Source organism: Lissotriton vulgaris, chromosome 6, assembly GCF_964263255.1.
Source record: "Lissotriton vulgaris chromosome 6, aLisVul1.2, whole genome shotgun sequence".
Classification (NCBI taxonomy): Eukaryota; Metazoa; Chordata; class Amphibia; order Caudata; family Salamandridae; genus Lissotriton; species Lissotriton vulgaris.
Window position 1 is genome coordinate 1229855891 of NC_141694.1, and position 144179 is coordinate 1230000069.

A 144179-nucleotide genomic window follows, 5' to 3' on the forward strand; every position below is an offset into this window, starting at 1 on the left:
CAAGTGTGAGTGAGTCCCAGACCGAGCTGTAAACTGTATATTTCTTCAGGGGGTTTTACCTAGCTAATTTTGTTTTCTTATATCCACTGGGTAATTTAGACCAAAATGTATTCAGCTACTCCTTGTAATGAGTTGTTTCTAGGATTTTCTCTGGGCCAGGGGATATCATGTGCCTCACGAGACAGTCCGCCCTTTCAAGAACAAATCTCTGTCCGCAGCCAAAATAAATTATTTGTGGATGATCTACAGCGCCTCCAATGGCGGCATCCACGAGCATAAGTCCTCAAAGTGTGGAAATCTTACATCCGAGATACTACGTGACCGAGAACGGATTGGATTTATTTCTTCTCTAGTGTTAGAAAGGCAGGAACGTTTCCCCGTCTCCAGGGCATGCTCCTCTGGTTCTTTCAAAGAAAGATCAAAAATGAAAGCAAGAGAATATGTCTGCGTTGGAGTTGCATTTAAAAGGTGCATTGCTTTACGGGCGAAAACTGTTGTGTTTTTTTTGCATGCCCGTACTTCCAAGGCGTAAGAAAAAAAGCATCTTTTATGGTCCATGTCAAAAGTGGTACAGAAATCTGCTCCTCTCAGCACATTCCATCTGTCCTGCCTAAATCTTCGTCAACTCCTGCCAGGGCTTACTATAGGTTTAGAATGCACACTTAGGGCCTCTTCTTTGTTATGGTGTTGCACTCTAACGATATCAAAATTAATACTATGAATTACTAGACTGTGTAAACTCTGTTTTCTTTACAGGAGCGATTATGAGGAAATGCCACTCCAGAATGGCCAAGCAATCAGGGCCAAGTACAAAGAAGAGTCTGATAGTGACTGAACTTCAGAGGCGATATGGGATCTACCAGAGGACAAGCGATTGTGAGGCTTTCCTTTCGGGACCACTTCCACGCTTTGTGCAGATGTCTGCTAGCGCTGGGAATACTTTTGATAAAAGAAGGATTTTTACTTGTATTTGTTTACTGGACTATCAAAAAACTGAAGGAAACCCTTCTTAGGAGGACTGTTAGAAAGATATAATGCTAAGAAAATATATTTAATTTTGACTCCACATCTGTCGGGAGCATACAGTACAGCATCGGACAGGATTCCAGTGAAAGCCTCCGGATGATTACTGTAGTCTTTGGACTGGTTCAAAATGTTTGTGTCTTTTCCGAGAATTACATGCAGCTTATTCTTGTAGGTTGGTTTCGGCAGTGACACTTTTTGTAAAATTTGCATGTTCTTTTGTTCAAATGCGCTCACAAAAAATGTATTGCTACTCGTTTCACATGGAAAATTAAGGTGGAAAGGACTTTTAATAATGAAAATTTTAGATTGATATTTGTGTTAAAAATATTCTTCCTCAGACATTCTGTTTCGGTTATTGAACACAGATTTGGGAATTACTTGATTAAATTGCACAGTTTTTTAGCAAATTATAATCGCAAACTGTAAATAGGATAGTGCAAGTGCACATTATAAAATAACCGAGCTTCTCTGTTATAAGGAAAGAAGGAAAGAAAGGTTCAAATGATTTAAGGTTGAAACCGGGGAGGTACTGCTGCAGGCATCAAATGGGGTGAGCCCTTTAATGTACTTGGGGTGTGCATTTTAGCATTGGAAATCTCAATTTTCCAGCTGAAATTAAGAAAGGAGAAGAATACATAGGAAATTGAAAATATAGCCAAGCATAGATGCAAAGCACTATGTTTCTCTTTAGTTTGAAGGGAATGAGGGTCACACTGATGAAATATGATTATATAAAAACAAGGATAAATAAATTAAACAAGTCTTTGTGACGCAAGTTGTAAATAGAAATCATCTTTTCTATGCGCCCATCTTCATCATATGATTGCATTTTATAATTAATTTATTAACGGGATACATCTCCCTGGCCTTAGTTGGAGGACTTGGAGTACAATAGTGCAGGTTGCAGCTAGGAGTGTACAGCAGCTGTGTAGTTTACTAAAGTAAGGTGTCGTGGAACAGACTAATGTGAATTGGAAGCAAAGAAGTGGGTGTAAAGACATTACTGTGGTGAAGAACTGGAAACCTGGATTGATTGAAGGATGCGTACAAATGAACCGTTCATGCCACTCCAACTTCCTTGTGTTGTTTACAAGCTATTATCTATATACACACATTTTCTCAGAAAGTGGACATCTGTACAGTTCTCTGTTGCTGATAATTTGTTGTTGTTGCATTTGCCTTTGTTAATTAAGTAGTGCATTTACTATATATATATATATATATATATATATATATATATATATATATATATATATATATTTTGCTGATTCCAAAGTGTGCCATGTGCTCAAAAATCTTTGTTCAGATGTATTATGCTGCTGTCTGTCGAAATGTTAGTTAGCTGTTGTGATTAGGAATGGTAAACTTGCATTACACAACATTCTTTGAATAGCCGTTCAGCTGCGCTGTACGATTGTTCGACAGAATGCAGCTGCAGTCCCTTAACAGTGGATTTATTATCCTTCCCGACTAGAACATTTCTGCTTGACGGGACAAGGTGGTACAAGAAGTTTAGAAATGTGCAGGGAGTACTGTTTTTATTAAAACGACATTGTGAATCGCAGAATAATATGGAAGCGAAGCATAGAAAATTTCGACTATTAGTATTTTTTTGTTATGCCAAAGAATTGCAAATAAATCATGTACTCCATACTTCGTCTTCCACTGTAGTCCTTGCAAGGGTTATTTAAATGTCTGATCCTCAAACGGTATTCGTTGTTTATTTTATGGTTAAGCCTCTTTTAATACTGTTCTTTAACAGATTGTGGCACTTTATATTTCCTTTCTTTCTTGTCATGTAAAATTCTGTTAAGTGAGGTAAGACATCATCAGTGAAACGTTGATGGCAGAACTAGTTTCAGCTGCAAGAAATGTGTAAAATCCTAAGAGCTTTCATAAATATATGGCACATTGTCTATATTGGTGCAGCAGTCACTCATGGGAACATAATGCTCTTTGGAAAAAACCATTGTGTGTATCAGCGTGAGTGTTGATCAAGGTAAATGTGCCCCAAGAAACATTATTATAACACTAATATACGTGCATGCCAACATATAACACTACGCTGCTAAAGCAATTGTGACGTTTTTACCATAGTGGAGCTTAAATAACCAGAGAAATCACTTTCCATATGAAAAGAACTTGGCCATACTCAAAAGGATTATTTGAATGAGATTTGTATCTCACTGCCTGAATTTAACCTCTTTCATTTCTGCTTCTCATTATTAAATCTTTTTTCCTAACTTCCATACCTGCAAACCTAGCATGGTCTAAATTGTACATTCAGATCTGCTAAGAGTAATGCTATTTATTCCTATTGTTGAGAGAGAGCAAAGATGAATCTTGATCCACTCAAGGCTCAGCCTCTTGCACGTCATGGCCCATCACCACACTCAACAAAGGTAGTAGATAATTATTATACTGAGCTTTTAAATTTAGCTTCAGGTGCTAGGCACTCGTCATATTTGAATGATTTTATGTAAATCTGTTTTAAAACAAGTTATACAGACCTGTAAGTGATCAAGACTGAAGCAAATGTGAGAGTTAATTAAAGTAAAACTCAAACCTGTTTGCAGCTTTGTCGGGCCAGCTTAAGAAACTCTAGGTAGTTCCAGATCTTTAGGTCTAGCGCTGCTCCTTTCTGCCGATCACAATGACACCTGCAAAGCTCTAACGTGCCCCTTCAGTTGTCTGTTTTTGCTGAAGATTTTCTCCCAGCAGCAGATAAGCTTATTTTATGTCAATGCAGGGTTAAAAATGTGACGTAGTTTGCAGCTTAGTCTCTAACCATACAATGTATGCTGCAGCTGCTGCACTTGCTCCGCAGTGCATCGAACAATTGTAGCCTTTCAAAGATGGTCAGTGTCCTCGTGGGTGTGTCTTTGGTTCCATAGACCCCGAGTTGATTGTAAGCCTGCTTTGTCCAATGAAATAATTTTTCGTGACTGGAGGAGGGGGAACCAGTGGGCAGACCCTTAAACTCATACTGTGCCAGAAAGAGTGCCATGAGCACTCCCAACTCATTCCTGAACATTTTGGATTTTCATGAAAGTCAGAACACATATTTGACAGCTGAATTATTTTCCTCAAGTTAAACAATAGTTTTTCCAGTCTTACCACCATATTATTTGCATCTGTACATATCGCAGTTGCATAGAAAACAAAATGGGCGCCCCCCTAAAGTTTTCTAAGATTGCTGTACTCGAGTGATGAATGCGTTTACATAACTAGCACTAAAAGATATTTTTGTAGCCTAGCTAGCTATTTATCAGCGCCAAAGCAGTTATTGGGGATAGCAGTGTATGCATACAATTTTCAGCAACGAAAAAACAAAAAAGCAATACTGCTGGGACTTTTTAAAGAATTTTTAAGTTTATAGCATGCATCTAAAACTTGATAATTTGCTTTTGTTAATACAGTATTTTGCAATGTGGTTTCTTTTTGCCTCTACCACTGCACTGTTTCTTTTTCATCAGTACTATATTTCCATTGCTGTAGGCACATTTTTTAAAGTCTTAAACTCTGTATTATGGAAATAACGGCTTATAGGAATTGTTTTTTGTATCTAAATGCACCTTTGACACAGTAGGCTATCACATTTCACACTATGCTGCTTACCCATTAATTACAACTTAGTTTCAAACTTTTGTGCAAGTTATAATGATGGTTTTATCAACGAGGCCATGAAAATATTAATGTTGACCCTTAAACACACGTGGTAAAGCTTTGTGTCAAAACAAGTGAAAAGGTTTGCCTTTGATAGAGAGGAACATCTCTATTAAATAACAATTTGCTCTTGGTGTCCAAGAAAGTGGCATACTTTTTTCCCATTTGAAGGGTAGAAGTTTTGTGGCCAGGCCTCTAGTAGTGAAAAGCAAAATGTTTTGTTTTATTGGCCATAGTTAAAATAGGCTCCACTTCTTCATGTTCTCATAAATGCCTTTTTTAATTGGTCTCGTAATTCATTGCAGTGATATAGATTGGACTCTGCAATAGAGTCTGTCTTGGAAAGATAGAGGCCTAATTGTCATTTGCAAATTTTGTTCTTCTGTTCTTTGAAATTGTTGTTTCAACACCAGAACATTGGGGACAGTAATCTTTGATGAACGTGCAGATCTAGCTAGAATGATCCTATGATACTGAAAATGTACATGTACCATAGAGGTACAATGTGACAGACATGTAGATAGGGAAGAGGTTATAAGACCAGGGATCTTAAACATCTGTGCTTATGTTTGTGTGTGTGTATATGAGAGTGAGAAGAGAAACTTACTAATGTTTAAATGCTATCAAAACATATGAAATTAAATAATGGTTAATGACTGTTTACATCTTGATAATGTTCTATATATGAGAATTTGGGTGAAAATTCACAATTATGGTAAATATGTTAATAAAATACATTTTAAACATATTCTAATGGCGAGTGCCCTTTATTTAACAGCATAGATACAGCTGAAAAGTGAAAGTATCCAGCCTAAAATGTGCATCTCTCAATGAACTGACTGGTCATCTCTTAATGAACTGACTGGTCGTATTCTCAAAATATATATTTTTCTTGCATTTGTATGACTTCAGTATGAAATTTTAAACCTGCTGCTAAAGTACAAGTTATTTAGATTTGTTAACATTCTTTCTGAAGGATACTCTTTCCAACTGCAGATTCCTCATAATTTGAACATCCCCCATATACCAGACTGGATATATATTTTTTCCTAGTACCTGCTAAAAGGTGCTCCTACCGGAGTCCACAGCGGGCAAATATAAGCACTGCCCATGTGCAGTGATATCTGGTTACTTTGAACTCTTCCATGCCCTATATGGCAATTGCCAATGAGAGATTTGAGATCACAGGGTGCAAAATCTAATTTGGAACCTTTTTAGGTTTCGCCTGGGGCACGGAGCTCCTAGCTCCGCCCCCAGGAGAAATCTTTAGTTTTCAGTATGGGGGACTTGAATCCGCCCTCTGTTCCATTGGCTAGCTCCATAAATGGAGGCTAGCCATTGGAACAGAGATCTGTCCGTCATGGCCGGACCAGATTCGTGGGCGTTCCTGCATTTTTTTCCCTCTCCACCCTTTTTGCATCGTCATTGGGCGGTGGGCGGAGTTTCGTTTTTTCTTTTGGGTGTTTGTTTTCCTCATTTCATGCCGACCACGGCCGCCGGAAGAAGTCCAGGTGAGTGCGTTCCTTCCCCCCCCCCTCCCGCTGTCCCTGTCTTTCCCGCCCCTTCCCCCCTGCTGTCCATGTCTTTCCCCGCCCCCCCTCCCGCTTCCGTTTCTTTCCCACCCCCCCTCCCGCTGTCCGTGCCTTTCCACCGGGCTCCCTGAATTCCTGTCCCCCGCCCGGCACCCCCCCCCCCCCCCCTTCCAGGACTGATGGATATCCTGTACCTGCTGAGATCAGCTGAGAACTTGGCCCGGACTGTCCGGGGGCGGAGCCGCGAGTACCCGAGGCCGGGGATTGAGGCCTAACCCCTTGGGACGGAGCTATCCTGACGTGGGAGGACCCACTGCCATCGGGGCCTCCCTCTGTGACTGTCACACCAGAGCTGCACCGGGGACCCCTAGCCACCGGGGCCCCGGGTTGGACGAACCTGCTGGTAATTTCCTGGCCCGGAGTGGAGGGGACGGCCTGTCTCCCCGGGAGCGGGGCCGCTCCCACTAGAGGTTGGGGTCTGGGCCTGTGGTCACGAGTTGCGGGCGAACAAGAACCGGGAGGCCCACTGACATCGGGCCCCCCTGGGTGTGGCGCGAGTAGGTGGCGGATCGGGCCCTGGGTGAGCTGTGCCCGGCGGAGGAGGGTGCACTCTGCACGACTTGAAGACGGGGCCTCCGGGAGCTGTGGCCCGGGACTGAGGTTGTACCTGCGACGGGCGGCGGATGAGTGACAGGGGACCCGCTGGCATCAGGGCCTTCTGCCACCGCGTGTGAGCTTGAGCGGATCGGAGCCTGCGCTGCCTGGGGCCCTGCAGAGGTGAGGAAAGCCAGCGGGGGGCGTGGCTGGGGTTCGCGGCCGCTCCGCGTGAGAAGGAGGCCTGACACGGGAGCCCGCTGCAATCGGGGCCCCCAGAGACTGGTGCATGGTACCACGGGGCCCTCTGTTGGTCGGGGCCCCGGCGGGGAGGACAGCACCTGAGACCGCCTAGAGCCTGGGAAGGGAGCTGAAGCGGCCCTCAGAGCCGGTCCGCCCCTGACGTAGAGAGGCTGAGTCGGTGACCGGGCCTTGTGGGCCGGCCCATACGAGGCGATTATCCTGGGAGACGCTGAGTGCCGTGGGAGCCGCCGCGGTTTCGGACGGTGAGGGGCCCAGATATTGGAACTTCACACATCTTTGATAGTCTTGGGCATATCCATTTCTTTAATAAATCCTAGCCCTCCCTTTTCAGTAGTACAATGTGTTTGCGTCATTATGTGTACTGGCGCTGATGGGTCAGAGGGGGCGGCCGCAGGCTAAAGCTGCTGGACACCCTGCTGCTCTAAGCGCAATGTGATTTCAACTTTCACTTTTAGAAATCTAACCTCTCAACTCTCAACACAGGTTGGTAAATGGCAGTACAGAACTCTAGATTCATGGCAGCCTCAGTACTTCTGCCATTGGACGGGTGTGCCTGCACCTGTAGTGTCAGCCGTTGGCAATGTAAATAACAATGCCATTTATTTATAAGTAAAAAAAAAATGTCATGAGCAATGCCAATAGCTCGAACTTTTCCAAAGGCGAAACCATTGCATTGTAAATGCTTGTTAAACTCTGTAATGAACAGGCAGAAGGGAGGGTGGCGCGAAATCTGCAGTTAAAGTATCCTCCACAAAGAGCGTTACCAAAGGTCAGAAACTTGTTCTTCTGGTGGATACTTCTATCTGCCAATTCCTCAGAATAGATACCAATGCAATACCTCCCAAAAAGGTCGAGGGGACTAAGGAGCGGACTAACACCAACAAGTCCTGCAGCACAGAACTTGCAAATCTACATACCTGACTGCAATACAGGATTGCTCTGTTAACATATACACGGGTGCCCGTGTAGCTGCCTGGCCTGTGAAGTACTGAAACAACCTCGCCAGTGCTGTTGTGGCAGTACTTGCTCTAGTGGAATGGGTTCATAAGTCTTCGTGGGAACGGCAATGACCAGGACATGGCATGTATTTATGCACAGGACGACACAGCTGGGCAGAGTTAATTTCAGCCCTGCCTTCTCAGTACCACACGCCCCCCACCCCAAAAAAAAGCAAATCATCAACTTTACCTAGTAAGCTCGATGTATAAACTTAGGAGCTCATTGGGTCTGGATAATGAAGCCTCTATTCCTGCTTGGTGACATGGGTCAGAGAGAAAGGCAGACTAGCCACATGGAGCTGTACAGTTCTCAGCAGAAATGAGCCATTGATTCTCAGCACCAATCATACAGCACATGTAATTCACTGACTGCACAGCAGTAATTGCAAGAAGGACCATAGTTTTGATGTTTAGCAGATGCAGGGAAATTTATGTAAGGAACATAGGGGCATATGTACAATAGAAGTGACGAACCGTGGCGTTAGCCTTCTTGGCTTAACGCAACGCTCCGCCACTTCCGAAACACAGAGCTGCACCATATTTACAACAATATGATGCAGCCCTGCATTTCCCCCTGCACTGGTGCTAAATTTAGCTGCCTAGCGCCAATGCAGGCACCCTTGCACCATAGTGCAAAGGTGTGTGCGTTGCAGGCGAAGATTGTTTTTCTGCAGGAAGGTGTCCCTTCCTGCACATAAACTTTAAATGGTGCTTTTTAACTTCTAGGTGTGCTGCTTAAATTGATGTTTATATCCTCTGGTTTAATCACATTCACCTCTCCAGGTGATTCAAACAAGTACGGCGTTTGAGGCAGCACTCGCAGGTTGCGGTTTCGGAATCTCATTACCGGTAAGGAAAGTTTTGCCGTTCAGGGGTATTACGGGTTTTCATTACAACTCTAGAACTCTGTAGTGATATGCGTTGCCTTGTTTGTTCACAGGGCGGTTCGGTTTGAGACATCATATAGATGAACCATTTTGGCTAATTGCGACTTTGGGTCGGGGTTAGTGAAATCCTGCACCAGGTTTTTTTAAATGTCTCTTTGGGAGTATGCGCATTGTGAACACTGACATATATTTGTTCACTTTACAAGTACATATGCATGCGTGCAGAAGAATTGACAGAGACTGTTGTGACTTCATATTAATATACAGAAGTGAGCGGTTCATTATCTTTTCACACTAGAGATTACAAGAAATCCACATATTTGTTTGTTAGAATGACGCATTTCGCCATTCATTTTTCTACATAGGTTTATCTTTCCAATAACTTTTTGCCACGTTTTTGCTTTTATGAAGGTATTTCCTATATACTTGTGTTCGTTCATTTTCACACAAATTGGAGGACAGTTGTTAATTTCCTGTCACTATGGGAGTATATCTTTTTCTTTTCTCTTTTTCACTAACCACATATGTGTTGTGCACTGATATTAGAGTACCTAGCGAACGGATTGGGCAACAGTTTAAATAGAGTATAGGTAACTGTACCTATCTCATTGGATGTCTGTATTTGTTTAATTGTATCTAAGCATATTGTAATACCATTTCTTTTTTCCATAGGCTGCCCCTAAGGAAGGGGCAATATAGTCCCTAAATGCATCGGGCAATTGAAAAATATTTATGACGAAATGCTGTTATGTGAATCATGAATTTTTTTAATTTTCTGTTATGATCTGACATTATGTGAATTTTCATGAATGATTTATGTTGACTATATGGTTTCAGGTCTATTACATTAGAAAACAAATAATACACTTTATATGACCTATTTCTAGACTTAGAGTTGATTATTTTTGGTAGTTTGGTCTTTTGAGTAAATACTTTCAGGGTTTGTTTTCAACCCAGTGAACAGTGCACGGTGTACACAAGCCTTCGGCTTGTATTATCTCTGCTTAATGCAGCACACATAGAAGTTGCAAAACATCATTTTTTTATGGCTGTGTGCAGGAAGGGACATACTCCTGCACAAAAGCACTCAATGTCCTTTTGTAGTTTCTATGTGTGCTGCACAACACAGCACACATGGAAACGGCAAAAACAAGGAGAAATTAAACATTTCTCCTTGTTTCGCCAGGTTAAGACCAGGTCTTCCCTTGTCTTAATTTTGGCACTGCCCCATATTTACGCCACCCTTGTAAATATGGGGCAGTGTCAAAAATCAATGGGTGTTGTGGTGGAACGCCCATCCCAACACCCATTGCCCTCCCCTTTCATTCTAAGTGTAGCCACCTATGTGTAGGACCACCTCGGATGAAGCAGCCATTTACCAGCCGAGCTTGTCCACCATGGTTTTGGGCAATCTGGCCAAATGATTGGCCACTAAGGAGATCCCTGATGGTACAGTCATGTCCAAACGTGCAGTGCCCCCTAGCACAAGGTACATGGCCTCACACTGTCCAGCTTATTGCAGTATCACATGGCAATCATTTTGTTCATAAGGACCTGAATTGGCGTCCCATTGATGGAGGGGAGGAAGACCTTCAAAGCCAACTTGATGGCACACAGCTTCAGAAGATTGATGTGGAGCTTTTGCTCCACAGGGAATCCTGATTCCCACTTCTTTCAAATGACCCAGAGACTATGCGTTTGTCACTAATGTGCTCTCTGGTGGGGAAAAGAAAAACGTTCTGCTGATTAACAGGTTGGTGTCCACCTGCCAGGGTCCTGGGCTATCTCTTTCGAGATGCAAATGTTTTCCCACAGGCAGCCTCAATGTTGTGCCTGTTAAAAGAAGAGTTCCACTGCATGGCCTTCCTGTGCCAAGGGGCAGGTAGGACCAGAAATATTCCTGAGCCCAAAAGTTAAAGAAGCCTCCGAGCCCTCCATACAAGAACCAAAGATTGGGCCTGGACTTGTTGCCCTGAGTGCCACCATGTCCATGATGGGCCATATGAATGAATTGTCTGTATAGGTATCAGATAAGACTTCTGATTGCTGATGGAATCCCCTAAGGATGAGTGTTGGAGGTCGTCTACGACTGAATGCAGCAAACCTGTCTTTAGCAGTCAGTATTGAGGTTCAAGAATACATGTATCCTGGCTGAATTTGTGAGATCAATGGGGCGAATAGATCTGTGGCGTAGGCATCATACGCTTGCACGTACCTACTCATACTTTTGCGGGGCTCACAAGACCGGATTACTTATTTGGTCCAGCGGGGGAAATATGGACAGTAGAGGAGTTAGAATACCTGGCTAGGGGCATCTCTGATCACTCCCCGTTAAGATTACGTGTAGGGGGGAATTCACGTGGAGCACCAGAATGTGGCAGTGATGGAGGTCATTAAACAAGACACCGAGCTGTTCTTCCAAGAAAATGACGTCTCGGTGTCCTCCGCGGTCACCCTCTGGGAGGCCTAAAAGGCAATTGTCCGAGGTAGGCTGCAGGATACAATAGCGAGGAAACGCAGAGCAGAAGTTCTTCTGATAGAAACCTTGGAAAGCCAACTTCTCGACCTTGAACATAATATCACCCCTGAAAACGAGGCGATCCTACTTAGACAGTTAGAGGTTGCCCGTAGGCAACTTTGTGCGCTGACTGATAGGGTGGTCCAGTCGCAAATACAGGCAACACAACATAGGCTTTATGAGTCCGGCAACAGAGCAGGGAAACTACTAGCATGGCTGAGCTGGAAGGAGAGAAAGGCAAACTGGGTAGGCCAGATAGTGGACGCAGGTACACAACATACTACTGCAGTGGACATAGCAGGAGCGTTTGAGCGCTATTATACCAACCTATACCAGGCAAAGATAACAGCTGATGAGGGTGATATAAGCAGTTATCATAACGCTATTGAAATGTCCACTCTGAGCCAAGAAAACATAGATTCCCTGGAAAGAGAGCTTACTCTTCAAGGAGGTACATTCAGCCATAGCCAAGCAAAAATCTGGGAAAACCCCGGGTCCCAACGGGCTACTGGGCGAGTTTTTCAAACGGAATTGTAGTCTGCTGGCCCCTCACATCCTGCGAATGTTTACGGAGGCCAAAAAGGAGGGAACACTATACCCAGACCTCTGTCAGGCCACGGTGGTGGTCATACCAAAACCTGGCAAAGCCCCAGAAGACTGCGGGTCCTACTGTCCAATCTCGTTTTTAAACATTGAGACTAAGATCTTGGCTTCTATACTTGCCACGCAGATGTTAATGGTTATCACGTCATTGATTCACAAGGACCAGTCGGGCTTTATGCCCAAGCGTTCCATGCGCCTTAATTTGCATAGACTTGCAAACTGGATGGACATGGCTAAAAGGGGAGACAGGCTTTGGACACTTGTGTCGCTCAACACTGAAAAATCATTTGACACAGTCCACTGGCCTTTCATGAGACACGTGCTCCAAAAAACTGGATTTGGGAATAACTTTTGGTCATGGATAGATTTATTATATACAAACCCAAACGCCAGAATTAAGGTCAATGGATTCAAATCACCAATCTTTCCCACCCAACGAGGGACAATACAGGGTTACCCACTGTACCCTCTGCTTTTTGCACTGGCCCTTGACCCCATTGGTGGCCCTACAGGCATACAATCTATACCGTGGAGTCTTCGGATTGCAGCTGAGGGCTTTGAATACCTAGGTCTGTTTCTCCATTAATCATGCGGATTGCCTCACCCAGAATATCCAATGTGTCCTGCAAGATTTCCGGAAGGACGTGGCCAGATGGCGGCATCTTCCATTGACTTTGCTTGGAAGGGCCGCCATGTACAAAATGATTACACTCCCAAAGCTCCTATATATTCTTCAAAATACATACCACAAGATAACGGAGACAATTTTCCGGGCTATGAACTACAAAGTCCACACATTACTGTGGGATGGAGACCACCCTTGAGTTGCAATCCAGACATTGCAATGCAGTCAATATAATGGGGGGAATAACGTTACCAGATATACCGGCATAATATAGGGCTGCTCGCCTCACCATACTTAAGAATGGGGACACGCACCTGTAGACTTCCACACATATGCACTAGAGAGACTCCCTACACTACATATACGGAGGGGGAGGGGTACAGGGCCTGCTGCCAGCAACAAGGAGAGCAATTGAAGGATCGAAAGAAGCAAAATGTCAAATGAAATGGGAAAAAAGGTTGACGAGGACTACCCGCCTTGTGGGAGGACAGGCGTTTACAGGAGATAGGGGATTCAGAGGATGGGACACCATCGGGATACCTAGCCTGGGGGACATTGTTAGACAAGGAGATTTGATGACTTTTCTACAACTACAAGAGGATTATAACTTGTCAGATAGGCAATACTACAAATATATCCAGCTCCGACATGCCTGGGCAGCGCAGAAACCCAACATCGCCAACCTCCCAGAGTATGCTCCATTAGAAGGCAGGTTGCTCCAGGAGGAGATATTTGAGAAGGCAGTTTTGTGGACATATAAGACTTTAATAAATAACATGCCCGATAACCTACTAGCACTGAGACATAAGTGGGAGGCTGCAACATGCGAATTAGAGGATATAGACTGGGAGATGGCCCTAATGCAACTTAGAGAAGTGGCAATAAAACTCAGGCTACGATTGATTCAGTTTAAAATATTACATAGATTGTACTACGACAGGGCGAGACTAAATCCAATGTGCCGAGCTGAAACACTGGAGTGCCTACGATGCAAAACAGAGAGGGACTCCTATATCCATACTCTCTGGGATTGCCAAATAATACTGGAGTACTAAAAGAGTTGACTGATATACTTGGGACGCAATTCCTGTTAGACCCTAAATATGTCCTGCTGGGAATACCTACAGATGTCGACTTGCCTAGATATAATCTTTTGTTAAGTAACCTAGAACTCATAGTAGCAAAACGTGACCTAGCTAGGCACCGGGGATGGGCAGACCCCCCCAACTATGAGAGATTGACGGGCTGGCATGGACATGGGGCCAGAAAGGACAGTGTATCAGGCCTTTGGGTGTCCTCACAAATTTCTGAAGATTTGGCAACCATGGCTGAGATACTACGGGCTAGAGCTAGACGATGGGGACACGGACATTATGCAAATGATTCCACTAGAGTGTGTGGATGTAAAACCCGGAGCCTTAGATCATGAATCTTTTTTGGGATGGGTGTAACAGCTACCGTGAGGGTGAGAACCGTAGGAGAGACCTAGAAATAGGGAAACATGTTATCTTCTCTGTGATCCCACCAATTGTAATTATTATTGATTTATGCAAAGAAGATATGAGAGTTATGTCTGCTGATTATTGTTTTGTCACCTTTTATTTTTTTGTTATTTTAAATATAAATAAAAACAGCTAAAAGAAAAAAGAATACATGTATCCTCAACCTGTGATAATAGGCCGCCACCACCATGACTTTCATAAAACACCTGAGGAGCAGAGGTGAGGTCAAAGGGTAGAATGGCAAATTAGAAGTGTTCAGAACCCACTACAAAACGAAGGTAGCATCTGTGGGATGGCAGGCGAGGCACATGAAAAGTACGTATCCTGAGGGTCCACGGACACAACCTAATTCCTTGGATCCACAAAAGAAAACCTAGGCCAGAGTCAGCATTTTGAATTTATCCTTCCATTGGAAGGCTTTCAGGGAGCGAAGATCTAAAATCGGCATGAGTCCTCAATCCTTCTCAGGCACCAAGAAATAGCAGCTGTAGCACCCTCGCCTTCTCTACCAAGGGACCATTTCAATGGCTCTTTTGGCCAAAAGCTATTGAACTTCCTTCAGAAGGTTGGCCCCATGATCCGCTGAGGTGAGTGGGGAAAAAGAAAAGAATAGTGGAATGCCAGAAAGAGAAGACCAAGGCATAACCTCTCTGAACAATCTGTAGTACTCACTGATCTGATGATCTAGATCTCGAGCCTTGTAGGATATATTGAATCCTGCCCCCTACTGACTCAGCATATCCTTGGGGGAGGAAACGCCTAGATTCCCCATAGGATTGTTGACCTTGATGGTCTCCAAGACCTATAATACTATCGCGTCCTTTGGGGCTAAGAAATATCTGGATTGGCTGGGGTGTGAATGCTACCTTTGACAATAAGCCAAGCCTCGCAAGTAACCTCTGGGGCAGATTTACAAGCCCCTTGTGACACTTTTGTGACACAGCGCCGGCTTAAAAAATGCAGCCAATTAACAACGCAAAGCATCTGCGGAGATGCGTCACGTTGTACAGCCCTGTGTCACATTATACCTGCATCAGGTATAATGCACGCAGGGTGGGTGTTCTCACGCAGGGAAGGCTCATAAAAGCTGGATCCCTTGGTCCTCTTCAGTTTGCTTTGTCAATACTCTTTGCCTCTTTCTAGGACTTTTAGTCAACAATCAACTAGTTGTTAATTGCGTTACTTGGTGTTAAGAAATACCTTGTTGCTATAGCTAGGCAATTACGCTCTGCCTACTTCTGACATCTCATTGAGGCCACTCACAGCACTATTAGAGTTCTTAACTAAATAAGTCTCTTTTTGTAGCAACGCTGCCTCCGTATCTCCTCGCCTTGGATTGGGTTTGATTACACATAGGGGCATATTCCCAAGGACTTATCGCTGAGTTATCAGCACTTTATCGCAGCCAAAGTGGCAATAAATGTATCGCCCCATTCACAAGCTGGTGCTAACACCCACCGCCACCACCCCCAGGCCTGCCCCCCCCTAACACCAGAGGATGTCGTTTCCCACTACATATGCAAACTACAGGCTCAAAAGGACAACCATCCTCCGCATTCTGAACATCATAGCCCACAGGCGGACGGTACGAACACAGCGGACAACCAACATCCCTCCGCAGATAAAGCTGCTAGCTGTGCTGCATCTGTGGGCCTCTGGTACCTTCCAACCAACAACTGCCAGAGTCAGAGGAGTCTCACAGCCAGTCCTATCAAAGTTCACCGCAACTGTCTTGGATGCCATCATCAGCTTGGTACCCCAGTACCTTCACTTCCCCCCACACTGTGCAGAAACAGCTGGAGACCAAGCAAGGCTTCTACGCCAAAGCTGGCTTCCCGCATGTGTTGGGGGCAATCAACTGCACAAATGTCCTACTTGTGCACCCTGCTGACACTGCACACAATTACCACAACAGAAAGCACATGCATTCCATCAATGTGCAGGCAATAGTGGACCACCGGGGACTCTTCACCAACTACCCAGGCAGTGTGCATGATTCCTACATCTTCTGACAGTCCATCATTAACCAGCGCTTCCAGGATGGCACCTACGGAAATGCTCTGCTCGGTAACTACCAAATGAAGACACCACACACCCCAACTCCACAACCATGCAACTTACAACTCTGGTAATGCACACATTACAAACTCGCATACAACATGCCCACCCACAACAGCACAACTTACTGTGGTAACCTGGGCTAGCCATGTACATGAGCCATCAATGGCATGGTACCTCAGCCGCACAATAGCATAATGTGGGGAGAGGTGGGAACCAGGCATGTGCGAAGTAGGCAAGTGACCCATGAATGAGAATGTACACAATGCCAAGTGTGGCGTGGATGTGCTGGCCAGACTGCAGTATGGATACTGCAGGCATATCCATGTCGACAAACACTGCTGGTGTTTGGAGTGTAGTGGACGCAACCATGTCACCCCAGCTAGTGGGGAAGATTACGGAAATGTAGCTTGTTACGTCACCCCCTGTAAAGTGTGAGTGGAGTGGTCTGGCCCGGCGTCCGCCAGGACAGAGTAGGGGTGTAAATAAAAAGCACATAGCTCTGGGAGTGGTTCTCTTTCAGAATGCCCAACATGTCTGCCAGGGCTGCACCCGACGCCAACGCCGTGAGCGGTGTTGCCTGCGATCCGGTGCGCCTGCTGCACCCTGGGCCGTTGGTCCCTGAACCTGTCTTGCCCGCCCGGGCTCACCCAGGCCTTACTGCTCCCCTGCCAACACAGGTGTGTGTCAGAGGGCCCACCACGTGCCGGCGCAAGCTCCAAGCCCGAGATCCGAGACCTTGGCAGCCTCCTCAGATCATCACGGTCTCCGCAACATAGGCACGCAGGACTCCTTTCTCGTTTACGTACGCCGGCCTACACTACTGTCAAGTAGGTCACACATTTGGAACGGAGTCTTGATAACTTGATGGCTGAGTTCATATGTTCATGGGACGTTTGATATCACTGTACTCCCTTCGTTGTGGTGCCACCAACCCTGTGCATAGCATTCCAACCTCATGCGTCTGTGGTCCCTTGCTGACTACTGCCTTTGGCCCACACTGCGGTCCAGTAGGTCACACATTTGGAACTGAGTCTGGATTTCTCAATGGCAGAGTTCATATCCTTGCACGCAAGGAGAGGTGTAGGAGGAAGGTGCGTTTCAGTCTGGAGGAAAAAAGGATCATCGTTACGGAGGTGATCGAACACTACCAACAATTGCTCTGGTGTCACTAACACTGTGCATCGCGAGCCAATGACATGTGGCTGTGGGCCCCTGCTGACCACTACCTATGGCCTACACTGCGGTCGAGTGGGTCACACATTTGGAACTGAGTCTTGATGTATTTATGGCATAGTTTATATCATTGTACAGGCCTCATACCCTTTCAGCCCCGGTGCCACTAAGTCTGTGCCCCGACATGCATGGACACTCTCTGGTTGAACTTTGGTGACGTCTGAGTCTATGGCCTGGGGCTTGTTTCTATCATCATGTAGGTGATACTGACTTGGTGGTAAAAACAAGGCTGTAGCATTCCACTCCTCCATTTGCCTGTTTCTGTTGGCTTCTGCCCTCTGCATTATGCCCAGGAGGGGACCTTTCACTGTCCCCTGAAACCCTCCGTCATATTCACCTTAGACATCGACGAGGACCCGCCTCAGCTCGCGTGGCCCTACCTCAGTGCACCACAAGTAACCATCCCGTGGCGGTGTGCCTGTGCCGGCCGCAGTGCATCCAAAGCCATTAACTCTGTGCAGCTCAAGTCATGGACCCTTGCAGTTAGAAATTTGAACTTCTGATTGTCTGATCACTGTTGTAGTTGTTGCCAGCACCAACCAACCCCTGAGGGGTGGCTTACACTCACCCCACACCCATCCAGCACAGGTGTCACTGGACATGTGACCCTGGCAATAAAAGGGACAGACGCACATGTCCGTAGCCAGTCCCACAAACTATCTAGGTGTGTCTGTGTGGTCATTATGTATGCATGAGGCCCCCAGGCCCTACCACATTACATTGTGCTCTGTACAGTTGACGCAACCATGTCTCCTCAGGCAGTGGGGGTAGACTTGGGCCATGTAGCTGTGTCGTACCCCCCCTGTGAGCATAAGCTGAGTGGGCTTCCGTACGACAGTCCAGCGTAGGTGTGTGGTGAATCAACCTGGGGCTCTGGGCGTGGTTAAGTTCAGGTCTTGCCAAGGAAATAACTAATGCGTGTCTCTGTTGTAGTGTCAGCGCCACCCATCCCACAATGGACAATGTTGCTATGTAGCATGCCCCCGGAGTGCGGGCTCGGCCGAAGGGGTAAATGAGGGAGCGCAAGCCCGCTCGGGGTCAGGGATCATACATGCCAACTGTTGTGTGTGTCGCTATTACCGCAACATAAGCCAAAGGTCAACCACATGGAGAGTTCAGCCCGCCATGAACTCTACATCTGAGTCCGCCCTATCCGTACCATAGGCCTACACACACATGGTGTCCCAACTTCAGGGCACACTGTGTCATGCTTCATATCAAAGTCCTATGATCTCCAGGTCAACTCCCCACCATAGGGTGGAGGTATCTGTTATGACTGTGGCCACTGGAGAAGGGGGGTAATGGTTTCCACGGGCACAGATTGTCAGACACACTTCACCATTAAAGATCCACTGCAGTGTCTCTGGAGATCTTGACTGAAGCCTGGAGATCCCGGTTGTGCTGAAACCAAATGCCTATGGAGGAACCACTGAAGGGCCCTCTTGTGCCCCCATGCACGGGTGACCAACAGAATAGAGGCTAGCAGTCTTAATAGGCACAATACCTATAGCACTGGAACCACTGCTCCATTGTTAAACATCAGAATCATAGCCTTAATGTCAAGGATTCTCTGAAGTGGAAGTTAGGCTCAACTCACCGTAGTGCCCAGTACTGCCCCCATAAGCTGGGTGCACTGAGAGGGCTCCAGGTGAGACTTGGGCTTCTTGAACCTTCTAAGATGAGTTGCAACCACTGCCATCACCTTTGTGAAGACTGCGGGGCGGCACCAAATGGGAAGATTGCAAATAATGTTGAGACTCCACCATGAATTGGAGGTACTTCCTGTGTGACTGCAGTTTAGAGATGTGAAAGTAAGCAGCCTACCATTCGATTGAAAATATTTTCTTTCTCCGGGGCAAGAAGCACTTGAGCGAAGTCTGAACATTTCCTGCTTGAGAAATCAGTTCGAAATCCTGAGGTCCAGGATAGGAGGCAAGCAACCTTCCTTCTTGGAAGTAAGGATTGGACTTCCAGCTGGAGGAGCTGAAGATGGTCTGTGAAAAGCAAATTTAGAAAGTTGTAGAAGTTCCTGGAAGGATATGGAATACACCTTCTCCAAAATATTGAACACCCAAGGGGTCCAATGTTATTAATCTGCACTGATGTAGAAACAGCCGCCCGTCCTCTCCCACCGGTAAAGCATGGTCTAAGATGGCAAAACTAGGGCTGCTTTCCTGCAAGATGAGGAGGTAGATGGGGGAATGGGAAATGCTAGCTGTCAACCCCTTCCACACCCCCTGCAACTTCTGCAGAGAAGGCTGGATGACTACTGCAATCGCCCACAAATAGAAAAGCTTCTGGAAAAACCACTGAATCTTTGAAATTGTCTCTAGTCCTGGGGCTGAGATTGAAGACCCAAAGAACAAGCTGTTGCCTAGCACTCTTTAAACCTTCTAAGGCCAAATCACCTTTAGCACTTAAATGAGAGCCATCAAAGGGCAAATCCATCATAGCATTCTGCACATCTTGAGAAAACCCAGAACCTCTCAACCATGCATGCCTTCTGGTAGAAACCAAAGTACCCATTGCTCTAGCCACAAAATCGGCTGTATCTAGCTCAACTGTATAACCTGGTGGGCAGTAGCTTGGCCATCATTCAAAAATTTCAGCACAGACTTTACAGAATCCAACAGTACATGATTGTGGAGACCCCACAGGAAGGCTGCAGTTGTATAGTTTAGTGCCATGCTACCTGATGAGAAACACTGTCCACCTCCTTGTATTCTCTATCTGCATGTGAAGAAGGGAAAATCCAGTCAACTTTGATAAAAATGAGAACTGAACAATTAAATGCTCAGGTGAAGGGTGAGAAAACAGAGGATCTCCTGTTTCTGGTATTACCTGCTGGCTATTGGCTTTAAAACAGCCCAAGACAGTCATTGGCTTTTGCCAAATGTCTAGATTTGACTTTGTTAAGGCTAATTTGCTCAGTTAAAGCCTCACTGAAAAACAAACAACACTCAGATGTTAATGAAGACGAACGGGGTACCTCAGTCAGTATATTGGATTTTCAGCTCTGCAGTGGCAAGAGGCAAATCCAACATTATCCTGATTTCATTATAACAGAATTGTATGAAGTGACTTCTGGAGGCAAAATGCCCTTTTGAGACATCTGCCATTCCGGAGATGTATCCAAAACACTTGCCTTCCTCAACCCTTTCAAGTCTGGGTCCAAATAAGGGCTGCTCTACTATTTCACCCTCTACTTGGGGATCTTTAGCTCTACAGAAATAATGTCCCTCTTCTATGAGCCATTAGGCCGCTCATCTCTACCTATGTTGTGGCATCGGAGATGCTAGAAGAGGTACCGGAGTTGAAGCTTGCGATGTCAGTACAGAGGTAGCTGGCGACAACTCTATAGGAGGAAGGATCAAACGAGATGGATTTATTTTTCTAGGAACATTAGCCAGGAAACCTGGCCCATTGGCATTAAGGACATAAAAGACGCCTGCTGGGAAGATGTCTGGAAACCTCCTAGAGAATAAGCCAGAGGACCTATGGGGCCCGCAGGCACACCAGATGAAGTAATTGCTCTATTAAAAATGCTATTCAAGAAGTGACTAGAATCTACACCCGGAGCTGGGAAGGCTGGGTCCACCTGGTCAGACTGAGGAACCGGATCAGAGATAGACACAGAGTCCTGAGGATGAGGTAAAGTCGGACATGGCGCTAAAGTCAGCGCTACAAATGGTGCCACAGATTGAGCAGGAGTGTTGTACTGACAACCGTCCTCCAAAGACTGATGTGGAGCCACCATCTTCTGCGACTTATCTTTCGAAGAGCGATGCCCAGAACGATGGTATTGCTTCTTCGGTTTCTTCCTAGTCTACTTCGGTGAATGCGGAGACAGAGACTTCAACATAAGAAGAGATTTGTGATGAACCCCTTTTTGAAGTCTTGCTCTGGTCATGAACAGCTTTGCTTCTCATTCCTTCACGTATCGACATAATGATACGACTAAGCACCAAAAGCAGATGTCATGAGGGCCACTAATAAGCATTTGACCCTCATAATCCTTGCAGGGCTTCAATTCCAATTTTCGGGGTGGTGGCATTATCCTCAAAAAACCTGTAGTATATAGGAAAAATATTCAAAAAACTTGCCAATTCCTAATGGAGAATTCATTAAAAGTTACACGTGGAAGGTGCAGAAAAAAGGGAACTGACATCAGCAAATCCCTAGGGGCTTCTTATAGATCCATTTACATTACGTGGTACCACGTGTATGTGTATATATATATATATATATATATATATATATATATATATATATATAAAAAAATTACCTACTGGCAGTCGCCAGTAGGTAGTTATAGTTAGGACCTAGTTTCCATAGGAAAAGCGTTTTTTGCTTTCCCACTAACTTTGGCGCCGGATATCGAAAACTCGTGGGGCGCTCTGGTCAGCTCCTATCCTGAAAGTTTCGGGTGATTCGGTAAGCGGGGGCCGAGAAAAAAAGGGGGGTCCCAAAACGTGTTTATACCATGTTATTTTCCATTGGAAACTTTAGACCCGGCTACAGCCCGAACTGCTGAACGAATTACACCAAATTTGGCAAAAAGGTAGCCCTTGTTTCAGAAAGTCCTCTTTTTGTTAAATGGTGTAAATTCATTCAGTAGTTCCGGAGGAAAAAAAAAAAGTTGGAAAATTAATACACCCGTAGGAAACTTTAAGACACGACTACAGCTCGAACTGCTGACCAGAATAACACCAAATTTGGCAAAAAGGTAGTGCTTGGTTCAGAAAGCGCCCTTTTTAGTTCCCGCCTGAGCCAGCGCATGCGCTGCTTGGCGAGACATTTAGTATACAGGTTTTCAAAATGCTACCAGAAGCTGGCCTAACACTTGCGTTCACGCGAGCGTGCACACGCGCAGCCGCCATCTGCCTCCCTTCGAGCGATATATGACCATGCCCCAGGGGATGGGGTCCCCGGGGCCGGAATTGGCCATGGGAGGGGGGCCCACGCAGCCCCCTTCCCGTTCATTCATAGTACCAGAAGGCCTTCAAGCCACACCCACATGGGAAGGGCCTGGAAATGATTTATGTGCAGGGATTGCCGTTGCAAGTTAAGCAGATGCATAGCCATTGATGAAGGGAAGCAGAGTTCCCGAAACGCGTCTGGCGGCTGTACTGATGGATGCCATGTTCACGCTGCACTCTGCTGGCAAGTTGGCTGAATAAAGATACGAAATACTCACCTGCCTGGGGCTTCTTTTCTTGAGGGCGAACCTTGTGTGTGATATTTGAGCGGCTGAGCCCAGCCGCGAAGAGAAGCCCGCCGCATGGAAGCGGACCAATGCTGACGTCATGAAGGAGGTCAGCGCGAGGAGGCAGCTTCGATTGTGGTTCAACTAAAAAGCAGGGCAGTGTGTGGACTGGACTTGTCATCACCCCACATGGGTTTTATATGCTTTTATTTCTGCCACTTAACCCCTTCCGTGCGGCCGTGATTTTCCCCGTGTGCGGCCGCCGGACGAACACGGGCGGGCCGTGACGAACCCCAGCCGTCATCAGCACACGAGCACCGTAGTGCATGACGGCTGGGGTTCGTCACCAGCATGGAAGGGGTTAAGACTGACTCACATGAGAATACTGCCACCGCACTACAGGTACCAGAAGGCCTTTAAGCCACGCCCACATTGGAAGGGCCTGGAAATGATTTATGTGCGGGGATTGCCGTTGCAAGTTAAGCAGATGCATAGCCATTGATGAAGGGAAGCAGACTTCCCGAAACGCGTCTGGCGGCTGTACTGATGGATGCCATGTTCATGCTGCACTCTGCTGGAAAGTTGGCTGAATAAAGATACGAAATACTCACCTGCCTGAGGCTTCTTTTCTTGAGGGCGAACCTTGTGTGTGATATATATATATATCTTTTTTTTTTAATGGGGGTCAGGCCCTGGGGGATGGGGTCCCCAGGGCCCAAAACAAGTAAAAATAAGGGGGCCACACAGCCCCTCTTCCCCAAAAAAATAATGTAAAAAAACACTGATCGTGCCAGAGGCCCTGCCCCCTCCCAGCAACACTTTGCAAATTTGCCCTGTGGCGCATTTTAAGTTGGGGAATTAATTCTCCTTAAATACTGGGGGTCCATGGGGGCCAACTATTTGCAGAGAGGTGGCCCAGGCCACGCCCCCTTTTACACCTCTCTGCAATGCAGCTCTGTGGCTCTTACTGGAGGTACCTGGTGGGATAGTTGGACCCCAGGGAGCCCAAGGATTCAAGGGGAGTTATTCCCCCAACTGAAAACGCACCATGGGGCGTGTTTGCACAGTGGTAAAGGGAGGGGGCGGGCCTGAGGTCACATGTGTGCAAACACGCCCTGTGGCGTGTTTTAAGTTGGGGAATTAAATCCCCTTCAATCCTGAAGCCCCCTGGGGGCCAACTAGCCCACCAGGTACCGCCACAGACCTGTGTTGCAGAGAGGGGGTCCAGACCACACCCCTTTCTACACCTCTCTGCAACGTAGCTCTGTGGCGCTTACTGGAGCTACCTGGTGGGCTTGTTGGACCCCAGGGACCTTCAGGATTCAAGGGGACTTAATCCCTCAACTTACAACGCCCCAGGGGGCGCGTTTGCAGAGTGGTGGAGAAAGGGGGCATGGCCTTTGTCTACCTCTCACCAATTCCACTGCAGGGGGTTTACTGGAGTGGAAAGGTAGGCTAGTTGGCTCCGTGCCAGGGAGCACCTTTGTAGAACGGTGGGCAAAGTAGGCATGGCCTGGTAAGAGTACTTACCAGTGCTGCGGTGTGGGACTGACTGGGGGTAATAGTTTGGTAAGTTGGCCCCAAGGATGTCCTTGGGGACCAACTATCCCTCTTGTTACCTTCAGTAAGTCCCACACAGTGGGATTGCTAAGACCTCTTCGGAGGCCTGGCTCCCTTTCTCTACCAATCTGCAAATGTGCCTCGTGGCAGACTACGGGATGGGGGATGAAGTTCAATTTAGTCCTGAGGGAGTTTGGGGGCCAAGAAGCCCTCCTGTAAGTCCTACGCAGTGGAATTCCTGAGCGTTAGTTGGACCGCAGCACCCTTTCTCCACCGCTCTGCAAACGCGACTAATATTTAAATTAGCATATTTCTGCACCTCTGACTTAAAAATAGTTTTAATTTCCCTCCCCTAATATGTACTAGGGCCTTACAGAGGAGGTCATGCTAATCACAGGGGTACCACAACGCATAGTGTTCCCTGGTGTATGTAGGTGTTTTCACTGTATTCTAAGTGTCTTTTAGCATAGCACTGGCTCTAGGCCTGGTTAGTCAGTCAGTTACCACAAGTACCCGTCTGAAAAAGATGTGGGCACAGGATGATTTTGCAACAAGCCCACTTTCTGCTCCTCTGTTTCTTTCTGCACATGTCTTGCTTCTTCCTGCACTTTTCTTCATCTTTGTGGACTTCTGTTGCTTCTTTCTGTGCGTTTTTGCTTCTGTCTTCACATGTCCTACCCTCTGTAGGCATAGTTAGAAACGAGTATTTAAAAAAACCTTAGAAATTCACTGAAAAAAACATAGGTTTCACGGGCGTTATAGTTAGTTGGACATTTCACTTTTACTAAACCAATGAAATTCCCCCGTTATAGTTAGTTCAGCTAACTATAACTTGCAAACCCCACAATGCACTGCTGGTGTCACATATTACATCACTCATGACATGGTCAGTGACATTCCTGATGACATCTCAAATGACATCACTGATGACATCATCCATGTGATAATTTCATGCATCTTCTCACACCCTAATATAACTTTTGATACACCCACTCTAAATTAGACTGCCATTCTCAAAACCATAGACACTCCAACACCAATATCATACCCACTCACTGATTCTTACGTCTACACACACATCCACTCACTCACCCGTACAATCACTCATACTTACGGTCACTCAGTACAGGACTATCATATGCACTCATACACCTATATAGACACTCATAAACCTATATAGACACTCACACAATGCAACTCATCCAGAGGTAATAACACGCCTAGTCAGTCATGCAAATAATTAATCACACTCCCATTAACTCACCTATACAGTTACACACACCAGCTCACTTACTCATACAAATATTAGTACATTCTTACGCTCATACAATCACTGATACAAGCACACTCATCCATACAGCCACTCAAAATCACTCACTTATAGCTCTTTATATACTCTAACACACATAAATATACTGCCTTTCACAATGTAGTTACTCACACATGTACCACTGAGATATACAGTCACTCACTAACATACCCATACACACTCTCACCCACCCATACAGTCCATCACAGATGCACTCTTGAAACCATGCAGCCAGTGAATCACCCACTCACATCTATGCACAGAGTCGCAAACACCCCACCCACACAAACACTCAGCACCCATACAGATACTCAGAAAACCAATCAATAACTCATATAGACACTCATGTAGCTATTCACAAACTCATGTAGCTATTCACAAACCCATGCAGTTGCTTACACACCAACAGACGGATACAGACATTCACACAGTGTAGTCACTAACCCATGCCTTCAGTAAGATACGTTTAATCACTCACTTAAAGACTCAGCCACATACCTACTACATCATCCATTTAGACACTTCTACACCCGCTCATTCTTCAATATGCCTTTCCTTTTATATATTAAACATTTTAACTTTACAGAAACAGTCACTGGATGATGTCATGAGTCATGTAATATGTGACATCAGCAGTGCATTGTGGGGGCATAATGCCCCACGAACACTGTGCAAAAACGGCAGGCGTCGTACCTGGAGGTTAAAAAGAAACTTAGGAAAACACAGCTGAAATATGCCCTCCTTTTCCCCGCCCGCCTGAAAGTAATACATGGGCGGAAAACTCATTTCTTTGAAAGCCCCTCTGATGCTGATGAATGGCTGGAAGTGATGGGTATTGATGGCAGCCAGGACAGCTCCCAAATAGCTGCTACCGGCAATTCAAAGGAAGATTTGGACCTCGACGATCGTAGGCCCCCTGGGGGCCGGGAAGGAGGGGGACCGACGAGACCCGTCCCGGACACAACAGCAGAAGGATCAGCTTGAGGCACTGTTGATGGCTGGTAACTTTAGAGAAGATGCAGCGAGAATTAATACGGATTCGGAGGACGGCACACTATAATCAGACTCTGAGAACAGCATGGTCCTGTTCCCCACGGTCACACCACGTGCTGCGGATGAGCTAATGGACTGTCTGGCTAAGACGTCCTAGAACTGTCCCCTCGAATGCACTTCACCGTATCCTTTGCCTTATACTGTACAGTGCAGACCCTGTAATAGTTCTGAGTGGTTATATGATTGTGAGGTGGAGGGTGGGCACGGAATCTGGCGACAACTGGGTAGCTCTATTAAGAACCCACCTTCGGTTAAGAGGTTGTATATAGGGGACACTCCTGCGGGGTGCTGAGAGGGACCCATTAAGTGCCCCACAGCAACCGTTTTGAATTATGCTTTGATATTCTTTGTACGATGGACTCTGTGGCTGGACTACCGTCGAGCTGGCAGCGCCTGCTGCCAACAACATCATGATAGTGTGTGTGCTTGGCCGCCCCCCCAATGGCGAATGCATGAGACTTCGGATGTTTAAGTTACAATGGTTTATGTTGGGCTCAGTTGGGTTGCACAGCTGTGCCGAGTTGGTTCTGTTTTTGTTAGATATTTTGGGGTATGCATTCGCCTGTCAGGGTCAGTAGTCTTGTACAAGAATCCCTAAAGATAAGCGCCCAGATCTGACTACGAATGATCATGGCTGAGAAGGATGGGTCGTACAAGCTTATTACTTGGAATGTGCGGGGTCTAGGAGCAGTGGAGGGGCACTGTTTACTCCACGTCATACTCTGCTTTTTCTAGGGGTGCAACTATTCGGGACACCTTTTGTAGAACTGAACAGGAGGACGGACGATCAGGGCAGGTATATCCTGGTGAAGGGCACCCTAGATGGCACACTGATAATCCTGGGCAGTGTATATGCCCCGAATTATGAACAAGATAAATTCCTACACAAGGTGGGGATGGCACTATCAGACTGGGCCGATATCCCCTGGGTACTCGGGAGAGGGAGGGGGGCGGGGGGGGGGGGGGGGAATGGAATGCTGTGTTGGATCTGGACCTACCTAGACAGGTCACCCCCCCCCCCCTCCTCCAGACATCCGGGGCCACGAAGCTGATTGATACATTTGTTACATGGACAGATGGCTGGGGACTGACTGATTGCTGGCAAACACTACACCCTTTCTATAAAGATTACTCCTTTTATTCCCCAGTGCATGATTGACACACCCGCATAGACCGTTTCCTGTGTTCCCGAACTCTGGTTACGTCGGTTGGCTCCTCGGAGTACCTGGCGAAAACCTTTTTCGGACCATAGGCCCCTAACGTTCACTCTCCACTGGGGCAGAGTGCCAACCTGGAGCCTTAATCCACATCTCCTGGAGGACGGACCGTTTCGGGCGACCCTATCGGACGCCCTGGCACACTACTTGGAGGACAACTGGGATTCCGCTTCCTCTAATTTGGTGGTGTGGGATGCAATGAAAGAGGTTGTACGGGGGGCAGCGATAGGTCAATTAGTAGGTGCCAGACAAGAAATCCACAAGAAATTGTGCGAGGTGGAGGAACGACTAAAGAGGCTTGAGCGAGAGGCGAGCGTGGATCCGGAGAAAAAAAAGGGAATTACAAGAAGTATACATCAATCACGCGGAAACCTTAGAGTCCTTGCGGAACGTAGATTTTAAGGCCTACCTGCGGAGACAACACAAAGAAGCAGATCGTTCTGGTGCTCTCATGGCACGTTTGGCGCGGGATAGACCGGACCCACCAACAATTACACAAATACGTAACCAGAGGGGCGCCCTAGTACATACTCAATCCGACATTAACCTGGCATTTCATGACCACCTGAAGGCACTTTATGCTCCTACAGGCCTAAGAGATTCTATGCAGATAGCTGAGTTTATGCGCAATCTCCCCTTCCCATCCTTAGCAGCGGACACACAAAAGGCGATTGAGGGGCCTATCACACAACATGAGATACGCGCCGCGATTAAACACTTAAATAGAAATAAGACGACGGGCATGGATGGGCTCCCGTTGAGTTTTACTCGGCCTATGCTGGGACACTGGTGCCAGTCCTGGAAAAGATCTACAGGACAGCGTTTGAGGAAGGACACTTGCCGAAGTCCACCATGCAGGCCCTAGTGATCTCCATACCTAAGCCAGACAGGGATGTTCTAGAACTGGCAAACTATAGACCTCTATCCATGCGGTCTACAGAATATAAAATATTGAGTAAAGCTATTGCCCTGCGGATCCAACCGCACCTGCCCGCTCTTATACACCGGGACCAGTGTGGATTCCTCCCTGGGCGTAATACTTCCCTGAATACGAGACGCCTGCACGCATTGATGGCTGCATCACCGACGGAACTGAACCGAGTGGGGTGCATTGCATTGGACATAAAGCAGGCATTTGACTCCCTTTCCTGGCCCTTCATGTTCGAAGCTTTGAAACGCTTTGGTTTCCCTGCTTCTTTATTGCAATGGATTTGGTTGCTGTACACTGATCCCACCGCCCGGGCATGAACAGGGCGATATGTTTCGGCGGAATACCTAGTGCAAAGGGGAACCCGGCAGGGCTGTCCCCTATCCCCAATGCTGTTCGTTCTGGCACTCGAGCCCCTGGCCATTGCCCTCCGCATGCACACCGAACAATTGGGTATTCCAGTGGCAGGGATATCCCACCTAATTTCCTTATATGCGGATGACGTGTTTCTTTACCTCCGGGATCTGGAGACGGACCATACACAACTGTACAACACATTCCGCAGGTTCGAAATAGTGTCGGGACTGGCCATAAACCCGGATAAATCGGTCGGCTTTTATTTCTGTGACGCACCTCACCCTCCTTCCATACCCTTCGGGGCTTATCAGATCCCGGTGGCACAGTCCACCTTTAGATAACTGGGGATCCGAATATATAGGGCAGCGAAGGATCAGATAGACGGTAATATCTCCAAGGCCATCACTGGTATCCGCAGCAGCATTGGGTTCTGGACCTCATTACCTCTGTCCGTCATGGGTCGCATTGCGATAGCCAAGATGGTCATGCTCCCTCACCGATTGTATTTTTTCGTCCACCTGCCGGTATGTCTCCCACAACAGGTATTTAACACGATAAACACTCTGATCACTCTCATATGGGGGAGGGGCAGAAGACTGATAAGTCTCCGCAAACTCCAGCTCGGCACCAGACTGGGAGGCCTAAGAGTCCGGACTTCCGAGGTTACTATTACGCCAGCCAGCTCCAGTGGTTGTCCTTCTGGCTGGCAGGTAGAAACCTCCACGAGATTGGACTCACGACGGACCGATTAGATCGGGGAGAATTACATAGTTTACTGCTGCCAAAAAGTAAGATTCCACAGACATGTCACCCATTGCTTCGTACGGCCCTCAATTGCTGGAAGAAGGCACTAGCGTACACAGCGTCAGTAACGTCCTATGCGGGGAATATCCCCTTACTGGGCATCCCAACACCACAGGGGAGACTCACAAGGCAGACACTGCACCACTGGACAGAGAATGGGGTTGAGGAGATGGGGAGCTTTTTCGGAGATGACATACTTCTGGATCATGACCTTTGTACAAGTTACGGGGACCTCTGACGGACAATACTTGTTGCAAGCCACGGTATCCCACTATATCCGGACGACTTGGGCGCCACAACGTACCCAACCACCTAGACACAAGCTAGTACACTTGATGCATTACATGGGGACTGAAGGTCACTTGGTACGTTGGTTATATACTGGGATCAGAACACACGCAGCGATATCCCTTACCTCCTTACGGGACACTTGGGCACAGGATACCGGGGAAGAACTATCAGATAATATATGGCAGACTATGCTCGAACACCCTAAAAGAGTCTCACGGAATGTGAAATTTAAATGTAATCAGTCCATGGTTCTTCATAGGGCGTATCTAACCCCGGAGAGGATCCACCGGATGTTTCCATACTCTCCCCACTGTTGCCCTCGGTGTAGAGTGGAAGAGGCGGGCCTCCTTCATATGCTTTGGGCATGCCCACAACTGAGAAGCTACTGGGGGGAGGTATGTCAGACACTAAGAGAGGTTACGCACAGGAGGATACAGGAGAACGCCTTGTACTGCCTAGTGGGAGCCCGCCACCGCCCTAAACCACTGAAAGCCAAACTGAGATTTGTGGATCAAGTGCTTCTCTTGGCTATCAGAGCGATCACCATGAGATGGAAATCCCTCAGAGCGCCCAGTGCAGAGACATGGCGGGTGGACGTTGTAAAATGGGGCCAGATAGAGAGCGCCACCCTTAAGAGGGAGGAGGACACTGGGAGGCGGAAAAATCCCATAGCTATAGATTGGGAGGTCATGCTATTGGAATTGGATAGACGGGACCCGGCACCATCCCAGGGAGACGGACCATAGGATACACACTGAATAGAGAGGTCTGGGGACAAACATACCAATGTCAGATTTGGAGTTTAGGTTTCAGTATGAACACAGTGATAAAGTAGTCAGCACTGTCGACCGGAGAATCATACCTATGAGAGACTCTTGCGCCCAGGAGAAAGGGGGGTTGGGGGCGGGATAGTTGGGGTGGGAGGGGATGGGTCTTCTTCAGACATATGTATGGATATAGACACTCTATATCAACCTCCCCGTAGATAGGTGTGCAGCGTCACACGCCAAGGGGCCATGTTGAAGGTATGGACATTACATAGATTCGCAACTATTGAGGGGGATTACCACTGTATTACCTACTTTTGGGGTGAAAATAGAAAACCGTGAATGTTAACAATATGACGGTTATAGATCTTCGTTCGCGTGTCGACAGTGGTCGGGCAGCCTTTCTAGTGCTGCTCGACATGTCGGCCGCGTTCGATACGGTTTGTCATCTGACCCTTATCAGGAGACTGGAGGAGTGTGGAGTCACAGAAGGAGCAAGAGACTGGCTGAAATCCCATCTTGGCAGCCGGCAGCAGTTGGTCTCGCTCCCTCCATTTCGTTCCGAGCCACGGAAAGTAAGGCAGGGGGTCCCACAGGGCTCGGCCATCAGACCTATACTCTTTAATTTGTACCTCCGCCCCCTGGTCCAGCTTATAAAATCTTTTGGTGTCTCGGCTTTTAATTACTCTGACGACACCCAGCTGGTCTTTTCTCTGGAAGGAAACAATGCGGTCCCATTGGAGACATTTCATTGCTGTATGGCAGCTACAGCGGACTGGCTCCGGGCCAATTCCTTACAATTTAACAGCACAAAGACGGAGGTGCTCTACTGCTCCATGGACCGGATTCCGCGGGTTCTTCCAGAGAACTTTTGGCCTGCCACTTTTCCAGAGCCAGTGCTGGCCGCAGAATCAGCTCGTAACTTGGGGGTGATCTTCGGCCCAAATTTACAGCTTGACATGCACGTTAATAAAACTATCTCTACGTGCATGATGCTGCTTCGCATGCTGCGTAAAGTTCTGCCCCTTCTCCCCGCCCAGGCCAGGCCGGAAGTAGTTCGCGGGACCATACTAAGTCGTTTAGACTATTGTAATGCGCTACTTCTGGAGGCCCCAAAAAATCTGCTGGGGAAGCTACAACGGGTACAGAACATGGCCGCCAAGTTGGCTCTTTCCCGCCCTAACCTTAGCTCTTCTACTACAGCTCTAAGAGATCTACATTGGTTACCGGTGCATCTGCGCGTTTTGTATAAAGCGGTGTGCCTAGTGTTTAAGGCGGTACATCAACAGGGTCCAGTGCCCTTGCAGAATATGTTTGCTTGGTACTCTACAGCGCGGCCTCTCCGCTCTTCTTCGGCACAACTGCTCGTGGTCCCGAGGTTTCAGAGAGTTAGGATGGGCGGCCGCTCATTTAGTGTTGCAGCGGCCAAACTCTGGAACTCCCTACCACTCCCCTTGAGAAGCCATAGGGACTACTTTCTGTTCAGGAAAGCGTTGAAAACTCATCTCTTTCCTAGAAATGCCTGAGCAGTGAAAGTGTGACTGCCCGAAGTTCAAAGCGCCATGATGCCCTTGGGGCGACAGGACTGCGCTCTATAAGTACACCTACATTTACATATGTTCTGCCTTGTTTGTACATTCATTAATAAAGAATTATATTTAAAAAAACTATGTTTTTTTGGGTGAATTTCTAAGGTTTTTTAAATGCTAATTTCTAACTAGAACGTGCCTGAAACCTATGGTTTTTTGCAGTGAATATATATATATATATATATATATATATATATATATATATATATATATATATATACATATACATACATACATACACACAGTGGCCCCCTGTCAACGTGAGACAGCTATCGAAAATATTCTGATTCAAGCTAGCGCATGGATATTCAAAAGGTGAGGAAACCGCACATAGATGTATCCATCAGAATGTGCTATTTATCCATATATAATTGCCACCTTTCATATTATTTGTTAACCAACTCACTCCCACAGAACTACGAACAATCAATGCAGATTTAAAAAAACATTTTCTAAATCTGCCTTTTAGTAACGGATGAAATAGTTAGTGTTGCGTAGATATAGAATGGCACAGCTAAATGTAAAAAATACACTGGACATACAAATAGACAGATTTTGTCACAACACGAGTATAACATTTCCTAATTGGAAATAGCTTCCAAAGAACCTCTAGGGGGTAAAAATCTGAAACTGAACCCAACTGAAACAACCAACTAACCCTATTTGAGCAGAAAAAGGCAGTTAAGAATGATAAAATAAATATGCCAACAACCAATAATTAATGACCAGAAGTGCTAAAAAATTCTCAAAAAACAAGGCTAATTGCCAGTGATTAACAAGAAAATGTGGCTAAAACTGAAAATGGCATTGTGGAAAGTGGGTGCTATACATTTTCTGTATCACAACGTTTTTCGTAAATAGTAGAGCTCTAGATGTTTTGTCCGACAAAAGTTAAAAAAAACAAAAATTATTGGAAAATCTTCCCTAATTGTGGTAAAAAAATAGTAATGCCAAGAGAGCAGCTACTTGCAAACATCAATATGGTTCAGAGTATGATCAACAATCTCATATTTACAAATAATATCATAATTCAGGGAAGAAAATGAAAGTGTCACACTCCATGCACTGCCTATAATAATTTATTAAACTCCTAACAGAAGTAAAAAGTGAGGAAATTAGTTTGAGTGCAGTTTGTCATTCCAGAGATTAAAGCTTAAAACAGAGTGTTCACATTGCAGCAAATCTGAGTTTTTTAGCACCTTAGAATGAGTCAGGCTGAAAAGGTTTTAAGACACAGTATCATGGCAACAATGGTATTTGGAAAGCTGTGATACAAAGTAAGGTCAAATGTAAAGGTCACATGACCTAAAGAATCACATTTCTATATTTGTGGATGTTGACATAACAGAAACATAATACTTTTTGCAGTAGTTAAAACGCTTGCTGAGGTTTATGTGCAGGATATGCAATTAGTAAAATTGAGAACACTGTTATGCATTGGGTTGTTAGATTCCAAGTCCAAAGGCACTGACTATGCAGTACATAGTCTTATTCTCCCATCTCACAGTGCAACTTCCTGCAGAAAGAAAAAGAGGATATATATATATAAATATTTTGTTTTTTTACAAATTAGGTCAATCTGGTCTGAAACGTATGATTTACAAAAATAATTTTAGATTAAAAACATTTTTGCAAATGCAATTCAATCTTAGTCTAGAATACGAGTATTATTGCATAGTTGAGATGTTTGAAAACGATTTACCATCAGTGCCATTGTCCCAAAAGCACGAGCTTGCTGTATGCAGTCCGGCTCCATTCTTTTGCATAATTACGCAGGTCACTGGAAAAAAAAGCAAATTATAATTTGGTATACACAATCTACAATGGGACCAAATTTAAAACACAGCATAAATCCTCCAGATTTTTCTATACAAAATATTGGTCCCACAAACCGATCTATCCACTGAAACTGTATTATAAGGAAATATTTTTTCACATTTAAAATGAAAGGTCTGATCTAAGAAACAAACAAAAAAAACGTATTAGTGTTTAATCTTACAATTTCTGTACTAAATCATGGATGGTAAAATATTCAACATTACAAGAACCGAAGCCATGCACTCTGATGGGAAGTCAAACAAAATACTCCGGTTCAGTGTGCTACTCTTTGACACAGCCTGCCCGTCTTCAAACAAAAACTGTAAAAACCAATGATTGCATGGAAACGGAGTGCTCAACCATTGAAGCGTGCATGCTAAATCTAAACAATTTAATACATTCAAACTTAACAAAAAATATTAAACGAAGACTCATGTGAAATCGAAGTAAATCATTTATGAGTTCAAACAAGTTTCTGATCAAGATCCATTCAAAACAAATGATGGTAGCTGTACCTTGAGTCAATCCAAATACATTTCGGGTGCCATTTTATTGCCTTCACGGTACGCCGGACACGTATGAGTGGGCGGGTACATGGGCGTCCGCAGGAGGGGGTGGGGGCAAGGAGGGACGCTTGCCGCCCGCCGCCCCCCCCCCCCCCCGGAGAGCCCCTCCTTCCCCGCTCTGCAGATGCCCATGACCATCGCCACGCAGCGTCTTCAATCCCTCGTTCCCCCCTCTTTTAAACCTCACATTAACTCATCTCCCTCCTACCTCTACTTTAAACAGAGGCGCAACTAGGGTCAAATTACAGGGGGGGTGGGAAGGCTAATTTATCCAGCCATATGCAGAGTGGAGATAGAGGGGCTCTAAGAAGGGGTGAAAACACAATAAAAGCCTCATTAACAAGTAAATGATATTTTAAAGACCTGTGAGAAGTACTCTGGTGCGGCTGCGTGTGTGCCTAGGAAGCTGTCTCAGCTTAACATTTTGCCGCCGCCCCCGAAAAATGTCTGCGGACGTCCATGGGCGGGTACTGAACTTGTTGCACCGCATGTTTAACTCGAGCGGACTCTGGAGTGTTTCAAAGTTTGGTTCTCTTTCCGACGTAACCTTTTTTAGTATTTGGCTTTCACACGTCTCACTATTTTCACTGAGCATGTGGCTTTTTTTTTCCAGTACATGACTGGCCGAACGTTCAGACCGGTCTTACTCACGCCCTGTGAGTTTTTGTTACCGCAGTAGTAGTTTGATAGCAACACAACTTAGTTTGTAAGTACACATTTTTGGCACCAGTGTATGGAAAGAGTAGACTTTCCAGCATTTAGAGTGAGGTATAAATGCTTCTTTCAGTAAATGAATGAGCACAAACCAGTGGTTTCTGAGTTAGCTTCTTCTTTGTGGACACGTTACCTAGCAGCAGCTGCAGTAAGCAATAGTCCATTTTTTGTCCTACGGCGTCTTCCCCATAATCTCCCTTTCATAGGTGATTGAATTCATTTATTCCTCATTGGCACAGTTTTTTTTACTTTTGCAATGAAGAGCTCAGTACCCGTTCTTAACATGGGACTTCGCATGTTTTTCTGCTTGTCCAGTCACTGTTGCACTATACCATGCATGTTCTGTTATAAACTGGCCACATTACTTCATGAGTGGTTTTCCCTGATGTTGGTTCTTTCCAAGCTTTAAAAAGGTATGGAGTGTAACCTCATTGATTTGTGTATTGCAACTGCTGTTCCGTTGAGTGCATTACTTGCATATTTTACAAAATATATCTTTGGAATATGTATACCATACACATTGTTTTGCAGTGACCCCTGACAAAGGGTGCATGACACCTGAAGTGCCTTGGGATTGACTCGATACAGCTGCTATTATTTGTTTCAAATGGATCTTGTTCGGAAACCGGTTTGAACTCTTAAAGGATTTGTTTTGATTTCACATGAGTCTTCATTGAACGTTATGTGTTACGTTTGCATGGTGGTATTAATTTGTTGAGATTTTGCCTATGGGCTTCAATGGTTTGACCACTCTGTTTCCAGGCAACCATCAGTTACCTGTTTTTTTGCAAATATTCAACATTTGACAGCAATAAGAACAAGACAAATTTACAAAATGAAACTAGTTATAGTTGATTCCTACAGCTTCTCCATTTGTGGTTTCAGTAAAATGTACAATATTTTCACCTATATGGGGGATACGCAAACACGTTTTTGTCTGGGCTAATTGTGTGCTGGTATGCCAACAAAGATGCTCCCTCGTCATATTGTATTTGGTTCCTCATTGGGTTGTTGAGCTGACGAGCTCTGGATGCACCTGGGCTCTGGGAGTGGTACAGAAACCTGAAAAGACTGAGCAGCATTGACAGCATCATCACATTTCATGTGTTACTCTCTACTGAAGAACAATAATCCTGAAACTCGTCTAGAGATGCACAGAAATGGCTGCATCAACAATGGTGAATACTAAAGACTTAAAGTTAGTGCTATTATGCACTGCATTTACCACAATGCATCTGGCTAACTGTGTGCTGGTATGTCAGGCAGTGTGCTCCCTCCTCCTTTTGTAACAAAAAACTTCATCCATGTCTTGAATAGGTTGGTAAAGGTGGTCATTTCTCAAAGTGCAGAGTCACCCCATAGAGATTTAACATATCAGCCCCTTCCAATTATTTTCTATCAGTTCAAAAAAATACAACCGAGTAAGGATATCTGACCAGCAAAATATCACCTGAATAGATTAGTCAGAGCAGCGTGGCCAACTAAAGTGTCCGCTCTTGAATCCTCATCTAAAAGTAATTGCTGCCTTTACATATTTCCACTACTGGACAGTCTTTAACAAGGCCTTGTAGCTTCAATAATAAATGTACTTTGCAACGCAGCTTCTTCAGAGATCTTTTACACAAGTGAAGCAGCTCTAGAATGCACCAATGTATCGGTCATTCTAAGGCAAAGAGCATTATTGTTTCATTGGACTGATTAATTTCCACTGAGACTGATGGTTCCACTGATCTCACGGTTTCCGTGTAAAGAAATATTTTTGACCAGATCAAAAGGGCATTACCCATTGATCATGGTATCCAAATTCTGGAGCTGAAGTTAGAGATTTTCACCTTTTGACCAGTGGCAAACAGATCCAATGGATCTCCCAATCCTGTAAGACATCAAAAACCCACTATCTGCTCAGTAGATCTGATTGACAGTTTTAAAGGTGTGGGAGATGCACAGCCTGAGTAGATAAAATACTTGCCAGGATCCTCTTCGGAATCGCTTAGACGTCTAGTGATAGATTCTAAACTGACAACATGCACACAAAGCACTACCTCAACAAATAGAAGTTCCTGAGTTTTATTTGCTGTTAAAAATTTGCTGTTCACAGCCAGATGGACTACTTTCATTTCCAGAACACTGATGTGATAAAGTTATTTCTCAGACCACATCCCCCACACCATTAAGTTACTGAAGATAGGCTCCCCAGCCTATTAAAGATATAACTGTGATAATTGTTTGTGATGGAATTGTGTTCTGAAAAAGAATGCTTTTTAAATGGATCGCCCTTTATCACCACTATATTGTTTTTCCAATGGAGATAATCTCATTGTGCCCTCTCTGTTGTCTTCCCATCGAGACCACTGATGTTCTGAACACTGTTGATGGAGACTATGTAGCTGCAGATTCCTTATCTTTGCATTTCCCAGGCGTCAGGCTGGATCCGGAAACTTTGGCTCGAGCAGTATCCCTTGCCTGCGCCGTCGGGTGGCTCCTTCGACTCCATGTGACGTCGTCAGCATGGTTAGTGACGGGTATGATGTCACGGTCACCTATATAAGCGCCACCCACGCGCGCGCACGGGCGGACGGCAGTACTTTGTATTTTTTCCATGCCAGAAGCGCAGAGCCACGAATGTTTCGGCCATTTTTACCACCCAATGAGGATTGTCTGGCCTTCCTCCGAACTAGCAATCCTGTTCTTACTGGTCCCCTTTTCAGTTAAATATCCTGGTATTCAAAGGGATATATGTAATTTAAAAAAGCTCTTTTTGCTTAGTATGGCCTTACTGGTCACTTTGTGTATATACTCTTTAGTATTCAAGTTTCATCAGTAAAGTCATTCAAACTAGAGTGCAAGCAGGAGCATACAATAGTTGTCACACTTTCGACAAGAGCTGGATGCCACTTTGTCGTGCCTCTCGCCACCCGAGTAGCTCCTGAAATAGGGACCTATTAGAACGGTATCGCTAGTCCTGAGGAAGGACAGATGGCCCTCATTTGGTGGTAAAAGTGGAGTTTTACTCCTTATTGAGCAGATGTAGGAGGTCGCAGGAGGCAGTGTCACATTAGGCCAATAAGGTTCGATTAATGGCAATTCTTCTCTAGCAGTTTTTAAACAGTTTTCTACATTGTATCTCAACCAAGACATATTAGACCGCCGTATATGCAACTCAGTTTCACATTATGTAAAGCGGTAGGCATATTAGATGAACCAGAGTGAAAATTCTAAAGGTGGTGGTCATGGGCTCGTACTGTGGCAAACTCTTTTCACAGTGGGGACTAATTCATAAGTATGTATCCCTTCCCTTCAGATATCCTGGCACAACCTTAAAGGTTTTGAATTTACCAACTTGGTAAATACTGAATCTCTTGATAATCATGTAACCAGAGAAGCTTCCTTGAAGTTCAGAACTTCATGATATACCTCACTTTTGGTCTATCAAACCATGTTGCAACATTAATGCGAATAGTCTTTCTACAATGGCTCCCAGTGAGACAGGATTGATTTCAGGTTTCCCTACCTGAATGAAAAGTCCCTCCATGAACCTGCTCCATCTCTTGTTTCTGATACGCTAGGTTCATGAAAAAGAAATATTGCTCCCTTCCTGAACGAGCAATGTCAGGAAGGAAGACTTTATGCATATACACCTCTGTTCTGGAACAAGGTTTTTAAGGATGTTCAGAGGCATACTTCTTTTGTCATTCAGGTAACCTGCAAAACCTTGCTTTATTAACCCTGTTGTTAATCTGCCTACTGTGTACAGATATGTTAGCCTCTAGGAATGTTGGTGCCCAAGAGAGATAAACTTTTTTCTTCTTCTCTGTGGTATACAAATATATCCCACATTACTTGGAATACAGATGGGAAAGATACCACCTAAAGCAGGTGTGAACTACATTTGAAATAAACTTGGGTATAACCCAGGTTCTATAGGATTTAGGGAACTAAATTAGCCAGGGATAAAATGCTTTCTCTCCGATGCAACTTCAGAAAGGGCTGCAACCTTGATCAAGGTCCATAACTAACTAGTTAACAAGTCCCCAAATAAAGTAATGTTATCAACTCCCATTACGCATGACGATCATCACAAGAGCAGTGAATTATCAAAGCTTACCAATGTATTTGAAAGGTTTTCCCAGCTTTGTAAGTTGACTCAGAGTTTGTTCAACTACATTTGTAGTCCACTGGTTAACTTTGTTATGTTGGTAGGCATTGCCGCCAATGGCACTTTCTATGGACTAAAGCAAAAAAGAAACAAACATAACTAATTGGATATAAACCACTAGTGATATGACAGATTATGTTTTTATAGTCTAGTGAAGATAATCACCCAGTAATCGTGCCATTTTCAACATTCACACTGTCATTTAAAGATTAGTCCATTCATTTTATCCTCTTTAGTGATCATAATATGATATTATAAAACAAAATTTAGAAAGGAGTCTGGCAGGTTCATTAAGCAATCAAATTACAGAACTGTCTTACAAATTAACAGGGAGAAAAAAAAGCTAAAATGATGAGGCTGCTACTTTTCCAAGACCGAATTACTTTTAAAACTCTGAGCAACTGGTTTATTGATGAATTACAGTAGATGGTTATACATAAGAGTAAACACCAAGATCTATTATGAAGGTGTTCATAGAACAAATAATATAACTGGAATTAATTGTAAGGTCCCAGTAGGTCCAAAGCATAAATTATGTAATTGAGAGGACGCAGGCTAGTGTTTATTCGGGGCCTCAGTCCTGTGGAAATGAAGGAGAAAAGACACTTCAGTTTCGGCGCCTGAATTTTTTGGACCTAGTTTGAGGTTAGTCAATAATGACGTACGGCTCAGTCGATCGGACGTATGCATTTCCTCTGCAACTGCACTTAGTTTTACTTTATTTACTTACATTTTTACAGCACAGAGTTATTATTGCAATGGATGTTACAATCATAAAAGTTTGAAATATTTTCAATAAACACCTCACATTGAGGATAAAACTTTCAAAATGTCATCAGTGTGTGACCAATTCTAAAACTTGTGCTGCAATTGGTTAATTATAATTAGCTGTGCTTATAAGCATATAAATATACAGTCCAAGCTACTGGGAAAAGACTAAAATATGGATCTTTCAGGCCATCACAAATTCCTATGTTCTTGACCATGAATTAACTTTAGGATGTGGGCCTGTAAGGGCCCCAACCCCCTTTGCTTTGGTTAAAAGTGACCCAACTAAACATCTAGCAAGTTTAGATACAGTGGCAGACTATCTCCATGGACAAATGGGGTAGTTCTAGTCAAATTAACACTATTTTCCCTAAAATTTCTCTTTAATAGTCACTGGTGCCAGAGAGCGTGTATGTTAGTTGTCTAGTTTTTATTGGTTCTGCAAAATCAGCTTCATGGTTTTCTCTGGCGTGTCAATGAAGGAGCTATTTGGTGAGAGGAAACGGAGTATAACCAGAGACAACTATTATTCAATATTATATTATAAACCTTGAAGGTAAAGGCAGCACCTCAACAAAGAAGAACAGTGTCTCCTGTATTGTTACTTTCAATCTTAAGTGGTATAAAATTGATAAATAAGTGGCTTTATCAATCTTCTTATATTCACGTAGCAATGGGAACGAACCGGTTATTCACAAAGTTGTGTCTCAAAGTCATCAAGTTCACCAAAATCCTTAATGAGGGCCATGGACATGTTTAAGCGAAATCATGAGGGCCCAAGGAATTGAGACATCAATTTCATGTGTAATTATTCAACAGCACACACAATGTTGGACTCCTCTTTCTACATGAATGAATGAATGAATGGATATTAAATTTATAAAGCGCAAACTTAGCCCAAGGGCATTAAGGCGCTGCAGAGTACCAATGCACAGCCGGAAAAACATGCTCATATCAAAAGTTGAGTTAAAAGCCAGGTTTTAAAGGCCCTGCGAAATAGAGACAAGTCAAGATGGCTTATCAGGAAGAGAGTTCCACAGCCTAGCAGCAGCGGTGGAGAAGGCCCTGAATCCCCACCTTACCTTTTCATACCTAGGGACTACCAGAACATTTTTGCTGGCAGACCTGAGTTGTTAGGTAGGGACATAGCGCTGAAAAATTGCTTTAATAGCATCAGGGCCTAAACCATAATAAGCATTATGGGCGAGGCAAAGAGTCTTGAAAAGAATTCTGCGATCCAAAGGCAGTCAGGATCAAAATAGTTTTTAGATTGCAAGGGTTAATCAACTTCTGCTAAAAGGCTATGTGCTGGTATTCTATATAGTGAGTATGCCAAGATGATGCGTAGTGTGCCTCAGCCACCAGAAAATCATGATGTAAAACTTCTCTTCTATGAATAATTAGCAAAAATAGCAATCTTGATCTCTGCAGATGGTCAAAACAAAGTCCATGACATCCACAACAAGCATTTGCAATGCAATAGGTCTCGCATTTGCGAGAGTTTAAGCTATTGGCATTGTAAATGACAATGCCTTTTATTTATCGGTTTTCAAAACCAACACATAGATAAAAGGTTTGTCATTTACAATGCCAATAGCTCAAACTTTTGCAAATGTGAGACCTATTGCATTGCAAATGCTCGTTTTTAATCCAAGTGCAGGTCCAGAGACTTTTGGCTCTCACCCCCGTAGCTGGCTCAATTGTAGTGCCAGCAATGATACTGTGCCCAGCTCGCACTCAGCTGTGGTTCCTTCATCACACAAGCCTGCGTTGTACGAGAGGTATGCTGTGAGGCACAAAATGTTTCCACTCAAGGCTGCTCCGATATCTGTGGGCACCCCAGTTGGGAGGCCGCATTTACTCCTTCACATGAACATTTCTCTCGGCTGCACCTTTGTTTGTTCTTGCAGAGTGCGCCACGTGGATTGTGCGCGTTTACTCTTTGCATAGCGCTTAATACAGCAGTGTTCTTCTAATCACTGTAAATAATAAGTTATTTTTACTCAGTCCAGGATCGCTCCATTCAAGTCTGTAGGGGGGGGGGGGGGGGGGGGCGGTAGGGGGAGAGTCACACTGGCCTGCAGGTCACAGAGGTCAGCAGAGGGTGGTGCACCTTGAAGATAACATTTGAAGCGCCTGCATCTTTGTGAATTCAGCAAAATGTTTGTACTGGATCCCTCTGGAAAATTTCAGCATTATTTCGGGGTCTGGGGGTGTCTCCCTAGCAGGTTTATGTCCCAACATTCAAGTGGTTTGTAGATACAGTAGACAGAGCCTTCCCCCATGAAGCTGAAAGATGTGACCCACACTGGCAAGTTCTCGCACAATTACGGAAGCCAGCGAGTATTTTTGCATGTTGTTTACTCTAGAATGGCCCAAATGCACACTTGCGATTCAAACTGTTGACACTGAATGAATGCTCTTATCAAGCGCAGTGGGAGCACGTTGCCATGAGCGTGCACATCTGGTGTCCCAGCGCAAGCTGAGAACCCCAGAGAAGACACGCCGCCCTTGCCCGTAACATGAGCGGGGCAAGGACCGCGTGCGCCGGAAGTGTCCGGGGCTCCCATAAGCTGAGGAAGCCCCACGTATTTCGGCCGACGTGTAGGGGAAGCGAGGAAGGAGTCCACCCCGCACTGACCAGCAGTAGAGGAAGTCCGGCGGGAGCCCACCCTGACTTCGTGATTGTCACATGGTGCGGCCAAAGCAGGATTTCAGGCGGGGCTCCTGTGAGCAAGAAGGAGCCCCGCGTGTTGCTGCAGTGACCGCGTTTGGACAGGAGATGTGCACGCCTATGATGCGAGCAGGAGTTGTGAGAACGCCGCGACCCGTACGCGTGCAGATCGCCTGTCTGTTAAAGCTTGTGGCACAGGCTTGCGGCGTTATTACAACTCCTGCTCGCACCATACGCGTGCACATCTCCAGTCCAGTACGCAATGCACAGGTCGAGTACCCCTTCAGATCAAAGTCAGTAACAATAGATCTCACGGATATCGAGCAGCGCTTTGTGCTGCATCACTAGGCAAGACCTAAAAAGCAGATAACCTTGAATTGCTCAGACAGACAACTGCCGGGGAGAGTAGGATTATGATTTCTCTATAGACTGCGAAGAAATCATACAGGTTGGTCTTGGTGTGCACCACTGGTAAGCAGGTACTAGTCTGCAAAGTAAGCACCATTGTGCAGCTTACCACCGACAAAAAAAAGCACTAGCAAATCTTCATTTTAGTTGTTTAATAATCTCACCATGTATGCTACACACAACAGGGTAAAACAGTGGGTGTCCAGCCATGCAAGAAACCATCACATACCCTTTTTGTAGTTTGAGAAACCCATGCTCACTTCTGAACATTTTCTACTCATCATTAGCCTAAAAACAAACACTTCAGTCTAGGTGCGGTGACTTATTTGGTAGGGACAATGGTCCATAATGGAGGACCTCAATAGCTCAGAATTATCTGTACTCTAAAAGGTGGGCTTGCCTGGTGGAATTAAAGTTAACCCAAAGACTGAAGGAACATTGTATTTTTTATTTTGCGGTCTCTTGTAATAGAGTGTACAAGACCTAGGAACGTTTGATAATCATATGGGACAGGATTACAGATGTGAGACAAAATGAGTCCACAACATAATCTGCTCTGCAGTTTGCCTATGGAGAACAAGGTGCACAGTTTCAAATGCATCTCTGTTAAAGAGATGCATTCAAATGGTGAAGGCACAGGAAGGTTGGATTAAATTCACAGGTTACCTTAACCATGTTGATGCAAAAATGTTCTCTTGCTTGGAGTGTGAGGTAATATAAATTTTTATGCTCAATTGTGTCCCCTACCACGTACCCCATCGGCTCCATGTACATACTTCAAGTACATGTAAGTTCCCTCGACTTCTAGCTATGAAGACGCAAATACATTTGCGTCCAACGTTAACATGTCCTCTTTCAGATCCGCCATGAATGGATCAATAATTCAGTTCCTAAGTATGCCGTGCCACCGTCTTTACATGGTGCACTTTCATGTTTTCATGGCTCTGGCGAAGGCCTGCCATCGAGCCTTTTTCTTGATTTCTGCCTCTGAAAACGGCAGCCCCCACCTGCATCTCTGAACTCTGCCTTCCTTCCTGCCAAGCAGCGCGGGGCCTGGCTCAGTCCGGCCTGCCTGCCAAGATGGTATTTTGCCTTTATGTTATCAGTTCTGCTCCGTGAATCCACATTCCTAGCTAACAAGTAGGATAAACATATCCTGCCTGCAATAGATACAGTCCAGTCTTTCCGTCTCCATGCAAGTGTATTACTGTACCAATTTCCATAGAAAACTCCAGTTACTTAAAGAAATATATGCATCTCCTAGCCTTAGTGACAAGTAACCTCTGTCCCGATAGCCTTTAGTTTCCAGCAACATGTACTCCAAACACAAGATACCAGATATGAATTAGGAACAAGTTGATCTGACCCACCAGACTTCTGTCTCTAATCCTAGCGCTAAATGTCAAGTCCCCTGCACCCTCCAGTCCCACGTCAGTCCCACGTCAGTCACACGTCATGCTGCTGCGCACGCATCTCTGCCATATATTTCTGTTGACACTGCAGGATTCTTCTAGGGATCCACCCACTTGCGTCACTTCTATGAATGAAATGCTGAAATGTTTTTTCTTCTATGTGACGTTTCTGGCACCCACCTCCGTGTACACTCTTGTGCACGCCTTCTGATTACATATTGTTACGCACATGTTTCTTATCTTGTTTCTTTCAGCTGTTACGCCTTCTGAACCATCACCACTGTAATGATACTATATATACTGTGTACTGTTAATAAATCATTGTACATGTCCATGATTCTTTTCCAGAACCCTCATGGTGCTGGTCATGCTACCTGGTCCGGACCAATTCCATTTTATGGAATAAAACCCCTTAAAACTCAGATGCCACGGACTCTGTGTCTCTTATTTTGATTAAGCTATTTTATTGAACTTTACTGCATAGAAATTAAGTACCAGGTAATTTTATTTACCACAAGTGATCAAAAACTAGTGGCTTGATTTGGAGTTTGACGAAGGGTTATTCTATCACAAAAGTAAAGAATATCACATTCACCTTATTACAAGGGCCAAAGAACATAAAGCTCTTGCAATATAAGGCAGAAGGAATATCGGTCACAATTGTCACAGAGTAACCCTCTACCAAACTACGTAAAGCTCAGAGGTACTTGTGTTTCGCAAAACAGACCAAAAATTCATAGCATTCTAATGGCCCAGAACTAAGAAGGTCCTTCACCCATGCCCACAAAGGGAAAAATAAATGTGGGAGTTCCACTATGCATCAACAGATCTCTTCCAAGCCAAAACAATATACAGTCAAAGGCTTAAACTGGAGTATGACCTTGTTCCAAATGATCCTGCCACTGCTGGAAAGCAGCTGTGATGTGGTATTGAAAAGATTCTAGGAAATAGCAAGGATGTGTACAGGCTACACAACTAAATGTGGTACACACTGGACTAAGCGACAGCACCCAAGGCTACCTTGCAGCACCTACCTTCCTTCCCCTGTGAGAAGCATATGTAACCGTGAATTTCCTTAGAGAAAAAAAACGAAATGCCTGCAAGGCTAAAGTGAACTAGAGGAAAAAGAGGGTATTGTTCCTGTAAGAGCTGAGCAGTTTTCCCTCCCCCAGCATGCACTGACCTGGCAGTTTGCCTCACAGATCCAGTTCTTTTTGGATGGCTGAGTACGATCAGAATTCTTAAAGGAAAGTGCTGGAATTCAGTGAGGAGGTGGGTTATTTAGGACTTCAGTAAGGATTCTTACAATGCAGAACTGGAATTACAAGCAACATGTCCTTCTGCATCGTAAGATTCTCACCGATAGTCATAAAGGTAAAATAAAGTTGCAAGCAAGTCTATCATAGCAAATACCAGTGGTCTTGCATAAATCTCCCATATAAAACACAGGCTGAACATTTTAACCAAAAGTTGCACGAAAAACTACTGAATCATTTTTTGTGTTTTCGTTTAAACACAGTTTGGTAAATGCGTGAACTGATCTCCCTGTAACCGCCTTACACATTTCTGAAAAAGGAAAATTCTCAGTCAATAAGCAGTAGCAGCTTTTCCCCTTTAAAAATGTGGCTTTTTTGTACTAGTTAAAGGCCTATTTGCTTGTGGGTAACAGCACACTATGAAGGATAGTATCCATCTACTTTGTATCAATGAAACGGATTTAGAAATTCTGAATCACCCATTTGCTGATGGAGATAAACGTACTTACTTTAACTGTTAGAATGAATTGAAATTTGCCTAGCTATCGTAACGGTAAGTTTCAATTCTACTAAGGACACGGAGGCGAGGATTATATTATTGATTAGTGAACTGAGGTGGGCTGCAAGACTAAGAGCAGATACAAACGATAATGGATCTGCTTCTTAAGACTCTTCCACACTTGATGTTCCAGTAAATATTTTGTGAGCAGATTAAAACCTGAAAATTGAATTGCTGTCACGGAATAATGCAACATTTATGATTAAAGAGTTCTGTGGATGAACTGAGATGCTGAGAGGATATTATATTGAATTTTCAATTATTCATGGTAATTTGATGTCTTATTATGCAAGTGTTATTGGAATGTTTTTACAGGTCATAACAAGAAATGTCATGGTCTTGAAATAGTCTACGTAATTGTTCTGGTTATGTATTAAATATGTTAATTGAGTTGAAATATTTACAGCTTTAGATTTTTTAACTTGTATGATATCAGAGCTGTGGATGAACTGAGAGGAGATTATATTGAATTTTCAACTATTCTGGTATTTTGATGTCTTATTTATTTATTTATTTAGGGAATCTTGTATAGCGCACAGATACCCCAACGGGGTGCCCCGGCGCTTCTGTGAGAGCCGATGTTGTGTCTAATTCAGATGGTATTAACAGAAGAGGAAGGTTTTTAGAGCTCTCCGGAAGGGGAGTTCCTCCTGGATGGTCCGGATGGACATAGGTAGCTTGTTCAGTGGGAAGAGGCACAGACTTGGAATGTTTTTCCCCCAGAACGAACTTTTTTGAATCTGGGGGTGGAAAGAAGATGTTTAGAGCTCGAGCGAAGAAGTCTGGTATTGCTGTATGGACGGAGGCAGGAGGATAAGTATGCAGAGCCCTTTCCCTTGACAGCCCAATGAGCTAGGGTAAGTGCCTTGAATTCCGCCCTTTTGTGAACCGGGAGCCAGTGCAGCCTATGCCGGTGGGGAGTGATACGTTCACGATGGGGGAGGCCACAGACCAGAAGAACAGCAGCATTCTGGACTGTCTGGAGACGACGTTGGAGGCCCAAGGACAGACCAAGGTACAGTCCATTGGCGTAATCCAGATGGGAGGTGATCAGAGCCTGCACAATAGTTTTCCTTGTCTGGAGTTTTTTAGTTTAATGGACCAGGTCCCAATAAACTGAATTTTGATCAACTGAAAACCATCAGGAAATAGTTTGCGTACTGACAGACCTTCCTGTATGAAGGGAACATCACCACATTACAAATAGATGATTAGATTGTATACATCCAGTGAGTGTAGAGCCTTTGCTGTGTGGAAGGATTACTAAGAAATACAACGAAAATTAGAGTGATCTGGAAGGCAGAAAAAATATTAGACAGAAAATGTGGGAACATTCTCAAAACTAACCTATTATGGATAAAAACCTGTGTATGTTTTAATTGCAGACAAAGCTGACAATCCACTTACTATTCTAGCATAAGTAATTGCAACTAAGAAAGCTACCTTATAGAAAAGGTGCTGAAATTAAGTCTAACAGATCGGTTTGAAAGGTGAAGCCATTCATTTGGATAACAAGGTTAAGCTCTGATTGGGGAGAAGGCGGTCTCAGAGGATAGGTTTTCTTCAGCCCTTCAGGAAATTTTTTGACCACCGAAACTGTGAAGAAGGATCTCTGGTCTGATCGTTTTTTTAAAAGGTGGGAGGACAGCCAAATGTACACTTATTGATACATATTGCAATTTTGATATTGCCAGGTGGAGAAGATAAGGTATGATATTATCTTCAAGGCACCGAACAGCATAATAATTAATCTGTAAACACCAGATTACAAACTGATTCCATTTAAGACTGTAGGAAGTTCTTGTGGAAATTAATTTAAATATTTTGGAGTATGCTCAAGCAATCCCAAGCCAAACCTTAGAGCCCATATTGCTGGATCTCAAGAGCCATGCAGTCAAAGTCAGCTATTGTAAAATCGGGTGATGCTGCTTCCTTTGCATTCTTGATAGCAGATTCGATCTGCATGGCAATCCCTTGTACGGTCTTATTGAAAGACGATAATGAAGTTCTGAAAACCACTACTGCCTCACCCATTCTGGGATAAGTATCACTTTCATATTACAAAGCTTCACTTTCGTTGGTACTGACAGAATTATCGGCAACAGAGGATAGGCTTACATAAATTTGTTGGACCAATTGATCAAAGGAGCATTTCTCAGTGCTCCTGGTTCTTAGGATCTCGATACAAAGCGTTAGTATTTTGCCCCGTTTGTAACAGGTCTATCAAAGGATATCCCCATTCGAGAAAAAGAGTCATAATTTCAAATGTAAAAGCTAATTAGGAAATACCCTTAATATTTTGTATCTCTTGGAGATGAACAGCCTGAATAGATAGATTTCTCACCAGAAGCCATGCCAAATTGTTTGGGCCTACAGGAAAAAAAGCTCTCAACCTGGTGCCATCTAGCTTGTTCAGGTAATACATTGTGGTAGCATTGTCCTTCTGACCCAGTAACTTGTCTGACGTGAATGATGGCTCGAAAGCCTTTAAAGCAAGATGCACTGCTTACGATCCAGTACATTTATATGCTAAAGCTGTTGCTTTTTCAGGCACAGACCCACAACAGTTATATTTTGGAAGTGAGCACCTCAGAATGTCAAGAATGCATCTGTCACTATAATCTGAGAAGACAGGCTCTGGTGAAAAGGAATTCTTTTGTAAAGTTCCTTTGCTTCGCACCACCATCTGATCGATTGCTTGGCATGAGGGGTCAATTGCAATCTTTTGTCCCAACTGTCCTGAAAAGTGTTCCATGCATTGTTTTTGGAGATCTCAAAGACCTGTGAATTGGGTAGCAGATAAACACACCAAGCAATTGACAACAATATGAATGACATTGGTGTGTCGAACAAGATGGTGTCTGAAGAGGATATCGCTTTTCTTCTAGACGATACATCGTCTCCCGAAGGATACACATTTGCTGTTTGTGTGTTTAGAGTAGCACATTAAAAGTCTAGTAATTGGACAGAAGTTAATTTTCCATTTTTGACTCAAAGAACTAGTTGATGGAAAGGAAGTACAGTGGTGTTGAAATCCGTTTGTGTGTGTTATGGCAACCGTGCCTTTTTAGCCAGTCATCCAGGTATGGATCTTTGAAAAACATTTGCTTTCATAGATGAGCTGCTACGACTGCAGTGCATTTTGAAAATGGTCTGTAGAGCCGACTTCAGCTCTAAGAAGAGCACCTTAAATGGAGAACTGACTTTCTGGTAAACCTCAGAAGTTCTGAAATGTTGGTATTGTGGGGATATTAAAAGTACAGGCCTTGCAAATCCACCAAAAACATCCAATCTCCTTTCAAGAGTTGGGGAGAAATTTGGTGTTAGGCCAACATCCTGAACTTGTGTTTTTGATGTATTTATTAACTAGTCTCACATTCAAGATGGGCCGAAATTCTTTCTAGGGACCTTTTTTAGGAAGCGAAAAATATCTTGAATAAATACTTTTTTTCCTTGATATGTAATAGGACAAGGTCCCATTACATGTTTTGTAGGAGAGAGGATACCTCCTTTCTTAAATGGTGTAACTGGTGATTTGGTGCACTTTTTGGTGGAACTGTTGAAGGCGGGCATTTGAACTACCTTGTTTACCCTCCTTCGATGATATGTAAGCCTCACGCGTCTGAAGAAATTATTTTCCACTATCCTGGTGTTTTAATACTCTCCCTCCTATAGAGTGTTGAACAGAAGCTAGGAAGTGGGTCTTACACTATCTGGATTGATTTCTGGATTTTCAGGAGGAAGATAGCTGTTGTTGCTATTAACCTCCTACTCTAGCAGATTGTCCTGGCCCGCTGTTGATTTTGTGGCCTGTGCTGGTGATAGGCCCATGAAGAGGACTGAACCCTCAGCTTATGCTGTAGCAGTAGTCACGATTACTGGAATGTGATTAAACATTTTTTTCTGTTCTTTCAGATTTGCCGTGTTCAGAGTCTCTGCTCCTTCACGCATCCTTTCCATCTCGTCATCTGTGTGGGTGTCAAATAATACCGAACCTAAGAATGGAAGGTGCATTATCTTCAGCTACACTTCTAGCTACAAGGTTGTCAAACTTAGCCAGGATGCCATCCTGAGTAAAATCTAATGGCATAATTCTGTAGAAAACAAATCCCAGGCATCCTCTGCAGCACCGATGACTTGATTACTCATCAATTGCCCTTCTTAAAGAAGCTCCAGGAACACCTGCCTGCTTTCTCTAGGAAAATCTTCAACAAAAGTGAAAGGCAGTCTCACAACACTCTACTGTATTTGCCCAATAAGGCAGTGTCCCCAGCCGGCTTGAGAGCTACCGCTGCAGTTCCACAAATTTACATCTTGTGGCATCAATTCTTTTGTGCTCACAATCCTCTTGTTTCAGGCTCCAGTGGATGCTTCTTGCTTACTAGATCTAGGACTGGGGGTGAATGTTATACCATTGTGCAACATTCTGTTCATCATCTTGTGTGTTTTGCTGTTCACCCTATGTGGGAAGGGTATGCCCAGACTTGGGTCCCGTGCTCACTACGCCACCGGAGTCAAGCTTTCCTGGCTGATGACAGCTGATAGCCAGAAACCAGTCCTAGGATGCTTGTTTCCGGTCCAGGGAAGACATGGCTTGGCAGTTCGGTCTGGACTGTTCCCATGAGGCACAGGGTCAAGGCTGATTTGCATATGGCCATGTCTGAACTGGGGTGGCTTGGTGAGCAAAATAACGATGGATTAAACCCAGATCTATGACTGGGGGTGAATGTTTTGCCATTGTGCAACATTCCGTCCATCATCTTGTGTGTTTTGCCCTTGCTTACTACCGACATAATTATTAAGTCAGGTTTTTATTCTTGGCAAAGAGGAGGCAGATATTGCTTGGTCGCCTTATAATTCTTTAGCAGCCTAAGTGCAACCATCTTTATGGTTCCAGGTGAAAGAAACTTTCACAAATTCAGCAAATCCTGGAACCAGCAACAGAATTGGCCTGGGAGCTGTCCTATATTGAAGAGTCTGCATTATCACAGAGAAAGATGTCTGGGGAACCTCTAACTGAATATTACGTTTACTGCACTTCTTATGAGCACATCTTGAAAAGTTGTGATGTCATCCACCGGAAATGTGCAAGGAGGAGACATAGAATGGAAAGTCTTAGTATATGTGGACAATGAATATGACGTAGATGAAACTGAAGGAGAGCGTGAGCAAGTAGCAGATCTTCTATTTTTACAACTATCACATCAGATTTTGAAGTAGTCTTCTGAACAATTCGTGGCTTGGATGGTAGCCCTAAAGGCGGCAAAGGATCCTATACAGGATCATAAGTAGGAATTGTAATTTGTGGCATCTTCGCAGGTATTTACTCTCTCAGACCTTTCGCTTAGGACTTCTCTCTTCCTCAGCGTTAAGGTTTTACAACAGTTCTCGCAACCAAATTGCATCTCTGTCTTTCAGTGTCCTTTTTTAAATCAGCGTACAGAACAAACAAGAGCTGAAAGAATATATAGGAGAGACATATACAACAGAGTCTGGATCTGTAGCAGCTTTCTTCCTCCCACAGGAAGCACTTAACAAAGTGAAGGTATTGTGACAGAAAAATCAGCTTTCAGTTTAACAAAACCGGCTGGGATTTCTGAAAGGGCTTAGAAAAAAAATCTGTAGTTTTGAGGAGGAGAAAACAAAAAGGAGATATTCTCTCCAAAGCGTTCAAGGATGGAGTCAGTGTGAGACAGAAAAAAATAGGACTAGGAAGGCGAGGCAAGTTTCCAGTGCAGTGCATGCTGGGAGAGACAACTGCTGAGCTCTTAAAGGAACATGTCCTCTTTTTCCTCTAGTTCACTTTAGTTAGTAGGCATTCTTTCTCAACTACAATTTAGGGTTACATATTTCTAGCAGTGGAAGCTATTGTTTGCAGCTAGGTGCTGCAATGTAGCCTTATACGAGGTCACTTAATTGGTTATTTCAGTAAGAAAAGCTCACCAAAAGCTTCCCAGCGTATTCATAAGAATGTGACATATAAATAACAGACTTTGAAATGCCCACCTCCAGTGAAGTTATTTCTAGTTTTCAATGAAACAAGCTTTGGCAAAGCCAATAGGTTGTGCCTATTTTTTGTGCTTTTTACTTTCAGCCTTATTGCACACAGCCATGATGCTGTACAGCATGGTGGGAGAAACCATCAACAAAGCCAATGCAGTATGCGGCGGAGAGCTATTTGGCTGTGTTAATTTTTTTTGCCATGTTGTAGAGCTGTGTGGTTGCTGTACAGCATGATTGAAATTTAGCTAGCATTGACTGCATTTTAGCGTTTTTAGGTCTCGCCTGAGCCAGCGCATGCACTGCCCTGGCGAGACATTTAGTAAGAGCGGCTTTTGGAAGTTCTACCAAAGCAGGCACCAGCTTGCGATTACGCGCACCAGGGCGCGCCTCAGTCCGCCTCTGCTTGCACTTTTGGCACCGCACGCGATGCTGCATCTGCTTAAAAACTTCTATTTCTTTACTTTTGCTATAATCGCGGCACCTACGCTTTACTTTTTAACATTAAAAGTGACGCGCAGGTGCTGCGATAATAGCAAAAGAAAAGAAATAGAAAAAAACATCTATTTCTTTACTTTTGCTATAATCGCGGCACCTGCACTTTACTTGTAATGTTAAAAGTAAAGCGCGGGTGCCGCAATTATAGCAAAAGTAAAGAAATAGAAAAAAACAGCTGTTTTACTTTTGCTTCACTATTTCTTTACTTTCGCTTGCTTTGCTCCTCTTCCACTTCACCCATGGTTGTACTTTATGGAAGCTGCTTCACCAGCAAACAACATTGGCAAAGCCAAACCGATAGGTCCAAAATTGCAGCCTATTGGCTTTGCCACTGCTAGTGTATTTTAAGAAATTGCAGCTAGGTTAGTGACATTGACACAAATGCCTTTGGGACCTTATAAGTGTTTAACCATGCAAGGATATTGTGCTGCATAACTAAATACTTACAGGGTCCCAAAAGCGAGACCTATTGGCTATGTCAATGCTGGTTTGTTTTACATGTACTTTCAGCTGTGCTGCTGGGCAACATGGCTAAACGAAACAAGAAAAAAACCATTGACAAAGCCAATAGATCTCGTCTCCTCCTAAAGCTGTGTGACAAGTGTGTGAAATTCTCCTGTGAAATTTATCCTATCATATTTCACTCCAGGAAGCTGCCGCTTTAAATACACAACGGGAAGGCCCTACTGTTCAGCAGCAAAGGAAAGCAGCCATTGGCTGCTCATCAACGGAACAGTTAAAAACTGACAACCATTTTTCAATTCTTTGTTTTTTTGATAATCATAGTTAAACACAGTTAGTAAATTCACACAGTTATGCAATAGGTACCCACTCGTACATTTTAAGATCCCACTTCCAGCTTGTGGCACGTCCACCACTTGCCCCAGATCTTGTCTTGTTTACGGGGGCATCCAGAACACACCTCTAAGCCAAACCGTCAGAGAGGGGCTCTGGCAACTTCCAATTGAGGCAATGTCCCTTTTTGCCACGAAGGTAGTCATCCTGATAAATGTCCCTTCCATCCTCAGCGCCCCAACCTTCTTCAACAGGCCCAGGAGAGCAACCCTGAGGATAAGGCCCTAGAAACATTAAGAGCTCGTGTTAGAATTGGGGGTCTCTAGTTGGCAAAGGTAGGTACCTTTGCCCAGGTAGGGACCCTTACTTCCAGTCAGGGTAAGGGGGCACACACCATTGATAACCCCTCCTCACCCCCTTGGTAGCTTGGCACGAGCAGACAGGCTTATCCCCAGGGCAATGTGTAAAGTATTTGTGCCAACACCCACAATAATACTATGAAACACCACAAATGGACACCACACAGATGATTATCAAAAATAGATCCTTTATCTAAAAATCAGGCAAGTCCAAATATCAAGTGCAAGGCCACATACACACTGATCTCTTTTAGTTACAAAAAACGATGTCTTGTAGTGTTCTCTTCATTTCGAGTTAAATTGCCATCCAAAAAGCACAATCCCAGCAAGGGGGGGGCCTCAGTTAAAAAATGATTAAGGCAGTCTCTGTGTCCCGGTACTGCAGCGAGTATGGCAATGCTGCGTGTGATTCCTAAACGGGACTCCAAACTTTACTTAAGCCCCCGCTGCCCCCAATGATCGGATACAGCTGGCCCTCTCAATCGGGCAATCAGCGCCCCACACAGCCCACCAGCAGTGCACTCAGTAATTACGGCGGTAGACGCGGGCTCCCAAAAGGGATCAGAGCCAGTTACCTGAGAGGCGTGTGTGGGGCAGTCCGGGCAGCTCAATGGGGCTACCCTGCGGGGCAGGCTCCTTCTCAGCACTTCCCGGCCTCCGGTGCAGAACTCTTTATTCCGGCCGAAGCGGGCATGCCCTCAAGGCGAGATTTGTCTCCTCCATCTCCCGGGCGAAGGCTTAGCTCTCTTCTCTTCCGGGCCAGACGCGGGGAAGCCCTCAGGTTGGGACCAATGGCAGCAAGGCGCTGCAGGTCTCTTGTACGGGCTGGACCAATGGGGGCGCAGCATGCGGATGATGCTGCGGGACTCCCGGGCCGCTGCAACCAATCCCAGCGTGGCCCTTCGAGGACGCGAAGGGAATCCCGGGTAGCTGGGGCCAATCCCAGCACGGCACAGCGGTGCAGCTTAACGGCGACTCCTCTCTCCACGGCGAACCCGGCCTCGGGCTGTTTAGCTCGAGATGCGGCGGTGAAGAGAGAAAAAAATGTGTATTGTACGGCACGCTTGGCAAACGGGGCATGTGGTGAAAAGATACCGGCCCTCAGTGCGTACTTCTCATGGGAAAGGCTTTTCCTTGTGGGCCGACTACACACCGAAGGACAGGCCACCCACGGGCACCAACTATGCACACCAACACTCAGCTCAGCTCGCAAATAAAAGTTGCTTTCTGGGAATCTTGGTATCCCTGTGTTCTCAACAGGAGGCCAGCGTTTCTCAGGCCCTTGGAGACTCTAGCTAAACACAGCACACAGCAAAGTCTTGGTTTCAAGCAGGGGGGGGGGGGGGGGAATCACAGCACACAGCAAAGTCCCCTTCTCTCCTTTAGTTTAATAAGCCAAACAGCTGGGCTTGGTATAATGGTACACAGCCTTCCCGATTCTGTCCTATGGGCAAGATGACCTTTCAATTGTGAAAAACGAAATTGGCTGTATTTCACTATGAGAACATGTTACACACATCAGTACATGTTCTGCCTTTCACATACACTGCACCCTGCCCAGGGGGGGTACCTTGGGCCTACTATAGGGGTGTCCTTTGTGCACAGAAAGGGAAGGGTAGGGCCTGGCAAGTGTAGGCACTTGCCAGGACAACATGGCAGTTCACAGACTACATACAGGCACTGCAGTGGCAGACCTGAAATACCATTTTAGGGTTACTCATGTGGGTGGCACAATCAGTGCTGCAGGTCCACTAGTAGCATTTGAATTACCAGCCCTGGCACACTCAGTGCACTCTACTAGGGACCTTACAGGTAAAGCAAATATGCCAATCACGGAGGACCAATCATGGAGGACCAATCATGTTTAATAATTTACACAGGGAGCACTAGCCCCTGGCCACCGATTAGTAGTGACCAAAGGGCCCAAAGCATCTACACCAGCAAAAGTGAAATCCAGCATAGCATCAAAAACAAGGGAGGCAGAGGCAAAAAGTCGGGGGTAACCACACCAAGGATGTCAGGTCTAACAGCTTGTGTCCTACACCTTCCCAGAAAGAACTCCGTGCCGGATAAGTCTAAACCATATGGCAGAAGTCAGCTGCAATCAGGAAGTATTGAGCACAGCAGGCCGGAGAGGTTCCACCAGGTCGATGTTACCTCTTAGGGGTCAAGTAGATATAGATAATTTGGATCATGCAGCGTCCTGAGCGGATAAGTCAGTTCTCTAGGGGTTAGGCAGATCTCGCGTCAGTCATCATCCTCAAGTGCCCCCACCCTTACCTCCCACCTCTGGCAGGGTGGAAAAACTGTCTGGAGCATTGACTATCAGAGCGGTAAATCCTAGAAACAGCTCCCTTGCCCAGCCTCCCCATTAGGATCTTGGCTTCGAGGGAATTAAAGACTGGGATTTGGATACCTGCGGAAATATTGTCAGATAGGATGTGGCGTAGTTGAAAATAATGGAGGACAGTGTGTATGGGAGAGTCAGTAGCGTTCCTGCAGGTCTTGGAATGACAACACATCGTCCTACAGGTGAGTAATCCCTATTTTATTCTAGGGTGTAAAGTCTTGTAAGCCAGCCACGTACCTTCCCACAACTGGGTCAAACCAGATCTCATTTAATGAAACGAAGAGCTGCCCTCCAACAAAGCAAAGCCACTCTGGTGCAGCCAGGTAGAGATTGAAGAATTGGGGTCCCAAAAGCAGACCCAGGAAACCATATAGGCCCAATAAGTGCAGTTCTACGGGAGGCGGATTGTCCAATCTCCCATTAACCCAATCATTTATTGTTGCGATTTGTGCGGCTAGGTTATAGCCATGGAGGTCTAGCATTCCCATTCCTACATCATAAGGAGATTACCTGACATTAATAAAAGGCCACTCGGTGGTGACCTCTGCCCAGAAAAAAAGTCCGTGATTTTTGATGTCCACGTTTGGAACCACCTTCGCGGAATAGTCTGTGGGATGTTTGCTGTGACATTCAAGAAACGTGGGAGCAATGCTACTCGTCCCAGTGGATTCAAGGGCAGCCAAACCCCTTCTTTAAGTCTTTAGTCAGTCCGGTCATAAGGGGCTGAAAAGTTAAGATTCCACACCAATTCTAGGAGGTGGGGGATGAATATCCAGGTACTTGAAGGAGAAGACAGCGTACCGGGATTGTGGGACACAAAGAATGATCGCTGGCATGACCCTCAACCAGTACCAATAGAGACCAGGTCTGTTGACCCACAGTCCTATCCATACAGATGAAGGATCTTCAGGAATCTAGAGTCATTGTATTGCAGGTCTCCAAGAAACAGCTGGATATCATCAGCCGAGAGAGCTCTGCGTTGAGAAATTTGACTGGGAATCAGTCTGGGCCAGGCGTCTTACCCATGGTCAGTTCCGATGTGGCTTCTATAATCTCTGCCATGAGCGAATGGTCAAGGTCTTGGGCTAGAGACAGGGGTATCGAAGGCAGTGGGATCTCCTCCAATAATGAAGATTCCAGTTCCCACTGAGGTATGGTTATTGCGTCATGTCTGGTAGAATCGCGCAAAAACCTAGGCAACCTCAGTCGTACACTCACGTAGGACGCAGTGGGCATTCCGTATGGACGGTACAATCCTGGATGATTCTTCTCTAGTTGCCTACCAGTAAAGGAGCTTGCTAGATTTATCTCTGTGCTCATGGACCCGCTGGTTTGACGCCCTCAAACATTACTTGGCCTCTTCCAAGGAAATCTGCTTTATATTATTGTAGATCTCACTAATGCCAGTTAGTGATCAATCCGTGATGTCATTTTAAGTGCTGCGGACGCATGGGTGTATTTCTGCACTGAGGGGTGCCACACTCCACGCATCTCACAGGCCCATCCAGTCAGCCCACAATGAGAGGTGGGAAGAGCGTGCACAGCTACCTCGGCTAGGAGGTTCAGAAGTAGCTAACACTGGGTCAGTGACTGCGTTGAAGTCGCCCTCAGTGTAGTCCCCAAGGCAAGAGCCAATGGTAGATCTTCAAAACATCTGTAGTGTTGACTGAAGGCACTGTTGGGAGATGTAGGTCAAGAAGAAATTATAATGTCTGGCGTCGGCCTTCAGTCCATAGGTAGCTCTCCTGGAGGTCCACGGTAGAGGTGGAAACCAATAGCGAAAGGCTTTGAACAACTATATTGCCACCCCTCGAGAACCCAAGAATAAGCCGTCGTGAACACTCTGTCATAGCCAAAGTGACCGAGGAAGAAGCATTGTGAACCTAAGAGGTGGGTATATTGAAGCATAATCAATTGAGACACAAGAATGTCACAAAATTACAAGGAGCACTTTTCACAAGCCTATCGATGGTGTTGCTTTCTGCAATTTTTAAACAAAATATTCCAAAGTGGTGTGAAAACATACAAACACAGTCACATCCACCATTTTCTTAAAAAACATATTACATCTAAATATTCAAGAACTCGTCAGTTCAACAATCATTTCTCATGCAGTTTTTAGTTTTTCTTTTATTGTGCAATAAGCAGGTCTGCACATGTAATCTTCAATTACAAATTCATTGTAGGAGCCAACGATGGCGGCCGCAGCTTAGGGAGGCTCCCGGGTGAAGGCGGCTTTCCGCATCAATTCGCATAATTATCCTGACTCACTCCGGCTCCAGAGGGGGAACCGGACCCAGAGACCGTGCAGCAACCGTCTCCAGAACTTTCCGGTGCGGCGGAAGCCCGAAACAACACATTGCCGCGGGCCGAGGGCGGAGGAGGAACCGGGCCTACACGCGGCCACGAGACCACGGAGCCACAGCCAGGTCGAGCCCGGCCGGAAACAGCCTGCAGCCGGGACCGAAAGGCCGGAAGTGCCGGCTCAACGATCGCTTCCTTCCTAAGACCCACGAACTCTCTCCGAAGCGACCAGGGCTCACCCTCCGACCACCTGCTGACCCTCTCCGGGCGTACTCAGTGCTGCAAGGGACTCGGAAGGCGACGGATCCTCCAGGTTCGTCGCCGCCATTACCCGGCGTAGACGACCGGGGAAGTCACTGTGCCGTCCCGACAAGAACCACGCCATGTCGCACAGAGGCCCCAAAAACACAACGACCCAGGCTAAGCTGGACAAATTTGCATACGACCGACGCTCGCCACCACAAGACCAGCGCAAAACCGTTGGAGGAAAAATGGCGGAGGCCGAGGTGGGGAAGAAAGCCACACTGGACGATGTCCTGGCGGCGCTAGCGCAGGTACAAGAAACTGTTGGGGCCACGGCGACCGAAGTCACTTTAATCAGGGCGGACCTGCAAAAGATGAACGAACGGGTCAAGCAAGTCGAAGTGGTCACGAAATCATTGGTTGAGGACGTGTCCGACCTGCAAATTGCGATGGAGCGCCTGCAAACGGACAACAAACTCCTTAGGGACAAGCTGGACGACCAGGAAGGTCGCTCGAGACGCAATAATGTCCGTATTCTAGGCGTTCCGGAATCGGAAGACACAGGGGCCCTAGACCTGTATGTGGAAGATCTGGTGAAGACTCGGCTCCAGCCTAAAGGCCTATCGAACTTCTTCTCGGTCGAAAGAGCCCACCGAGTTCCGGGAGGGAAGCCCAAGACCGGAGGCCCACCGCGACCAATACTGGCGAGGCTGTTTAATTTCCGAGACAGAGACGCCATTTTGCAGGCGGCTAGAATGGCGCCGACAATCCAGATCCAAAACTCCAAAATCGCTTTCTTCCCGGACTACACAGCGGAGGTATCGAGAAAGAGGAGGACGTTCCTGGAGGTTAAGAAAACCCTAAGGGAGAAAGAGCTACCCTACTCTATGATATTCCCGGCCAGGCTACGGGTGGTAGCGGACAAGAAAGTATGGTTCTTTGACTCCCCCGACACAGCCCGGGACTAGCTGGAGGGCTGGCACACCGTTGGACGACAGCGCAGGACGAACAGACAAGAGTCGGATCGCAGAGGAGGCAGCAGGAATGGCTCGCAGGCGTCAGGGCGCGTGGAGGGCGCAGAACGCTCGCCTTCCCATGGCTTTGAAGGGGGAGGCGAAACTGAATGACTCTGGCGACGGCCACTGAACTGCATTAACTCACCGACCACCGGCCTTAATTTATCTTTCACCGCAGCACGTGGACTCTGGCATGGCAACCCCAAGAGCCTACAGGGGAGCCGCCGACCCGGGGAGGCGCTCTCCCCCTTACAAGCAAGTACTGTGTTCATTGGGAAGGCTAATGCACTCTGCTAAGTTGGGGTGGCGGGCAGTTGAAGGTCCGTTAAGCAGGGGGGCAGGGAGGGGGGTTCGTTTTGAATGTTTTTTGTTAGGAATGGGTACAAGGGGTCGAGGACATTGTTTCAGGGCTTGTGGAATTCGGGGAACACTGTTGAGAACAAATTGTGACACTATGCCCCCATGAGAACTCTGACCACCTCGCCGCGTGGCGGCACAGGCAACAGATCAGTCCCATCTCTGGGGCGCTACAGCGTCTGTCCCATATTCCCCGATGGCTAGTAATACGGTACAGACGGGGAGTCTGAACCCCACAGAGGCACGGTGCCCGCCATTGACCTTGCTGTCCTGGAATGTGAGGGGCCTGGGTGATAAGGTAAAGCGGGGATTGGTTTTAACTGCTGTGAAGCGCCTGCGGCCAACTGTGGCCCTATTACAAGAAACACACCTGGTGGGGTGCGCAACTAAAGCCCTGGATAGGCGCGGTTACAAAATGTGGGCCCACTCTGCCTTCACGTCCGGCTCCAGGGGGGCCGGCGTACTCGTGCAGAAGAACTCACGATTCCTGCCCCTATCCACCAAAACTGACGACCAGGGCTGCTTCGCGGCGGTGCAGGGTCAATGGGAAGGGAAACTCCTGAATCTAGTGTCAGTGTATGTCCCACCTGCTCTGCACTCAGTGCACCTCCCGAGACTAGGAGAATTCCTCCTAACTCTCCCTGAGGGTGCGATCATTCTGGGGGGAGACTTCAATGCTGTCCAAGACCCACAACTGGATAAATACCCCACTCCAAACCAGACTGGGGGGGAAACATATTTCCGACGCTTCACCACGGCCATGGGCCTGACCGACATTTGGAGACATACACCCAGGCATGCAGCAATACACCTTTCATTCCGCGGTGCACGGTAGCCTGTCGCGCATAGATTACTTCCTATCCCTAGGGGAGGCCCTTAGCCAAGTAGACACTTCAGTGATTCACCCCCGAGGTATTTCAGACCACTCACCACTCACACTGACGCTTTCTCTACAGACGAAAACACGTAGGCGCATCTACCCCATACACGCATCTTATCTCAAGATCCCACAGGTTCACAAGGCACTTAAACAAGCCACGAAACATTACTTCCGCGAGAACTCTCAATCGGTGCGCTCCCAGGCGACGCTCTGGGAGGCCTACAAAACGGTTCTGCGGGGCCAAGCCATCAACACTATAACCGGACATAAGAGGCAGCAAACACAGGAACTGGCAGATCTAGAAATCGCCTTACAGGAGCGGACCGGAGCTTATGACTCCCACCCTTCTCCCACCACCCTACACGCACTTACCCTCCAGCAGCAGCTCTACAATGACCACTTACGGACGGTAGTTAAGGGCCACATCGCCGACACTCAGAATAGGATCTACGAAGTAGGGGACAAAGCGGGGAAGATGCTGGCGTGGCTCGACAAGCGTGAGGGCAGCTCCAGGGGGATCCAGGGCCTAAAGGATGCACAGGGGGTGACGCATACTGACCCGAGACATATAACGGAGTTGCTAGCGACCCACTTTGAGCAAGTATACACCCCAACACGTCAGGTTACATCGGAGGAAGCCAGGGCACTCCTCGCGCCGATTGCAGTCCAGTCCCTATCTCCAGAGGCATCGCACGACTTGGATGCAGACATTACACCCGACTAGGTTCGGATGCCATTGCGGCGGTGAACCCGGGCAAGGCCTCGGGTCCGAACGGGATACCGGTGGAATGGTATCAGGTAATGCCAGACACCCTCAGCACACACTTGTTGGGAATGTTCAAGGATTGTCTGGAGGGGGGCTCTCTTCCGCTAGACCAGCGTGTGGCGACTATTGTGACAATCCCAAAACCGGGCAAACCGCCGGAGGAATGCTCCTCGTACCGACCTATTTCCCTCTTAAACGCTGAGGTGAAAATTCTGGCCAAACTCCTGGCGCAAAGACTCCTGCCCCATCTGTCCACGATTATACACCCGGACCAGTCCGGGTTTATGCCGCACAGGAACACTGCTCAGAATCTGCGGCGGCTACATGGTGTCCTGGCTCGATCTGACACTCTCGGAACCGGCGGTTATACTGGCACTCGATGCCAAAATGGCATTCGACCTGGTGGAGTGGGAGTACCTCTTCGAAACGTTGAAGCGGATGGGGTTTGGACCTCACTTCCTGGCATGGGTCAGATTGCTCTACACGGCCCCGGTGGCCCATGTGGTGGCAAATGGCCATATATCGCGCACTTTCCCGTTGGGAAGAGGCACGCGGCAGGGATGCCCACTGTCACCACTGCTGTTTGCTATCTCGTTGGAGCCCCTGGCGACGCTCATACGGGCCTCTCCTCTCCTCAAAGGTATACCGGGGACCGGGGGTTGGGAAGACCGCCTGTCTCTATACGCAGATGACATGCTCATATATCTTACGGAACCGGAGGAGAGCATACCGGCCCTCCTGCGCATCTGCGACACATATGGCAGGATCTCCGGCTACACGCTGAACTGGTCCAAGTCGGAGTTGTACGTTTTGCGCAGTCCGGCTCCGACTCTAGACGACACGTGTCCACTGCGACTGGCGGGATCGTCCTTCAAATACCTAGGCATACACGTTACTAAAGATGCGTCGGAGTTCATGGATAAAAACTTGAAACCGCCCATGGAGAGGCTCAAACGAGACGTCGAGTTCTGGTCGGGCCTGCCACTGACACTCCTAGGTCGGGCAGCCCTTTATAAGATGATGGCGCTGCCGCGCTTCCTCTATGTCCTCGAGAATTCACCATACCCGGTGCCTCCCAAATTCTTTCAGAAGGTGGCAGCACTGGTCTCCAGCCTCCTCTGGGGCGCCCTCCCGGCAAGAGTGGCACAACCCAAATTGCGCAGGGACTGGTACAGCGGAGGAATTGCGCTGCCAGACCTAAAACTATACTACTGGGCGGCCCACCTCAAACCTATTAACCAATGGATCCACGCACCGCACACCGAGCCAGCATTCCATTCCGACCGGGTGCAACTGGGCGCGGAGGGCATGTTGGGACCGCTGTACGATCACCGCAAGGTGCGGACCCTGATCGGCCCTACCAAATTAACAGTGCAAATATGGCACGCGGCGACGACAGCTCTGGGCTGGAAAGGAAAGATCACGAAAATGACACCACTGTGGGACTCCCGCGCACTGGGCAACCTTAGGAACACCAAAGGGTTCACACAATGGGACACGATAGGTATCTCTGCGGTGGGCGATCTGTGGGAGAGGAATGAAGTGGTACCCTTTGCCCGCCTCCAAGAACTCTATGAGCTCAATGATAGGGAACTATACAGGTACATTCAGATCCGCCACGCCCTGCTTGCGGCTATCCCGACCAACACCCCACTACCGGACTCTTCACCCTTAGAGGACCGCTTACTCACAGACTGCATGATAGAACGTGCGACGTCCCTCACTTATCGCAAATTACTTAATAACACCCCCGAACCCACGTCCCACCTGAAAGAGAAATGGGAAGGGGAAATTGATGACATGGACGAACACGAATGGAACGAGGCACTCTGGTCCCCCAAAGAGGTAGGCATTTCAGCACGCATGCGACTGGTGCAATTTAAGATCCTGCACCGGGTTTATTATACGCGGACAATGCTGCACCGCATACACAGAGCACCACACCCCTATTGTCTGCGAGGGTACGGGGAGGAGGGCACGTTCTTCCACACCATATGGGACTGCCCCAAGATACATGAATATTGGAAACAAATACACCGCACTCTCTCACAGACACTTAATCACTCTATACTACCTAACCCACGACGGTGCTTACTGAACATCTGGGAACCCACCGACTTGTCCCGTTACGAGCAGCTTTGGGTCACGGCGGGGATAATGGTAGCAAAGAGGGACATAGCGCAACGCTGGGGGGCAGTGGATCTCCCAACTAAATCCCAATGGTGCCTTAACATGGATCGTGTGATGTTAACCGAACGGGCAGTCTACTCTAACCGAGCCTGCCCGGCTAAATGGAATAAAATATGGCTGAAGTGGAACGAATACAGAGGGGACATTTGCGAGCCCTTGCGGGAGGGAGATCTGGATGTTTCTGATGACGAGGATGAAGAAGGGTAACTTAGACTGGTTGCCGGGGTGAGAAGGCAGCCCTACTTGTGGCGGGAAGCAGCTTATGGGCACCTGCACATCTATGAGGGGGGAGGGGGGTTCTTGAGACTCGGAGGCACACAGGTACTGGCCAGGGACACCGAATCTGCATGTTCCCGAGGGACGATTGTACTTTGTACTGCACTGATTCATACCAGACCAAATAACCATTCCTACCTGTTAATGTTCTAGGTTTGTTATTTTCCAAAAAATGAAAAAACTCCATCAAAACCTCAATTCCTGCGTTGAATAATTGCTCAATATGCACTTTTATTATTCCAGTATATCATGTCATGACCTTAATGTTTCTATACCTTCGCTACCTGCTTTACTGGAAACACGCTATGCACTGATCCTTGATAGCGGCCGGCCCGCAGGGTTGTAGGCGTTCCGCTGTGTAATATGCAAAGTGCAATAAAGGTTTTGGAAAAAAAAAAAAAAAAAAAAAATCATTGTAGCGTTACAATCCCCATGTAGTGTTCTGGGTCCCAATGCATTTCGAGATGACTTTTGTCAGGGGAACACTATCTAAAAGTAACAAGAATAAGTTACATTCCTTACTGTTTCTGTGGTTCTGATAAAGTCATGCTTTTAAATTATACTATAATTCAATTTTAAGGCTTTTTATGAATATACCGTAAAAAAATAAAGTGCATCCAAGCTAAATAAGAAGAATGTATAACGAGATTCAAGCTTTTTAACATAGTAGATGGGAACATAAAACACCGGGAGTTAGGCAAGGGAGTGTGCTGGCCCCCACCCTCTTATCTCTTTTTCTTAATAGCTTGATTGCGGACCTCCTGGGCAAGAAAGATTTAGATTCTCCTCGATTGGCAGATCGCAAGATACCAGCCCTCATGTTTGCTGACGACACGCTCCTTTTGTCAAAATCACCTATGGGCATCCAGCGAACATTGGAAGCGTTCTCTCAATTTTGTAAAAATAGAAATTTGGAGATCAATCTCTCCAAAACTAAATACATGGTTTTTCGTGCCAGCACAGTAAACTGCCCTCACCCTCATATAGATGGTATGGCCCTTGAGAGAACTTCTACATTTGACTATTTAGGGGTGACCCTGAATGACAGGATGGATTGGGGGACTCACGTTGCCAAAGCCAACTTGAAGCTGGCACAAGCATCCGGTGGTATCCTTAAGGTTTACAATGACTGCTCCCAGAAAATACTAGGACCCCCGGTAGAAATTTATAAGACCCAAGCCAGGGGAGGAGCACTCTATGGTGTTGAACTCTGGGGGCATGTTAGCGCTAACCCTCTGGCTTTGACAGAGTGATTTCCTCAGACGCCTTTTAAGACTTCCCCAGAGCACGCCTATCCTCCCACTGCGACTTGATTTGGGCATGGTCCCTATTTTGGATATAACAGGCAAAGCCCCATTCTTTTCTTGAGACGTCTTTGGAGCACGCCCGAGCTCTCCAGTTACAGAGAGGAACCGAAGGACCTGTTATCTGCTCTGGGGGTGGGGAAGATTCCTTGGATTACGCATGTTAGAAATCTTTGCTACGCAATAGGGAGGGCAGATATCTGGCTTTTACCAGAACAGACATGTTCCGTTATGTCAAAAAAATCTCTTGCATCTGCCCTTAAGGATTATCGCTTTGCTAGCCTATCACGAAATAGCACTCTAGGTGTATTGAGTTCTAGATTCTTGGAGGCAAAGTCCGATTATCATTTTGAGCAGTTCTTGGACTATATACAGCCTCTTCTGGTTAAGAAATTATATCTGCAATTTAGATATGGAACACTCCCAGTTGGGGCCTACACTAAAAAGTGGATAGGTGCACTTACCCCTGTTCAGGGTTGTCCAGGGTGCGATGCTAGTGTAGAGTCTGGCTTGCATGTCTTACTATTCTGCCCTTTATATAAAAAGGCCAGAGTCAAATGGATTGTTCAGTTATGTAAGAACCTGGGCCTTAGGAATTATCTGGAGGTGTACAGATTTCTAAAGTATGATCCATCCTTTTTTATGGCTTTTGTCACCTCCAGGTTCCTATTTTCTATGTGGTGTACTAGAAGTGCAAAGATTAAATCAATGGAAATAGGGAGATGCGTGGTAGCGGTCTCTCCCTCACAGACCTGAAATATGGGAGGACTATTGGTCCTAATCTGATGGTTACAGTCCTAGCCTACAACATTGTATTTACCTGATTATCTAATTGTACTGTCTGTTGGTTTTTTAATTGATTTTATGGCATTTTATCCGATTGTTTTAACTTCATATTTTAACCATTATAGACTTAATTGCGATCTCATTTACGTAATGTTGCCTTATATTTATATCTCTGTTGGTCCTGGAATACTTTGAATATTGCTTTTTATATAAATCCTTGTACTGCTTTTATGGCTGTATGGCCGATAATAAAGCTTATTTGACTGACTGTAATCTTCAATTACAAATTCATTGTAGCGTTACAATTCCCATGTAGTGTTCTGGGTCCCAATGCATTTCGAGATGACCTTTCGTCACGGGAACACGAACAGTAACAATAATAAATTAAATTCCTTACTGTTTCTGTGGTTCTGATAAAGTCATACTTTTAAATTATACTATAATTCAATTTTAAGGCTTTTCATGAATATACCGTACTCCACAAAAAAATAAGTGTATCCAAGCTAAATAAAAAGAATGTATAACGAGATTCAAGCTTTTCACCAGAGTAGATGGGAACATAAAACACCGGAAAGTGTATGTGAACAGGTTAAACCGCAGGCAAATCCACTAACGATACACCTAATATAACCCCAGAGATGTGTAATATCTACATATGGTACGTAACAGTTCAAGTATCCACGGGCGAAGCACATATATATTGGACTGACTGTAAACAGAAACAGAAATAGAGCCAAAAAATGAATCAGCTGTGCCACTCATGAATAAGCATCTAAACTAGGTTACTAAAATGTACTCAGAGGTGTTAGTCACGTAGAAAGAAGACGCTCCCACTCTTGTACCTCAACCACTATACTAAGGGACCACTGATGGTGTATTTGCAACAACCCTTAGGATAGTGGTTGAGGTACAAGAGTGGGAGCGTCTTCTTTCAACGTGAGTTACACCTCTGAGTACATTTTAGTAACGTAGTTTGCGTGCTTATTCGTGAGTGGCACAGCCGATTCATTTTTTGGCTCGATTTCTGTTAGGCGGTTGTCTGGTCAGGGACCGATATCCCCTTTCCATCACAAAGTAGAGGAATAGTTTATCAGGCGGGATCCAGGACCGGAGCCACTCCTCTAGCAGACAGTCTGTGCCAGATGTCTCAACCCACTCCGGAAAGCCAATGAAGTAGAAGTTGTTTCTGCGTGAACAATTCTCAGCGTCTTCAATCCACTTCTCCAGGGACACCATTGTGGAAAGCAGCTTAGAGACTTGGAGCTTGATGGCTGTTAACTTGTCTTCCACCATAGAGACCCTGGCCTCTGCCTCAGTCACACTGCTAGCCATATTACAGAGGTCCTGGGGCAATAGGGAGACATCCACGTCGACTCAGTTTACCTTGGTTTCCAATGCTTCTGTAGAGTCCTGGATGGGCTTGAGGATGACATCCTAGTACGTATGTTGGGTGGGGGTGCCCATGGTGAGAGGGGCCTATGTGCTCCCTCGGGTGTCGGTGGAAGGTCTAATGTACTGGTCTATTTTGGCTTGTGCCAGTGTCAGCGGTGGGGGCTTGTTTCGCCCCATCTCTAGGCGTGAACTAAGTGATTGAGTCATTTATTTTTATTTTTATTTTATTTTAGCTGTTTTATAACGCGCTCTGTTACTACCAGAGTATCCTGGCGCGAAAAAGGAAAAACAAGCAGGTGGCCAAAAGGAAACAGAAGAAAATTTAAAAAGTCTACTAAGCAATTATAAAAAGATGCGTCTTCAGTGCCATCTTAAAAAGGAACAAAATTCTGGATCGATCTCAAGGATAAAGGCAGAGTGTTCCAGGCCGAAGCCGCAAGAATGGCAATTGACTGGCCTCCAAGGCGCACTCGCCGAAAGCGGGGTACACTCAGAAGTTACGATCGCACCACCACAGGCCTGCTTGCCACTTCAGGGCAGCAGGAGCAGCCAGTGCTGCTGGGTAGTCACTGAGAGGCTCATTGGGGTGTAAAGAATCACTAAGCATCTCTGGTGCGTCCTTCCTCATCCCCATTCCGGATGTCCAACTGGGCCAGGTGAAACAGGTTAATAGTCAGGCGTCGGCCCCTCGCAATAAACGACAATGCATGGGAGGAAGGCAGGCATAACAGGTCGCCTCAAGGAGTAAAGAACTCTCTCAAAGTCAATGACACACATGCTCTGGTTGCAAAACGGCTCAGGTTGAGTCCCGAGCATCTACTTCAAACAAGGAGAGAGTGGGGGAACCAGTATATGTTGCTGTTAGGCAGGATGGCAGTGGATATTCATGGGGGCCGCAGGAGCAGGCTCAGAACATTGACGCCATCTTGGCTGACCAAGCCATGTTCCCCTATCTTCTTTGTCAATGTTCACACACAATTACCCAATCCTACTGCATTGCAGCCAAGCAGCTACCATGTCAGAGTTAAAAAGCAAACATCTTTCACAATATCAGTTAATAGGTCAACAGGGTACGAGTTGTGGACCACAAGCAATAAAATAACAGGACCTTCCCAAAGGGATAAGAAGCAGAGTTGTCCTGCAGGTTATTTGAAGTTATGATCCGATAGTTAAAAAGTAATGAGATTGTAGCACAATCTGCAACTCAGAGTGGATTTTGGAGAGTCCTGTAAATGTGCCAGTACTTGGATGCCAGTGTATTCGGCAAATCAGGATTGATGTGCATTGTGAGCTCTATGGTGCAGGTAAGAAGAAGTGTGTCATAAGAGCTCCATGAATGAATAATGACCCTTATTCAGTGCACCCTGCAAAGCAGACTGGAAGTGGATTGTGAGAGCTCTGTGATTGCATCAGAGGCTGTATCTCTGTGCATGTTGCTGGTTAACATAGCTATGTATTATGACAGTTCAACTAATGTCAGATATACGTCAGTGTGTGGTGTAAACCACCACAGAGGGGCACTATTAATATAGTTTGTGGTGTATTGTAAATGGTAATTTTCCATATGGTTTCATTTTAAAACACTTAAACCCACAGTACAGCATCATTAGTAATAGTGATGCAGTAATTTCACACTCAGAATTACAGATTGTTAATTCCAGGATGCAGAATTACCTCAGGATTACAAGTAATGCCATATGTGGCTCCCATGCAATGTAAATTAACACGGATATATGTGTTAATCTGCTGATGGCTGGCCCTTTTCATGGGGACAAGTCTCTCCAGGCTTAATGTGGAGAATTAGATAATAACATATGTTATTGTGCATTACTCTCCTAATGCATACTTGCTGAAGCTTAGATTCATGTGCTGGGTGAAAGTTATTAACGAGAGGGTCTTGATTGGTGCTGCCAGTAATGTTGATGTATGTCTCTTGTAATTTCTTAAACACTAGGGTGGGGATTGATACATGAATAACACAAATCATGTTTGTTTTTCAGATTGTCATTTTCACCCCTTTCAGCACCCCAAACCACTACTCTCCAACTTCACCTACACCTGCTCGTTACATCACATTTTTTGATTAGTTACCACTGACCTGAAGTAATTTAGAATCACACACCCTGCACCCCACTGCAAGACAAAGCCCTGGCCATTCGCACATTGAATGTTCCTTATAGATTGAGTTTGGAGAGGGGCATTGGAGCTCTTTTACAACCTAATCCAGAACAGAGAGCCCCAAGGTTGTCAGTGATAACGAGAGGCTGGAAGGAGGCCAAGAATTATTTTGTGTTTGGGGACTGGAGTAAACAAATGGGAGGTGCATAAAACAAGATACGTAGACGTTGCTGAGTTCACGAGTGATCACTAAATTTCTCTAGCCCTGCGAACAGTCCCCTCAGAACACTTTAGAAAAATCAAAGTCTCAATGAACATCATGTAGTCTCATTGACAGGCTAAAAACCTTAGTGATCGTGATATTGTTGGAAATGTCCCCCAAAGGCCCTCCTAAACTGCTGGATACATTCTCCTACTTTTTCACCCATTAGGCACGAAGTGTTGCTTGTAATATTGAAAAACATCAGTTTACTAAGTCATTTTACTCAATACTCAAAGCTGTGACCACACAATTCTCAGTACTGAACACTAATTTCGAGCCATAATTATGCCAGTAATAACCTCTGAATACGGTCGCAAAACGGTGGCCTCAACTGTGGGTTTGACTGCCAAACAGATGTGCTGAATGCCTCACAAATGTGTTCAATAAACACAGACACATTTTGCACACTTTGAGAACAGTGTGTGATTGAGACATGCTTGTTTATCATTCATTTTACCTGATAGTTTGTAAGGTTCTCCCATTGGCTTCAGGATACAGTTACAGACAGAAGTAAAGCAATACCAATAATGCTTTAAGGCACGGATGGGTGTACAAGTATAACAAATTCACAGCTATCTATTGCTTCAAACGAGGCACTACTAACAAGGAAAGGAGTGGCTGGAGGAGCCAGGAGTCTTTGTTGCAAAGCCATTTAGCAGTGCTTGTGGGTCCTTTACAGTGGTACAACGAGGCAGTGATCCATCTGGTCCTTTTGCTCGATAACGAAAGCTGTGACCATACAATTTTCAGTGGGGAACACTTATTTTGAAGCCCCTAAAATACTTATAAGGTCAGAATATTGCCATAGAAGCACAACCTCAACTGTGGATTTGACTGCCAAACAGTCATGTTGAACGTCCCTCAAAGAGGTTCAACCATCACAGCCAAAATGTTGCACACTTTAATAATTGTCTGCGTGGTTAAAAGGACATGCTTATTTATCATTCATTTTATTTAAAGGTTTGTAGAGTCCCCGCATGTCTTCGGTAAGCATCTACCAACAGAACCAAAGCAATACAAATAATGCTTTAAGGCATTGATGGGCATACAAGTATAACAAATTCATAGGCAACTGCAGTTTCACACGAGGCATGACATAAGCAGAGGCTCCAGTCTTTGGTGCAAAGCTTTTCAGCTGTGTTTGTGGGCCAAGGACAACGATAATACCGAGGCAGCTACCCATCTGGCCGGGACAGGCACTGAAAGGACAGGGATGTCAACCTGCATCTGCCAGCATGATTCAGCAGCATTGGTCAGGAAATACACTTCTCTAGTGCACATTCTTCAGTTTCTACGTATCCAATGGAAACCATAAGAGTTTTTCGGACAATTGTTGCACTCGCTGTATAGTTTGTAGAAACTCTTGTTAGGACACTAAAGAATTGTAATTTAGGAAAATTGTAATTAAGAAGAAAAGCAGCATGGTGTGGATGAGCTACACATGTAGGAGCAGGGGACAAAACGTCAAGGACAACAGAGAGGAACAAGGGGGGGAAGAGAATTACATAAGGGAGAGAACTTGAAAACAAATGCACTCTCGGGAAAAAGAAAAGAGTACATGGAAGGAGGCACTTGTGGAAGATACGAAAAGGCTTATCAAAGAGGTGGTAAAGAGGCTATGCTCCACAGGAAGGACAAAGACATGCTGCACGAGCTAAAACAAAGAGCCATCGATTAGGAAAAAAGCAACTGTGAGTGACAAATCACACAGACAATGGTAAGCAATGGGCGAAATGGATTCCTAGGTCAGTTTTCAGCATGTCCCTAATATATCTCTGCAACCAGCAGCTGTGCTGTCTGGCAGGCTTCGACCTAAAGAACAGAACTTGAGCTGTTTCGCTAATTTTGTAGTCCAAATGAAACTCCAAAGCACTATGTATATAGCCATAAGCCATAGAGATAACGTCACATTAAAAAACATAAAATACATTACGAGACCAAACGACTTTTACAAACATGACATGAAAAGTACACTAGCCCAGGTAGGCATCTTACCTCTTTAATAATATTGCTCACTTCTTCAACCACAAAGGCGGTCTGTCAAAACAAAAAAAAAGTACTGAACATTAAAATATCATTATGGGACCTAGTACTTACAAAGGAGATAGTATTTACTCAAACCCAGCAGTTTTTATTATACATGCATGCGGTTTTGCAATTAGAGATTAGATCTTTCTCCGCCCACCAACAGAACTCAAATTGTTCCCATTGCACGAAATTCAAATTTCAGAGGGAAATTTAAGGGTGTGTGTGGATTAGGCAAGACAATTAGAAGAGCATTTAATTGTGACCACACTGGGGGTGCGAGAAGGGAAGTGACTGCATTGGGTGGAAGAAGGGCAGTCAATGTGGCAAAGTCCAGAAGAAAACATGTATTGCATGTATTGTTATTAATCTCACTATAGAAAGTGCTGCCAAAAGTAAAACATCCATGTAACAGAAAACAGGGTGGGGGGGGGGGGGGGGGAGGGGCCAGTGAAACTAACCCCGACTTCCCTGTTAGTTCCAGAACTAAGCACTGCTGGAAATGCTGGCACCAAGCATGACGCACCTGTTATGAGTGGCGTTGAAGTAAGTGGAATGTCCTTTAAACATTTTTCATAATCAGTCAACAGCTCATCAATGACTTAACATACACCTCCTTGAGTGACATCAAGGTTAACATAACCTTTCTTTTCTTCGCGCTCGTTGCTCCATTCAAGGTTCCTGTCCTTCCTGCACAGCGGCCGGGCTTTGCTCCGCCTTTACACAGCAGCAACCGACCGGCCGGGCTTGGCTCCGCCGGCGGGACCACACCCCCCAGCATCCTTTGGGGCCAGCGACGAAGCCTGCAACCAGCGCGCCAGGAGGCACATAAAGCATCGGCAGGAGCTGAGTCCCCTGTCTTTTTTCTTCACGCTCGTTGCTCCATTCAAGGTTCCTGTCCTTCCTGCACAGCGGCCGGGCTTTGCTCCGCCTTTACACAGCAGCAACCGACCGGCCGGGCTTGGCTCCTCCGGCGGGACCACATCCCCCAGCATCCTTTGGGGCCAGCGACGAAGCCTGCAACCAGCGCGCCAGGAGGCGCATAAAGCATCGGCAGGAGCTGAGTCCCCTGTCTTTCTTTTCTTCACGCTCGTTGCTCCATTCAAGGTTCCCGTCCTTTCTGCACAGCGGCCGGGCTTTGCTCCGCCTTTACACAGCAGCAACCGACCGGCCGGGCTTGGCTCCGCCGGCGGGACCATATCCCTCAGCATCCTTTGGGGCCAGCGACGAAGCCTGCAACCAGCGCGCCAGGAGGCGCATAAAGCACCGGCAGGTCCTTCGTCCCGCGAGTACGGGCCGGACGAAGCCCGGACTAAGGGCGGACAGTCTAAGACAGTCCGAGACAGGCAGAGACTGGGCTGGGCTAGTTACTCTGCCCGAACTCTCGAGGTGAGACATTGTTACTGCCGGGGGTTATTCAGTACATTATTCATACTGTTCCAGACCAATTGCGAAAGAGTTGTACTGAGGACTTGTGATTTTTCTTGCCGACGAACCCATAAAAGGTCTGGGGAGGGTTTTGTTCACTGGTTAATGGTGTGCTATGTCTTCCAAAAGGATATCCCCTGTTAAAAACACTATGGACAACTATCTAGTCCAGGTAGTTGCCAAAATCAACAGTGAAAGGAGATCCTCACTTGGGCTGGGTGTATCACCTACATCAATTACACCGACTTTGCCGGTACCAGACCTGCCCCAATTCCCTGAGTTAGATAACACCAGTAGCAGTGTAGCTGTTATACCTGATCATGCTGATAACGTCCCAACAAGTCAGTTAGACTGTGTGGCGTTAGACAGTGATAATGAAGAGGAGGCTGAACAACATTTATCTGAGGAAAAAGCCCCCACTCCAGTGCCTGCGCCACGCACCACTAGAGGTGCCAGAAAGGGCCAGTCCAAGCGTGGAGGGTTAAGATCAAGCCGGAAAAGGCCTGCTTCCCCTCCCAGTAAGACCTTGGCGGAGGACGATGGATCAATTGAAGATGTTTGTATGTCTCTGACTAAAGATCAATTTAAGAATCTGTTGGACATGATAGACACTAAGATACAGGGAATTGTAAAGCCGTTGGTAGGCAGAATAGAGAAGCTCACTAAAGAGGTCAATCGCTTAGGGGATTTACTGAACAACACCTTAGCTGAAGTAGGTAAACTGCCGGATGAGGTTGCTAACAGGGTTGAGCTAAAGAAGGGCCCCTCCAAGCAGGTGGGCGGTGGGGTCTTCCCTCTATTTGATCACCCGGTGGCTCCCCTGGTATCCTCATTGGATGGGGTGCAAGAGAAAGCTGTCCCTCCAGTTGTATCTTCTGTTCCGGAACCTGTGTATGGCTCGGTTGAGCTGATAGTCGAGGCTTCTCCTTTGGTCTTGGTCCTAGCTAATGTTCCCATATTGGCTCCAGGGCAGGATGAAACTACTTCATCCTTGTTGTCTAAAGCCTTACACTGGCTGACAAATAATATGGTGATAACTTCCTGGGGTAAGCAACAGCTGGCAGAAGAACTAGTCAAGACCAGGAGGGTGGAGTGGATAGGAAACAGTGCAAAAAGATTCCGGGGTGACTGTTTTACATTTCTCAGATCCAGAGGTATTATCCAACATACTGCCCAATCTCCTACCCCCACAGCGAAGATCCACCGAGATCATCCCACTCACCCTAGACTTCTTTTACCATCGTAGTGGCAGGGTTTCTAATCGGAGTATGTTAAGGACCAAGTGGAACGTTGTCTCAACGAAAGGGAGGAGGGTTGCGCAGTCCACAGAGTGGGGACTAAATTTGGAAAATAGGTTCTCAGCTCTTTCTAACCTAAATGATTGTGACTGACTTCATGAGGGCAAAAGTGTAGTACCTTCAGTTAATATTGATAAGAGCTTAGTTAGCTTGCCTGCCCAGAACGTCAATTGTCACAGTAATGGGATGATGATTAACCCAGTAGCGATAGCAGCAGGAGAGACTAGTATCCAGAACTTTGCATCTGAAGCGCTAGTTGGTCGCGTGACTGGGGTAGCTAACCTAATCTCCTGGAATTTGGCTGGGCTGTCCTCTAAACTAGATTGCGGGGACTGTCTTGGCTTCGTCACCCTATTCGATGTATGCATATTTCAGGAGACTTGGGCTTGTGAACCTGTCTTTGTGTTAGGATACCTGAACTTTTCTGTGCCAGCGGTTAAGGGCCTAAAGGGTAGACCAATGGGGGGGCTTACCATTTGGATCAGACAGTCCCTAAAATTCTCAACCAAAAGTATAGTAACTAGTCATAATGATATTCAGTTGATCAGGATAACTACTGATAATCTAGGGTCACTTGATATCTACAACATATATGCTAGGGGTGCTAAGGGTGGTCGATCCGAAGTATTAACAGCCTTGGACAACTTACTTGATGCACATTCACACGAGAACAACATTGTTGTAGCAGGTGACCTTAATCTGATGTTTGAGCCTTTGGTTTCGGGAGAGGCCTCCACCGGAGCTGAAGAGGACTCTCACTGGGGTATTCCTGAGTTACAACTGAAGCCAGTTACTCGCTGGACTGAGGACATAATAGCCCTCAATGCAATGTGTCTTGAAAAAGGTCTGAGAGCTTTGAACGGAAGAACATTGCGGGATAAAAACGGCTCTATGACTTTTGATCATGGGAGACATAAAAGTAGAATTGACTATGTAATCTGTAGCTTGACGTTGTGGCCAACTCTCTGTGATATGGAGGTTGTCGAGAGACCAGAAAGCGACCACAACCCCTTATGCGTGACACATAAATGGTGGGCTGTGGAGACAAACTCTACCTGTACGAATGCTCTTGTACCACCCCTGATTATCCCTGAGAACAATATGCGCAGGCTCCGACGGGATACTGTAGTCAATAATCAACAGGCCATTGACACTATTAATTATGAAACTGACCAAGCCATTTCAGCTATGGAATTGATTAGTGACTCTTCTTCTGGCTTGGGGGATGTGGTCAATATTCATGACACACTCTTCGCCAAGATTAGGGCGCACTTTTTAAAACCTGTTAAGCGAAATGGGGCAATGGTCCGTAAAGGTGCAAGATGGTATAACACCGACTGCAGGGAGGCTCGATTCGCCCTTGGTCATGCCATTAAGAGGAAAGAGCCTGTGTCCATCTGTCTTGCCAGAAAGGCATACAAAGCATGCATAGCAAAAGCCAAGAGAGAATGGGACGAGCAACATTGGTGCAAACTGAAAAAGGCTAGCGATAGGAAGGATTCCAGAGGGTTCTGGAATATTGTCAAATGGGGCAGTGAGAGAGTTGAAGAATCTCCAAATAACAACGTACCACAAGAGGCCTGGGTAGAATTTTTCAGTTCACAATATACTCTTAATACTCAGGCTACAGGTGAGGATGGTTTTATTATGACCTTTTCTCAAAGTAACCTTTTTACCTACAAAGAGATTATGTCTGCTATTACAACAGTAAAACAGAGGGCGTGCTCCCGGCTTAGACGGTGTTCCCGCTGATATTTTTTCAAATGATAAAGATCGTTGGTGCAAATATATTCATTTACTTATTAACTGTATTGTTAAGGGAGCTGAGGTCCCTGCTTCATGGAGAGGAGCAGTGATCATCCCTGTGTTCAAAAAGGGTGACCGTGCTCAGCCGTGTAATTATAGGCCTATCAGCCTCATTGATACTGTGTAAAAAATAGTCGGTCGTGTGGTTGTAAATAGGCTCCTTGAATGGGCAGAGGATAACAACATCCTATCACCCTTCCAAGCAGGATTTAGAAGGGCAACAAGCACAGTGGACCAAGTGTTTCGCTACCAATTGCTACAGTGGAAGACCGTGGTGCTGGGAGGAGGCAGCCTGTATGCCGCTTTTGTCGACCTGCGGGCTGCCTTCGACCTGGTGCCGCGGGCCAAATTGTGGCAAGTTTTACAGAGTTTAGGGGTCCCGGAGGAATTACTAACCCTGATAATACGCCTCCACGAGCGCAATTTTGCTAAAATCCAGTGGGGCAGCCATGGGATGGTCACAGCCGACTTTCCCGTTGAGCGAGGAGTTAGACAAGGGTGCTCAATGGCTCCAACCCTGTTCACTTTGTTCATAAATGATGTTGTCCCCCGATTGGTACCTGCGCCAGTTGATGCTCCTTCTCTCTCAGGTCTAAAAATCCCCATATTAATGTTTGCGGATGACACGCTCATTCTATCTAAACCCCCAGTGGTTTGCAGCGTGCTCTGTCGATATTTGAGAACTTTTGTGGGGAACACGGACTTGAGGTGAATGCTACTAAAACTAAACTCATGATCTTTAAACCGCATCGCAGCTTTAAGTCCAAAATTGTGATGAGTGGTCGGCCATTAGAGTTAGTTAACTCATTTACATATTTGGGTATCCAAATTGCTGACAACAACAGGTGGAGCCAGCACTTAAACACTGCTATACTGCGACACAAGCAACTAGCGGGCGCCATCAACTCTGAACATAGGAAGTCCCTAACTAAACCAGTTAAGCCAGCTTTGCTAGTTTACGAAGCTAAGGCAATTGGGTCCGCACTTTACGGTGCAGAGATGTGGGGCTTTGAAAATCTGAATTCCCTGCAAGCCTCAGAAAATAAATTCCTACGGATACTCACTGGTACACCTAAAAGCACTCCGTTGTTGCCTCTACGATATGATCTTGGTAGGAAACAAATTAAGGATCTGGCCAGTTTACGCCCCATTCTGTACTGGCGAAGACTCTGGACTACTCCCGAGCTCTCACATTATGCCGAAGGTTTTATGGATGTCATCAAGGCTGATGGCTTCCATAAAATTAGCTGGCTTAATTCACTGAAAGCAATACTGTTTGAGCTTGGGTTGAGTTCTTTATGGCTGGACCCTGCTGGTGCATTATTCCCTACAAAGTCTGCCCTAAAAAATATATTCTGGGAAAATGTTGCTAACAAGAGCTTGAGCAGATCTAGCATTGGGTCTATGTCTATGTGTTTCCTCGAGGCCAAACTGTATCCTGCTCTGGAGGCATATTGGGATATTGTCTCAAAGCCGGGTGACAGGAAGCTCCTATTTCAACTAAGAACTGGAGCACTCCCTATAAGAGCACTGACTGTTAAATGGGGTGCAGGGGGAAGCGACATCTGCCCAGCCTGTGGAACGGGGAAGGAAACACTGGGACACTTTTTGTTTTCCTGTAAAGCCTATTGTGCACCAAGGCGTGTCTGGTTAGCACCTATGTGCAGGAACCTTGGGACCACTTTTAGTTCTGTAGCCATGCGCATTATATGTTCGAGCTCCCTTATCTGGATTTTGATAGCCACAGCAAAACATGTTGGTTGGGCGTGGGCGATCAGGCAGAGACTGCTAGTTAATTAACTATTCTCTGTCTGAAGAATCTGTCCCCATGAATTTGTTAATGTTGCTTTTTTAACCATTTTATGTTTTTGTATTCAGCCAGAGACTGCTAGTTAGATAACTATTCTGTCTGTAATATTTGATTCTTCGAATTTTTTAATACTGTTTTTTAGATCACCAACGTCTTGTATCTTTGCAAAATTTTAACAAATGTATTAATCTTTTTTAATCATTTGTCAAGTATTGTAATGTAAATTTTTAATCGAGTGTACTTTATTGATTCAATAGTGCCGTGTCATTGTGATTGACTGTAAATTTAATTCAATTTTAAAATTGTGTGTATTTCTGCTTTTATGAGTAATTACTCGAATAAAGCACTATTTGACTGACTTGACATAACCAATGTGATCAACCACCACATCACTGGTAGCCAATAACCTGGACATATTCGTCTAGTAGTCTGCAAATAAGCCTTCAACAAAAAATGGAGTAAACTTTATTTGGAATGTATGCAAGTTGTACCTAATAATAGCTTGTGTGATATTTAAAGTAACAGCATTCCTTGTGTTCAACTCACATGAAACACTGGCAAGTGACTGTTTTGAGGAGTAAATCTGTCTAGCCATAACTTTACTATTCAACTGAGGCATTTTCTGCTCCAAGCAAGTCTTCCCAAGGTGAAAATCATACACAGTTTAATCTGTGGTCATCCCAATCGATCAAACCACAAAATTAAGAGTCAGAGGAGATTACAGGAGTTGACTCCCCACTATTCGTAGACAAACACAAACCCCTGGGTCTGGAGAGAAAAATTAAACAAGAAAGAAAGTTGGTGTGCTTAACTAATGCAGAGCATTCCCTTTAAGGGACGAATTCCCTACCCACCAAAAGGTGGCATGCTTCATCATATGATAGGGAACATCCTCACACCATGATGTCTACTCACGGTGTAGGCTACAACCCACTCACTAGAGGGAGGAGCTCGGGGATTTTTTTTCAGAGGTATGCTAAATACCTTTCTAATGAGCACTGAGTGGTGAGGGAAGCAGAGTGCGAGTTAAGGGATGTGCTGGTTAAAACTGGCTCCAAGGTATGTGACATTTTATTTATGCGACCCTGGGTCGGGGTTAAAACAAGCAAATCCAGTCAGGTATGTTTATATCTGCTGGATATTTCCAAACATGTAGGTCAACATGTTTCTGCCTATGATCCTCCGTAGAGGCATTGTGGCTCATTAGAAAGGTATTTAACATACCTCTGAAATTTCCCTGAGCTCCTCCCTCTAGTCAGGGGGTTTTAGCCTGCACCAGGACTAGGGATCACGGTGCAAGGAGGTTCCATATAATGAATGTTGGACTTGGCTCTTTTGGCAGGTTCACCCCTAAACTTTTTTGCTTATGAATGTGAATTGGTGGTAGTGATTTTTGGTTTCTGCGCACTTTCACTGTGTCCCAGTGGAAAGTGCGTGCGCACTCTTGAGTGCGTGGAGTAAGGTTGGCCTGCCCTCCCATAGGAATGCATAGGGAATGTCTGTGTCTCTGGTAGTTCCTGATGCGCGAGGTGTGCATGCTCGAGTTTGGTATGTGCGAACTCGTGTGATTGAATGCTTCGCAATTATGTATGTGGCATGATTGTGTCTTGTGCGGAAGTGCCACTTCTAGGAGTTAGCATATTAGTGTAAAATTATCTGGCGTGTGATTGGCTGGGGTTGGCTGGGATGCCAGGCTCCATGAGTCATGATGGGTCTGCCCGGTGGGGAGTGTGAGATTAGCATGCTGATGGCTGGGGAGGAGTGCACCTGGTTCCTGAATAGGGCTGGGCTTTCCCCCACACAATGCTGGCTCCGCCCCCTGTGGTGCGCCTAACGACCCTAGCCCTGCCAGTGAATAGAGTGAGGGGCTGAGCACATCAAGAGTGCTCACCAACCAGCTGCGACTGGTTTCTCCCCTCACCCTGTGCCAGAACAAAGGATTTACTAGTATAAGAAGGGGCTGTGTCCCCTTAGAAATTGTTCTCTGCCAGGATCCTGCCTGAGGGGGCTGCTGCTGTTGCTGGGGCCAGGAGGACCGCCACTTGGATGGTCTCCCTGCCTGGAGACCCAGTGAGCTGGCTCTGGGCCCAGCCTTGCCCCCCTGCCTGCATTCCAAGGACTTTGTTGCTGGACTTTCCCTTTAGCGCCTGGAAGCGCTTGATTTTCACCTCTGGCGCCTGGGAGCACTTCCTTTTTGCTCTAGCGCCTGGGAGCACTATTGATTGTCCTAAAGCGCTTAGGAGCGCTTTATTTGCCACTTACAGCGCTTGGGAGCGCTTTGTTTGTAAAAGCAGGTGCCCACCCGGCATTTGCCTGCATGCTGCGTGGCGGAGCGGCGCGGGTGCCACCCCGCTCATTGCCGCACTTTCACAGCCGGTGCCCACCCGGCATTGCCCCACTGGTTTGTTGCCTCGAGGGTGCCCACCCCTCCTTAGGCTGAAGCTCTGCCTGCCAGTGCTGGGGGGAGGGCCGCCGCGCTGCCCGCGGCGACCCGGAAGCAGAAGCCACAAACCCGGAAGTCCCGCTCGAAGCAAGAAGCCGGCGTCTCCCCTGGGGATCCCGAGAGAGAGGGAGAGCCCCGTGGTGTGCGCAGAGGAGCCTGCGACGGATGAAGGAGAAGCGCGAGGTACAGTGTCGTACCTGCCCCCGCCGCACCATCGAAGAGGACTGGCCGTCACCGCCTTCAGAAGCCGAGAAGCTGGTGAGTGACGGGGCGGGAGGGAGCACAGAGATTGTCAGCAGAGGGGGCATCGGGGCGCATTGCCAGTGCCCGCCCCTTCTGTAGCTGCTCAGTGTGAGTGGAGCTCCGTTTAACCCCCCTGCCCGACCGCGAGTAAAGAAGACAGGCAGCAAAAGCCCCGGTGAGTGGGGCTCCGGGTTGGCAGTCCGCAGGAGGGGGGGCATTTGTGTAGTGAGAGCCTGCGAGGCTCCCCCGAGGCCCCAATTGCTTCTGTCAAGCCCACGAGAGGCTCCGAGGCATTTCTCCGAGCCCAAGGGCTCCAACCAGGTGGCAAGTTGCTTTGCGAGCCCCGAGAGGCTCTTGGGGGCCATAGTTGCTTCGAGTCCCCAGGAGGGGGGCTCCAACGAAGGAGCGCATTGTTATTTAGAGCCCACAAGGCTCAGGGGCATTATTACAGTCAGAGCCCAGAGAGGCTCAAAGGCCCCATTGATCTCGAGCCCAGAAAGGCTCTAGGGGACAAGAGTGATTTGGGCAGAGCCTGCAAGGCTCCAGCGTGTGGCCACATCCTCACACAGCTGCCCAGCACTTCGTGGGCAGCTGCCACGTGTAGGCCCCTGACTTTGGGACACAGGGCGTCCTAGCCCCTGCGAGGCCAGAGGGCCTAGGGACAGTCACAGGTGGTGACTTATGCGAGTTGGCGCAATTGTTCTTTAATACACCTCTGAATGTGTTTTTATGCGTCAAGTGCCTTGTTTTTACACCGCTGAATGTAGGTTCTGCATCATGTGTTTTCCTTCCCTACACCTCTGAATGTGTTGTGATGGTATTGCACCGTTACAACGCAACTTTTACAACGCACTACCATTACATCGCAACTTTTACAACGCAAATACCATTACAATGCATGCCATTACAACGCATGTCATTACATAGCAGATACTATTGCAACGCATGCCATTACATCGTAAGTATAGGTAAGTATATTATTTTTATTTAAAATTATTTTACATTTTATTATTTTAATTAATATTAAAAATACAATAAAATATTAATATATTCATTTAAGTAATTTGGGGGTATTTTTAGGTTTTGGGGCTGGGTTTGGTTTTTGGGGTACAGGGGTATTTTTAGGTTTTAGGGCTGGTTTTGGTTTTTGGGGTAGAGGGGTATTTTTAGGTTTTAGGGCTGGGTTTGGTTTTTGGGGTATAGGGGTATTTTTAGGTTTTAGGGCTGGCTTTGGTTTTTGGGGTATAGGGGTATTTTTAGGTTTTAGGGCTAGGTTTGGTTTTTGGGGTACAGGGGTATTTTTAGGTTTTAGGGCTGGGTTTGGTTTTTGGGGTACAGGGGTATTTTTAGGTTTTAGGGCTGGGTTTGGTTTTTGGGGTACAGGGGTATTTTTAGGTGTTAGGGCTGGGTTTGGTTTTCGGGGTACAGGGGTATTTTTAGGTTTTAGGGCTGGGTTTGGTTTTTGGGGTACAGGGGTATTACGACTAAATAAATTAAATTAATTAAATTAATTTAATAAAATGTAATTAAATTAATTACAATTTTTACAATTAAAAAATTAATTGAATTACATTACTTAAATTAAATTAATTACTTTTTTTATTTATTTAATTTAATATAATTAAATAATATTATTTACAATTTTTAAATTAATTAAATTTCTTTAATTATATTAAATTAAATTATATTAAGTATTATTTTAATTTTATTTAAATTATATTTATTGTAATAAATTACATTATATTATTTACTATTTATAACTTTATTATATTTCATTAATTATATTATAATAAATATTTTAAATTAATTACAAGTTTAATATTAATTAAATTACTATAATTAAATTAAATTAATTACTGTTTTAACAATTTTTAAAATATATTTATTAATTTAAATTAATTAAATTAACTTTATTACATTTTTAAAAAAAAGATATACTTACCAATACTTACGATGTAATGGCATGCGTTGTAATAGTATCTGCTATGTAATGCCATGCGTTGTAATGGCATGCATTGTAATGGTACCTGCGTTGTAAAAACTGCGTTGTAACGGTCTGCGTTGTAAAATAACGCGTTGTAACGTCATAGATCCGTTGTGATGCATCATGTGTAATGTGCTTATACCCCTACAGGTACTGTGATACTTAGATGGTTGTTTTTCTCCTAGTACAGGTGGTGCTAGTGAGGTCCTGGTTCCCTGCGTGACCTGTTCCTAAGGTGGTTAGGTTTGCGTAGGTGGTACTTACCTGTTACCAGTGATTACTGGTTGTGTGCTTTATGTTCTATTTTGTGCTACAGTGATTTATATTCTATGTTCTAAGTGCTAATTCTATCTAGTGCTAAGTTCTAAAAGTGCTGATTCCTGACAGTGGTCCAGGTGGCCCTGTCTTGTACATATCCCCTGTAAATTCTGCCCATGCCTGTTGGCACATTGTAAAGTGTGTGTTTTTTTCTAATGTGTTTTGGTATAATACAAAGGCTATGTTTATATATAACCTTGTGTGGAGTTTCCTTTGTGGTGGGCCTTGGGTGTTGTTGCTGGGTGCTTGCGCAAACACTTAACCTACATAGCCTCCAAGTTTAGCCTTGCTGCTCGCGCCACGTTACCTAGAGGGTGAGCAGGGGTTATCTTGGCGTGTAACTCCCTTGCCCTGACTTAGGAGTGGTGGTCTCTGACTTTGGCGCAAGCCCTGGCCAGCCAGGGATCCCATTTCTAACAATGAAGCATGCCACCTTTGGTGGGTGAGGGAATTTGTCCTTTAAAGGGAATACCCCACATTAGTTAGGCACACGAACTCTCTTTCCTCCTAGTTTCATTTCACTCTCCAGACCCAGGTTTTTTTTTGGGTCATCCCAATCAAGACACCCCTGAGGAAAAGGAGTACTACACATAGCCAAAGTGGGAGGAAAGAATACACAAGCTCTTGATTTAATGCTTCCTATATAAACACATGCTAAAAGACCAGCAGTTTACATATAAACATTAACCCCTTAAGTGCTGCTGACGGCCAATGGTCGTCAGCAGCGCTACCTCCCCAGTGCTGCGCACGACCATTGAACGTCCATTCAGCACTAGTTCTAATGGACAGCGCAGCACTGGGGAGAAATGTTTACACGCAGCTAAGGTGTTAAGGATTGTAGTGGGTACAGTCACGATCAACAAACACAAGCATATGTACCCCCTTATACAAGAACATTGGCAGAAAATCTCAGTTGGTACTTCAGTATTTAATTCAATTGAAACACCATGTTTAAAATATTGGCTATATAAGCCATACGTACAGAATTCCACTGCCAAAAATAAGTGGGAAAGAAGGCAAAGGTTCAGTGTGTTCTAGGTCAGCCCTCACCAAGTCAAGAAGCTAACTGAAACAGTTTAAATAGTTAAGATAAAGTTCTCTTAAGCATTCCTTCACTCACAGTCCTTGAAAAATCTACTCACCGACTCGCTATGGCAAGTCAACTTTTATCTAGGCGAGCTATTTTTAGGGTCTACTGGCCTATTTTGTTGAGAAAACTACAGCTAGCAAACAGGAGTTTTGTTCATTCAGAAAGTAAATGAGCAATAAAGATGCCTTTCAATCATATTTTATCTTGTCATAGTTACTGTGCATTTAAAGACAGGTTAAATGTCAGCTTATGTCTTCTTACAAATTGTTGCTTATTTTCTCCTGGAGATTACTGTTTACTTTTCTTTCTCATACAGACAAGTTAGATATTTTGTAAAGTGAACTGTCCGACAATCATGCTGGGTGGGGTACAAGGAGTGTGAAATGAAAGGCTGTTGGATGCCAGTTTATATTCTAACATACATTTAAAAATGACCTGAGCAACATTTCAAAAGATATCACCAATAGGGAAAGCATATTTGTTTAGTAATTCTGAGGTGTGAAGGAAACAAAGATTGCAATAAGATCAAAACAAATCGGAACGCTTTACTTGGTGATGTGCAAAGAATAAATATTTTCAGAAACCCGATTTCCACACACTATCTTTCCTATGCTATATAGTTAATCAGTAAAAATGGATAGCAGTGGGAAAATATGTGGCCATTTATATGGAAAATGTGCTGTCTGCAAATGACAATGTGTTGCCACATCATACTTTAATGATATATTTATTAATTCTTTCTCTTCTCTGATGACAATGCTATTAGTGAACTAAGAGGCAAGTCAGGGGTCATGTGTACCCTATAGTCAATTGATTCCTAGGGTTTTTTTTGTACAGCAGTCATACTGAACTCAAATATTTAATAGTGGTTTTAATGTGATAATGAAGAAAAATGAGGCATTGAAATTAAATATTTGCCTAAGATCACATATTTTGCGACCAGATAAATGGGTCATGCGCATTGCAGTTAGGTCTATTTGATTATTCATGTCACTAGACCTGCAGATTTGGTAACATTTTTAATATTTTTTTGAAGCCTGACTCGCCAAATATCTACCACCCAGTCAGAAAGGCTATGCAGTGGATGAAACAGCAAGTAGGGAATGCTACAATGTAATACACGTATCCAATACTAGCCTGCAGATGCATGCACACTGCTTCAACCATTTGATATCTAACCTCAGAAAACAAGACAGTTCTAACCAATGCCCCCACTAAATTGCTTTAATTGTCTAAAGAGTCTACTGCATCTCCCTGGGATGTGCCCAGCAGCACTTAAGACTACATGTTGTCCATGAAATCATCTTAAAAATGAAATATTAAGTAGTCGGGGTAAGAGTCAGCAAGCTCAGGAAACAATATCTAGTTTCCCACAAAAACATCAGCGATTGGTATGGGTTGGACAACTCAGCTGTCCACCCAACGTAATGAGTTATCTTGGAAGATAAAGATCCCATATACTCTGGCAACTTTCAGATTGGTGCATTATTCCGGAGTTAAACATGCTGGCTTCCTTGTATTTTATGTTGTTGACTGGCACGCAGTAGATTCTGTTTCAGACTGGTATATTGTTACCAATATTAATATGGTGCACAGTAAACTCCAGTGTCACTGATACTAGTTCATCGTACAAAATTAACTAACTGTGAGAAGTTTTCCATGTTGATAAATACCAGTGTGGCAGAGTCTTACTCCCACCACTATAAAAAGTTTTTTCTGTGCTACGGGTCTTGGATAGGTTCAATTTCCTTTTCTGAATCCACTGTGTGCAACTACACGTCAGCATGACTATATGGGTTACCGATTACATGAAAGATCCCAAAGGGCTACCTAACAATCCTCAAGTAAACCAAGTAATTAATGCATATAATTTATTCCACAGCAGTGTAGTAGGCAGAGCAAAAAGTGAGCGATCCGACCTTCATGAGCCATCCTTCTAGATTGGTTCAATACCTAGCTGGAGGAAATAAGGTTGAAAGAAGTTTAGAATGATTTTTATAGTTGGCTAACACTTGGCAAACGTGAAAAAGAAGTCACATGTTTATTAGTTGTAAAAGCTCTGAACCACAACTATTCCCGGGGTAGCTATGTTAAAGATGTTCTATGGAGAGTCTGCTAATTTGGGGACAATACCAGCAACCTACTAGATCTTGGAAAGAAATTTTCTGGGGACTAACAAACATAGTAAAATCATGAATGGGTTGTGGTGTATGCTCTTTTTTTCGGCTGCTCTTGCATTTTCCAATTATACTCAGTTTAACACCTCGTCTGTCCATGGATTGGCATGTTCTACTGAAAATGCTTAATAAGACTGACTATACTACATACAATTGGTGCTATCAAATTCCTGAGCTTTCATTAAGAATTATCAATTATTTCAGCCATTTTGTGTACTTTGAGATTCATGGTCATTTGGACATGGTGTGTCAATGAGCACTTATCACTCAGTTGCGATTGACAATGCATTTTATGGTAGGTATAAGTAAAATACAAGTAGCGCCACAAAGAATACATAGGATTTGGCACGTGAGGCCAATAAAAGCGTGGTCAAAACTAACTTGCATTTGGCTGGGTCCAAACTGAAATGGCATGGTGGGCAAAAGAATGAGGAGTGGGAATGCTACATGAGGTATTGCCATTAGTTAGGTTTATTGCAAGCATTTCTCCCATCACCTGTACTGCCCTAAGCTGCAAGAGTATGTATGCCCAGACGTGGGGCCCATGCTCACTGGCCCACTAGAATCAAGATACACCAAACGACCCCAATAAGAGAGTAACTTATCTTGGGTTGCTTGTGCTCTGGTTCGGAAAGGACCTAGCCTACATGAATGCTCGAATGCTTCCCCTAGCGATAGCCAGAAGTTTAAATTATTGCAAGCATTCCTCCCAACATCTTTAGTGTTCGAGGCTAATGACTGAACCAAGTGAAAATAACATTTGCGCCATATGAAATCTGGTAACATATAATTATATAAAATAAAAACAAAAACATCTCGCCCGTGGGGTTAAAGTAGATGTTCCCGTGACATGAGGCTATCCGACATGCATGTGTTCTAATGACGCTTCCATCAAAAGGCAGCTTGAGTGTGGAAGATTAAGCAAAGCCAGTAGGAACAGATTTGTATTTATTTCTAGTCGCTTGAAATGTGGGAGTACCTGATTTGTGCTTTACTTCTTGCATTGGACAGGGCGAAGTCTCTAGACTAAAAGATTAAAAAAATGCAGGTTCTTTACTACATTTCAGCCTTTTCCTACCCAGAACCGCATTGCGCCTTAGTGGCCGCCAATGAAGAGTGGGAGGGGTATCATGAGCTTTCTGCGCATCTGACAGCACTGCTCTTTGTCTCGCGCAGACAAACGGAAATACCGGCGTTGATTGGGGGGTGATCGCATTACACGGGTGGTGGGGGCTTGCGATAGGGAGTCTACATCAGCGGGTGGCACTTCCAGGTGGAAACCGTTAACTCGACAACAGCCTAGAATTCTGGGAGAGTGTATGTCAAGGACTCTGCGTGCGCCGTTACCGGTCGCAAAGGTTCAACACTCAGTTGCCGGCACATATAAAGGCATTTTCTTGAGGGTTGGAGCGCGACGCTTCTCTAGCCTGCGTGAGAAGTATTGTCTAAATAGGACTTGGTTCTCGCCACTCGTTCTCTGACATCTAGAGGAAAAGTCTCTGTCCCCAAATGGCCCGTGGAACCGCGGGTTACCAAGACCACCCTTCCGCCCCGCAAGACGACCCTCAAACCCTTCACATATCCTGTACCTCTTCCGCGGTCTGAAACTCGTCCATCGTCAGCCTACGGCAGCCCCTTACCAAGAAATTGCGCACGCGCACCGCCCCTGGTAACGGATACACACACAGCCACGCGATGCACCGCCCCCGCGGCACGCGCTGCAGTGAAACTAAGAAAGGACTCACCAGGGCGCTGTGACCTGCACCCGCTTATCCCACAGCCCACGTCCATTGACACAAAGAAAGGACTACAACGGAAAGAGAAAGGTAGTTCCATTTAGCTAGTGTGCCATGGGCGAAGTTTTCCGTTTATTTTGCCGGATGATTTGAGGGCCCGAGGAAGTGGGACCACCGTAAAAGGCAAAACTTCAGACCATTTACAACTTGAACGCATCTTCCTTTGCGGTTTTACATACCGCGAACGTATTCTGTGTCTACGGGGAAATGGGTTCGTTAATATGGCCCTAAGGGATTTAGCCAGTATTACCGGATGCGACGCTGGGATGGGAACATGTATTGCCCATCTTCAAAGTCGGCAGACCTGCCCATTAGGCCACATCTTTTTCCCTGTTGTGTTTATATTTGTATAAAGCATCATTATCTATTCATTTTAACATAGACAATACGTTTCCTTTCCTACTGTCTTGCAGGGCGTTGTCAGCTCCCATCTTTGTTTTGTGCAAAGCCCCATTCAACACAGTGACCTGATTCCTGTTTTGAACTTTTACATTTGGAATTATCGGAATGTCTTGAGAAGCTGAGTTAGTTTACGAATATACTCAAAACAAGGATTTCGGCTTGCAATCACTTGGAAGATTTACAAATACATTAATTCACACATTAGCTTTACCTTTCTGGAGGGTCATAAAGCTTATTAAAATGTCATAAGCGTACTATCCGAGCCGCGTGCGGACCGAATGCTTGGCTTGGGTAATTGATTTTATCATTTCCAGGCCATTCATGGAGCTCGTGCCCCGGCAAGCCGTTAGAACTAGAGCTTGTGACGTAATCTTTGGAATGTAGTGATGCACGCCCAACGTTTCAAAGGTGCTATCTAGGCGGCCATTAGTTTACAGTTTCTATAGTAACATTGTCCCTAGGCAACAGCTAAGCGTCGGTTGTCGAAACAACCCACAGACGGCAACGAAACCAGGCGTGTTTCGAGTATTTAGTCCGACAACAAAACTGGAATTTTTGAGTTCGCGATATATCCATAAGACCCCGATTTATCCTTTTCATTTTCAGGTTTTATATAAAGCGGATCGCGTCGTTATCGATGGCAGAACACTCTTTTTATTATTTTATTTTAGGCAGTTTTATATAGCGCGAACTTTACCCCAAGGTGTCGAGCGCTTTACAATAGAACTGAGTAAGTTGCACAAGGACATTTACACACTAACAAGTTACATATACAATCAGGATTATTAAAAAAAAATGAAAAGAGGCACAATTAGGTTGAAACAGGTATAGAATACATATTTACAAAGTTGAGCTGAGCATAAGTGAATGCCTAGCGGCCTTGAGGGTCATGAAAACGGAGGGTGAAAGGAGTTTTCAGCTGTGGAGAATAAAAACTACAATTATCTACTCCCAGACCTGCATCTCAAACAATCACCAACAGTAGGCTCACTAGAATGTTGCTTTGTTTGATGTTGTCAGCCAGGATTTTGAGATGTACTGTGCAGGGAAAGTCTAGAATCCAAAGCAGTCCTGGCAAAATTCTCAAACTAGCCAGCTCCCTTCATCTCCTTGCACAGTCTCTCTCTTTCCATCCACCCATTCTCTCTTTCTCTTTCACCCTCTCTGATTGCTTTCTCTATAACTTCCCCTCCCTCTCTCTCTTTCTTGAAGCCTCTCTGTGCCTGTTGCAATTAACCTTGGGCAGCTGGGGGAAGTGACAGATGCACCAGGGGCAGCAACCTGCCATAGAAACAAACATTTTAAGAAAAGACAACAGTTCCAGTGGAATATATACTTAATAACAATTAGAAGGCAAAGCGAAAATCGCAATTGGCCAGGCGTTATAGGTGATGTCAAAGAGAAAGGATCAAATAATCAAAATGAGGATGGATCACTTGTCCTGCAGGTAGCGTACTGATATGTTCCAATTAAAAAACCCTCATGACACGTGCATGAGGGTTTTTTAGTTGGGACATATCAGTACGCTACCTGCATACCCAGGTTAAAGTAGTGAAGAACCAAATATTTACAATACTCCTTCTCAGGGGTCTTACCAATAAGTAGTCCATTCAAGAGTGGCAAAGAAATCAACACAGAATCTGAAATATGAAAAGACATCTTTATTATCATTAATTGTGAGGCTCCGTCGCCCAGCCACTCTTAAAGCAACTGGATGAGAGAGTCTGCTGCATGGCCTTCGCACAGGCCTTTTATACAGAAAATTGTGCTCTAGGCACACACATTCCTTATTATTATTAGTCACTCCCAGGACGTGCACACAAAGCACCACTTTCAGGATAAGTCCAGGCTAAGAAAAGAATTGCACACATGCTTGGTTTCCTGTTCCATCAGGCCGGACAAACCCACCATAAAACCTTCAACCAGATCGATGAACATGTCTTAAAGGAAAGGCAGCAACAGATGGGACGGAGATATTTTTGGTGGGAATGGTGCCATAAAAGATCGGACATGTCCTGCTCTTTGAACTTTATTGCGCCAGCTGCTGAACAAGGAACTGGCTTGGGAGGTTAGCCTCAAGCAACAGGGTCAGCTGTCGTCAGGTCATGCAGAAGTCAGCACAAACCCATGCTAAGGTTATGTCCTTTAAATGCTTACTCTGCCATGGGGAGAGCCTACTGTAAGGGCAACGAATAACATGGCTGCTATTTACAAGATGAAACCCAAGTGTTCAATGCAAAACCTTCAAATGCACAGTGAATCCATTGGTGTAACATGACGAAAATACTCATGAATAACGCATTCATTATTTGCGGTTCACTGATACCAAATTCATAACAGAATAATGACATTTAAAACACAGGTTCAGAACGCCAAGAACCACAGAGCATCCTTTTGCCCTTACATAGGCAATAACCTATACATGGCTATTCATCACTAGCTGGTGTTGATGTAAATACTGTACCAAAGGAATTATCAGTAAACTCTGACCTAACCAGTTCATGTTCAGGTAAAATATGAAACTCATGTGAAGAAACAGAAAGAGTATGTTGGGAAGTTGGTACAGACGTCAATAGTTTAGGGGGAAACATACCAAAATATAGTAGCCAATAAAATACATTAAAGTATTAAAATAGATAGAGCTATACTGCACTTAAAGAACAATATTCTGTAATGTCTGTTTTTCATCTCTTGCTTTTTATCGTCATTCCTCAATACAATCTCCATTTTCTAATGTCGCTCACGCAATCTTGGTAGAGTACATCAGCTGTGATTATTAGCAGGTCATAGGGACACTGCAGGTCCTGCAGGCCTACTGCCACTACTCAGGTCACAAACTGAACCGTTTGTACTCCTACGTGACCCTGCAACTGGCAAATGGTAACCAATCAAAAATTTAACAAAAACCATAATACAATTCAGCAAGGGAAAAAGAACAACAAAAGGTCAAATGCGTAATACTTGCACAGTCCTAAGCAGACAGCAAATCATAGAATTTTCTAATAACGTTTTATATTGCTTCCTACGCATTTCAGTAATTCATTATATGTTTAAGTGAAACAATGGTGTTCCTGATCAATGCTCTCAGATGAAAAAGGGATACTCTTCCACAGAGAGTGGACGTTATTCTGCTTTTACTAAACAGAAATACTTTAAAACAATGCCAGCAAAGCAGCAAAAATTATTTTCCAAACTTCAAGTCTATATAAGCTCACAAAAAATACCCAAAGTCCATCAGATCCGCTTCCAGTTTTTTCTTCGCGTTGGGCCTCTTCAAGTCAGGCCTTTCATGAGGAGACAATACTGTTTAGTTGGAGTGCCATCCGGGGAAAACACTCACAGCTCCCTCGAAAGTCTCAGTGTTTCAAAACAATGCACCAGTGTCTCTTCTTGGTGGCAGGCACTACAAATGATGTGCTGTTCATTGATCAAGGGCACAAAGCATCTCGTGCAGATCCAAGCACTATTTAGCAAAATCAGCAGCACTTTCAGGCTCCAACACTCATCATTTAGTGTCAGAGGACGTTCAAGCTGCTCTCTCCTGGGCACCAGAATGTAGTGCCTTTTTCCAAGCGTGGATCCTTGGGTGCACTGCCTTTCCACTGGTGCAAAGCAAAAGAGGTGTGAAGGTGGCCAAAACTCGGGCCAATGGCTCAAGGGAATGTACACTGACAGAGGTTTACCAGCACATAACAGGTACAGAGCCCAAACAACAAATAAACGAATCAGCTCCTCCTTTCTTCTGCAACGCCTTTCGCAAATCAACTGCCTTGCTTTGGAGGTACCACTGATGTCGCGCTGATGATCGTTGTCCCGCTTCGCGACTTCCTTGTTTGCAAGAAGTGTAGAGCCAGGACATCTGTTCATCTTAGAGCGGTCACTGATGGGGTGTGAGCTTAATGTTGATCACAGGTCTGCAGGGAATCACTCTTCCTTTAACTCTGGAAGATCTTAGCAGGACCCTAGTGATGCAGAATATGTAACACAATTGTTAGTTTCCTTCAAATCAAGCACAAAAAGCAGTTCATGTGTTTTAACAAAAGGACTGGCAAGCAGGTGACCTTCAATCTGCATGGGAGTGACAATGTGCTATGAGCATAAAATACAAGAGCAAAGACAAAAGGGCAAAACAGTATCTTTAGAATCTTCAGGTATGTTCTTTTCATTATTCTCTGTCATCTATAGCTACACAGGAATTCTATCAAAATGAATTTCCTCCCATAGTGGCATTGTCTAATGGGGTAAATACATGTGTTCCCTCAATGACTAAGCCTAGGTGTTCCTAAATTCCTTATCTAGAACATCTCGAATAGAAAGATAACATCATTCACATTATCAAAGACATGAAGAAAAGTCCCTTTAAAAATGTGCATTAAGTGCACTATGCAATATAAAAGGCTAATGATCAAATGTGAAGACAAAGAACAAACACTAGAAAGTCCTGGTATTTGCATGTTTAGAACACATCTAATCCCACCAAAAATTAAAGCAGCAGGAACACAAGAAAGCTGAAAAATTAAAAATAGACATTGGAACCAGCCTATCACTACCTTGACAGTCAGTCTGAAAAAAACATTTTACATAACATGGGGGGAAAAAAACATTTTACATAACATAGGGGTCCCTAATACATAACTACGGTCTAGAAGTGTACTCATAAACAATACACCCATAATGATAAATGGGCTGACTGGTGAAAGGAATATGGGAAAAGGGGAAATGGAATTAGGACACAACTAAAATGCCTAATAACTAAGCATAATGCGACATTGGTCAGGGGCATTGGTCAGGGGCGGAACAACAAAAGAAAAATCTATAGGAAGAACAAGAGTGTGCTTGGGTGCCTCAGGCATGTAACACAGCACCAAGAGAATGGGGAATACACAAAAGACCAAAGTTACACAAATTCTAATTCTATGTTCCTGTTCTCTCTTCAGGGAGAGTAAAAAAATGAAACTTGGCTTCCTTTCAAGGGGACAAAAGCCATATGCTATTTGGGAAACAAAACATAATCAAATAACGCAATATAAAAATTAGATCACCGTGAGTCACAGATCTATAATTCTATCCTTAGGTCCAATCAAGGATACATAACAATTTAGGGCTGCCTATTCCTTTAAGGGAATGTGCAGTACGTAACATCAGGTGATACACTTTGAACCTGTTATATTTGTTTAGTTATTTATTTTCAATACAGCCAAATGTATAGCCAAAGGTAGGCATGCACTGGTAAAAGTGCTGCCATCCTTCCTCACAGTATGCAAACCATATCTGTGAAATTTATCATTATACCAAATTCATCCAATACAGGAGAACTTGTGATGGTAACAACATGAACAAACATACAAAAATGCAGCACCATGGCATGTGTATTTTATGCACTTTAAACCTGCAGTCAAAAACCCAATATTTGGGCCTGTCTAAATTGTCAGGTCCAAACTCCATACAAACTCTACACCCAGCGTTTGACATTTGAGCACAACGCAGTTGTAGATCAATTGTCAAAATATAATATGTCATGACAGCTGTAAATACCTCAAACAGAAACATGTACATTTTTTTCTTGTTAAAGAAATGACGCAAAAACACATCTTTTGTCAATTAGCCAAACTCACGTGTCTTCCCTTCTGAAGAACAATCCATGAAAAATCTGTTGGCAAAAACAGAAAAATACACAACACAAAAACATTGTACCATACACAAAAAATAACTGTTTATTACTTAACTGTTAATGAGCAAATCTGTATTGAACGTAAGCCTGTAACCTATAACCTTCAAAATTGTGTGAAAAAGGCTGCATGTCATTTTTATCTAACACTGGATGCATCATTTCGTTTTCTGTAAAATAAAACACAGCCAGCAAACATTGCAGCAGTCCTGCCAAGCATTTAACATGATGTTTAAAGAAACCCCTTTTCATCTCCCCGTTTAAATCAAGGTCTTTCATGTTACCACGGTGAAACCAGAAACCAGAAACCTCACCCTTAGCAGCCCGTGCAGAGAGGTCATTCTGCATTCCTTGGAAACAAAGGCCTAATTAAAAAGGCTGTAAATGGCAACACTTGAGGGGCCTTCTCCATAATTTATGGGGAAACACTTAAAAGAGAACATCTCGGCGAGCGCGCTGAGCCAGCTGTTGCAAATTCTCCCAGTCCCCAGCTTCTGCCACAGTGGAGCTGACAAAGCCAGTAGGCTGGATCTAATCAACAATAATCCAAGCTATTTAAAAAAATAATTTCTCTTTTTAGGCGCTAAAATGATCACTATTCCCATATTATTAGACTACATTCACTGTCAATTTGTCTCAAAAGCTAAAGACACACAGACCAGTTTTTTTAGAGTAATCACTTGTTGCAATCCTATGGCACACACTTCATCAGTGTTAAATAAGCAAACTTTCCATAAGCCTACTTTGAATGTAGAACCTCCAATCCTTATATTAAAACAAGCCTGTGTACTGGCGCATTAACCCACTGAATCACAAGAAAGCACAACCTTATGTCAAAACCTAAATGCATGCATTTGCTTAAGGCTGAGACACTTTAAGGAAAGCAAAAATGCAGTTTAAACAGTGAATTTACTCAAAATCGACTTTCTGATTTTGGGCATTACAAAATGAATTTTCTACAATTTTCTTGCAGAATATGAATTACTAGAAAGTCTATTACATAATCCAAGAGTCAGGTATCTGAAAATAATAATTTATATGTTATAAAAATGAGCTTGCTTGCGCCTATGGCAAGCGAATTTATACAAATGAATTCTTGTCATTTAAGCGATGCAACATAGCGCAAATCACATTTTAATGCTAAGAGGTCATAGCATGAGTGTTACGCTTTATGAATATTAAAAAACGATTTTGGTAGCACTAATTGTTATGAATTATTTTTCCATAATTAATAAGTTTTGTCTTCTAATAAAACCCAATTATTTCTGTTTGTGATTGTTTTTACATATAAGAGTCCGCTACATCCCTTGCCACTTATTGACATGCATTAACTCACAAACCTGAGCGCATATGCCTAGTTTAAAAAGCGTCATATTCTGCATCACTTTTTGGGGCCTCTGTCATGTAAAAGGGCCGTCATGCAAAATCCACCCGTGATGAACTACAAAAATTGCTGGCTGAAAAAACATTCCTATGCAAATATACTACAGCTAAAAACGTCTTGCCTGTGAACATTTAATACAGTGCATTTAAGTGAAAAACGCTGTAAATGCATTTATTTCTGCAAAAACATGTAACTTCGTTTTTGGCTGGGGCCTTATCTAAATCCATTAAATGTGAACCACACACATTGAGCACATTTCAGACATAAACAGGAAGTGTTGAAAACATTTAGGACACACAATACAGCGCTCTCCAACCATTTCTTGTAAATCGCGTCGTCGCAATGTACAACAAAACTCACAAACAAAATAGACATGTAAACACACATTTTAACCACGCATTCAAACACACATTTAAACCCACAAATCAACACTCAGGACAAAAACAGGACAGTCCGGACTATACGTAGCTGTAAGTCATATTTACAAGAAACACTGCTCAACAGTGTAAAAACCAAAAATACACTCAATTCACTAGCTGCAGCTGGCAGAACACCAAAAATCGTTCTGCATATCCATTCATAAAAATATACAGAGTAAAGCATCCCTATTATGTATTATTACATATTTTAATTCCCTGCGAATACAAAATCACCAAGGAAGAAATATGTTTGTAAATCTAACCTATTTAGATAAACCGGCTAATTCAAGCGCATACAAAGTTGGCCAATACAAAGCTTCAAATTCGCTAAGATCAGGCATCTTATAGCTCACTAATCCAGCATCAAACTTCAAGGGTTACGGGATTTACCAAGTCCCTGCAAAGAACAAATACCCTCGGTTTTTGGCGTCTGCAGGCGTCAAATAACACAACAAAGAATCAAGTACTAAGAACCACAAATGCAATGGAACCATGCAACAACAAAAACGCTAGCAAAGTGTCACCGACAAAAACACTAGCAAAGCGTCAACAACAAAAACACTCGCAAAGGTGCATACGACAAAAGCACCAGCAAAGTGTCAACTACTAAGGACTCTGGGAGCGACCCACTTAAATACTTATCACAGCTGTATCAAAGAAATAGATGTCCAAATTCTAACTGCCAATTTCTAACTGCACTAACAGTCTCTTTAAAAAAACTTGCGCCAAAAAGGGTTGCTCAGTCAGGAGTGACATCTTTTGGAGAGTTTTAAGTCAGAAAAATCAAAAATATGCCAGGCCGCAAAGACAGAGAATCCCCCAGAACCTCCGTGCACAGAGTACCTCTTTTAGTAGATTCCTGTCTTGCCTTCCCCAGCACAGTTCTTTTCTCTGAAAAACTCTCCTCCAGGTATTCACTTCCATGATGATGCCCCACGTTGGGCGCCAACTGAAGAACCAAATATTTACAATACTCCTTCTCAGGGGTCTTACCAATAAGTAGTCCATTCAAGAGTGGCAAAGAAATCAACACAGAATCTGAAATATGAAAAGACATCTTTATTATCATTAATTGTGAGGCTCCGTCGCCCAGCCACTCTTAAAGCAACTGGATGAGAGAGTCTGCTGCATGGCCTTCGCACAGGCCTTTTATACAGAAAATTGTGCTCTAGGCACACACATTCCTTATTATTATTAGTCACTCCCAGGACGTGCACACAAAGCACCACTTTCAGGATAAGTCCAGGCTAAGAAAAGAATTGCACACATGCTTGGTTTCCTGTTCCATCAGGCCGGACAAACCCACCATAAAACCTTCAACCAGATCGATGAACATGTCTTAAAGGAAAGGCAGCAACAGATGGGACGGAGATATTTTTGGTGGGAATGGTGCCATAAAAGATCGGACATGTCCTGCTCTTTGAACTTTATTGCGCCAGCTGCTGAACAAGGAACTGGCTTGGGAGGTTAGCCTCAAGCAACAGGGTCAGCTGTCGTCAGGTCATGCAGAAGTCAGCACAAACCCATGCTAAGGTTATGTCCTTTAAATGCTTACTCTGCCATGGGGAGAGCCTACTGTAAGGGCAACGAATAACATGGCTGCTATTTACAAGATGAAACCCAAGTGTTCAATGCAAAACCTTCAAATGCACAGTGAATCCATTGGTGTAACATGACGAAAATACTCATGAATAACGCATTCATTATTTGCGGTTCACTGATACCAAATTCATAACAGAATAATGACATTTAAAACACAGGTTCAGAACGCCAAGAACCACAGTAGGACAAGTGATCCATCCTCATTTTGATTATTTGATTCTGATAAACAAGGAAGCTGAATGGATCACGCTTTCCTTCTCCCTCTACAATTGAATATCTGTGTCAAAGAGAAAGGAACACACATACACTGACTCTGCTTTTCTATGCTTGTAGTCAAAGATAAATTGGAGATGAACATTCAAAATTATACACATAAGGAAAATATTTAGTTGTGTAAAGGGTCCCAAGTGAAATATTGTAAAGGTAAATCCTTCATAAAATTAGAGGAAATAAGTTGAAGAGAAGCGAAGGGTTGAAAATCAAATAGAAGTTTATTCCTCTGTAGTTGGCAGCATTAATACGGGAGCACGTCTGTTTCATCCAATGTCCAACTGCTGAATAGGTTATTCAGCAGTTGGAGTACATAGAGAAACATTCTCGACGTCCGATTCACCTTTGAAGAGAAACACTCTTCAAGAGGTGCGTGCTGTGGAATACAGCTGTTACATCAACTATGAACATAAAAGAAATACACAATGTAAAGCATAACAAGCACATTACATCATCTCCTTTTTATACAAAAAATGAAAAGAAAAGTCAAACAGAGCAACACAAAAATAAGTTAAGATAAATAGTAATCCTTAAATCGTGAAGTATACGAACAATTCCTGTGTACTCTGGTTGAGGTGGTAGGAGAAGAAGCAGATGAGCTGGAAACAACATGAGAGTCAACATCAAACTCAAAACATGAAGAAGAAGTGTCATTTGAAGTGTACAAGGTCTGTGAAGCAGGTTGACTATTATCATCAGAAGAGGTTCCGAAAGGAAAATAAGAACAAGAAGAACTGTCATCAAAATGTTTAGTATTAAACACTTTTTTAGCCTTTTCAGGAGTAAGTTTGACAATTACACGCTTGTTCCACCACCTCTTTTTATCAAGAAAGAGTGAACCCTTGGAAACTTTGAGAGCTTGGGTAGGCAGAGAAAACTTGGACATGCCTTTTTTGACCCTTTCATGAGTTTTAACCATGACCCAATCGCCAACCTTAAAGGTTTGCAAAGAAGACATGACTTTGGAATCAAAGTTTCTCTGCTGAATCTTTTGTTGATCTGACACATTTTTATTAATAGTGACCTTGTCACAACAAGCTAAGCAAGGCTTATTTTTTGTACTTCAATCCTTGATCGAAGATAGACAAATATTCCCATTGGGATTCTGTTTCTTTAACAATCTGAAAGGAGAGATACCTGTAGTGGAATGGGGAGTAACCAAATATGACCACACTTTTCTCCTAAGAAAGTCTTCTACATTTGTGGTACAAGAAATAGCAGTTTGTATTCCTTCCTTGATAAATCTATTCATCCTTTCAACTAAACCGTTAGAAGAAGGTGAATAAAGTGCCACTCTGAGATGTTTAACATCATGCAATTTCAAAAATTCCTGTATAATGGAAGAACAAAAATGAGAAGCATTGTCACTCACAATCTCCTTAGGAGGACCCTCTGCGAAAATCGCAATTGGCCAGGGGTTATAGGTGATGTCAAAGAGAAAGGAACACACATACACTGACTCTGCTTTTCTATGTTTGTATTCAAAGATAAATTGGAGATGAACATTCAAAATTATACACATAAGGAAAAATATTTACAGTTGTGTAAAGTGTCCCAAGTGAAATATGAACCTTAAATAACATAAGTGGTGTCGGGTGACAATATTTCCAAGGTTTCAAAGAGAGTAACCCCTATATAAAGAGTACAAGAAAATACCATACCCTCTTTCTTTGCTGCTCGCAGCCAGTTAAGTGCTTTTGACTTATGTACATTTCACTTGCATGATTGATTGCTTTGTTAATATTGCGTGTTTCTAGATTGTCAGCTTTTGCGCTTATTGTTGCCTTTCTAGGCTTGCTCTGTTGTCTTGAGCCTGTTCTGCCGCCTCTGCATATTGCCGTCGGTGCGCGTGTGCCGCGCTACTCTTGTGTTCCATTTTCGGTTCCCGAGCATTATTTGTGCTCGCGCAGGTGTTTGGGAGCGTTGATAACCTCCCGGATTGGGTACTTTGTGCCGGCGTCTTCTTCTTTGTGTAACAGGAGTTACGGGGCAAGGACGCGCATCCTTTCGACGCGCAGTCCAAATTCTGGCTTCAGGGGCGGCTCGCACCGCGCATGCGCCGCGGCCATTTTACCCGGTTTGTTGTGATTCCGGGTTTTACAGGAGTGCGGGAGCAGCGCTGCATTGCTCTACACCCACTAGCTTGTGCCAGCCCCCAGTGACGCCCTGTTCTTCTTTTGGTGAACTTGGGCTGTATAATTATAGCTTCGGCATTGCCTAGAGTGGTATTTTTCTGGGCAAGCCCTCCCTACACATTCTATTTCTTTTGCACACACTGTTTCTTTCAGTGTTTGTGGTACATTGGCTTGTCTGGGTTTCACCACTCCCCCTTATTGACTCATTGTCTTTCTACTGGCATTTATACTGCGTTTTCAATGCAATTATTGCCTATTGGTTCAACTTTCTCCTCAGGTGGGTATAACTGTCATTTCCAGGTGTCAACATGTCTGATTTTTATTATGATGAGGAGTACGTTTATGAGGGCCCCTCTGGGTCAATGGATCATGAGCTTGTTGAAGCTCTTGATGTGGGAGTTCAGCACTCCGTTAATAAAGCCCTGGTCAGGGCTATTGAACACTTAAAATGACACTTATGTAACTATGCCTTGCAGCAAGGGTGGCTCCCAGGTTCTAACAGCTGTTCCACCTCTGGCGGGAAGGGTGCAAATAATCCTGATTCCTCTGATTTTGCCAAGTTGGCAAGGCCTTGTCTAATATCCACTCTTATGGTACTTCTTCCAAGGACGTCTCTTCTGGTTCTCCTCAAGGGAATGATGGTGATACTTCTTCTGGTATTGCTTCTGAGCCGGACGCTTCCCCTCCTCCCAGGGGCGTAACACAGGCCCACGTAGCCCCCGCATTGCGGGGGGGCCCCCCAGCTCTAGGGGCCCCTCGCGGGGCCCCTGGTCACACAGTACATTTGCCGACAGCAGGGTCTGTCTGCAACTGTAACGTAAATGTACTTTTAAAATAAAACCCACTGGCGCGTACGTGATGACATTTTGCGCTGTACGCAATCTGCGTGGTTTTCAGCATGAGGATCAGGGTGAGGCATAGGGTGGGCTAGTATGGACATGTGCAGCACAGTGTGACCGGTGGGTCCCAGGCAGTGAGACGATGCACAGTGTGACCTGCACGTCATGCGGCCGGTGGGTCCCAGGCAGTGAGACGACGGAGACCATAAATTTAAGAATTGCTGCTCGTGGTCTTCTGCAGCCCGCCCCTGCCTGCTACCAAAGCTGCAGGCCTCAGATGAGCCAGTCGGAAAGAACTAGCTGTGGCCCGGGGGGCAGTGTTTATGGTAACGAGGTCTCTGTGTGTGCATGTATAATACATGTATATTTCCAAGTAAATAACCAAAAAATGTGTGTAAATGGGCCCCAAGTTTATCCTTTATTAATGAGGCACCGAGTGTCCCGCTGTTTTAGAGCACTGAGACTTTCATAATATTTAAACTTAAATTACACTTCTGTTTCTTTGGAAATGCTCCGGGAACGAGAGGATATTTAAGCCAGGGTCTTTTTGTGCGTTAATGCTTAGTTAACGCTGCGCCACGTACATCAGCGATACTTTACTGGTTGGAAAGCGTCATGACAGGGCGCCTATCGTACAGTAATCACAGTTACAGTACACTTGCAGCAACAAGATAATTACGCTAAAATACACAGCCTCGATGTTAACAGTGTTGTGCACACTCGATGCAGATTGCCAGAGCAGTAATTTTTTATTAAAAATGATAAGAAAAGGCCAAAACATGACTGCAATCTCATTTGCCTCCAGCGGTTAGAGTTTCCCTGCAATGACTGGGCAGCTAGTCGGCACAGTGCCACATGGAGATGTATGTGTGGCTCAGCCATAATAAACATTATTAATGTGTGTATTGTGTAATGGGACCTGGAGGCATTTAAAATTGTCAGGTATACTTGGGGGGATTGCACAGACGCAACCCAATGTAAATATGTGTTTCTCCCTTTCCAGTAGCTGAAAAGTATCCAGTTTTCTGTAATATTGTAAGATTAAATTGCTGGCCGCAAGATAGTGGTTCATCAGGGAAGGTCGCAGGAGGCCACCTGGAACATCTAATAGGTTGCCGTGGAGTGCGTCATTTTCTCTCAGCACATTAGTCGCTTGGGCGTGGAAGCAGGTCCTTCCCAGCATGCCTGGGAGCCTATGATCTGGTTTACACGCGCTTGTCACTTGTCGCTTGCTGGAGGGAGTGGTGTTAGCACTTGCCCTTAAATCTCTGACAGAAGGAGTTTTTTACATAAAAGAATTGCCTTTGCTGCATCCCCAAGGTTGTGTACCAGCTGAGGTGACTGGCCTCTGTATAGAATAATGTCTCTGTACTCTGAAACCGTCCCATGCCCAGAGCAGTCCCCATCAAGGTGGGGGAAGGGGAGAGTCAACACTACATCAGGACGGACATTACTCTGCTTAATAAAACTGATCTCATGCAGATAAACATCCATAAACTAACAACAAATTGTTTGAATTAAATCTCCATGCTTTCAGGAAATCCTCACAGTGCTTCTATCAGTAGCTTCGAGGGTTGTTTGAGGAGTCTGGTGGGCACGAGGCTGTGGTGTATATAAAAACGAATGTTCAATTGAAAGAGGCTACTGCGGTGCATGAGGGCAAATCGATAATAGCATCCACGGGTTCCAGAGTCAAATAGAAACCTTATTGGTTGCGAACCTTGGGGCGCCACTCTGAGATAGTCCGTAATCCCGCTTCTGCGAACCCCAGGGATTAGCACATGTCTGCAACGCTCTTTGTGCTCATGTGTTTATGATAACAAGGGGAGCATATCCCTACAGCGGACATCCTTCAACATCCTGCCTGTCCATCTGGCCTTTCAAAAGCCTTCCAATGCCTCCTCTGTCAGTGTGTGAGGGGATAAAACCCACAAATGTCAGACCAGAAACCTGCCAGCGTCACTGCACATGGACTGATTTGCACATGGTTGGTCCTTGACTGTAATGGACCATCTAAAAAACGGTACCAAGACATGTCATCAGTGGTTCGTATTAATTTAAACATTTCCACCCACCATATTTTTGATAAGTGAATCACCTTCAGCGGGGTTCCGTGTCCAGTGATAGCACTAAAACCTGGTCTGGGGTTGCTTGTGTTCCTGTTCAGAGAGGGTGTGACATTGACGTTTTTTGGGCGAATGTATCCTTTGGCTGGGTCTGGCTGGCAGGGTGCCACTTCCCCTAATGACTACTGTCACCCGGCTCCTTGAAAGGAGGCTTCCTTCTTGGTGGAAGTTTAGTACTTCTAGGGTTCACAGAGATGCTTTGAAGGATCATGGTCCAACATCAGTGTACCAGCAATGCATCAGTTCAGTTAAACCCTGGTCCAACATCAGGGCATGAGCGATGCATCAGTTCAATAAAACCGTAGTCCAATATCAGTGCATGAGCGATGCGTCAGTTCAGTAAAACCGTGGTCCAATATCAGTGCATGAGCGATGCGTCAGTTCAGTAGCAAGGACTTGTGCAGCAGTGAAACCCTTGTCCAATAGCAAAACATCTCTGCATCAGTGATTCATCAGTTCAATAGAAAGGCCTGGTACATCAGTGGCACTCTGGTCCAACTAAAATGCATCTGTGCATGAGCGATGCATCAGTTCAGTAGCAAGGCCTGGTACAACAGTGAAACCCTGGTCCAACAGCAACGCACCAGTGATGCACAAGTTCAGTAGTGAGGTCTGGTACAGCAGTAAAACCCTGGTCCAACATGAGTGCACCAGCGATGCATGAGTTCATTAGTGAGGTCTGGTACAGCAGTAAAACCCTGGTCCAACATGAGTGCACCAGCGATGCATGAGTTCAGTAAAACCCCGGTCCAACAGCAACGCGCCAGCGATGAATCCATTCAATAGTGAGGTCTGGTACAGCAGTAAAACCCTGGTCCAACATAAGTGCAGTAAAGCCCAGGTTCTAGCAGCGGAAGCCCAGTGATAGCAATGACAAGATGCAGCAGCACATGTTTGCATCAGGCATTCAGTAGGCATTCACAAATGCAACAGCGATGCTCTGGTGAAACAGTAATGCATAGGTGCAGCACTGGTGCGCTGTCCCTGTTCACACTAGCATTGCTTCAAGACCTACAGGTCCTGCAGGGATACAGGGCTCTGCAGTAATGTGAAAGTGCAGTACCGATATGCAGATTAGTACGAATTCACAGGTGCAGCGATGATGCTGATCTACAGCACTAATGTCCAAGTTTAGCAGTGCAGTTCAGTTGTATATATGACATACAATTGCAGAGGTAACAGCCTGGTGCACATTTGCAGCTGTGATGTCCAGGTACATCATCCATTCCCCGGAGAAGCAGCAATGTGAAGATGCAGCCGTAGTGCCCAGTGCACCAGTCGCACAGTGATGCAGCCGTCACACCTTGCGCAGTAGCGATGCTTCAGTGGCGCACTGGTGCACAGGTACTGCGAAACATCCTCACTACTTCCAGGATCCCGAGGCAGGTCATTTTTGCTTTGGTAAAACAGTAGTACATGAAAGATGCAGCAATTCTTTGACACAGGCGCAGTGCCCTGATGCACCATTGATGGTGCAGGCACAGTAGTGAAGCTTAATGCAGCAGTGGCCCACAGGTAAAGCAGTACTACAAAGGTGGAGGATTTACACACAGGAAGATGTGATACCGACATGCAGTACTGGTGTCCTGGTGCAGCAGCGACGCACCGATGGACCAGTGGTGCCATGGTGCATGAAGGACATAGAGGAGAATCTTTGATGCCCTTGTGCAGCAGGAACCCTCGGTCGAAGCAGTAATGTCCTTTTGTGGCAGTGGCACACAAGTGAAACAGGAAGGCCCTGGTGTACCATTGACAGACAGATGCGAAGCAATGACCCCTGGTGCAGCAGTGACTCACAGGTGATGCAGCGATAGTCTGTGCAACAGAGACACACTGGTAAAACAGTGACACCCTGGAACAGCAGTGACAAACAGGTGATGCAACAATAAGTTTGTGCAACAGAGACACACTGTTAAAACAGTGATGCCCTGGTGCAGCAGCAGGAGAATGGTAGGAAACAGTGACGCCCTGGTGCAGCAACAGTATACAAGTGAGAAGATGCGATGCCCTGGTGGAGCAGTAAGGCACAGGTAAAGCGGCGATGCCCTGGACTGGGCCACACAGGTAAACAGGTGAGAAGAAGTGATTTCCTTCTGCAGCAGCAGTGTGGTTCAGCAGCAGTGTACAGTTGAGAAGCAGCGATGCTCTGGGCAGCAGTCCAGTTGTGTACAGGTGAGAAACAGTAATTCCCTAGTGTAGCAGTTTTGTGCAGGTGAGAAGCAGTAATTTCCTAGTGCAGCAGTGGTGTACAGGTGTGATGCAGTAATTCGCTAGTGCAGCAGTGGTGTGCAGGTGAGAAGCAGTAATTCCCTAGTGCAGCAGTGGTGTGCAGATGAGAAGCAGTAATTCCCTAGTACAGCAGTGGTGTAAAGGTGAGAAGCAATGTTTACTGGTGCAGCAGCGGTATACAGGTGGAAAGCAATAATGTTCTGGTGCAGCAGTGGTATACAGGTGAGAAGCAGAGATATCCTTGTGCAGCTGCGGTGTAAAGATGAGAAGCAGTGATGCCATGGAGCAGCAGTAGTTTAATGGTGAGAAGCAATGAAGCCCTGCTGTAGCATTGGGAAACAACCGTTACAACGCACTACCATTACAACGCTACTTTTACAACGCAGGATTCATTACATCGCATGCCTTTACAACGCATGACATTACATAGCAGATGCTATTACAACGCATGCCATTACAACGTAAATATAGGTAAGTATTACATTTTATTTTATATTTTATTTAACATTATTTATTTATTTTAATTAATATTAAACAAAATATATATTAATTTATGTATTTTAATATAATAAATTAAATATTTTAATTTAAGTAATTTTTAAAAATAAGTATGAGTATAGGAGTATATGTTTTGGGGTACTGAGGTATATGTTTTGGGGTATTTTTAGGGTTCAGGGCTAGGTTTGGGTTTTGGGGTACAGGGGTGTTTTTAAGTTTCAGGGTTGGGTTTGGGTTTTGGGGTACAGGGGTATTTTTAGGGTTCAGGGCTGGGTTTGGGTTTTGGGGTACAGGGGTATTTTTAGGTTTCTGGGCTGGGTTTGGGTTTTGGGGTACAGGGGTATTTTTTAGGTTTCAGGGCTGGGTTTGGGTTTTGGGGTACAGGGGTATTTTTAGGGTTTAGTTTTAAAATAAATCTTTTAATTTATTTTTAAAAATTAATTTTAATAATTTAATTATTTATTAATAATAGTTCTTTATTAATAATAGTTCTTTTTAAAATAAACTTAAAGTAATATATGTTCAAAATAATTATTTGTAAATAATTTAATTTATTAAATTAATTAAATTTAAATTAATTATATTTAAAAAAATAATATACTTACCTATACTTACGTTGTAATGGCATGCGTTGTAATAGCATCTGCTATGTAATGTCATGCGTTGTAAAGCCATGCGATGTAATGGATCCTGCGTTGTAAAAAATGCGTTGTAACGGTGTGCGTTGTAAAATTTTGCGTTGTAACGTCATACATCCTGATATTAAACATGTCCCCTATGATCAATATTTTAAAGAATTCCACTGGGATCTGGTCCGGCCCCGCTGCCTTCCCCGAGGGAAGACTGCCAAGAGCAGTGACCAGTTCCTCTAACCGGAATCCAGCATCTAACTCCTCCTTTTCAATTGCGGAGAGCACCGAAGGAGGCGTCTCGCTCAAATATTTTTCTATCTCTTCCGTGCTGGCTGATATATCTGAGGCGTAGAGATCTGTATAGAATTGTTTAAAGACCTCCCTTACCTGTCCTACCTCTGTTACCATATTTCCTTGGTTATCGGTGATTTCTTTAATATCGGCTGCTGCTACTCTCTGCCTAGTCCGTACAGCTAGAATATGTCCCACCCTTTCACTAAGCTCATATGCGTTCTCCCTATTAGCCATATATTTCTCGGCCGTCTTTTGGGCGACTCCTTCCAGGGCATCTGCTCTAAGCGATATTAGCTTAAGGATGATTTGTTCTATCGGGACCTGTTGTTGAATAGCTACTGTTAATTCTTCTTCGGCCTCCATAGATTTTGTCGTATTTCATTTGTCTTCCGTTTCTCTTTTTTTTTTGCGGATAATACAAAGCTTAACGTCTCCCCTCTAACACCAGCCTTAAATGTAAATGTAATATAATGTAAATGTAAATGTAATGTAATATAAATTGATACTTGATACTTGTATAGCGCACTACTCACCCGCAAGGGTCTCAAGGCGCTTGTACGAATACCGCTGTGGAACCCATCCTGGCTTTCCCTGTGAGGCGTCCACTTCTGGGCACCCCCAAGGTGGAGGCCAGGCATCCTTAGCGTTGTGGGGGCCGTTGTGGAGATTAAGTAAGCTATTGCCCAGAGTTGCAGAGTGGGACTCCATGATTGGAATAGGCACAGAGGCGAGAATTATCAGGTCTGTGGAATTTTTGAGCCCAAGACCCGCCGAGGCGGGGAATTGAACCCTGGTCCCGGGCCAGACCTCTGCATCAGGGTCTGCCGCTCTAACCATTGAGCCACACTTCTCCCTGGCGTCCCACACTATCCCTGGGGGTGCTGTCCCTCTATTAATATCCCAGAAGTCCTTGATCCATTTTGTCATATACACCCGATATCCATTATCTTGCAGCAGCGCCCTATCAAAAGTCTATTGCACCTCTTTTTTATGTGGATGCCCTAGTCGTATCGTCAGAACCAATGGGCTATGATCAGAAATTATTCGGGGTTGTTTTTCAATTTTTGATTCAGCAATTAGATTATTTGAAATTAAAAAGTAATCAAGTCTGACCAACACCTGGGGAGGAGCGGAGAAGAAAGTGCTACCATCTAAATTCGGATGCCATTTTACCCAGGGATCTTCCAGTGAGTTATGTGTTGCCATATCCGACAGTGCCCTAAACACTTTCTTTTTCCTGCCTAGATATTGTGAGCCTGGCTGCAAGAATGAGCTGATTGGGTCGTGTAAATTAAAATTACCGCAACATACAATTGGCTCAGGCCATTGTGCCAATTCCACACCCAGGTACTGAAATACGTCTGGATCATCCTCTGTGGATCCATATATTGTAGCTAAAGTGAACGTCTCCCCCTTAAAGGCTATCTCGGTCAGCACCCACCTTCCCCATTTATCTTCACTTTTCCTCTTTATAATTGTATCACTGCTCCTTCCCAGCACAGCCACACCTCTAGTTTTGGTCCCTTGATTTGATTTTGCCATAACTTCGAACCCTAAATGGCCCAACAGGTGTGCGTTGGTACCCTCTATGTGGGTCTCTTGCAGACAAACCAAATCAACGTGCAGTGTTCTAAGTAGTGCTGCTACCTTAAACCTCTTTTTTTGATCATTAAGCCCACATACATTTATTGAGGCTATTCTACATGCCATATAGCTTTAGTACTTTTGATCCTATGCTGATATTTGTCTGTTTTATCTTTGCTTTGCTGTTGTGTTCTTTTCCCTACCCAAACTTGAAATGCCAATAACAAAACACCATATCATTGTGCAACATTTCTGCCCTTTCCCCTCTGTTCCCCTCCCACCCCTGCTATCCCCCCCTTCCTCACACCCCGTGTCCTACCCTCTCTATTCTCCCCCCACCCACCTCCCCCCTCCCCAATGAGACGTCTTGGGTACAAAATTCCCAGGTGTGGTTGTCAGTTAGGGCAGTACATGTCAGACGTGCCCGGTGACCCGGAATCAAAGATATGTATTCCCTACATTTCTATGGTACGTAAATAGAAACCTCTGCTTTACAAAGTAATTAGGGCCTCTGCTTTACAGTATAAGTTCTGCTCAATATTTACTTATTTTGCTGGCATGTGGGAGTTATATCTTGAGTTTTGATTTGTTGTTATTTGTTTATTCATTCAAAAAGCGTTCAGGACTTTTACTATTTGCCAGCTTTTTGATTAGTATTGCCCCCGATTTCATTCAGGTAGGATTCTGCTTGCACTTCACTGGTAAAGGTTTCATTTGTGCCTTTATAGATTATTTTAATCTTGCTGGATTTTGAAGGAATATCTTTGCTCCCTTTTGTTCGAATGGAGTGATCAGCTGCCTCATCCTCCACCGGCGTTTTACAGTCGCGTGAGCAAAATCTGGGTGCACGAAGAAGGAAAAGTCGTTGAAATCCTTCTTCCTTGTTGTAGACCTCGCAATATCATAAATGGCTTCTCCTAGCCTAAAATGACCTATGTTGACCAGCATAGCACTAGGATACTGTGCTGTGTTCTGGCTACGTTTGGGCAGTGCCAGAGGGAAGCGATGTGCCCGTTGAAGTTCAGTGTTCATATCCCAGCTTTCAAGCTCCGGAAAGGCTGTCTTTACCAGGTTGATCATATAACCCCCTTGGGTCATCTCCCTCAACTCCTTCGGGAATACCTAGGAAACGAAGATTGTTCCTCCTGCCTCTGTTCTCTAAATCTTTGACTTTTTGCATCAGATCCCTGATAACTCCTTCGTGTTCTGCCCCTTGCTTCTGGAGTTTACTGAAGTCAGTCTTTAAGTTTTCAGTGCAAGACTCTACAGAGGCCATTCTGTTCGAAATTTCTGAGCATGTTTGGTCTACTTTTTTAACAGCTCCTCGCAGTTCCTGGATAGCAGCATGATTCCTGTTACTATCATTCTTAACATCTCTGTGAAAGTGCTTGATAGAATTTAGAACTTCGCTTAAAGAGGGCTCCCTCTTATTTTGCATATCACAACCCTCTTCATTTGGCGATAGACTACTTTTCTGTGGCTCTTGCCAATGTTGGCTATGTGATTGTTGTTCTCTTGATTCCCTTGCGCGGCCACTCCTATGTTTGCCATGTTTGTCATGCTCTGTATTGCCTCCGGGATCTGTGGTTTCTTCGCCGGTTGATAGGCGGTGCCTTCTGTGTCTTGTTCTTCTTTTTCCCCATTCCTCTTTTTTACCCCCTTTAGGGATAGTATCTTGGGTAAATGCCTGTGGCGCACCCATTACTGTAATGTTTGAAGCCTCCAAGATTGTTGTCTATAGCTTATATGTTGCATTCCTCTCTCCAACCACGGGACCCTCTCCTTCTTCTTTCTCTTCTTTCTCTTCCTCCTCACTTGAGCTACTTGTTGCAGTAGAGATAGATACTCCAGTCTCATAAATATCTGAGCCAGAATCTCCACTTGATATTTCAGATTCTAGAGGTGGCTCATTTGGGGAGGATGTCTCTCTGTGCTTCCGATGGGAGACGTTTGGTCCTCGGGTTTTGATTTAGTGGTGGGGGCGAGGATTCTCCTCTTATAGGGATACTTAAGTTTGCGCAAGACTTTTCATTCACTTTTTCTTTCATTAGTTCAGTGCCAACTCCCGCATTTTTTGGGACGCTGTTTGTATTAGTAATAAAACCCATGCTGTGCCTTCGTGCTTCCTGGTGGTCATTCCGATGTTCATTCTGATTCCTTTTGTCTTCTGCAATCGCCAGGTTGTGATATTGTTTTTTAGTTATTGTCTCTTGATTTTCTTTAGGGATTGGGCTAAATATATTTGATATCCTCGGCTGGGAATCTGGCTGCTGCCCAGTGCCCTTAGCAGATGCTTTCAAGTTCTTTATCGTCTGCAATCTCCTTGCTTTCTTTTCCAACAGGTTCTCACTGTCTTTATCCAGCTCATCATCAGCATCTTCCCCCTTGTTTTTTTCTTGGTGTTTACTTTTCCCTCTCCCTTTCTCCTTTACCTTGTCGGATTCTCTTTACGCCTTCTGTTCCAAAATTTTGTCTGTTTTTTTCCCTTTAATTTTATTGAATTCCTTGCCCGACGGCCTTTCAGTACTACTCCTGTCGCTCTTTTCCCCACTCATATTGCACTCTTTGGCTTTAGTTGCTCTTGTTTCTGGCCTTCGATTAGGCCCCTTTGTTGTCTTAGGGGGTTTATTTGTAGTTTGTTCCTCTGTCGCATCCCCTGTAAATTCTTGTCCATCCCGAATATTCGAATGGCCTTGATATTTCTCTTGGACCCGACCTAGGTCTTTATCCTGGTCTTTATCCTGCCCTATATCTGCTGGACAATTGTGTAGGTGGTCAATTATTTTTCTGGTAACCCCAGGCATAGCTGGTTCTACTCCCGTTCCTGTTGCCATTTTATTTGGGTTGCTCTCTACGGGCTGAGGATGAGCCAGCTGCAGATATATACCTACTCTAACGTGCATTTTCAGATCCCACCGTTTCGCCTTTTTAGCTGCAGGGAACAATGTTTTGACACTTGATTTTAATTTAGTAGTGCAGGCAGTGTAGGTAGCGTAGGTAGTGCTGTCAATGCCGGTTGTACGAAGTACGAGATTTTTAGTTGCCTTGCGGGTTTTGAGAGCTTTGCGGATATTGTAGGCTTCTCCGCTCTTTGTAATTATTGAATTGGTAGCCAGGCTGCCTTGCCCCCTGTCCCCACTCTCCTCCCCTCTGCTGCCAGCTCTCTCTAGGTAGACGCCGTTGAGATTCTGAGGGATCTGATGTATCGCCTCCTTTATTACAGCCCCTTGCTCAACAATTATTGGTTGCATATGCAGCCCCCTCCAGCGTGGCTCCTCTCCCCTTTTTTTTTTATTCCTTTTATTCCTATTTCAACAGATCGACAGTACCACTTCTACCTCCTACTATCTCAGTTTTTTTTAAAGTCAGTATATATATATATATATATATATATATATATATATATATATATATATATATATATATATATATATATATATATATATATATATATATATATTTTTTTTTTTCTAACAGTCAATATTCAGGCAATATTTCTGGCAGTACTCTGATAGTACTCTGGTACTCTGGTAGTATTCTGGTAGAGTTCCGGCATCTAATGACTGTCAGCACTGTCAATAACAGCCATATGCATATACAATAGCGCTAGTGCAAAGGGAACAGTTTTTGCTACCCTCATTAATGAGAGCCTATTACCTGTCGAGTTCCTCTATTCCTCTGTCAGCGTTTACAAGCGTTTCAAGCGTTTCAAGCGCTACAATCGGTCATCTGGTTGTGCTGCAAAGCAGTTAGCAGACCGCTCTGGACAGCTGCCAAGAATGCCGTCATCACCGAAGGCCAGAGGCTGGGCACTAGGGAAACCAGAAGCAGAAGCTCACGAGGCCGCGTTATCCACCGTGCCACTACAGACACTGCCACTGTCTTTTCCTCACGGAGCACAGCAGATGGATCTGATAGTCTGAGGGACTGAGGGCGACTTGACTTGACTGAGGGGACGGCAGACGCAGATGCCAATTCCAAGTCCGTGACACAGACTCCCGCTGCAGCGGTTCCAGGTCAGTGAAAGATTAAAGTCACAGTGACAGCTGATAGCCGCCGCCGATAGTCACCGCCGCATAAATGAATTACCGCTGTGTTAGCTTTGTCACCCACTGCAGTAATCCTCCAGTAATTCTCCAATTCGTGGCAGTAACAAGTAGACTGATGATGCTAAAGCTAAGCCACTCAGACCTCCAGGTAACAGGCTGCAGGCTACGAAGCACTCCTACCGCTCACGGACGATTCCCCTCTCTCTCCTTTCCCGTGATCATGCAAGAGAGCAGGGAACAGTCGCCTCGAGTAGCAGTTTAGCGGCCATTCTTCAAAACGGATTGCAGAGATTTCACCTCTCTCTGAACACACTAAATCCGGGCTCACGGAGCGACCTCTGACTAGTCTGCTCACACTGACGCCATCTTGTCTCTGACCAACTCTTGTAAAAAAAGTGATGCCCTGGTGCAGCAGCTGTTTAAAGCTGGAAATCAGTAATGCTGTGCAGCAGTTTAAAGCTGAGAAACAGTGATTCCCTGATGCAGCAGTGGTTTAAAGCAGACAAAACACTGATGTTTAGGTGCAGCAGCAGTGTAAAGGTGAGCAGCAATGACGCCCCTGGATACTCCCCATTGAAAGCTACATGGCTTCAGATGCCAAAACAGCACTCTGCACCCGGCCGCCCCAGTGCCGCTGAGGGTGCATATTTTGTGCTGGCCTAAACCCCCATTTTCCCTGAGCTTAAGTCCAGGAGCTTTGCACCCACAACCCAGTGGCCTGCTCCTCAGCAGCCACCAACCGGAGGCCTCCTAGCCCCGATGGATAACATAGGGCCTCAGCACTCTGCACCCAGCCGCCCTAGATACTGCTGAGGGTGCAACAAGAGTGCATCCTTGACCCTGGGGGACCACTGCGTCTAACCCCAGAATACCAACTCCCACAACAAAGTTCTTACCTTTGAACTGTTAACACTATTTTATGAAAAGTTTCTAAAAGTGTGGAGATGGGAAATCTAAAGAAATTCTTTAAAATTGTACAAACAAAAACGATTTTACTTACCTGTTTTCAAGAAATGTCCCAGTGTAGTATCCAGGTATACTACACTGTGTAAGAAAAGTAATCTCAAAAGTATATTATCTGTAATTTACCTAAAAAGCCCTTTCATAGTAAGTGTTCTGTATTCTACAAAGCATTGCATTTCTCAGTGACAATACTGTAAGTCAAAACAAAGTGCATATATAATTTCAGTTCATACTATTTACAAACTGCATTACTCCTGGTAAGTATTTATTGCTTACCTGTGCCGGGCTTGCTTGGTTCTAGAAAATAAAATAACTAAAATAATAGGATCTATGACGTTACAACGCAGGCTATTACAACGCCTGCTGTTACAACGCGGTTTTTACATCGCATACCATTACAACGCATAGTGCTTTTAGGCGCTGGATAGTGAATTATTTAATTTACTATTCCAACTCCAGTCCCCGTGGATAGTAGGGAAGGTGTTGGATAGTAAATTAAATATATTCCCTATCCTAGAGCGCCCCCCAGCGCAATGCGTTGTAATGGTTTGCGTTGTAATGGTTGCGATGTAATGGTAGTGCGTTGTAATGCTTGCGTTGTAAGTGATGTTTACCAAAATAATATCTTCATACAAAACAATTGGTCTGAAGTGCGGTTTTTCAGTGTGTGAAATCACATGCTGACTGAGTGTGTACAACAAATCCTTACTGCTCGACCATACTACCACAAATACAGAGTAAGGTGCTATCTAACTTTACCTCTGCCTACCTTGGGGTTCCACTGGACTCTGTGTACACTATACCTCACTTTGGTATAGTATATACAGAGCCAGCTTCCTACATGGCCTCTCCGTCTAAATTAGCCATAGCTTAGAGTGTAAGAAAACAGCAGTGAAGGGCCTGCATTGTGCCAGCAGAAGCATTTGGAAATGCCTTGGCTCCTGCTGGAAGTATAGTGTCACAAGAAGAAACAAGGTAACCAGGCACTACTGGAATGAGGCCATGTCTGGCTCCAAGGTCAGAGACCAAGCAGCATCGACTGTAAAGGAGAAGGCAGCAGGAGCACCAGCCAGTGGCGTAACATAGTCAACCGTAGCACCCGCGGTGTGAGGGTGGAACGACTCCAAGGGCCCTATCAGCACAATACCCTGGCTGGAGAGCTCCTGATTGAGACAGGAGGGGCCACTTCCACGTATCCTGCAGGGGGGCCCCCTCAAGTTTCGTTACGCCACTGCCTCCTCCTGCTAAAAAATTGTGTAAGGAGAGTTATGTGGATGTACCTTCCCATCCTAGGTTACTTACCTTTGACCCCAAGGAGATTGTTCACCCTATTTCTTCCTCATGGCTTTCCCCTTCTGAAGTTGCTGAATATGTGCAGTCCCATATTCGCCAGGCCTTTGTTAAAGATGTGCAGGCACGTTTGAGTTCTGAATGTCCTAGGCCGGACTTGGCTGATAAAGTGGCAGAAACACCGGAGGTGGACCCCTCCATGCTCACTTATTATAAAAAGTACTCTAGGGATTCAAAAAGGGAATTGATCGAGCATGGAGGTCTTGTCAGGATAAGTTGCTTGATTTTACAGGTCCCCTTACCAAAATATTGGAGCTAGGCTTTAGGGCAAAGGATTCTGCATACGTAATTGATCCAGATGAGCTGATCAGATGGGCTCAACGGGCCATTTGTCAATTAGGCATAGCAAACTGTGCTATGTCTTGCGAGTGCCGTCGCTCTATTCTGTTGAAGCTCGACCCGAAATTAGCAGAGCTATCTACATCTGAATGCGGTCCTTTGGCTCAGGGTCTGCTTTTCGGTCAACCTTTTCTAAAGAAATTTACAAAGTTTGTTGCCACCTTCAGTGGTCTTGACAAGGTGCAGGGTTCCCTCAAGCGGGCTTTTCGTCTGGTTTTTGGCCGAGCCGGACAATATCGTGGGTGGTCGTTCGGCCGTGGTTTCCAGCAAGGCGTCCAGCGTGTCTATTCCTCCCAGCGTGGAGGATATCAGGATTCCAACTCTAACTCCTCCTCCTCCTTCTATTCAACTCGCAGAGCTAGGAACAAATTCAGGAAAGGCCGTTATGGAGGTAACCAGGGAGGACAACAGGATGCCGCAGCTTCAGGTGAGCTTGATTGCCTTTTCGGAAGTGATATTGGGGGGCAGTAAAAACAATTTGTCTAAAAATCTTGCAGGATGCATGAATCCTGGACACTGCAGGGTTACAAAATAGAGTTCTTCCATTCTCCTTCTCAAACTCTCCCACCACAACCAATGCTTTTTTCCCTTCAAGATCAGACTTTTATTTCCAGCGAGATAGCATCCCTGCTTCAAAAATGGGCCATAGTGTGGACGTCGCGTCACCCCCAGGGTTTCATCAGCAACATCTTCCTTGTACAGAAGACAGGGGGTGGATCCAGACTAGTTTTAAATCTCAAGGAGTTTAATGGATGGGTTGTATATGGACACTTCAAGATGGAGGGGATACATCTTCTTCGCGATCTTCTTCAAAAAGGGTACTGGATGGTCCGTCTGGATCTGAAAGATGCGTATCTGTCTGTGCCCATTTTCAAACCTCATTGTCGTTTTCTTCAATTCCAATGGCAGGGAGTCTGGTACGAGTATAAAGTCTTTCCCTTCGGCCTCTCGTCAGCACCTTGGTGCTTCACGAAAATTCTGAGGCCTGTGGTAGAATCTCTTCGAGCCGGGGCATTCGTCTCATTATTTACTTGGACGACATTCTATCACGGGTCATTGTCCTCGACTGGTAATGCAACATGTAGCTTGGACCATAGATCTTTTGCAGAGTCTAGGTTTTCTGGTCAATCCACAGAAGTCTATATTGATTCCGTCTCAATCGATCGAGTTCCTGGGGTTTCTGATCAACTCCCTCACTTGTCAGCTACTCTTACCCAATCAGATCTATCAAGAGAAAGTTGAGATTGATTTTGCACAAGCAGATTGTATCGTTGAGATCTGTATCCCGGATCGTCAGCTTGTTAGCTTCCTCCATTCAAGCGCTCCTCCTGGGTCCTCTTCATTACAGAGTGCTTCAACGGCTCAAGTTGTGATATCTCCAGAAAGGCCTCAAGTATTCAGATCAGATTCCTCTCACGAGGAAGCGAGATGGGAGATGTTGTGGTGGCTAGAGCACATGGAGTCTTGGAACGTTCGAGCCCTCTTCGGATCCACTCCGGAAGTGGTGATAGAATCCGATGCCAGTCGGTGGGGTTGGGGAGCCCGTTGCGGTCAGATATCTACAGGCGGCCGTTGGTCGCAAGAGGAATTGAATCTCCACATCAATTGCCTGGAACTTTTGGTGGGCTCCTTTGCTATTCGCTGCCTATCGCCCCGCCAGATGAATTGTTGCATTCTTCTCCGCATGGACAACGTGTCAGCGGTTCGTTATGTGAACAAGTTGGGTGGGACAAGGCCCCAGATTCTAGCGGAAATTGCCAAGGATTTCTGGCACTTTTGCCTTCAAAACAAGCTGTTTGTGTTGGCGGAATATCTTCCGGGGATGCAACAACCAGATTGCTGATTGGCATTCTCGTCATCTCCGGGATTTCAGCGACTGGAGACTCCACCCTCGAGTGTTCTGGTCACTGAATCAGATATGGGGTCCTTGTTGGATCGATCTGTTTGCCTCGCGACTCAACAAGCAAATTCCAGCATTTTTCAGCTGGCGTCCGGATCCGGAGGCTCTGACCAAGGATGCCTTTCTTCAGGTTTGGCTGTCAAATCTGTGTTATGCCTTTTCTCCGTTTGTAATGATTTCCAGGGTCTTGGCCCCGGCCAAAAGTTATCAGTCAGAATTGCTTCTGATCACTCCTCTTTGGAGGGCTCAGGCTTGATTCCCAGTACTTCTGGAAATGCTGTGCGCAGTACCGATCCTTCTACCCCAGCGGTAGATTCTGTTGCTGGACCCTCTCATATCTTCACATCCTTTGATAGCCAGGTTGCTTGGCGAATTTCGGGAATCGCTGGAAAATCCCAGGCCTTTCGCGAGACGCTACCAGATTTATCAGCGAGGCTTGGTCTCCCAACACACACAAGCGTTATTCTGCATCCCGGAAACAATGGTGTGGTTGGTGCTCTCAAAGGGAGGTGGACCTCGCTACAGCTGATGTCTCCATGATGGTGAATTTTCTTGCATCTTTCGCCTCTTCAAGTCTTGCCTATCAGACTGTAAATAATTTTCGGTCAGCCATCTCTGCGGGTCACGTGGCGGTTGATGGCAAACTGGCTGGTGAGCATCCTTTGATATGCAAATTGCTCAGAGGTATCCGGTTGGTAAAACCACCTTGACCTAAATATTCTGAGCTGTGGGATGTTTCCACTGTCTTACGGATCTTGGACGCCTGGCCTTCCAATAAGTTTCTGTCCCATAAGCAACTTTCTGCAAAGCCGGCTATGTTACTTTGTCTAGTATCTTATAAGCGGGTTTCAGATATCGGCGCACTAGATCTAGCGAGTCGTTGATTTCCTTCAGAGGGTGTCACTATCGTAATCACCAGACGCACTAAATGTAAAACTGCTACTATTAATTATTCTGTTTTTCCTGATAACCTTAAACTATGTGTGGTACAATGTATCCAGGATTATGAGGTAAGTACTGCAGAATTTCGCAGGATATGGGATGTCAATTATTGATTGCTCTACAGAAGCCATTTCGCCCATGAACCCCAGCTACCTTAGCAAGATGGGTGCGCTGGATCATTAGCGAGGCAGGAATTGATGTTTCTAAATTTGGTGCACATTCAGCTCGTGGGGCTATGGCTTCTAAAGCTTTTTCTATGGGGGTCAGTTTACTAGATATTATGAATGCAGCTGATTTGTCTTCTGACTCTACATTCAAATCTTTTTATTATAAACCTATTGTGAATATTGCATCTGTTGTGGAGGCACAGTTTTAAACAAGCATAATCGGAGCCTCCAGTCCTGACATAGAATTCAAAATTAATTTGCGAACATAAGTGACAAGAATGTTCAATTCTATTAAGGACACAGAGGTGAGGATTTTTCCACCCATGATTCTGTATTGTGATTTATACTTTGCCTTAAATGCCTTGAGTATATGTCTTATACTGTGTATATCTTCTGTTTTTTACCCTTCCCTTTCTGATGTGAGACACTCTTGGAGGGAATAAGGTATTATGACTCTGTCTTTGTCTTTCAGGTTCAGATCTCAAATAAAGGTAGCTGATCTTCGTCTTTGGAGAATTCTTCATGGTCTCCTACACGATCGAAGAGTTTAGTTGGAGCAAGCTTCCAATCTACTGTTTGCAGCCCGTTAGTCTGATGGTTTTCATTTAGAAGAATTATTTCTCCTTTCAAGTTGGTTCATAGCTGTCGGACTATGTTTCATGGACTTAACTGTTTATTTATCACACAAAGAAAGATGATATGGTATTCTCTTGTTCTCTTTATATAGGGGTTACTCTATGGTTCCCACGTGATACCCAGTGAGTGTTCATGGGTATTGTAGTGTTTATTTGTTTTTACTTTCATTTGATTGACTGCTGAGAATTTTCAGTGAAGAAAATGAGAAGCATAATCCTCGCCTCCGTATCCTTAATAGAATCGAAAATTCTTGGCACGTACGCTCGCAAATTTTGAATTGTTGACGACCGTTAACAAATTCAAGGATGCATATAATTCAAATGTCGGATGCATTGAGGATTCCCACTGCTGTGCGTCTGCCTGAGGTGTTTATAAGTTCTTCTCCTGCTGTGCCTTAAAAAACAGAACAGGGAAGCAGTGGAATTTTCTTGATTGAAGGGACAGACCAGAGAGCAAACCACTGCTTGCACATATGTCCGAATTATAAGGTTGTTGGTAAAGTTCAATGCTCGATTTATCACCTGACAAATTAAGGCAGGTCACGCCTGCAGGAATATATTGGATGAAAAATCCCCTATGGATATTTGGACTTGAAAGATTTTAGTGCCTGCAAGCACCAAAAGTGATGTGGACTACTTACAGGTCAGCATTCATAGTTTTCGTTTATCGCATCAGATATATAAAGATTCACAGGATTTCGTTATTTATAGTTCCGGTTTAAAAAAAAGCAATCGACAATTCTGACTAAGTGCTAATTGATACTATCTTTCCTGATCTATGCTTAACATACCAGTAAAACGAGTAAAGATATATAAGTATTTTAGTAAGTAGTTTAAATAAAAACGACACTGTTTGGAAGGTTGCAATGTAAACGATCATGTTAAAACAAACAGGACAGAATTGTGCAAGGAGTCAGAAAGCATGCATTTCCCAACTCTCATTACTACCAACTGAGATTTGCAAGGCGGCCAAAAATAGCCATGGTCAAGTTTACAATTGGGAGAACAGTCAGCTTATTTAACGCAGCCAACCTGGGAGAAACTCCAACTATAACCTTTTGAACAGATGATTTAATGTCAAATAGAAGGCGTGTTTGCAAAATCCATTAGCCGGACTACAAGCCTCAAAGTGACAGAGGCGGGTGTTTGGCAGCTAGCTAGCTGCAAGAACACTGTCTGCAACCGGAGTTGAGGTAGCGCCATGTGTGCTACAGAGGTGCAGGCGGCGAGGGCTACCGTAACATAGAAAAAACTAACCAACAAAACAAACACTATAAAGTGGACACTGCATTTGGTGAAAAAAAAGGCACACGAAGGGCAAAGATGGGGTAGGGGAACAATGGCGTCAAAGGATTTTATTAACACATCGCCAGCTTCGCGCAGCGTCTCTGCAGCGGGGTGGAGGGACAGAACATAATTAAAAGTAATAGCCATTAAAGTGAAAGCGCAGCATTGGACGCTTTATAATTACAAAAACAAAAACATTTAAGGTAAATACGGTAAGCTGCATATAAAGAAAGGCACAAGGTCGCCATAAATCTGAAAGCACAGGCTAAAAAATAAATAAAAACTGTTGACACTAACTGAAACAAGCGGGAGAAGGAGGGAGGTAGCTATAGCCTGCAGAGCTTCTGGGTAGTACTCCTCACTCTAGCAGTCTCTGCAGCTTCTGCACACGCATAGCTGACATGCCCTTCCCAGGCCATGGGAGAGCCGCAGCTGGTACCGCACACGGCTATTGTGGAGCCGATCCACTGCAATTAAAGCGCTTCGCCCATCTGCGAAGGGGGGGACGGAGCATATTTGAAAGAGAATGCGCAGCGTCCATTTCAGGAGCGCAGTGGCATAAATCAAGTGATTTAATAGTATAAAGCAGGGCGGCCCGCAATGAAGTAGCATAACGCTTGCAGGAGTGCTGCGCTGTGCAAAAGTAAAGAAAGACATGGTTGCTTAAAGAAAAAGCTACTAAAGTGGATACCGTTGGAGAAATGCATGTCGTGCCTGCAACAGCAGGAACTCATTGACAACAAGCATTGGCCGCGCGGCCGTGAAAGAGACGCGGCTGCACGGACGCGAAATCGAAAGTGGGACAGTGATCGCGAGGAAAGCCAGATGGCGGCTGTGCGCTTTCAAGTGCGCGTAACAGCAAGCCTTAGGCCACAAGCAAAAGCTTGTGGTCGCATTTCTAAAGCCCCCACTCACTAATTGTCTCACCAGACCAGCGCCTGCGCTGGCTCAGGCAAGACCTAAAAAGGCCTCCAGGCTCCAGCCCACCAGGGTTATGTTCAGTGAAATAAAAGGCATGTTCAGTGCTGGTCAGGTAACCAGGGTGTCCATTTGGCCACTAAGTGCTGGGACAGACCAGGATCAGAGCGTCATTTGAACACCTTTATGACCCACTAACAGACACTGTGAGAGATTCACTCTGCCTTCAAACTCCATGCGCAGCGGACGAGCCGAGAGCGCGCCAAAGGCGCGCTAAAGGCAAGCCCGTCTGCGCCCATCCGCATTAGGCCGGGGCTAGGGGCCACATTTTCTGCATCTCCGCCGATCTATTCATCTGAGAGCCTGGTGAACCTGCGAAGTTTCGCCGGCCCTCCCAGTCCACTCACGGTAGGTTGCTTTAATTAACTAGGCATTTACCAACCTCTGTCACAAATACATCACGGTTCCTCGCAAATGAGGACTGTCCCAGTAGAAAGCCAACAAATAAATATATTTTATCTTAACACCAGATCTCTTGTAAAACATCAACTGGACATTTGTTTGTTTCTTGATTGCCAAAAACCGGACATTCTGTTTCTTACAGTGACGTGGCTCACTAGTGGTTCCTCCCCTGACATTTTAGCAGCGCTCCCTGACAACTACTACATTTTGCAGGTAGATGGTGCCTCAGGCAAGATGGGTGGTGGGGTAGCAGCAATTATTAATAAACGCCTAGCATTCTCTAAATTGACGTCCCTCGACCTCCTGGCAGCGGACAACTTGGTTATCAGATTAGACTCTAAGTCGGCCCCACTTCTTTGTGTGCTTATTTATAGACCCCCTCCAGAATATGCCTATGTTCCCTTTTTCGCCGTGTGACCAACTGGCAACACTGGTAACCGACTATACCAGGATTCTGTTAATTGGCGATTTCAACTATTGGCTCAATAGTCCATCTAGCGGTCCCTCAGCGAGTGAGCTCCTGGATCTTCTTACAGGGCTCAACTTCAGTCACCACATCAACACTGCCACTCACATAAAAGGGCACACGCTCGACCAGATCTGGAGTTCCAATCTTAGTATCTCACCTCCTATTATCTCCCCATGCGTCTGGTCTGATCACTTTTTGATCCAATTCAGCATCTCTAATTCTAAGCCTACCATAAACACTGACAACAGAGCAGGCCTAATTAGAAAGTGGGGCCCTCTTGATACTCCAGCCGTTTTGGACAGCTTGAGAAACTCCATCCCTTCCCACAATGAGGATCTTGACCTATCTGTAGCCAATATCTCAGACTGGCTGGTAAATGCAAGTGATATACATGCCCCGCTGAAAAAATTAAAAACCTTGCGCCAATCTGACGCGCACAAATGGTTCTCTCCTGACTTGAGGGCAAAAAAACTAACTGTCCGCCAGAAGGAACGTGATTGGAGAAGAAATTACAACTCTCTCGAAAAAAACCACTATCTGACGGCCTGTTCTGATTACTTGAAGGCCATCTCTTTAGCTAAAGAGGAAATCTTTTCCAGAAATATTGAAATGTCTAATAACAAATCGAAGGACATCTTTTCCTTCGTTGACAAACTCACAAATCCTGCTAGGACTCAACTTAAACCTGAAGCCACACAGGATTTTTGTAATACCTTAAACCATTATTTTCTAGATAAAATTGCGCTTATTAAATCCAGTATCCCTACTTGTCCCCCTTCTTCTTTTGACCCCATTCCCATCCCTAATCCACTTTCAATGGATCACTTCCCTCTTTTGGATGTCCCGGCCTTGTTTGCCCTTACGACCAGGGTCAAGTAGGGTTCTCCATATGACTGCTGTCCTCCCCATGTGGTAAAAGAGGTGATTACCTCCTTTCCCTCTCCTATATTAAGACTTCTTAACACCTCTCTGACTCAAGGTACAGTGCCTAATTCATTTAAGGAGGCGGTAGTGATGCCCCTTCAAAAAAAAACTGGCGTGGAAGCCACTACTTTATCTAATTATAGACCTATTTCTTTACTACCATATCTGGCCAAACTGTTGGAAGCCCATGTAACATCTCATCTCTCAGGTTTCATCGAGCCATCCGACTTTTCGGATTCTGCTCAAGCCGGCTTCCGTCCGGCTCACTCAACTGAAACGGTTATAACAGCAGTCCTTGATTCCTTACGCCACAATGCTGATTTATATGCAAAAAGGAGGGTCCCAGTGAACCGTTATACATTTATCAAATTTATTCACAATACCATTAAGTACATAACTTCATCAAAGCGCATTGCTAATTAATCGCAATGACCTTACTCCACAAAACATTCAGAGACAATAATAGCAACATCTTCATCATAGTGCCCCAGGGACAGGAAGGAAAGGGTAGCATGATGTAGTGAAAAGGGAAAAGGAATGTGCAAAAATAAATAATTGGTGTAACACAAATTATTTCAAATTTAACATACAGATATAAATTGGCTTCTGATCCCTGAGCCAAAAAATGGGAAAACTAATTTCCAAAAGTTCATCAGTGATCATGTATATGACGCTGGTACTCAATATCCGAAATCGGGGTGGCGTCAACTGATGTTGGAGAAAGTAGCCGTCGACGTTTCGACCCCAAAACTACAAATGTAGGCGTAGTTGGCACCTTACACTGGGGTCTTCATCAGGACAAAAACGTGAAACCCAGGGGTACACTAAATCTTCTATAAAAGTAAATTGAATCATATATTAGTACTCTCACAGCCAAATTTGGAGAGAATATGCAAACATAACATAAATCATCATGAACACAAAAGGATTTTACCATGGTGGGTGGAATGTATAATTGCCACAGGATAATGGACCAAAGCATAAGGTCAATCAATCAAACAGCTTTGTTGTCATAAAGACGCTTCGAAGGTCATCGAGTCTCTGAAAAAATGGAGTCCCAATCAGGGCAATTAATTACCATATTTTCACTATCAAAATAAGAGAACTACATGAATGTACCTTCTAAGTATATTCCTAAAAATATTTCTAAAAACAACTCAGGACAGTCGGTAAACCAAAACTCTACCAACACAGTAAGATGGAAGCAAGCTCCACATATCACTCCCGACGTAATAGTACATTTCAAAAGCTAGAGTGCATAGGTCATTTCATAGTTATACGTGACATTTATAGCGTTTGATTGTCAGTAGAAAGCGTCATTTACGAATCAATTACGATCCTGAACACCCGTCACAACAGGATCCAGTACAACCGGTAAAAGACATAATCAACAGGGTATATAGCCCCTAACGGCACTCTCATATACCACATAGTGTGTATGTCATTATATGAGCTCTCATTGAGAGGTCCGATTTCAGAGGTCGATAAATCAACAAACATGTTCTCATGATATAGTAAATGTTCGTACCTTCAGATTGTCAAACTGTACTTAAAACAGTAGAGACCATTCTCGATTAAAAGCACCACCTCGAGACCTTGGGGGTAAAATAGTGCAAGGGAAAGCGACTGAGTAATTAAACGGCTTATGATAAAACACACCCTGTGTTTAAACGCATGCCATTACAACACGTACCTAATCTTGAGGGGATCTTTCATTAAATGATGCAAAAGTATGGGCAGCTGTCAATGAGTCCGATCGAAACCGTCTCCTATAGGGAAAAGGTCGTGTTAGCCAGGTGATTATTAAATGGCCTAAAAACCCGGTAACAATATTTTGAAGACTGTCCTACCTTGCACGAGGAATATATCCAAAACGTCCGCTAGCGCACCAATCATCTCGGGGTCAATCACCGGAGTAGCGCGATAGTAGTTCAAAGCTACTGATATAGAAGGAGGACTAACATCCGACTGAAGCACCAATCACTTCCGGAGCAACCGCCGGAAAAGCGCGATGGTAATTCGGGACTGTTGCTATAGAAAGAGGACTACTCCCTGACTATGAATATAGTTGAAAGACTACGCAAAAGGCCAGAGGAGGATATATATCACATCTCTCTAGATGGGAAATATTTTTCAATTATTCAAATAGATGGGAGATATTTTAAAATTATTTGAAAAAATATTTTGAGAAAGATGAGACAGAACAGTATAAGAGGAATTAGTGTCATCCTAATGAATTAATAGCAGTATACCAATAACTACGATATAACAAATTATCATACATCTTTTGAGGACAATCTATATATTCATTATTAGAATTACAATGTTTGCAAGTTAAAAACAGACAAGGGCCATTTAGAAAATGCACCATTCAATACCCCCAGTCTTTAGGTCAGCCACACACCTCTCATGCAGGAAGGTGAAGCAGCGTTCCTCACTAAGTACAACAGTTTATCCTAAAGATCATATTTTGGACCAAGTGAGACGCACCAAAATGAATTCTTCCTCCAAACAAAAGGTGTGGCGATGGGGGCCACTTTTGCCCCCAATCTGGCAGTGTTATTCTTGGACGATTTTGAGAAGAGATTTATCTTCAGTGACACTAACCCATTTGGCAGCTAGATGGAACTGTGGGTCCGGTATATAGACGATGTGCTGTGCGTTTGGAATGGGACACAGCCTGACCTCACGTTATTCCATACTTGGCTTAATGGCAACAGCACTGATATCCCGTTTACTTTGGAATCTAGCAATGAGAAAATTCCATTTCTAGACATTATGATCTATGTTGACAAAGAAACAAATCTCTTACAAACCACACTGTTCTGGAAACCATCAGAACGAAACTCTCTTTTAGAATACAGTAGCCATCATCCGAGAGGTCTGAGAGACAATCTACCTGTGGGTCAGTTTTTGCGTATTGGCCGAAATTGTTCGGATAAAGAGAATTATATGACCGAGTCACAAGAACTCTTGAATCGCCTTCTGGAACGTGGGTACCCGGCAGGCTTGGTGAAGCGTGCACGTAAGAGGGCATGGTATAATCCACGTGACGTATTGCTAACACCGGAGATAACACCGGAGGCTAAACAAGATGTAGCCCTTGAACGTTTAATCTGTGTGACTACATTTTCAACCCAGAGTAACGACATCAAAAGAATCATAAATAGACATTGGGGTTTAGTGGCGGATGACATCGAACAGAAAGCCCTCCCTCTACACTCTTTCAAGAGGGCGCGCAATATCAAGGATGAAGTAGTTCAATCTTTTCTAAGCATACCTCAAAATCCAACAATTCATTCCTTGTGGAACCTCCCACCCATTAAGGGCCATACCAGATGTGGGACATGTGCTGCATGTCCAACAACGATCCAGACGAAAGAGTTTTCATACAGAGGCCGTTCCTTTACCCTAAGATCACACACTAACTGCAATACGTCAAACGTAATTTATGTGATCAAATGTCTGTGTGACTTAGCATATGTGGGTCAGACCCAACAAAAAATAAAGGCTTGGATCCTGCAACATGGCAGCAGAATCAGGTGTAATGTATGTGGGGCCCCTTTGGTAGACCACTGTACTAGACACGGCCATACTCCTGATGCCCTAGAATGGCTTGTGTTAGAAAAGATATTTCTAGGCCCACGGGGTGGTGATATTGCACACATTCTCACACTCAGGGAATCTAAATGGATAACTATTCTGGATAGTATCCATAATGGGTTGAATGAAGCTGACAGCAGTTATGCACAACTGGCCAGGTTTGGGCTCTGATATATTTTTCTCAATTGAATGACTTTCACCCTCCTGTGTTAAATGTGCGTCTCACTTGGTCCAAAATATGATCTTTAGTATAAACTGTTGTACTTAGTGAGGAACGCTGCTTCCCCCTCCTGCGTGAGAGGTGTGTGGCTGACCTAGAGACTGGGGGTATTGAATGGTGCATTTTCTAAATGACCCTTGTCTGTTTTTAACTTGCAAACATTGTAATTCTAATAATGAATATATAGATTGTCCTCAAAAGATGTATGATAATCGTAGTTATTGGTATACTGCTATTAATTCTTTAGGATGACACTAATTCCTCTTATACTGTTCTGTCTCATCTTTCTCAAAATATTTTTTCAAATAATTTTAAAATATTTCTCATCTATTTGAATAATTGAAAAATATTTCCCATCTAGAGAGATGTGATATATATATCCTCCACTGGCCTTTTGCGTAGTCTTTCAACTATATTCATAGCCAGGGATTAGTCCTCTTTCTATAGCAACAGTCCCGAATTACCATCGCGCTTTTCCGGCGGTTGCTCCGGAAGTGATTGGTGCTTCAGTCAGATGTTAGTCCTCATTCTATATCAGTAGCTTTGAACTACTATCGCGCTACTCCGGTGATTGACCCCGAGACGATTGGTGCGCTAGCGGACGTTTTGGATATATTCATCATGTAAGGTAGGACAGTCTTCAAAATATTGTTACCGGGTTCTTAGGCCATTTAATAATCACCTGGCTAACACATCCTTTTCCCTATAGGAGACGGTTTCGATCGGACTCATTGACAGCTGCCCATACTTTTGCATCATTTAATGAAAGATCCCCTCAAGATTAGGTACGTGTTGTAATGGCATGCGTTTAAACACAGGGTGTGTTTTATCATAAGCCGTTTAATTACTCAGTCGCTTTCCCTTGCACTATTTTACCCCCAAGGTCTCGAGGTGGTGCTTTTAATCGTGAATGGTCTCTACTGTTTTAAGTACAGTTTGACAATCTGAAGGTACGAACATTTACTATATCATGAGAACATGTTTATTATTTTATTATTTTATTTATTTTGAGCAGTTGTAGAGCGCAGCTGATACCTTGCAGGCTTCCTGGCGCCGGAGAATACTCTACTGAGTAGAGACCGAAGTAAATAGCAGGCGGGCAGATTTAGGGGAATAGCCAGGTCTTGATGCGTTTCCTAAATGGAAGAAGTTGTGAGATCTGGCGTATGTCAATGGGCAGACTGTTCCATAATTTGGCCGCTGCGACCCTGAAGGATCTACCCCCGGTTCTGGCTTTGTTGTATCTGGGCACCTTTACCAGACAGGCCGAGGATGATCGTAAGTCTCTGGTAGGAGTGTACCACAGAAACAAAGCTTGCAGGGGTCTGGGCCCGAGACCGTGCAGAGCCTTGAAGACAATGCAGAGGGACTTGAAAGCCACACGCTGCTTTAAAGGTAGCCAATGTAGCTCGGCCAGGGCTGCTGTGGCCGAAGACCTTCTCGTCCAGCCAAGAGCCAGCTTGGCGGCGGCAGATTGAATTCTTTGAAGTCGGTCCAGCAGCGTGACTGGAGACTCAAGGAGCAGGGCGTTGCAATAGTCAAGGCGACTGAGAATCGTACACCTGACTATTAACGCCCGGGCTTGTACAGGGAGAAGTGGCATGATTTTTCGCAGGGAGCGTAGCAGAGCTGTGCAAATCCCCACTGTTTTTGCTACCTGGGTTTCCATACTCAGCTTGTTATTGAGCATGGCTCCCAGGTTGCGGACCGAGGAGACTGGCTGAGGTTTGTCTCTTGTCTCTGGAGGCCAGAAGTCACTCGGAAACTGGCGAGGTATGTTGGTGCCAGCGCAAAACAGAACCTCTGTTTTGGAGGAGTTGAATTGGAGGGAGTTTCTGTGGAGCCACCCAGCCGTCTCTCTTAGGCAGTCGTGGAAGGTTGTTAAAGGGATGGAATCTTCTCCTTCCCAGGAGAGAATGAGCTGCGTGTCGTCCGCGTAATTAATCGTTTTTATCCTAAAAGACTTAATTAACGTGATCAGCGGTATGAGGTACACGTTAAAAAGGATGGGGCTGATGGAGGAGCCCTGGGGAACTCCCTGGGGCACAGGTGCGAAAGTGGATTGGAATGGGGGGAGGGAGACAGCCTGTCTCCTGTCCCGCAGGTAGGAGTGAAACCAAAGCAGAGCTGTGCCATCCACACCTGCTTCACCGAGTCTCTGCAGCAGCGTACTGTGGTTGACCGTATCGAATGCGGCAGACAGGTCCAGTAGTATCAATGCTACTGGCTGGCCCCTGTCTGCACGCATGCGAAGGTCCTCCATGGCTGTCAAGACCGCTGTTTCGGTGCCGTGGGCAGGACGGAAGCCGAACTGGAGAACGTCTAAAAGGTTGTTCTGCTCTAGGTGACTGGAAAGGCAAGAGCTGACCCATTGTTCAGCGACTTTCGCTGGAAATGGCAGTAGGGAGATGGGTCGGTATTTAGATAGACAATCTGGGTTCAGGGAGGGTTTTTTTAGGAGTGGGGTGACAAGTACCTGTTTCCACGGGGTTGGAACATAGCCACAGTGCAAGGACTGGTTACATATTTGGCGCATGGTGCCGAAAAGTTCTGTTCCAGAACTTTTCCAAATTTTTGGAGGCAGGGGGTCGAGCGGGGAACCCGAGGTGATTCCAAGCGCCAGTCTTTCAAACTCGGAAACAGGGATAGGGGGGAATTCCCGTAATCTAGCCGTCGGGCTTGAGCCTAAAGGCGTCAAGTTTTCAGAGCTGGTGCTGGCTCCCTGGATGTTGGGGCCTCCCAGAGGGGGGGGGGGTCTTCAGGTTTTGAATGATGGTGTTGATTTTATTAATGAAGAATGCTGCAAGATTATCACAAAGGGCTTGGGTGGGGGGCTGCGTTGAAGTGACACAGTCTGGATGGGTTAAGTTTTTAAGTATCTGAAAAATGCTTTTTGAACTATTGGTGGCGTTGGTAATGGTGGAGCAGTAATAGTTAGCCTTATTTTGGGCAATGGCAGTTTTGTACGCCCGGAGGTTGTCTTTCCAAAGAGTTTTATTGATATCAGAATATCCTTGCCTCCATTTTCTCTCTCATTGTCTGCAGGCTAGTTTGAGGGCTCTCAATGAGTCATCGAACCATGGGGCAGGTGCTCTTCTCTTTGGTTTGCCCTTTTTCTGAGGGACGAGGCGTTCGGAAGTGTTGGATATCCTTGTGCAGAGGGACAGATAATTGTCCTCCACCGACTGAGCGGTGGAAAAGCTGTCTTCCACCTCAAATACGGGGCCGGCCAGTCTTAGTTTATCCAGGGCCTTCCAGTCTCTATACAAATAATCGGGGGCGGTGCTGAGTGACGGTCTGCTGGCCCTGCTGCCGACTATATGAAATTTAATAAGCGCATGGTCGGTCCAGCACATAGGCAGAATGTCGCTCAGAAATACTAGCTGGGGAGAGGAGAAGATTAGATCGAGCTGGTGCCCCGCGGAGTGTGTAGGTTTATTGACCAGCTGGGAAAGTCCCATACCTTCGCAGGAAAGTAGAAGATTGTTGAGAGCAGAGTCCAGGCTGCCATTAGGCCATAGGTTAAAGTCGCCCAGAACAATCAGCTTATTGTGAGAGGTAGCCATATTGGTAAGGGTGGTAAGGAGCGACTGCTGCTGTGTGGAATTGAAGGCTCCCGGCGGGCGGTAACATATCACAGCCGTGAAAGTTGTTCCGGAGTGGCAGTCGATTGAGAGGCCAAGTATTTCCGTACCGGCCACTGGGTCCATATCAAGGGTTTTTATGGACCAGGAGGCTCTATATATTATGCCGACTCCACCACCCCGACCCTTTGGTCTAGGGAGATGCAAGATTTTAAAATCTTGTGGACAAGCCCAATCCAATTCTATATTACAATCGGAGTGGGTCCAGGTCTCAGTCAGGAATAGAACGTCAAGATGGTGGTTGTCAATGAGCTGAGAGATTTTGTTGGCGTGTTTAGGCAATGACCTAACGTTCAATAGGCCACCCGACAGTAAACCTTTGCAGGCAAAGTCGTGCAGAGGGTAGGCAGTGTCAGTGAAGGAGAGATGGCCTTCATGAGCGTAATCTCTGAGAAGGAGTAAAGACTCACGCGCCAGATGCGGAAGGCTGGTGGTGGACGGGGGGGCAGGAGCCTCGGGAGCCGCTCCAGGCGCTGTCGAGGCGCGGATGAGCGCAGACGAGCTTGCCTTATGCGCGCCTTCGGCGCGCAATCGTCGCGCCCGCTGCGCTCGTCCGCTGCGCTTCCTGCAAGGACTCATGATTTATAGTCGAGGTCGGTGCGTAGGAGGGGGGCGTGGCCAGCCGCGGTGGGCGTGTCTGGCGGCGACCAGGAAATGGCGGCAGGACGCGATCTGATCTGAGAGCGAAGCAACAAGCTGTCTGCCGCTAAGCTCCAGACAGGTAAAGCCAAGGTTTTTTTTGAAGTGCAGAGGGTATTAAAATCACACAAATACACTGTAAAATCAGACACAAGTTTTAAAAATACGCTACTCCCGGCTTCCGCCTCAGGAGTGTTCTCGGGATACAATGAAGCGCTGGCGCTTTGGCGCTCTATTTATACGAACTGGGAGGGGGGGGCGTGGCCAGCCGCGGTGGGCGTGTCTGGCGGCGACCAGGAAATGGCGGCAGGACACGATCTGATCTGAGAGCGAAGCAACAAGCTGTCTGCCGCTAAGCTCCAGACAGGTAAAGCCAAGGTTTTTTTGAAGTGCAGAGGGTATTAAAATCACACAAATACACCGTAAAATCAGACACAAGTTTTAAAAATACGCTACTCCCGGCTTCCGCCTCAGGAGTGTTCTCGGGATACAATGAAGCGCTGGCGCTTTGGCGCTCTATTTATACGAACTGGGAGGGCGGGGGCGTGGCCAGCCGCGGTGGGCGTGTCTGGCGGCGACCAGGAAATGGCGGCAGGACGCGATCTGATCTGAGAGCGAAGCAACAAGCTGTTTATTGATTTATCGACCTCTGAAATGGGACCTCTCAATGAGAGCTCATATAATGACATACACACGATGCGGTAAATGACAGTGCTGTTAGGGGCTATATACCCTGTTGATTATGTCTTTTACCAGTCGTACTGGATCCTGTTGTGACGGTTGTTCAGGATCGTAATTGATTCGTAAATGACGCTTTCTACTGACAATCAAACGCTATAAAAGTCACGTATAACTATGAAATGACCTATGCACTATAGCTTTTGAAATGTACTATTACGTCGGGAGTGATATGTGGAGCTTGCTTCCATCTTACTGTGTTGGTAGAGTTTTGGTTTACCGACTGTCCTGTGTTGTTTTTAGAAATATTTTTAGGAATATATTTAGAAGGTACATCCATGTAGTTCTCTTATTTTGATAGTGAAAATATGGTAATTAATTGTCCTGATTAGGACTCCATTTTTTCAGAGACTCGATGACCTTTGAAGCGTCTGTATGACAACGAAGCTGTCTGATTGATTGACCTTATGCTTTGGTCCATTATCCTGTGGCAATTATACATTCCACCCACCATGGTAAAATCCTTTTGTGTTCATGATGATTTATGTTATGTTTGCATATTCTCTCCAAATTTGGCTGTGAGAGTACTAATATATGATTCAATTTACTTTTATAGAAGATTTAGTGTACCCTTGGGTTTCACGTTTTTGTCCTGACGAAGACCCCAGTGTAAGGTGCCAACTACGCCTACATTTCGTAGTTTTGGGGTCAAAACGTCGATGGCTACTTTCTCCAACATCAGTTGACGCCACCCCTATTTCGGATATTGAGTACCAGCGTCATATACATGATTACTGATGAACTTTTGGAAATTAGTTTTCCCATTTTTTGGCTCAGGGATCTGAAGCCAATTTATTTCTGTATGTTAAATTTGAAATAATTTGTGGTTACACTAATTATTTATTTTTGCACATTCCTTTTCCCTTTTCACTACATCACACTACCCTTTCCTTCCTCTCCCTGGGGCACTATGATGAAGATGTTGCTATTTTTGTCTCCGAATGTATTGTGGAGTAAGCTCATTGCGATTAATTAGCAATGCGCTTTGATGAAGTTATGTACTTAAAGGTATTGTGAATAAATTTGATAAATGTATAACGGTTCACTGGGACCCTCCTTTTTGTATATCACTTAGCACCCAGGTCCCCAGTGACTTATTTGTGTAAAACCCCTCCTATATTTACACAATGCTGATTTAGGCATTTCTCAAGCGCTGGTCTTGCTTGATCTGTCGGCTGCGTTTGACACGGTCGACCATGACATCCTTCTTGACCGTGTCAGACTAGCCGGCGTCTGTGGCTCGGCCTTTGACTGGGTTCGGTCGTTTCTTAATGGCCGCTCGCAAGCAGTGGGCCTGTCCCCTTTTCTGTCTCCTAAACTGCACACCACCTGTGGGGTCCCCCAGGGCTCTTCCCTCTCATCCCTCTTGTTTAATATTTATATGCTTCCCCTACTTCACTCATTAAAATCCTTTAAAGTCACCACATTTAATTATGCAGACGATCTGCAACTTACCTTCACTATTGACGACTCCCCAGAATCTATCCATCAATTTCAGTCCTCCATGCTCTTCATACGCCACTGGATGGATAGTAACCAACTAAAATTGAACCCTGAGAAGACAGAACTGGTCCTCTTTGGTAAAAGCTAAATTTTGTGGGGCCCACACTATTGGCCTCCATCACTGGGTCCTCCCCCTACCCCATCCAGTACGGTGAAGAGCTTAGGTGTACTCATTGATGGCGAGCTCTCATTAAGACCTCAAGTTAATTTGGTGGTCTCATCCTGCTTCTTTCAGCTCCGGAAAATAAAAAAAAATTAGTCGGATGCTTACCCAACCTGTTTTGACCCAGGTCGTGACGGCCTTGGTGTTGTCACATTTAGACTATGCCAACGCCATCTACCTGGGCCTTCCTACCGCCTTGGGTAAACGCCTTCAGATGGCCCAGAACCAGGCAGCTAGGCTTATATACCACATTCCACGGTGGCAATCAGCAAGATCCCTGCTGAATCAACTGCACTGGCTACCGATAACACAGCGCGTACTTTTTAAAACTGCATGTATAACTTTTAAGTCTCTCCATGCATGTAGCCCTAAGTTTATTCAGGCGCTCCTTCCTAGATATATTCCTACACGTAGCCTGCGCTCTGCCTCACAAATCCTCCTGTAACGACCGGATTCTCGGACCAGATAGAATCAGCTCACCAGAGCACCACCAACCCAGCCGGAACGTAATCACCTCCCTCCTTAGGACCTATTTACAACAGGTATCTATGTCTCCTACCCAAGGATGGGGAATTAGCAATATACATGCCTAAGTTTTCTACAATACAACACTCTTACCATATAGTCTCACAGCAACTCAGGCCCAGACTATCCTACCCTAAGGCAGTTCTGATTATATACCATTACACACTGGCCGCAACCAGTGCTCGCTCAAGCCACAATCTTGTGGGTATAAATACCAGTATCCCCCCTGGTACTCTCTTTTATCTCCGTACAAGCCACAATCTTGTGGCTATAAACATCAGTATCCCCCCTGATGCTCTCATTAACGCCGCCTCACAACGACGATCACTTTCCTATGAATACCGTTAGCTCCTCGTGTTGGGGAATCTCTCGCTATTTACTAGAGGTACAATACTACAATATTATAGATCACACAATGATGGCCAAATTATATGATGTACGACTTATTCTCCATTTTAAGGGCTCCTCTCTCCCTCATTATTCAGTTACCGCTTACCTGATCGGGGGTTGCGTCCGTTCGCGAAATAGTACCTGACTAGAAGAACAGGTTACCTTTATTATACAAGAACAAGAGACACATGCCGGTTCACTAAGAACTGGGGTACTTTATTTATCACAATAACAATATAACAATATAACACTATACTATAACATATAGCCTGCAAAGGAAAATGAAAGGTTAGAATGTGTGCACGCTAATAAGAAAGGGTCGACGTCACCTTATCAATATGAAGTCTGGACTCAGCAGTCATCTGGGTTCCCTTCTCGTTTGTGCCTTGGCTCGTCTTAGGGTCACACCTCTGCAGTCATGGATACACGTCTGCACCGCTATGCTCTGTCTCCTCCGCTTCCCTCCAAGTCACTGGAACCTTTCTCTCATCAGCTGCTTTTCTCTCTGGCTGTTCTGCACTACTCCTCTCTGCTCTCAATCACAGACCATCTTCACTTCTCGGCTTCGATCTCATAACTCAGTTTCTGCCACTCTGTTATTCGTTTCCTCAACTAACTGCTTCACTTTGTATGCTTTGATCTTAGTATCAAAGTTCGCCAGCTGCTCCAACTAAAATAACTTCAATCTTTCTAAGAGAGTATCAGCTTCTCGGTCTTTCTCGGACATCAAAATGGCGACTGTCTGCCCTGGAATAATTAATGGCATTGATGCTAACGACTAGCTGCCGCCTACAGACTGACTGATTCACTACCTCATGCCTTCGCTAATATGGAAGCTTGTCCCTTCATGGAAAGTTACGGCCAGTAACCTGCCGCCCACCAAATTCTTGTACCTCCTCGTACCAAGGACACGTTCTCAGCAGGCCGGCCTGATGTTATGTCTTCGGAATGGAGAAAAATACAGTCTTTCGATAAGGGCCAGCCTGAGCCGGTTCTCTCCAAGCGAACAACACTTCGTACCTAAAACATTACACTTGACCTAGAAGCATCTCAAGCTGCCGGGGCAGAAAGAAAGATGGAGTCTCTCCCGTTTGAGGCCTACAAGGCCCGAAATAAGCATAACTCCATGGAAAGTATATTAACACTCTTACAGAAGGACGGATTATCACTATACTAATGAATCTATCCCCTAACATAAATTTATAAGCCCTGATCCAAGGAAAAGGATACGGAATTATATCAACACGCCTTGTGAATAGGCTCTATTTACGGTTCTAATCCCTCCATTAGAATGATAGTAGACTGAAGTCACCTCCAATCACCTTCCCTCAAGGAAGGGCCGAAAAAGTTGGTCAGAACACTTCACCCTTGACTTTAGGCCACAGCTTTCCAAACTTTTTATGTTGGGGGACACACTTTTTGGAGGTACATAATTGCGGGACACAGTAAGGCAGTGTAGCGAGCGAACGTAGCGTAACGAGCCCAAACTACCTAAGGGTGATGCTGGGGGGGGGGTTCTCACTCACTCTGTCTGTCTCCCTCTCTCTCGCCCTCTCTCTTTCTGTAACTGTCTCCCTCCCCCTCTCTCTCCCTCTGTCTTTTCTGTCTGTCTTTCTCTGTCTGTCTACCTCCCTCTGTCTCTCTCTGTCTGTCTCGCTTCCTCTGTCTCCATCCCTCTGTCTGTCTCACTTCCTCTGTCTCCCTCCCTCCCTCTGTCTGTTGCCCTTTGTCTCCCTCCCTCTGTCTGTTGCCCTCTGTCTCCCTTCCCCTGTCTCCCACTCTGTCTGTCTCCCTCCCTCCCTCACTCCCTCTCTCTTCCTCTGTCTCCCTCCCTCTCTCTCCCTTTGTCTCCCTCTGTCTGTCTGTCTATCTCCCTCTGCCTGTCTGTCTAGCTCCCTCTGTCTGTCTGTCTATCTCCCTCTGTCTGTCTGTGTCTGTCTGTCTGTCTGTCTGTGTCTGTCTCTCTCCCTATGTCTGTCTCTCTCCCTCTGTCTGTCTCTCTCCCCCTCTGTCTGTCTGTCTCTGTCTGTCTGTCTGTCTCTGTCTGTCTGTCTCTGTCTGTCTCTCTCCCTCTGTCTGTCTCTTTCCCTGTCTGTCTGTCTGTCTCTGTCTGTGTCTGTCTGTCTCTGTCTGTCCCTGTCTGTCTCCCTCTATCTGCATCTCTGTCTGTCCCCGTCTCTGCATCTCTGTCTGTCCCCGTCTCTGTCTGCATCTGTGTCTGTGTCTCCCTCCCTCTCTCTATCTCCCTCCCTCTCCACCTGCCTCTCTCTTTCCATCTCCCTCTCTCTTTCCATCTCCCTTTCTCTTTCCATCTCCCTCTCTCTCTCTCTCTCTCTCCCTCTCCCTTTCTCTATCTGCCTCTCTCTCTCTATCACCCTCTCTTTCCATCTCCCTCTCTTTCCATCTCTCTCTCTCTTTCATCTCCCTCTCTCTTTCCATCTCTCTCCCTCTCTCTTTCCATCTCTCTCCCTCTCTCTCTCCATCTCCCTCTCTCTCCATCTCCCTCTCTCTCCATCTCCCTCTCTCTCCATCTCCCTCTCTCTCCATCTCCCTCTCTCTCCATCTCCCTCTCTCTCTCCATCTCCCTCTCTCTCTCCCTCTCAATCTCCCTCTCTCTCTCCATCTCCCTCTCTCTCTCCATCTCCCTCTCCCTCTCTCACTCCATCTCCCTCGCTCTCTCTCTCTCTCTATCTATCTCCCTCTCTCTTTCTCTATCTCCCTCTATCTCCCTCTCTCTCGTTCTCTCCCTCTCTCTCTCCCTCTCTCTCTCCATCTCTCTCTCCATCTCCCTCTCTCTCTCTCCATCTCCCTCTCTCTCTCCATCTCCCTCTCTCTCTCCATCGCCCTCTCTCTCTCCATTTCCCTCTCCCTCTCCATTTCCCTCTCTCTCTCCATCGCCCTCTCTCCATCCATTTCCCTCTCTCTCTATAAATATATCCTTCTCTCTCTATCTCCCTCTCTCTATCTCGCTCCCTCTGTCTGTCTCCCTCCCTCTAGCTCCCTCTCTGTCTCCCTCTCTGTATCCTTCTCTCTGTATCCTTCCCTCTGTCTCAATCCCTCTGTATCCATCCCTCTTTCTCCCTCCCTCTATCTCCCTCTCTCTGTCTCCCTCTCTGTCCCCCTGTATCCTTCTCTCTGTATTCTTCCCTCTGTCTCAATCCTTTGTATCTGTCCCTCTGTCGCCCTCTCTCTATTTTCCCTCTCTCTCCCTGTCTTCCTTCCTCTATCTCACTGACTCCCTCCCTCTGCCTGTCACCCTCTGGCACCTCACCCCAGCCTCCCGGGCACGCAGGTCTTTTAGGCGTCACTAGGGGGGTGCGGGGGGTGCGGGGGGTGCGCACCGGGTGACACCATCAGTGGGGGGTGACACCAATCTGTGAGCACAGCTCTCAGTGCTGCCTCGCCTCTGCAGACTGCTTTACTTTATATTTATAAAGTAGGAACGGAACAAAAGATCACATTAAAAAAATATTCTTCCTAGTTTAAATACGAAATGGACCAGTGAGGAACATAGAATTAAATGCGCCGCACGTTATAGAAAGAAGCAATTTTTACATAGAAATTTGACTGAGGAAATTGAGTAAATGCCGAGCCAGCAATGCATTTCTCTTACCAAGGACAGACAGGCAGTTTTTAAATTGGCCCACATTTATTGACAGAGTGTTTTTTTTATTTTTGCTTTTCAGTAAATTCGTAAATTTGGGACATGTTTGCATCGATTGGCTACTGCGCACTTTCCTTTCAGATGTCAGTACTTTACAATTTAAACATTGAGGGAACAGGTAAATAAAAAAAATCTAAGGATCTCGCGTTTTTGAGAAGTTAAAGCCATCTTTAAATGACCATTTACTTGTTAATGGGGCTTTGTTGTGAATCTCCCGGCCCCCCTAGAGCCGAGCGTCTTGGATTTGCTGCTGTGGCTGACTCCAGACACTCTTTCAAAGGAATGCCTCCTAATTAGCAATTATGTGTTAAGTGCCTCATCCTGCGACACACCCACCAGTTGCAGGCGACACACTACTGTGTCGGGACACAGAGTTTGGAAAGCTCTGCTTTAGGCTATTAATCATTCGCTAAATGGAACTAACATCTGTAGAAGAATAATATGAAACAAAACTAACTGATCTATTTCTCGTACCAAATTTACAGTACTGGAGTAGGGAAGGAATGCACTGAATGAAGCAGCAAATAGCTACTAAAATGCTAATAGTAATCATAATACCCCCTAATATTTGTCGTAGAGAATGTAAGTCAGGTAACCAATTGAAGAGCCAGTCAAACCAGCCCTGGTCAATGTGTTTTGTAACCTCTTCAGTCAAGTCATGAAGTTTGTCAATATGAGCCTGAATGGATCTAGTATGATCTGACAGATTAAAACAGCAAAGGCCCTCAAAGTCAGAACAGTCATGTCCATGTTTGAGTAAAAGATAGTCAATGGCAGCCCGGTTCTGCAAGATAGCTCTGCGTTCACCCTTGGCGTCTAATAACATGTCAGATAGGATTGTAGAAGTATGATTAATAGACTTAACCATCCAGCAGGCCATTTTCCCAATAGACTTGGCGTTGTAAACCGCTAAAGCTGGAACACCAATAATTGAGAAAGCTAAACTAAGGTATTCAGATTTGGAATATAAATGTAGTGAAGAATCACAATCTTCATGTAACATTACAGCATCACGAACAACACGGGAAAATGTATTAGGATGTGAGGAAAACATCAATAAGCTTAGTCTAGTGATGGCACACGGTCCTCCAGAAATATTTGCAGGAATGTAGGGCCAGGAAGTATTACCACAAGAGAAAAGCCATCCAGAAGGTAACAGCATGGTACGATAATGACTAGGGGTAACTATTAAACTTTTACAGGTCATATTATTTCTAACAGAAGTACATGATTTCGAGGGGTCTTCGGGAACACAAAGTTCGTTCATGAGCTGAAAAGGAAGTTGTTGCTTTCAATTTTAAACGTACACATTCAGTAATTGCATTGGGATCACAGGTAAGGAAAAAACACAAGTCTCCTTCGGTGATATTATATGTAGTGATTTGGGAATGAATAGGTGGTATTGGATCTAAAAGTACCGTACATAATGGACAGTATTCATGAGTGGCGAAATCTCCAAGGATTACATTGGGCCGTGCACTAGATATATTAAAAATATGAGCTAGAGTCTCCAATGAAGCAGGGACAGCAACCAAACAGGTCGCTAGAATGTCGAGAAACTCATCCTCGACATCCCACGTACCAGCCACATCACCGGACATCTGAGAGACCTTCACTGGCTCCCCGTCAACAAAAGAATCACCTTCCGCCTCCTCACCCATGCACACAAAGCCCTACACGACCAAGGCCCGAGCTACCTCAACAGCCGGATCAACTTCTACGCTCCCAAACGCCACCTCCGATCAGCCAACCACGCCCTCGCCGCCGTCCCCCGCATCCGAAGAACGACTACAGGAGGAAGGTCCTTCTCCCACCTGGCCGCCAAGACCTGGAACTCCCTCCCGACCGACCTGCGCCAGACCCAAGACCACCTCTCCTTCAGGAAGAAGCTGAAGACCTGGCTGTTCGAGCAGTAGCGGCACCCCCCCCCCCCCCCCCCAGCGCCTTGAGACCCTACGGGTATGTAGCGCGCTCTATAAGTGTCACTGATTGATTGATTGATTGATCAGTCACCGAACGCATCGGTGTCAAGCAAAAAAGTGGAGAGTTGGTAACTCGTTTAGCTAAAGTAGTCCAAAAATTAGATGATGAATCCCACGCAGCAAAGGAACGCGGTACTCGGGTTATCGAATCAACCAAAGTCTGTGGGTTCCCTCCTTTCCCGACGTAGCAGACCAAAAGGAGTCCAACGCCGACACATCCTGCAGCAACAGCCCAGAGAATGATCTGAAAGATAATCAAATATAGGCATTATTCATTCTCGTAAGTAACATATGTCAGCTGGGACAGCTTCCCAGCTATCTTTCCCTGGTCTCATGACAAGAACTGTATTATCATGACCGGTTGCAATAATTTCAGCTTGTTCAGGGGGATTTTTAGGCGATTGCACCCACACTCTCGCTCCAGGATTATCCGTGGAGCCAAAACCTTGTTGTCCTCGTACAGTTAGCAACGTTGGGGCAATGCCTTTTTGAATCTCACCACTGAAAACAGGCATTATTAGCAACTGAGCAATTCGGTCAGTTTTGTGAATTGGTAAATCAACCTCACTGCTATTCAGCAGGAGCACCTTAATCTCTCCCTGATAATCGCTGTCAATGACTCCTCCGAGTACTTGAATACCTTTTAAGGCCAGGCCCGATCTAGGGGCAATCAGACCAAAATTTCCAGTTGGTATACAGACACCAACACCAGTTTCAATGATAACTCGATCTCTGCTTTTAATGGTAGTGTCATTCATGGCATGCAGGTCCAAGCCTGCGGAACCTGGGGTTGCTCTGCATGGAGCTAGTACTCCGGGGGAAATTTCCCAGTACATTACAGTATTGCCAATGGTGTTTGGCTTTGCATCAATGGCTGGAGGAAATAAACGCATTAATGGAGATTCAGCATTCAAAAAGGGATGATTATTTAAAATTAACAGTGCTTGAAACAAATAATCTCTCCAATTCTTATATTTGTTGTCAGTTAATTTTCGCAATTGATCTTTTAGCAAACCATTCATTCTCTCAATAAGGCCAGATGCCTGTGGATAATAGGGTATATGAAACACCCATTCAATGTTATTTTCCACACAAAATTCCTGCACCAATCTTCCTCGAAAATGGGATGCATTATCAGATTGAATTTGAAATGGAACACCATAATAGAGCATAATCAATTCCAATGTTTTAATGGTATTCACTTGGGTAGCTCGTTTACAGGGAAAGGCCACTAAAAGGCCACTGTATGTGTCAACAATGGTGCAAACATATTGGCAGTTTTTACTCATAGGAAGTGGACCAATATAATCAATCTGCCAGATTTGAGCGGGCAATTTTCCTCGATGTAAATGACCTTTAACAATTTGAGGTACTTTTCGTTGTCTAGAATGTTGACAGATAGGACAATGCAATATTGTGTCTTTAATCAAATTTAAAGGAATATAAATTCCTCGATCGGCGGCCCACCTGCTAGTGGCTCTCTCTCCAAAATGTCCTGCTTTCTGGTGGGCCCATTTCGCCAATCCCGCCAAATCAGAATCTTGCATGTCCACCACTGCCTCAGCAATTTTAGATTTCTCATCTGCAATGTTATGAAAGAATTTGTCAAGGGAGTCTATCGGAGTATGAGCATCCACATGAAAGATTGTAACAGTACTTTGTGGGAGCATTTCCCAGATTTCTTGCCATAACTCTTTTACCCACAGTTCTTTGGAGTGCAATTCCCAATTATGAGAATGCCAAGTTGGTAACCAAACCGCTAGTCCATTAGCAGTGGACCAGGAATCAGTGAAAATATGACATGTACCAGGTAACTCTTGTTTCAAAACTTGATAAACAGCATATAATTCTGCAAATTGACTGCTCTTTCCTTCACCAGTCGTACTCAGCAATTTTTGTGTGATGGGATTATAGGAAACTGCTTTCCAATGCCGTTTCTCTCCTATGTACCTCGCTGAACCATCCGTAAACCACACATGGTTTCTGTCCTCCGCGGACAAATCATCAAATGGCTTACCCCACTTAATAGGAGATTCCTGTACTACAGGTACAGAGCAATCACTCCCAGTCTCCGTCGATGGCGCCTGCGCCACTTGCTCATGCAAAGATGCTACACCTTTCGGTCCCACACGTGCCCTGTCTTGTATGTACCATTTCCACTTAATCACATTCGCCTCTAGAGCATGTCCAACTCGATGAGTTTTCGGCGAACTCAAAACCCACGGCATAATAGGAATTTCAGGTCTCAAAATCACATCATGTCCCAAAGTCAATTGCTCGGTATCCACCAGAGCCCAATAACATGCAAGCAATTGTTTCTCAAAAGGTGTATAACGCTCACCAGCATCAGGTAACTTTTTAGTCCAGAAACCTAATGGTATTTTATTTTTGCCTTGCTTTTGCCACAAACTCCAATTTGCATAAAAACCTTCCACGGACACATTCAAATCCATATCACTATCGCACACAGGCCACAAATCCAAAGCAAACTGAATCGCTTCTTTTGCCAAATTAAACGCATCTTGCTGTGATTTACCCCATTCAAACACATTCTTTTTGCGAGTGACTCGGTATAAAGGGGCCAATATCTGACTCAAATGTGGGATATGCTGTCGCCAAAAGCCAAATAAGCCAATGAAGCTTTGGGCTTCTTTCCTATTTCTTGGGACTGCAAAATCGAGAATTTTCTGTTTCACTTGTGGAATCACCTCTCTGTGACCTTCATGCCAATTAATACCTAAAAGTTTTACATTTTGAGATGGACCTTGCAGCTTGTCGGGATTGATTTCCCAACCTTTTTCGCGTAAGCAATCAATGATTTGATCTAACTGGGTCTGAACTTGGTCTTGTGTCTCACCTTGAATTAAAATGTCATCAATATAGTGACATATCTGAATTTGCGGGTGTACAGATACTTCGGACAAATGTTCCGCCACCAGCCGGTGACAGATCGTAGGACTATGCACATAGCCTTGAGGAAGACTTCTAAACGTCATTTGACGTCCATTCCATGTAAAACTGAATTGTTCCTGACACTCGGGGGCAATCGGAATTGAAAAGAAAGCATTGGCAATATCAATGGACGCATACCATGTACCTGGATGCTTTTGAATTCTCTCAATTAAAGTAATGATATCTGGTACTGCAACAGTCAACGGGGATGTATGTTTATTCAATTCGCGGTAATCAACAGTCATGCGCCAAGAATTATCACTCTTACGCACGGGCCAAACGGGATTATTCCAAGCAGAAGTAACCGGAGTTATAACTCCTGCATCCACCAAATCCTGAATCGTAGCACTAATTTCTTCATGGCCACCTGGGATATGATACTGCTTTTGACAGACAACCTGTGTAGCCTGAGGAATTTTCATGGGGGCATTCTC

General features: G+C 45.0%; 2 protein-coding genes across 3 annotated transcripts in view; one reads left to right on the top strand and one right to left on the bottom strand.

Annotated features, from left to right (window-relative positions):
* The window catches only part of TMEM181 (transmembrane protein 181), a 395254-nt gene extending 393453 nt beyond the window's left edge, over positions 1-1801 (top strand). For both annotated transcript variants that reach the window (XM_086927323.1, XM_086927322.1), the window contains exon 17: positions 757-1801. In XM_086927323.1, the coding sequence (XP_086783449.1) occupies positions 757-835 (79 nt within the window). In that variant the 3' untranslated portion in view covers positions 836-1801. The remainder of the gene's footprint in view (positions 1-756) is intronic.
* A 31852-nt stretch (positions 1802-33653) lies between these two features.
* On the bottom strand, positions 33654-89162 carry DYNLT1 (dynein light chain Tctex-type 1). The gene is made up of 5 exons (XM_086925383.1): positions 89029-89162; positions 72813-72854; positions 39794-39917; positions 34293-34370; positions 33654-34106 (listed from the first exon to the last, which is right to left on the bottom strand). The coding sequence occupies exons 1-5, from the start codon at positions 89053-89055 to the stop codon at positions 34036-34038; spliced, it is 342 nt and encodes a 113-aa protein (XP_086781509.1). The 5' UTR covers positions 89056-89162; the 3' UTR covers positions 33654-34035.
* Between the last annotated feature and the right edge of the window lie 55017 nt (positions 89163-144179).

Coding starts and splice junctions, on each gene's coding strand:
- DYNLT1 (XM_086925383.1), bottom strand. CDS start 89,055: ATGGACGAGTTTCAGACCGCGGAAGAG. Junction 34,371..39,793: donor AAAACCTTTCAAATACATTG/GTAAGCTTTGAT, acceptor TTTTTTTTCCAG/TGACCTGCGTAATTATGCAA. Junction 34,107..34,292: donor TTGGGACAATGGCACTGATG/GTAAATCGTTTT, acceptor TTCTTTCTGCAG/GAAGTTGCACTGTGAGATGG.